Source organism: Phycodurus eques, chromosome 13, assembly GCF_024500275.1.
Source record: "Phycodurus eques isolate BA_2022a chromosome 13, UOR_Pequ_1.1, whole genome shotgun sequence".
Taxonomy (NCBI): Eukaryota; Metazoa; Chordata; class Actinopteri; order Syngnathiformes; family Syngnathidae; genus Phycodurus; species Phycodurus eques.
The window spans coordinates 10,080,406-10,201,674 of NC_084537.1; the positions used below are offsets into that span (position 1 = coordinate 10,080,406).

A 121,269-nucleotide genomic window follows, 5' to 3' on the forward strand; every position below is an offset into this window, starting at 1 on the left:
TGTCGTCGCTGCTCAGTGTACAATATGTGCTTGCTGGGATCATTCGCTGCTCGTCTGTATTTTAGAACCAAAGATGAAAAAACTTGATATATTAACTCGTCCATACGATGATTCAAGACAAAGGGGTTCTTTTCTCAGTCTTTGTAGCTGCACTAAAAAAGCTTGGAGCTCACCACAATTTTTAATTCACACTCACATTTACACCTCCAAGGCAAGTGCTCAATTAACCTAACATGCTGTAGATCTTTTTGGACTGTATGAGGGAAGAGCAATGAGAGCAGGGAGATGAGAACACTGTATAGATACTGTCAATACATCCATGACTCATCAGTGCAGTACCACTAGAAGAGTGCTCAGCAAATAGAACTAAATGCAATTGTTGTTGTTAGCGTGTTTCATTCTGACTGATCTTTATTTTTATATTTTGTTGTAATTTCCCAGGTGCTGTCAAAAAGCGAAAACCAATCGCTCCAAATTGATGCGAGTAGCTGTCCAGTGGAAATAACATTCGTGGAGGTCGATAACAATCTCAGCAGTCTCACCTCTGTATCTGATACTTTTTACTCAAGGTCTTGTTAGTGCTTTTCCTTGTCATATTTCAGTCTCATCCTAAACAAAGGTGTGATGGTTCTAGGGCTGTGGAAAAAAGAATCGGCTAAGTCGAAATTTCTGCCTCGCTCGAGGCAATAAAAAGTATTAATAAAAGCATATTTGCGCCGTCCGGAACCATTTGGCCACTGTCCATGTTTACCACATGGACATTCGTGGCGGATGGATGCACTGTTGGGCCAGTAGAAAAGCACTGCCAAAAACCACAGAGGAGCATCTGTAAGTGTTTTTTTTAAAGACTATTAATACACATATACCATGATGTATGAGTGACCTGAATGATAGTTAGTTTCTTTTCCCTTTAACTTAAAATGGTAAACTCTAGCGCGCTAATGCTAATTGCCAATGCTAACAGTTTAGCAAAGGCTGATTTTCCATCCATCCATCCATCCATTTTCTACCGCTTATCCAAGGTCGGGTCACGGGGGCAGTAGCTTTAGTAGGGACGCCCAGACTTCCCTCTCCCCAGCCACTTCATCCAGCTCTCCCGGGGGGATCCCGAGGTGTTCCCAGGCCAGCCGAGAGACGTAGTCTCTCCAGCGTGTCCTGGGTCGTCCCGGGGTCTCCTCCCGGTGGGACGTGCCCGGAACACCTCACCAGGGAGGCATCCGAATCAGATGCCCCAGCCACCTCGTCTGGCTCCTCTCGATGTGGAGGAGCAGCGGCTCTACTCTGAGATCCTCCTGGAGGACCGAGCTTCTCACCCTATCTCTAAGGGAGAGCCCGGGCACCCTGCGGAGGAAACTCATTTCCGCCGAAATACAAGGCTGATTTTGTTGTCTCAAATGCTGTTCAGAGTTTATACCATATACTCAGTACCAACAGATTGAGCAACCAATACACTCTCACTCGTAAATAAAACACCAAGATACTCTTCCACATGTCTGTGTGGAGTCCCCTAGGCAGGGGACTCCACACAGACATTGAACTTTAAACGACTGTTTGGCTCTATTCCCAGTAGCGCTGTTCCACCATTTCGTCCACTTCTTGCACATAAGTGCAGTGAGGAAGCATTCATGTGGACCTAGCCGGCTCACTGACAAAGCCGGAGAAGGGAGGTTGAGGCAGATTGTCTGAAATGATCACTTAATTGGTCTGAAAAATACAGTGTGGTTTACTTCCTGCAAATAATGATCCTTTGTTCATCTACAGTATATATGCCACCTACACAGTGACATGCAGAGCAACTAAATGCCCTTCCACTAGACGTCAGATGGTGCATTTAAGTTGTGTGTTCCATTTGTCATTTATAGAACAGAATAATACCTTTGTGTTCAACTTAAGAGGCCCAGATTTCGTACTGAGTAAATTGAAATGAGATAATGATTTCAGTACATACCGTATACTCCTGGAGACAGTTTTGTTTGGTAGTGTGTTGTGAGATTTTGCTAATGTAGAAAAATGTGCCTCTGCTCAAAACATCGTTGGGAAACACTCCACTAGCTAAGTAGGTTCATACTTCTACCCATCCATCTTCTTCTGCTTATCCATGTCACGGGGGGCAGCAGTCTCAGAAAGGATGCCCTGGTCTCGTCTACATTTTCTTCATTTCTTAGCTGAGTGCTACCCAGTGAAGTCTTACATGCAGGTGATATTTTCTCTTTTTTTAGAGTGTGCTCTGTAAACCCAAGAGAATGTTGGATCTGCATCTCGTCTGACACCGCCATTTGAATCAATCTTTAAAAAGCAGGTCCTCAAAAAGGCCGAAGCCATATTGAACTGTAAAGGGCATCCTATTCACCACTGGTAGGCTATTCTTCCATCAGGCTGGAGATTTAGAGTCCTCTCATTTTAGGACAAATAGGACCAGAGGAGACTGCTTTTTTCCGCAGAACAAACAAATTGCTAAAGTTGAACAATGCCACAAACAGCTAAACCATAATCAGTGCATTAGCCTGTTGTGCCTTTGTTTTCTATCTTTCACCTGTTTTTGTTTTGCCTGAAAGGTGTTGCTTTTCTTAAATTGTGCTGACTGTTTAACATTGCATTCACTGTTTCGTGTGTCTTAATGGTCTTTTTTACCCTGTCAGCAAGACAAGGTGGCGTTTAGGAGCCAAGTCAAGGAGCCACTGTATGATGATGTTCCTACATACATATTACATACAGTGCCCGGTGAGTATTCTGTATTTACTTTGCACCAATTTAATCAACTTTGCTTGCATATAACAAAACAGTGGCGAGGCCTTCCCTCCAGAGCTCACAAACAAGCCGGCGGTGGAAACAGTGGGTGAGCTGTCTTTCATTTTCATCCCTCTCTTATTTAATTTGCCTCCGTCCTGTTCGAACGTGTCTTTGCTCCGTCACAGCTGATGAGAAATAATTGTTTTATTTTTCTGCCTTCACTATTTCCTTTGCCACTCTTCCAGTGGGAGCCCAGTTGGCTGCATTATGCCAGTGAGGGACGTGAATAGACAAACCAAGGATTCTGCCAAAGCAAGTAATTGTTAAATTGCAGCAAATGTACCCCATGCGAGCCAAGCAAATAACACAGAGAAATCATCAAAGCCTGCCCAAAACATGTTTATCTAAATAAAACTTAGCTCATTGGAATATTGGAAGAACACTGAAAAACGCCACCTCAAATAGACCCGGCCCACTGGGGTCCATTTAATCAATGCTACAGACGAGTATTGAGAGGGAACAGCCTGCAAATGGAAGTGGAGTTCTGAGTCAGCCCACAGGAGATTAGAAGGAAAGAGAGGATGAATAATGGAGAAGGAAAATAGTGGGAAAATTTACAGAATGTGGTGAATCATCAATAACACCTCCAGTGAATAATTCTAAAGGAAACGCTGTCTGCGCCCACTATAATGAAATTGTTCTTAATTAGTTTTTGCCGTCTGTTGGCTCGCCTCGTGAATGAGCGCTCGTTATTTGACTATTCATTCGCTGCTTAATCTACATGCAACCTTCCATAGTAGGATATACATTTTCTGTTTCTGAAAAGGGGCACATCACACACATAGGAGGAAAAGTGGCGGGCCACGTGCCCCCAGTGCCCCTCTGGTTCGGCCGCCTCTGCACATATATACACGCCAATGTCAAAATTGACCAAGACCCAGAATATCATCATAATAATTGTCTATACAGTGGTGCCTTGAGATGCAAGTTTAATTCATTACGTGGCCACAAGTAATTTTAAACACACGTATCTCAATTCATCTTTCCCCATTTAAATAAATGGAAATGGCATTAATCCATTTGACCTCCCTAGAATTAAAAAAAAAAAAATGTTAGTTGTGTTTTTTTTTAAATATGAAAAATGGCACTCTATAATAGTGTACTTTATAAAAACATACAGTAATGACTTATTAGACTAGAATGTAAAACATTTGAACAGTTTGTACGATATTTTTGCTTCCATTCAAAAGATATTGTGCTGTTGCTTCTGGTGTATGCCTTGGCCACCTGGGGGCAGTAAAATACATACATACTGTAGACGGTCACAAGTTACTCCTCGATAAGCCGCAATAATATTAGTCATTCTTCGCAGAGGAAAAATAATATATGCCCGTGAGTATGTTTATAAAATCGGCTAAATGTGTTGCTCTACTGTCCGTGTTCAAATATCCGTTGCTTAAAGGGCAACATAAACTATTGCAACATCGGTACTAGTTTTGTTACCAGTACGGTACTCGTTTTGTTACCCCAACGATGACATTTTGAAATGTGTGTTAGCATTAAGATAGCAGACGAAGTAAATTACGTGGATTAGTTAAATACATGTAACTTTCTTTAATTTGTTTAAACATCAAGTGGGAATGGCCAAAACAGCTTGAACAGCGACAATGCGACTCAGCTGCTATTCGTTAGCCTGTCTATAACGTTCCCCATTATGTGTTTGCATTAAGATAGGACACTTCAACTGAGTGGAAATAAAATAGCTTGAAGTCTCTTTTTGAAAGAATTGTTCATGATCTGGCGGCACGGTGGGCGACTGGTTAGCACATCTGCCTCACAGTTCTGAGGACTGGGGTTCAAATCCCGGCCTCGCCTGTGTGTAGTTTGCATGTTCTCCCCATGCCCGCGTTGGTTTTCTCCAGGTACTCCGTTTTCCTCCCACATCCCGAAAACATGCCTGATCGGTTAATTGTACTCTAAATTGCCCGTAGGTGTGAATGTGAGTGTGAACGGTTGTTTGTTTCTATGTGCCCTACGATTGGCTGGCGACCAGTTCAGGATGTACCCCACGTCTCGCCCGAAGATAGCTGGGATAGGCTCCAGCACGCCCGCGACCCTAGTGAAGAGAGGCGGTACAGAAAATGGATGGCTGGATGTTCATGATCTGCCAAACTGCTGCTTGTTGTGAAGTGACTTGAATTGCGTTCACTGCCACCATACAGCATGCATGTAGGTCAATTGTTTGCACGCAAGTCAAAGAAAAAAAGCGGCCGAACGACAGGTCGTATCTGAAAAATTCTAAAAGATTCCCCCATGACCTTTAAAAGAGAAGCAGATGCATATTTGTGCGGAGACCTGTGCAAATATGGTGGTACCATAGACCAGTGATTTCCAAACTTTATGGAGCCAAGGCACATTTTACAATTGAAAACTCTTAGGTCAATCCAACAAACAAAAATGTCACAAAAAGGGGATACATTAATTACTGTATGTACTTACTGCCATCTAATAGAAGAGCATTTCTTTGTTCTGTCTCTCTCCATGCCTCGCTGGCATAAATAGATGAATAAGAATATTTTTTTTGGAGCAATTAAGTAAAGTTTTATAATTTCCCACGGCACACCCGAAGAGCGCTCACTGCACACTAATGTGCCCTAGCACACTGGTTGGGAATCACTGCCATAGACAGGTTCAAGCTCCCTCTTCAACTCAGTTACCACTGTCCCATAAAAATGATAAAAACATTTTTGAAATATAAAGTTTCGCATTTTCCAGATACGCACCATTACCACCATTTTCCTTGATTTAACACACACATTTCAATCTAAAAATCGATTTGAGTAGACATGGGTCAAATATGACCTACAGTAGGCTATATCTGATCTTTGTAGCACCTGTATAAAAAGCATTTTTACATTTTCATTTTTGTGTATTATGGGTCACTTTCAGAAAAATCATCTCATTTCAGGGTGAAAGATTGACATTTAGGATACTTATTATTGCTGTGAAATGTCAAAACCGATTGAATTTGACCCGATCACTATGTAAGGGTTACACAAGTGACAGTTTTGGCTGATTAAAACTGAAAGTTTGCAAGTCAGAGGAAGTGCAGCTGGTACTTCAGGGTGCTGCCAGTGGTACTCATAATAGCTTCATGACAAACAGTCATTTCCATGAGATAAACACATCCAAATCATACCCCATCACCGCGGCGTGCGCAGAGCAACACGCTGACAAGCCACTGTGAAGAGCCCAGCAGTGTCTGTGCCCTTTGGCACCTTTGAACAACCAACTCCCTGTCAGAGCATAATCACGAATCATTACTTTACCATCCTGCGACGCAAAACGCCACCCTCGCACTTTTTTCCACGTCTAGTTTAAGGAGGGTTTGTTTCAGCCTCGTTAACAAATGAACCCAGACACAGTGACATATATTAAAATTTATGCAGAGTGATGAGAAATCTTTCGGGCGGAATAGCTATTGGGGCTGGCAGTGGCTCAGTCTGCGAGGGACCAGAAGATGGTACTTCTGAATTTTCTCAGCTGCCTGGGGTTTGCTCTGCTTCTGTTTGCTAGACTTAAGTACTGCCAGTTGTTGGCAAACAAGGGCATTTTTTCTCATTTTCTGGTTTTATATATATATATATATATATATATATATATATATATATATATATATATATATGGCGGAATGGATATTCCGCCATTCCGTTTCAGCAAAGCCCCTGAAGCTCAAGTTTCAACGAGTCAGCGCGAGTGCACGGTTGCTTACTGACACCTCGTTGGTCACGCCTTCTGTCTCTGATTGGTTGTTCTTCTTCAGGCATGGTTGTTTCTTAAAAATCTCATTGGGGTACAAGATGGGGCCAGCGAGGGTTGATTGTTTTCATAGAACATTTCACTCATGTACTACTGTCAGTTCATGCTGACAGTTTTAACTGCAAAAAAGTGAGTTGAGTTTTTGTTTTTTTAGCTTCCCCCTTAAGAGAAATTGTTGATGTTGTCTGTGTTTGTGGCAAATGCGTTGTCATGTGACAGCCTGAAAACCACCAGCTTCAGGCATTTAAGAATTCTCTGTCTAAAATAAAAAATAATAACATACAGGTAAGGTGTAATTGTTCACTCGCTATCATTAGTTAATTGAACATTGTTTGTTAGCTATTTAGTTTTGATCATATAGGACATTTCGACGGCTGCCCACTAATTAGTTTTTCTTTTCAGTATGAGCACAATGCAAGTTAATAAAAGAGCTAAATAACATAAAACATTTTTTAATGCATTTTCTTCCTCCGCATTGTATCAAATTATAAAAACAGGCATTGACAGTTTTTGTTTGTTTGTTTTGTTTTACTTTTAGGCTGATGTAAAGGAGTTGAATCCTTACTTTTTCTTTACTTCTTAAGTAGGCCTACAGAGCGCGAGTACTTTTGCCACCACTGGAGATCCAATAAGAAGCAAAAGGCAAAACATCTGCTATGGACCAGAAATATGCAAATTGGGGCTGGTTGCTGAATACGCTGGAGTGCTGCTTACGAGGGGGTTCGCAGTCGAGGGAGATGTGTGTGTTTCAACACCCACACATCTCCCTCTAACAAAACTTGAAAAATTGAGCAAGTGTATGAATAATTTTGGGCTCAACTATATCTGCTTTATGTCTACTCGCAAAGAAAGGCCTGCACGATCTATCCATCCATCCATCCATTTTCTGAGCCGCTTCTCCTCACTAGGGTCACAGGCGTGCTGGAGCCTACCCCAGCTGTCATCGGACAGGAGGTGGGGTACACCCTGAGCTGGTTGCCAGCCAATCGCAGGGCACATAGGAACAAACAACCATTCTCACTCACAGTCATGCCTACGGGCAATTTAGAGTCTCCAATTATTGCATGTTTTTGGGATGTGGGAGGAAACCGGAGTGCCCGGAGAAAACCCACGCGGGCACGGGGAGAACATTCTAACTCCACACAGGCGGGGCCGGGGATTGAACCCAGGTCCTCAGAACTGTGAGGCTGACGCTCTAACCAGTCGGCCACCGTGCCGCCTGCACGATCTAATGAGATCCAAGTCATCCCTCGCGATTTCGCTGTTCTCTTTTCGTCGTCTCAAAGTACTGTACTGTAAATTGCATGTATCTAGTTTTCTAACACTGATTTTTCACTATATTGCGGGATTTTGCGATTAGCATATTTCCCAACGGATGAGTGTTACTGCAGACTCACGTAGCAATAAGCACAGGCCAGGGGAAAATAGTGCGTAAAGGTCAGAGAATGTCCAAAGTTTGGGATCATTTGGGATAGACACAGCTGCCCGTGCACTTTCAATCACTTTAATAAACAAACGGTTAACAAATAAACATGTAAAAGCACATTCATACACTAGCTGCAGGGCCACAATGAAGCCGAGTAACTCAACACGCAAATTGGCTAACGGCTTACCCAGTCAACAGGAGCGTTGTGGAACATAATCGAGGGACGACTGTAAAGGATCAAAATACTGAGTTCACTAACATTTTTAGAGCGGTATTAATAAACCTTCATTCATTCATTTTCCGAGCCGTTTATCGGATTTTTTTTAATAGTGATTGTAGATTGCAGCGATGTAGAACTATTCTAAATCACAATGATCATTTTCTTCTTTTTTAAACATTTGTCATCTGTAAAAATGTGACTTTTTGTCAATTTACAAGCTTTCTTTTTCACACTCATTGGCAAGATCAAACCCTCCTGTATCATCACTCTCTGCTCACCATGCATACCACTACCTGCACTCTCCGTTTTAGCAATTTTATTGACCTCTTTATTCCCACTCAACACTTCTTTTGGGCGATCTATCAATTTTCTGCCCCAAATGACTAGAATACTCTGCAACAAATAAGAAAACTCACTTCAGTCTTCCCAAAATCATCTTTTAAAAAGTAAGTGATTTTTTTTATTTGCTTTTATTTTTGCTTTGTTTTACTCTCCTGTCAGCATTGCAAATGCGAACCTGTTCTTAATTGCCTTACCAGGTGAAATAAAGGCTCAAATAGATAAATACATCCCATCAACAAATATGCCCAGTACTTTGGTTTTCCTCAGATTTCTTCACTAAAGATTTCTTCACTAATAAGGAATTTTACGAAATGTCTCAGTAAAGCAAAATCTCACATCACCACTGATTATGTGGCCAGCAGAAACACTCATTGTTATATATTTCATTTTTACACGCGTGGTTTGGAAACACATGGAACCCTCGTGTAAAACATGAGGAGGAACACTCATTTAAGATTAATGGCAGAATTGCAGCTGCACAAGCACAACATGCACGTCGGTGCTCGCGCGTTGTTTATCCTCCACATAGACTCAGTGTGGGTAGCCGGGCTGACTCCATAATTCACGAGTAGTTTACAGTTCGCGGCTTTTTGGAGATATTCAGTCAGCCCCTTCTTGTCGGATTAACACTAACGCCCCACAGAGCTACTTTTCATTTCCTCGGCCTCTATCCATGGCTTCTTGTCTTGCTCTTTTAAAATACGGGCTTTAAACCCCCTGAGAGCCAAGAACTGACTTGCCATCTGGAGCCAGATGGGATGAGTCTCCAGTTGCAGCAATTCCCTTTATTTTCCACATGTGTCAAAACGACAACTAAGGCACAAAACCTGCTCAAACTCACAGAATTGCAGTTCAGTCTACACCTTATTTATTTATTTATTTATTGGTACCTTTTGCTCTGGTTCTAAGAGTCAGAGATGACACCTAAAGACACAGTGTGGATGAACTTCTGTTAGAATCTTGCAGGTTTGATTGGTTTTGTTGTCCTGTATTTGTGTTTTTAACAACAAGCTTGGTTGGTGTGTTTATAGGTTGGTAGCATGGTATACTAGTGCAGTGATTCTGAAATATGAAGAATGAAAATATCCAATTTCACTCAATTGGTCCAGAAATTCTGTTTTATTTACTACAAAAATTGTATCTTTGTCGGTCTATGCCAGCAACGTACAATATAGTGTCAGGGAGAATAATTACATTATCTTCCATTAAATGGCAGAAGGTACAATTAACCTGTGTATCCACCTGTTGCAATTTATACAACGCAATTATAGCTTTTGTTATGTTCCTCCAGAAGAAATTGTCATACGAGGGCACTGGTTGGAAAACTAACAGCAAAAAAAAAAACAGTCACTAAAGCTTTGAACAAGTCCAAATAGTTTCTGAAAGGAAGTTGAGGGAATAAAAGTCAGTCTAACAACCCACTGACTATGAAAATGACAGACAAACAAAAGAATAATACCAATGTAAAACCATCCATCCATCCATCCATCCATTTTCTACCGCTTATCCGAGGTCGGGTCGCGGGGGCAGTAGCTTTAGCAGGGACGCCCGGACTTCCCTCTCCCCAGCCACTTCATCCAGCTCTTCCGGGGGGATCCCGAGGCGTTCCCAGGCCAGCCGAAGGACGTAGTCTCTCCAGTGCGTCCTGGGTCGTCCCCGGTGTCGACATGCCCGGAACACCTCACCGGGATGTCCGGGAGGCATCCGAATCAGATGCCCCAGCCACCTCATCTGGCTCCTCTCGATGTGAAGGAGCAGCGCCTCTACTCTGAGATCCTCCCGGATGACCGAGCTTCTCACCCTATCTCTAAGGGAGAGCCCGGACACCCTACGGAGGAAACTCATTTTGGCCGCTTGTATCCGGGATCTTGTTGTTTTGGTCATGACCCACAGCTCGTGACCATAGGTGAGGGTAGGAACGTAGATCGACCGGTAAATCGAGAGCTTCGCTTTTCGGCTTAGCGCCTTCTTTACCACAATGGACCGATACAAAGTCAGCATCACTGCAGACGCTGCACCGATCCATCCGCCTGTCGATCTCCCGTTCCATTCTTCTCTCACTCGTGAACAAGACCCCAAGATACCTGAACTCCTCCACTTGTGGCAGCATCTCATCCTTGACCTGGAGAGGGCACGCCACCCTTTTCTGACTGAGGACCATGGTAAAATCAGTCTTCCATAAAGTAACTCAAAGCGATGAAAGTGCCAGTATCTTAACAGAAAGTAACTTTGGAAAAAATGTAAAGTCACCTTGTAGAATATTACTTGAGTAAAAGTCGTAGCTGTCATTTGCTGCATTTAAGTACTGTATCAAAGGAAATTTTGTTTAATTAAATGTACTCAAGAATTAGAAGTGAAAGTATTTTTTAAAAAGCGAGTGGATACAATTTTATGTTTTCATTTATTTAGATTTTGCAGCACGGTGAACGACTGGTTAGAAGATCTGCCTCACATTTCTGAGGACCGGGGTTCAAATCCCAGCCCCGCCTGTGTGGAGTTTGCATGTTCTCCCCGTGCCTGCGTGGGTTTTCTCTGTTTCCTGCCACATTCCAAAAACATGCATGGTAGATTAATTGAAGACTCTAAATTGCCCGTAGGTGTGAATGTGAATGCGAATGGTTGTTTGTTTCTATGTGCCCTGCGATTGGCTGGCAACAAGTTCAGGGTGTACCCTGGCTCTTGCCCGAAGATAGCTGGGATAAGCTCCAGCGCGCCCGCGACCCTAGTGAGGAGAAGCAGTACAGAAAATGGATGGATGGATGGATGGATTTATTTCAATTTGATTCTCTTTTTATTTAGTTTATTTCAGTGGAGTAGTTAAAGCTTAGTGCTATTAAGCGAAGTTAGCTAGCGTGCGTTTGTGTGGTCATCACATTAACCGTGGGCTGTAGCAAGCTAGCAAACAAGATGGCGAAAAGTGCTACTTACTGCATGTCTAAATTAAACTCCTCAGCTCACTTAAACTACCTTTGCTCTGGTGCCACCAGAGCAATATTATTATTTCTCCTAAGCACAAAAACAGCAAATAGGAGTTTTGTCAGCGAACAACAGGATAGTTTAAAAAAACAAATATGTGACATTTTGGTCAGTGGCACCATGTGATTTTTCCATTGTAAAATACAGTTTGTGCCTTGGCTCAATAAAGGTTGGGAAACACTGGTTTTCATAACACGTTTTGCAACTGAAATGTACAATATAGAATGTTTTATTTGACATCTTAGCCATCTTAAATCTTTGTCAAATCTTCTGATCAGATTTGTCTCAATATCTAACATATAAGTTGAAAAAAGAGTATGTATATATATATATATTAAAAAAAAAAAAAAAAAAATATATATATATATATATATATATATATATACTTTTAGCCCATTAGCATGCCTCCCAATACGGTATATGTTAAAACATTGAGATTATTTAAGGACTCTGCCAGGGATTACTTCAAGCAAGTTTTGTAAATTTAGTCAGAAAAAAAAAGTTATTCTCACAGGACCCTCCAGGAAAACACATCAACAAACAGGCTGTGCCAAGAAAGCATATTTCTTGCATATACAAATCAGAGTAGTCGAGCCTCTGGTGTCTGTTTGTTCCCATGTCCTTATTTACCTGCTCTTAATGACTGACGGGGCAACTGTACGAGAAGGACAGTGTGTTCTTTTTCTCTGTTTGAGTGCGGCTGGCTAAAGGGAGCTGTCAATCATGTCCCCCAACAGTGTGGGCTGACCCAACCCTGCTGGGAACTGAACTGTAGTTAATTAGTGCACAAAGCTGGGGGGACAAAAGAGAGTTGGAGGGCGGAGGGGATCAGGGTGGTAGAATTGCTAAAGCCAAAAGGATGGGGGGGGGAGAGGGGGGGGGCGTGGGATAAAAGAAGCGGGAGAGGGGGATGACGATGTGGGGGATCTTAAATTTAGGATATTTTGTGTGAGTGCGTGTGTGTGTTTGTGTGTGGGTGGAGGTGGGTTCGGGAAGAGGGGAGGATTCTGGTGGGGAGGAATGGTGGGACTGAAAAAGCAGTGGGGAGTACAGATTGATGAATTGGTGGTTGTGAAGGGGAGCCTTGTGCTTCAGCTTTTAGAGCTACACCCTCTCACCCACATATCCACACACTGTACTGTACTGTATTATACTGTATACTATACTATACTATACTATACTATACTATTTGCGGCGGATAGGAGCCAAGCCCTGTCTTGAAAATAAAAAATCAACAAATTGACACGTGTAGATGTCAATAGATGCCACAAAATGTTGTTTCATCCAAATGAAGCTCCTCAACTCACTTCAACATAGTTAATTGGCATCATGATGCTGTATAATAGTGGTAAAGCACTACTTGGTCTAAATTAAGCTCCTCAACTAAATTCAACATACCGTAATTTCTCGTGTATAATGTGCAGCCATTTATAATACGCACCCCCAAAGTTGACCTCAAAATTCTGGAAAACCCTTCTCCCTATGTATAATGCATTTTTACAACGCATGATTTTGCTTCTGCCCATATGATCAAAACATGAAGTATTATCTGTATTTTGTTAGTTTTTTTCCCCCAAAGAATTATTCTGAAGTTAATCACTTGGTTTGAACACTTAATCCTTTTTTAAATTTACTTGCTCTTATTTTGAAATTCACAACCCTACTTTTATTTAGTAAATTAGAAAACACACAGTTGTGCTCATATGTTTGATTACCCAGGCAGAATTTGTAAGATGGGTACAATTCTTTAAAGAAAAGATGAAGGACCAGGCGAAACACATAAAATTTTATTTTAATGGGATTCAAATTAGACTGTCAAGCATTTCAGAAAAGCATTATCATTAAACAAAACATAACCAAAAAGAAATTAATGATGGTGGTTGTTCAGTCATCAGTCATATTTAAAAAAAAACAATACAGTGTTCCCTCGTTTTTCGCGGTTAATGGGGACCATAACCCCCTGCGAAAGGTGAAAAACCGCAAAGTAGGATTTTTTTTTTTAATGTGTATGTGGGTACCAGAATGTTTAAAATATGTAAACAGTATTTATACTTTACATATTTGAGACAAATATTACAACAGTACATGTATTGACTTAAATCTTTAATAATAAAACCTTATACAGTAATTAACATTCATCAACATTGCCTTCTGAGAGAGGCGAAGAGGCTTGCGTTGGTGGCGGAGGAGAGGGTCTCGCTTGACTCGTAGAGGCTTTAGGTTCACTCGGAGACTCTTCTGCCGGAGGCTCTGATGGTGTCGCTGGGGTTTTACCTTGGAGAAAAACATGGTGATGGGTAGTTGTTGTCTTTGTTTTTACTTTTGCTTCAAAATTCCCCCGTACAAGGACATAACCCCGTCTCTTATTACGCGGAGTTACCACACGTTTCGCTTCCTTATTGAAGCAGTTTTGCGGATGTTTGCTTCCTCTTTCTTGATGTACCGGGGGGGAGGAATGCGCATTATACACGAGAAATTACGGTAGTTCCTTGGCACCAAGGTGCCACAAGATGGCGGCAAAGCCCTACTGTGGTCTAAATGAAGCTCGTCAACTCACTTTAACATAGCGTCTTCACACCCAGATGCCACAGGATGGCGGCAAAGTGCTACTTTTGTCTAATATAAACTCCTTGACTGACTTCAACATAGTTTCTTGGCACCAAGATGCCATGAGATGGTGCCAAAGAACTATATGATCTCCTCACCTCAACATGGTTCCTTGACACTACAACGCCACAAAATGGCAGCAAAGCACTATTTTCATCTAAATCACGGGTGTCAAAATCAAGGCCTGGGGGCGTGATGTGGCCCACCATATCATTTTATGTGACCCGGGAAAGCAAATCATGTGCATCTTGTTCATGTTTCATGCTAAAAATCTGTTCCAAAATGAATAACGTTGAGATTGCAACCATTTTTTTGTGACGAAGCCACTCTTTAAAATAAAGGGAATAGTTGAACAAACTGATTTCCTTGACTTCATATTTCAAAAGTAGTTATCCATATTTTTGTGTATTTACTGCATGTAATAATGTGATTATACATTTATATGGTTTCACAGTCATGACGACCCTCTAAAGGAAACCATAACTACAGTGTGGCCTGTAGAAAAAAATGAATTTGACACCACTGATTTAAATGAAGCGCCTCAACTCATTTCAACATAGCTCCTTGGCGCCAAGATGCCACAAAATGGTGTCAAAGCACTACTTACAACAAAAAGAAGTTCTGCAACTCACGTCAACACAGTTCCTTGGGACCAGCATACCACAAGAAGGTGCCAAAACACTACATAAAGCTCCACACCTCACTTCATCTTAGTTCATTGGCACCAGCAGGCCAGAAGATGGCGACAAAGTGCTACTTTTGTTAAATGAAGCTCCTCAACTCACTTCAAAATTGTTCCTTGGCACCAAGATGCCACAAGATGCTGCCAAAGCATTACATGAATCTTCTCACATCACCTCAGTGTAGTTCCTTAGCACCAATATGCCACAAGATAGCGAGAAAGCACTAATTTGTCCAAATGAAGCACCTCAACGCACTTCAACATAGTTTCTCGGCACCAAAATGCCGCAAGATTGCGGTAAAGCACTACTTTCGTCTAAATGAAGTTCCTCGACTCACCTCAACATTGTTCCTTGGCACTAAGATGCCACCGGATGGCGCCAAAGTAATATTTTTGTTAATTTGGCCTGAGCACAAAACAGCCCCCTCTGACAGTGACAGACACTATAAAGGTCAGACATGATCTAATGGCGCTCTTGTAAGTAGGAGCCACTCTGCTTCAACTCTGTGGGGCTTCACTGTCTATTTCCTGGGCTTCATTTGGATACCTTTATTGTGATTAATTTACTGTAATTTGCATGTACACCCAAATGATGTGAGTGGAACCGCATGGGGTTTTTGTTGTGTGGTATCATCCTCAAAGGCCACTCAATAAGCTGCGGGAGGTGCTGTCTGTCCATTGTTATCCAGGCTTACATTGACACTCTCCCAGGTCCATGTAATCAAGCAATTGATTGACACCCTGCTGCCTGCTGTTCGGACGGACAAATGCTGCAAGGGATGCCGGCCGCCCTCGGACTGCAACAAAACCTGCTCAACCTCCTCCGCAGCACCCGCGGGCACCTCTGTCAAGACCCACGCACACTTCCAGGGGAACATATCCTCTTTGACTACAAAAGAAAAGAGCTGATGTAATAATGCGGCTAGGGGGAGTTACAGTGACAGCTCCGTGTTACCCTACGCAAACACACCATCAGATTTTGGGTGAGTGTGACGTCACTGCATGAGGTCATTTTCAGCTGCTCCTTGGGCGACTCCCATTTTTAATTACCCTCAGTCCTGGAAGAACGTTTCACAAGAAATTGCCCACAACTAATGGAACAAAGTAACTTTGTAATGGTGTAAATGCTGAACTCAGCAAGTGGTAATGTATGTAAAGAATAATAATAATAATAAAATACTACATGAAAGCTTATTCATATTCGACTCAGATAACTCTTTAACAACCAATACAAAAAGGTTTACATTTTATAATCCTTTGGTCAGTCAAATAAAGCAAAATATGAAGAGAGGAAGAAGATTTACCTTTTAAAAGAAATACACAGGTTTGGGGACACTGGATTTAATGTCGTTGCGTATTTTTTGCTCGTATTATTACGTTGCGTTTTTTTCCCAATACATGTACATATTCTAGAAATTACAACATACTACCTTAGTGACGATTTCTCTTTTCATCTCATCAGTGTAGGATGCAACAGCACACTTTTATTTGAGTTTTACAAAAAGGTGTTAACATTTTAAATCATCATTCATTTAAAAACTCAGTCGACTAAGCGGTTGAGCTGGCATTTATGGTAAAGGCATCTATGGTCCTTAATTCTGATTATTTGCTCTCCTAATGTCTTTTACTACTTTTTTTATTGAGAGGGTATTTCAAGAGTGAAAAGCCATTTATGAACGATCCGTGCCTATTTTGAAATATGGTCTGTTTTCCACAATACAATAAAAGTTGAAATCATGAAAAGAAAATCTAAGATACAGGAATTGCGTATATCTTTGCCTCAAGACATGCCATCTACATACAGATGACAGTAAGAACACTTACTTACTCTGGGGCAACAACAGTGTTTTGGAGATGGGTGGATGAAAGGATGGATACATTATTTTAATCATTCATTGTGTAACGTTTTTCTTGGCTGTACTGCTTCAAGTAAGTGTATGTGTGTGGATCTTAGACTTTGGTCCAATCAGATTTCAATGTTGCCATGTCAATCTAAGGTCCCCATGGCCTTCAGAATCACCAGTGCTGCCCCAAACTACATGATCAATATGGTTGTTTCTTTATGATGCTGTTTCTTCCCTCGATGACAGCAACATTTCCCCCCCATCCTCTGATTGGTTAGTCGGAGCAAAACTTGTTCCAGCCAACTTTGACTTTAGCAAAGCACGTGAACCTGTTTTCCAGCTACTGAATTTAAAACTGTAATTTGTTATGGGAACATGACGTTCTATTGTCATGAAACAAATCTCAATCATAGGTCATATCTTTGAATATAGTCACGCAAATGAACAAAATAAAATCAGTGCATGAAACTTTCGTTTTGCCTCACATTTTCTTACAGAAAGGATGAGCTGCAGTGACAGCATGGGCCACGGATTTGTTTAGGAAGCAACAAGTGGCTTTTGAATTCATTTTTATCTTTTAAACTGGATTTTCAATCAAAGTAAAACATGTAAAGGTGAATTATTACAGTATTTGAAACACTTTAAAGCCTTGCCAGCTATTTTTTTTGTTTGTGTTAATATATGTGTTAAATATTCCACAATATTTGTAGCATTTTTTTTAAATATTAGGTCCAATTAATATGTTTGCAAAGAAAATAGGGTGAATGGAACCAACTGACAAGAAGATCAAAATGATATATTTTCTTCTTTCTTCTTTCTTTTTACATTAGTTGCAGCTTGAGACTATTATTTTGAAAGAAGTCACCGGATCTTGCATGTTCACAAGCTTCTTTTGGAACCAGTGCGTCCCCTTCCCCTTCTCCCGAGCCCCCTCTGTCTGTCGGTCCCACTGTTGCCATTCCGACGCACAGCCCCCGACGGAGGCGCAACAGCTAAGCGCAGTTGCTCATGCCAAGTGGACTTCCACACAACCTCCGGTCCGGTCCGGAGGTCTTCGGATGCGGGTCTTTCCCCCCCTACCCCCCCCCCCCCCCAATTCTGTGCGCATGGGTTGGGACGACAGCAGCCACCCTCAAGAGAGAGAGAGAGAGAGAGAGAGAGAGAGAGAGAGAGAGAGAGAGAGAGAGAGAGAGAGAGACGCCCGTAGTCAGATGCTGAATTCAAATAACGGGAGTCATTGGAATAACGGGACATGACTGAGTAAGAGGGGGATTTAAAACACACACACACACACACACACAACAAAAGACACTTGGATGATGCCGGAATGGGGCGGCAGGAGCCCTTGGTGGTGTGAGCGAGGAACACAAAGCTCCGCAGCGGTGATCACTGTTTGATGCCACCGTCCGTCCATCCATCCATCCATCCATCCTGAGGGTCTCTATTCATGTTGCAAAAGCCTGGCTCCTGACAATGGATTACTTGCTTTGCGTGTGCAGCCTCCTCGTGCCAATGGTGCTGGCTGTTGAAGGTATGCTATATTTTTCCCCCCCACATTTGCCACTTTTTGTCTACCAAACGAGAACAATGGATATGTTGGCATTTGGTTCTATGGCAATCCCAAGAGACGAAAAGTAGATTTTTTATTCTTATTCTTTTTTTTTGGGGTATGTGGTTTCAGGGCAACCCACCAATGCATTCGCCTTTGGCTCATTTAAGGCTGGGGAAAAAAAGGAAAAGACTCAGTGCATGATTCTATTGCTGTGCGCTGATGCCCATGCATTGCGGCTCAAGGGCTGCCCTGTTGCTATTGTCCCTGTTGTAGTCACACCCACTGGCACAGCGGTTTGCAAACTGGGGTCCGAGGACCCCCGGGGGATGGTGAGCCGTAACTTGGGGAGCTACAAAATGATTTGCAATATATTATTGTGTCGTATCATTAAAAAAAAAAAAAAAAAAAAAAAAAAGTGCATACCTACGTTTGGGGACCCGCTTGCCAACAAAACAGACATATGAACCAATTACTTCTCGCTACCTTAGCTTTGAGCCAATTAAAAGCTCTGATAAGATTGTCACAAATCAACACATAAAGTAAATCTAAAATTGTTGAGTGAATAAAATCTTTTCACCCCCCCCCCGAATTAAAGGTGTATTACAACAGAATAGAGGTTGAACGACTTGAGATTTTTTAGTCAACTACAATGAGATGGAAGACGAGATGCCAAAAACCAAAGAGTTGAAAAGTTGACTCGTCGACGAGTCGACTAATTGTTTCAACACCTATAGTCTTATTTATTTTCAGGAACAAAGGTGTTTTTTTTCGAGAGAATATAGAATAAAAGGCGTAATATTACAAAGATAAAGTTGTATTTTTGTAATTCAGTTGTTAAAATATGCATTTCTTCCCTTTTTATACTTTGACCGTAATATTACAATATCATGACTTTATCTTGAAAAAAATACCGCTTTATTCTCGTGAGAGAATTATTATGATTATTTTTTTTTTATCCAGCCAAAATATGTCTTTGGACTTTATTTCTTAAAAAATACAACTTTGCTCTGATAACATTACTTTGAACTACTATTTTTTTTCTCTTGAAAATTTGCTCTTCAAAAGATTCCAACTTTTTAACGTTGCTTTAGGACTTTTTTCATCCTGCAAATGGGCAACTTTTACGCTTTTATTTTTGTCTTTGCTTTTTCTAAAGATTACGACTATTTTACCTTTTTTCGGTACAAAATTTGGTCTTCCAAAGATTTACTTTTTTTTCTTGACAAATACTAACATGTTAGTGTCACTTTATGCCCCCCCACCCTGAAAATAGGCAACTTTTTACATTTTTGTTCTTGTAAAGATTCCGTTTTTTTTGGTCTTAAATAAATACATTTCCCCCCCTAAAAAAAAAAATCTGAATTTATTCTTATAAAGATTTTTTTCTTGAAAAAATTCCTATATCCTATAAATTCCTTTTTAATTCCTATAGCAGTGAGGGGTACAAATTGTAATTCTTTTTAATTTGGCATTTGGATTATGAAGGGGTCCTTGGAAAAAAATATTTACAAAAACTGGTCTTAAAAAACACGGAAAGTAAGGAAATGAGGAATATATTATTTAATTTAAGCAAATCTATCTGCCGTAGAACAGAAAGATTTGACTTGGCAAGATTTTTTCAACAAGTAAACATAGCTAGCCTCAAAACTCCAGACTGATGTGTTAAGACTACTGCATTTATACTGCCTACACCTTTAGGATTATAGTATTCACCCTTTTGAGCTAAATGTACTCATAACCTGGACCCAAACAGTTTGAGAACCCTAGCACTAGGAGAACGTGAGGGTGCCCGATACCCCTCCACCGCACCCCCCAGAGTGTGAATTCACATGTCTGTAAAATAGAAGCGTGCTGCGGAGGTTTAAACCACAGACTAGAGTGGATCAATGGGAGTGCACCCCCCCACCTCACTGCTCACGCCTCAAAGCCAGCAGGACATACAGTACATGTGAAACATGATAGGTGACAATAGTGAATTAAAGGTCAGTGGTTTAACAAGTGTGCCGCAGTCGCTTGAGTTGTTTTCGCCACCCGGGTGGTGTTGCTGTGCTCCAGGGAAAACTCCACTCGCCTTCTCCGCCATACCCGCCCGAGCTCCTCCTCTTCTGAGCTATTCTGCTTCTGCTGGAGCGTGGCCAGCGTGATTCCTCATCAATTCTGGTGTCAGTAAGTAAATCAATGCAGCGGGCACACCGGCCCTCCTGAGTCCCAATGTGCTTTCCAACCAAAATGATCGGCCCATTTTCTCCCAAGCCGGCGGAAGATTTTTACTCAAGGCTTAGGGGTTAACTAGTGTTTGTCCTCTGAGGATAAACACGAAGGGCAGATCATCAGAGGGTGGTTTAAAAGCGAGAGTGGCCTTTTTTCAGCTATGTCATTATTTACTTGTACCTCAGTAGATTTCTACAAAGCCCCAGAGATGACATGGATGTTTTTTTTTCCATCCAAAACTGTGGTCACGAAATGCTAAGTCATGGCCAAGAAATAGGTATTACATAATTACAAAATACTCATTTGTGGCAACAGAGTACTTGTATTGTGCGCAAAAATACAAATTTGTGGCCACCTAATAGACATCATTTGCGCACAAAAAAATAATTTGTGGGCCCGAAGTTATGACCACAAAATACTAACTTGTGATTGTAAAAGGTACACAAAACCTCATTTGTGTCAACAAAGTAGGTATAACGTGAGGACGAAATACTAATTTACTGCTATGAAATAGGGTTAGCATGCAGACAAAATATAAAATACCAATTTGTGGTAATGAAATACTGAGTTGTGGGCTAAAAAATACTAATTTGTGGCCATAGTGTAGGTTTAATGTGCGCACGAATTGCTACTTTGTGGCCATGAAATACTAGGTTGTGGCAAAAAAATATTAATTTTTGGCCACAAAACCTTAATTTGTGACCGCCAATACTAAACTGTGGCCACAAAATAAGATTAACGCGTGCACAAAATACTTGTTGCCACAAAATATTAGCTTATGGCAACCAAATATTAATTTGTGGCCCCGAAATACGCATAACATGGGCACAAAATACCAATTTGTGGCCATAAAATACAAATGATGTAATGTGCAGACGAACTACAAAGTTGGGGTCACGAAGGAGGTGTGGCTCCGTCCTGGACAGATGGGTGAGCAAATCGAGCGGACTTTCTTTATTGGGCTAATGGCATTGCGCTCCCATTTGTTTCCTCAGATGTCCAAGTTCTTCATGGGAACGATTTTAAACTCACAAATTAGTATTTTGTTTGCACATTATACGTGTTTTATGGCCACAAATTAGCCTTTTATGTCGATGTTATGGCCATAATGTGGGCACAATTTTATTTGTTCTCTCCAGGTCATGTCTGGTGTTCCTTATATTTCAGCACTTTTTTATTTTCTTAGCTTGGCAACTGCTTTGCTTGGATGATGCTTGTGTAATCACATCTCTGCAGTTCACAGACTGCAATAAAACATAGCATTTCTATGTTGCATTACTCTCATTTTGCGCTAAGCATTTAATATATAGTTGTTTTTAAAAGCTCATAAAGTGGAGGGACAGCCGCTCCTGAGCGTTTCCATTAAATAATCATCACCCATTCATTTGGACGCAGGGTGATTTGCGGCGATATCCTTAATAATTTGCTGACCTGCAAATGAATGGACAATCAGCTGAGTAGCGAAATGAAATCAGGTCGACTTTAGTGGTGGCATACGATAGCTCCTCATCAAGTGTCAAAGTGTTCCCATCAGAGAGAATCTCAAGCAGAGATCAAGCGGAGCTCATACGTCAGATCCCGGCAGTAGACTGATTTTAAAAAATATATACAATATACCTTTTTAATGGCTCTTATCACCGATGCAAATATTTGCTGGTTAATATTTCATATGTTTGCTTGTTGGCAAGTGAGGCGGCGTTGTAAGACGAGGCCTCGCTTTCATGATGCTCTCGCTTCTTCTCAAAGTGAATAAAACATGTGTGAGCTCCCAAAGTGTGTTGCAACTCATGGGTGTGTGGCATTTTGGCTCTGGCGATCATAATAATAATAAAAAAAAAAAAAGAAAAAAAAAAGAAAACGAAGAAAGACAGTAAATGCCACTGGTGGTGACTCTCGCAAGTTCTAACTGCAGCATTGTTTTTTTTTTTTGTCTTTTTTTTTACCTGAGGGCAACTCCACTGCTGCTGCAGTTTTATGGGCTGTGACTTGTGTGGGGGAAGGGGAGAGTTTTGGGGTATGAGTAAGAGTGGCGGTTATCTCAAAGGTGTAGTAAATTTTAACAAGGGGTGTTGGAGGCTTTCTGGAACAAATGGGGTCTTTTACGATCTGAACCAGTTTCTGGAGCAAATGAAGGAAATCTGTTATGAGTGGATAGAGAAGTATGATATCACACTTTTTCTTTTCACCAAAATAAAGAGAAATTCATGCAAGGCTAGTGCTGGTGCAGTCATGTTTGTAACACTAGAGACTCTCTGCAGGGGCTCTTGAAGTTTTTAGGTCCAGGGTTTCCAAGAACCCCCTCATAATTGTAACTGCAATAAAACAACCACCAAGGGTACACCAAGATTTCCCATATTTTTGAGAAAAAAAGTTATAAAGTGATGATAACAAATTCCTATTTTTCATGGAAAAAAAGAATCTTCAGTAGATCAAATTCAGATTTTTTAAAATAAAATGGTAATGTTGAGAGAATAAAGTTGTATTTAAACAAAAAGTGGTACAATTTGAAAGAATAATGATGTAGAAAAAAACTGTAAAAAAAGTGCCTACTTTTGAGAAAAAAAAGTGTAGAGTGATGTGAACAAATTCAAGAAAACATTAGTTCAAGAAAAAATGTCAGCAAATGTTAAAGGAAAAAAGAAAAAAATGTCCAGATTTCTTTTTTTCGGGGGAAAAATAGTTACAAAATTATGAGAATAAAGTCATAGTTTTTCAAGGAAAAAATCTTTACACGAACAAATATTTTATTGTGATAAAAATAATCATTGTCTTAGTTTTCCAAGTTGCAGGTATTTAAGTCATAGTTTAATGAGGGAAGACATATAAGACAAAGGATATTAATTTCCAAAGTACAACTTTATTACTGCCTTTTATTCTACAAGAAATGCTTTTATTTATTCTCGAAACATAGACATTTTTTTTTCTTGAAAAAAATAAGCTTTGATTACCGTAATAATTAGCCTTTTGTTCTAACCAAACCCCTGACTCTATTCATGCATGGCTGTCATATTTATATGATAATATATGTAATATGGAGTCATTGGTTTCGTATGTTTGTATAAATACCCATACAGCAGCTGAAATAAATATTTAACACGTCACCATTGTTCTCACTAAATATATTTCCAAATGTGCGATTGACATAGAAATTTCACCAAATATTGGGAACAACCCAAGTAATCCATACATACAAAGAAAGTAGAATAAATAAGATCAGAAATTAATGTATGTGTAATAATGTGAAATGACACTGGGAAAAGGTATTGAACACGCCCACTGGTATTTATTTAATACTTTGTACAAAAGCCTTTGATTGCAATGACAGCTTCAAGTCGCCTCCTGTATGGCGAAGATTTTCTTTTGGATTCAAGTCAGGTGATTGGCTGGGCCATTCTAGCAAGTTTATTTTTTTCTTCTTTGAAACAAATGGAGTTTCCTTGGCAGCATGTTTTGAATCATTATCCTGCTGAAATGTCCACCCTCGTTTAATTTTCAGCATCCTCGTCGATGGCAGCAGATTTTCGATTTTCGTCATTTCCCATTCATCCTTCCTTCAATAATCTGAAGTTTACCAGTACCATTTGCTGAAAAGCAGCCCCACACCATCATTTTCCCACCTCCGTACTTCACTGTTGCTGTGGTGTTTTTAGGGTGATGTGTGGTCCCATTTCTCCTCCAAACGTGGTGTGCATTATGGCATCCAAACTGTTCAATTTTGCTCTCATCTGACCAGACTATATTCTCCCAGTATTGAACTGGCTTGTCCAAATGTTGTTCAGAAAACTTTAAAGGAGCTTTGACATGCTTTTTTTTTTTTTTTTTTCCAGCAATGGGGTCTTGTGTGGTGAGCATGCATATGAGCATATGAGCATGGCAATGAAAATACATTACTCACTGTTTTCCTTGTGACAACAGTACTTGCCAATTCCTGGTCTTTTTGGAGCTCTCCATAGGTGATCCTTGGCTCTTGGACAACTCCTCTGATTATTCTTTGCACTCCTCTGTCACACCTGATGGAAACAAATTTATGGTGGTATGATTGGTTTTCCACTTACGTATTATGGCCCCAACCGTGCTCACTGGAACGTTCAGAAGCTTAGATATGCGCTTGTAACCAATGCCACCATTATGTTTTGCAACAATAAGTTTGAGCTGGTCTTGAGACAGGTCTTTGCTCTTACCCATCATGAGATGTGTCTTGACTCACACATTGGCAATGAAACCTTTTTGTAGTCAATCAGTTAGGACTGAAGCAGCTGATATTCATTTGGACTGACAAGCGGCTGGATTGCTGTTTGATCATTGATAGATTTTAGGTGTCTTCTTGGCTTTCCATGCATTTTTGCACCTCTCTTTCTTCATGTGTTCAATACTTTTTCCCTGTGTAATTTTACATTTTTACACACAACTTAATTTCTGATCTTATTTGTTCTACTTTCTTTGTATGTATGGATTACTTGGGTTGTTCCCAACATCTGGTGAAAATGTCATGTCAATAGCACCTTTGCAAATATATTTAGTGAGAAAAATGGTGACGTGTTAAATACTTATTTCAATCGCTGGAAGTAGGTATACACATTTTAAAATGATACCACATAAAAATATATTGCAAATCATTTTGTGGACCCCCACCACCATGGCTTTGACCCCAGTTTGAGGACCTCTGCTCTTGTTGCCCCTGAGGACCAGAATCAGCAGAGGGTTCAAGCTGGATCGGACTCCCGAGGGGCCGAGTGTGATCCAAGGCTCAGCCAGCTGTGTGTACTGCCCAAGGCCCGAGAGTAGCCAAACAAACACAGCTGTGATTGGTTGCCCCTAAACCCACCCCCACACCCACCAATCCCCTCTCTCACGACTAATGATAAAAACAAAAGTGCTCATTCTTGTGTGTGTGTTTGGACTGAGGTCCCGTCGTTCACACACACACACACACACACACACACACGCAGCTACAGAAGAATTTACGTTCATTACGTTATGTGCTGCACAATGCCCATTGAACTGAAGCAAAAAGTGTAACTAAAAATTTTTAACTCTTTGCATTCTATTTAATTATGTCATTATTATTAGTTAGTAGTATTTTTTTCTAAATATATGTTTTATTAAAGAGTTATTTTTCTCATTTAAAAATACATTACAATTTTTGGGTGGGGGGGCTGAAACGGATAAATGGCATTTTCATTTCAATGGGGAAAGAAGTGTTTTGAGTTATCAGCATGGTCATGCAATGAACTAAACTCATATCTCAAGGCACAACTGTAGTAACTAAACCTATAGAATTTTGGTATTTCTTATTTTAAGCTTAACTTGCTTTTAACCAGTGATAATGTCTAAAAAAACAAAACAAGTTCTAGACCCTATTACGATTTTTAGGGGAAAAATGCTTGAAGCAAATGAAATGTCACACACACACAAAAAAACTGCCTGGCAAGAAGAAATATCTCTGAAACAAATAAGTATATTACTTATTTGTTTATAACAAATAAGTATATTACTTATTTGTTTCAAAGATATTTCTTCTTGCCCGGCAGTTTTTTTTTTCTTTAATTTGAGATATTTCGATTTTAGTTTTAGCAGTCTGTGATTGATATTTCATTTGAGGGAAACGTAAGCTCCACTCAAATCCCTTTTGTACTGTTTTTTATTTATTTATTTATTTTTAAACTTGACACACTCCTTTCGCCGTCTTCAACTTGATATTTAAATACATGATCTTTCCCGAATTCGTGTTGTGAACCATGAAAAAATAATCGCGTTTACGGAAAATAGTCCCTGCAACATAAATCATCTATTAAGGTTTGATAAAAAATGTATGTGCAAGGAAATCAAAGGGAATAGAGGCTTAGAGAAGAACATTTTTGATACGTTCCTGTGAAGATCCTCATAGAGACGTTCTCATGATATTTTCACAGAAACCTGTACAAAAGCGCAATGCACTACATCACCTCCAAAGTGTGCAATCATTATCGTTACAAACAATTTAAATTAAAAACAATTTTATCTTTATTTGCTGAAAAAAATTATTGGGTATTATATAAACCTATTTTCTTTGGTCACAAGTGAGTTGAGGAGCTTCATTTAGACAAAAATAGTCCTTTGCCACCATCTTGTGGCATCTTTTAGCAATTACAAGCCATTTGAGGGTTGGGTGGAGTCAATTACTTGCAGATTTTGGCTTTTCACGGCTTTCTTATAAACCAAACATTAATGTCGGTCGACATTCTTCACCTAACGTTGTCTCAAAACGTTTGCAAAAAACCAAACTTTTTTGTGAAAAGGCCAGTGACTATGACGCGAATATTTGTTTTGCTTTCGTGATGCCTCGAACTATATAACAACAAAAACATGACTGAGAAAGGTCTTTTAATGACAAAAATACAAATTTATTTACAGCAGTATAACTAACAAAAGTGCAGCGAGCGACGCTGTGTCACTGCATGGCTCGAGTTGAACGTCAGTGGCTTTCGACATAGCGTTCCTTATTCACTCCAATTTCTTAGGATCACATTACACACTTTCTACTATCTACCATGACACATACTCTGTTTACACCACACATATACATTTTCTGTTTGAATGTGAGGTGCCTAAACTTGTCCGACGTCCCATGTGTCGGCATTTCTCTCCCTCGCAATGGAAATAACTAGCGGAGATTCACTGCCTAATCTTTATCTTCCACTCAAAAGTTGTGCTGACCTCAAAACCAAAGGGGTGCAACGCCGCCATCTACTGGGTTCTGTGAGTTAGTCCAGTGGTTTCCAAAGCTCAATTTTACAGACAAGCTAGGCGAGACCCTTTTGAAAAACGCACATGATTTATGTCTACGTCGGAGGCAGTAAACGGTTGGCCACGGCTCGGAAAAAAATGTTGGGTCGAATTCTGAATGAAACGACAGTCCACTTTTTAGGTTTTGAGTGATCAGCAATACACCAATGCCTTATTACAGTGCACTACTAAAGAGAAAAGGACGCATAGAGCCTATAAATTAATCTGTTAGATCAAGATTGACTTTGGTCTTCCTGCATGACCCAGTGGTAATTGATTCAAACAGTGTTAAGGAAGAGCACCAAGATTTTGTGGCCGTTCCGCATTCATTCAAGTATTCATTTTTCATTCATTAATTCACTGCTTTAGTTTCTCCAGGTTTTTAGGTTTGTATCTGTGGAGATGGAACACCAGTTGTCAGATCCCATCTCCATATACACACACGAAAAAGAGAAGCTCATTTGCATTGCAACAAGAAGGTTTTACAGTGATTTTTTCCCCCTCATTTGCTCCCAGCATCCAAGTGTGGTAAAAGCTAAAGCGAGGAGACAAGCATGTTTTTTTTTTTTTCAAACACAGTTTTTGTTTAGCCGTGTCGGCGCAGCGAGGGCGTGCCCTTGGAGATGTAGTTGGCGGAGTGAGATTTTAGTGGCAGAAAGTCCGTCAAAACGTAGACGTAAGTAACCATGTGTAACTTGTCGAACGCAATTTTAGTGAGTTTGATTTCCTCGCAAGTGTGGTGGATGACAGACTCCTTTCAACCCTTTGAATCATTGTAGAAATCAACGAATAGAACGCGTTGTTATCATGATCATCATTATTACATATTTTAAATCATCCCACCTACTGTCTGGGACGTAGTCATGGGTGTTGGGGGGGTGGAAACGAACGACCGTTGGAGGGGATAGATACATGAGGTCAGGTCTGTTGACATATTTAAGTAGCCTGGGCGTTTCACCAGCTCATTTTGTATTTCATAAAGATACCCGCTAACGTTCAATGCTGCAGCCACACACGGATGGCTGAGTCCTCTTCTGTATATAGAGACGCCTCCATGAGACACTCTTGCGCCGCTTTGAAAGGGAATGAGAGGAGCCGTTTCTATTGGACAGGATTGAAGCCTCACTTTTAAATGCGCCGCTGTGTCGCGGTGAATTAAGTGATCGTTTTTAGGGGTTGTTACAGGAGGGTCACAGTGTCTGATGCTTTTTTTAGCCGTTTATTGACTGGCGGTAGAACAGTGAAATACATGAGCACAGTCACGTAGAAGCTGCTGTTGGCTCCAGCACTCACCCACACGCAGACTTGCTGATGTCGAACAACCCCACTAGGGTCCGCCTCTTAAAGGCACATACACTACAGTACGTTCAGTATTTTCTATACATTTTCCATCCATCCATTTTCTGTACCGCTTATCCTTACTCGGGTCGCGGGCTGCTGGAGCCTAGGATTTAGAGTCTTCAATCAACTTGATACATTTTATGTTGGCAATTTGTTATTTTGTGTGTGTTCAAATACATTTATTATTGCATACAAATAATACAAAGTTTTTTTCCCCTCAGATTTAGGTGTTTTGACAAATGTTTATATTGATGATATTGTGACACTTTTATCCACAACTGAGGTACTGTCATCTTCAGTGTCATATGTTGGAGCCGTGTCAGTATCATCTAGGTTGCCTGAAAGGAAAGAATTAAACTGGAATTAGAGAGGGGGAAAAAAAAGCGCAGTAGTCGTTTAAATCCGAACGTACGTCAAATCTATCAATATTTGATGAAAGCTGATAAATAACATGACATGACTGACAGAGAGATTGATGCACTGGCACACTACTTACTTTCTGATACTTCTATCAATCTCTGAATCTCACTTTCTGGGGTGTTGGCCCAGTGTTGCACTAATGAATCAGGAAAACCGCTGAGTGGAATAATGGGCTGTCCACTAAATGTCAAAATTGGAACTAAACCTGTATTCACCGGAATAGAAATGCCCTTTTCGCTCTTCATTTCTGCAGTTAACTTGAAAATGTCAAAAATGGAGAGAGCCCCTGTTAGTTTTCAGTCGCTAATATTGTCTCTCAATAGCTTTGATTTTCAACCGCGAACGTGCAGGGATTGCTGTCGTCCAAAGAAAAGAGAGGCCGTTGTGGGTTTGTTAATGAAAGCGCTGCCCAGACAGTAAAAAGTGCGCACTCTCTAACCCAGCAGCTACAGATGGACCAATGATGTCTTGGCAAGTCAGGGACGCACGCAGTATGCTTCCACTGCATTGCCTTGGTTCTTTGAAGCACAACATTGTGGAACCAGATCAGGAAGAGTGCGGCTTGTCTTCTTGTGCGCGTGTGTGTTTGCCCGCACTGTCTTACTCTCTCCTTGGGTAGCACTACCAACAACTTGTGTGCAAATGGTGCACAGCAGGCGCCGTGCCATTGAGTCTCTGGGAAGAAAGTGTAATTGTTTCAGTAATTATGCGCTAACAACAACATCACTTTGGGAGGCCTCTCGTCCATAGTGGGAATTTGGAGAGGTGTAACAAGCCCACTGGACCGGCGGGTGACTGATTGACATCCAGACAACAGTGCCTATTGATCTGTTGTTTATTCTGTTTTTCTACCGATCCCGCTCTCACCTCTATGCAAAATCGTAAACAATGCGGGGGGAGGATCTGCTGATAACTCAGTTTGACAAATATCACTTGAGAGGAGCCACGGGGCGTGCTGTTTGAGCCTTCGGGATTGGTGCTGCTGTATTTCCACGGAGGCCTTGTTCCTATGATGCAAAAAATTTTATCTAACCAAGATTAAATATCGCAAATCAAGGCAAAGCATGTTGCCTGGCAAGATATTTCTTCTAAACAGGTAGGTTTTGTGCAAGAGCATTTCACTTGCTTTAAGCATTTCTTTCTTGAAAAATCTTAATAATGAAAAAAAAAAAAAGAATACAAAAACACAAATATAAATAAATATATCTGTGACATCTTGGTTCCACTGAAGAATTTGTGATTTAATAGGGATGTATACAATACTTTTCAAAGCACCTTTCGATAATGTTATCAATGTTTGATTATCAACGACTTTTAAGGGAAGACTGCGGAGACTACACTCTAACTGCATAAACGGCAATGTAACCGAGACGAAGTAGAATAGTGCCTTGAGATACGAGTGAGCCGATTTATGAGTTTTCCAAGATGCGAGCTGTGGTTTGGCAGATTTTTTGCTTCGACTTGCGAGCAAAAATCTGAAACATTTGCAAACATTTTGAGAGATTTGTGCATCCCTAATAATAACAGAAAGATTGTGCGTGAAAATGATGGATTAGCACAAAATAGAATGCACTACTTGGCTGCGACCAGGAGAGGTGCTGTTGATTCAATCTCAACTAGTTTGTGATCAAAGAAGAAGAACATGACATCAGGGTCAGCTGTGGCAAACTGAGCAACTATGGAAATGTCTCCACAGAATTAATTGCTGCTTAATAAGACACTGGCATCGCCAGAGAAGTTCAGAACGTAGAAACGCTTCCATCCCATCAAATTGCGGTCTTCAACCTATTCGTTTATTTGACTTTTCAGCTTGGTACATTTCTTGGTACAGTTTGTAAACTGTGAATTAATTGACGTGCCGAATTTATTGACGAATGTGTCTTTCCTGATGTTACAGAAACCCTGATGGACAGTCGGTGGGCTACCACAGAGCTGGCCTGGACGACATTCCCAGAGAGTGGGGTGAGCATATGTTTGTCTGTGTTTTGTTGCCCCAGCCGCTCCGTTTGTTCCCCCCTTTAACAACATTGGTTCCATTTGCTCATTAATAGAGCCCCGAGTGTCTAGAGCAGCACGCCTCCTACTGTTTTATTTCTTTGTTTTTGCAGCGTGTGTTTGCTTTTCTGGGCTACTAAAAACGCAAATCAGAAACACGCTGTGTGACAATGTGGGGGAAGCAACTGCGGAGTTTCAGTATTAAAAAAAAAGAAAAAGCTAAAAGCTTGATGAGCCACACACAATCTGTGCATCGTGTTCTCTAAACAAACCAATGTGCAAACATGCAGATAAACCACAACAAATCCCCACACTGTGTAAGAACTGCTAGGATGAATTGGGCAGGGGGGAAATGTTTCTAAGGATCCCCTCATAATTCTAACATCAATTAAACATAACTACCATGTGTCCCCCTATAAGCAATAGGATTTAAAAAGTTTGGAACGTTACATCCATCCATCCATTTTCTGTACCGCTTTATCCTCACAAGGGTCGCGGGCGTGCAAGGAGCCCATCCCAGCTATCTTCGGGCGAGAGGCGGGGTACACCCTGAACTGGTCGCCAGTCAGTGGCAGGGCACATAGAAACAAACAACCATTCGCACTCACATTCACACCTACAGGCAATTTAGAGTCTTCAATGAACCTACCATGCATGTTTTTGGGATGTGGGAGGAAAGCACGGGGAGAACATGCAAACTCTACACAGGCGAGGCCGGATTTGAACCTGGGTCCTCATAACTGTGAGGCAGATGTGCTAACCAGTTGCTCACCGTGCCGCTGGGATGACAGTCATACTTTTAAAAGTGAACTTCAAAAATCTGACTTTATTCTCGTAATCACTCACCTATGTCAGGAAAACGAAAAAACGTAAACGAGCATTATAGTGTCATTAAGTAGTGTTTTCAGCATAGCTGTTCTCATTATTTTCAGATAAAGCTCTCTTTACCAGATGAGATCCTCATGACCACATTCTGCTAAACTTTTCTGCCCCAAATGACTGGAACACACTGCAACACATAATAAAAGTCAATGCATTCATTCCAATTTCATCCTTTAAAATGTTAGTAAGGGATACTGTACATGATTGCTGCACCTGCTTTTAGCATGTTTTGAACCTTATGTTCATCATGTGCTATCCTGTAATGTATTATGTAACTGCACTATATCATACTGTACAGTTTTTTGTTTATGTATTTGTATTTGCTTCTAGTTAGCTTTGTTTTACTCTTCTGTCAGGTCATCATTGCAAATGAGAAACTGTTCTCAGTTGCATTACCTGAATAAATAAAGTTTAAATCAATCAATGAATAAAAAAAACACAACCTTTTCTGACCTAGTTACATACTATGGTCTCTAAAAAAAAATATTCCTTTTGTTCTTGAAAGAACTTTATTCCTGACATAATATGCCGATGTCAGTTTTATGTGATGCCTCCCAACCATGTCAGAGCTTTTGATTGGCCCAAAGCTAAGGTAGGGCGGAGCCATCGTATCATGCTCTAAAGCTTCGGTAAACATTGATTTGTGCGCGTGAATAAATGTTGACAACGGCAAGCACGGGAGGTGAAGCGCCGGTCACAATACGAAATCCTATTGGTCAACGTTGAGGTGCGCTGTCGGAGAGTTGTCGCTGATATGTCACACTACATGGAAGATATTCCAAAAAAATCGAATTTGCTAGACTTTTCATTTTGGCGTCGTAGGGCTATCGTAGGGACAAAGCGTTGGTCGTAGATTATGTCACACCACAAGAATTTTCTGAGAAATCGGCTGCGATAGCTAATCGGGCCAATATCGGGGCTAAACTCGTGTAGTCTGATTTCGGCATTAGATGTGAATATGAGTCTGACCGGTTGTTTGTCTATATGTGCCCTGCGATCGGCTGGCGACCATTCCAGGGCGGATGTAACCCCATCAAGCTCCAGCTCCATCGTCGCCCTTATAAGGCTTGGCGGTGTGCACTTTAGAATAAATAATAATATTTTCATGATACGACTTTATACTTTATTTTGAATTATTTTGTGGTTCCCCAAGCTACAGTCAGGGACTCCAGTTTGAGAACCACTACTCTAAACAAACCAAGGTGCAAGCATGCAGATAAACCAAACCAAATACCCGCAGTTTTTAAGAACCGCTAGGAACTATGGAGTGCCTGATAATTGAAATCCGAGAGCGCATTAGAGTCCAAAATGAATGTGTTCTGTTGATATCCCCTGTATGAGTGCTGGGAAAATGAAGCAACATGAATTTGACCTGAGGGCTAACAGCCTGACAGACCTCCCCCCACTCCTGGCCAGTGTCATTTGTCTTCGCTACGTGAGCGCAAAGTCAGTCAATGGAAATGTTGGGTTACCATGGAAACGATCTCGGGCAGCACAGGATCCTTCCTTCATTTTTGCTAAAAAGGGCCGAGTCTGAGTGTCCCGGTATCCATGCAGTCGAATGTCACGAGCGGCGAGGCAGCCCCCCATCCGCTCGGCCGCCAAGCCCCTACGTTCAGGGACCTGCAATTATCATATTTGTCAACGTGCTCCTGGTGATTTATGACGCCTAATGCTGACTCCTGGTCTCACCGCGTGGGAATAAATTGCTCAGCAGCTCAAAGACGTGAGATGACTTATGCAGTATTTTCTTGCTGTGAAAATAATCAACTTCTTCAAACTCATTTGTTATGGAAACGAAGTGTTTGGTCCAACAGGGAGTTGGGGGGGAGCGGTAAAAAAAATTTTTTTTTTAAATAAAAGAATAGATTGACTGCCACGAGGTGGTTGCTTAATGGACTATACAGTTATTGACTAACTGGGCCATTAATCAGACTGTAATGTTAGCTACCAAACATTAATATGCAGAGCACCAACATATGTATGAAGCTATTTATCAACTTTAGATGATATTGACAGATCGAATCATAAAGTATTAAACACATAGGAATACTTTATCTTGTAACACAGCAATTCCTAAATAATAAGCAGATGATTGATGCGAATAGCTATAATATAAGCATTGGGCAGTAGAGAGAAAATATACTGTATTTTAGGTGAGGTCAGAGATCACAGGAGTGCTGCATTTAGGCATTCGCCATTGCATTTAAATAACTGTTTTAATAAATCATATATAGCTTATACAGTGGTGTCTTGAGATACGAGTGAGCCGATTGAAGTTTTTAGCGATATGAGCCGTTGTTTGGCTTATTTTTTTGCTGTGAATTGTAAGCAAAGATTTGAGATACGAGCGCCGTATGGTGGTGGGTGAACTCAACTCAGCTCACTTCACAAAAAGTGACAGTTTGGGAGATCGTGAACATTTCTTCATAAAAGAGGCATTAAGTTGTTTAATTCCACTTCCAGTTCCAGTTTAGGTTCACTGTCAAACTAAACATAAAACAAAGATAATTACATGTTGTGTATTTACAACAACCACATAGCTTTACCTCAGGAGTCCACTTAGCTTAACGCTAACAAACAATGCAAAACTCCATAGACGGGCGAATAATTAGCATTGGTGTCGCAGTGTTAAAACCCTTTAAGCAACATTTGAACACACACAGTGGAGCAACACATGTAGACAGACAATATAACAATTCACAGGCATTAATTCTTTGTCCACTGCAAAGAACAAATCATGTTATGGTAGCGTACTGAGGAGCTGTGACCATCATCTCCATGTCTGTCCATATTACACTTCCTCCAGGTGGTCAAGGCACACACAGCAGAAGGAGAACCACAATGTCCATTGAACTGAAGCAAAAACTCAACAACGGTTTAATTATTTGTTTTGTTTAATTAGGTCGTGACTGTTGTCTATTAAGTACTGCATTATAGAGTGCTAGCTTTCTTCTTAAAACACGTTACAAATGTTTCTTTTGTTTTCTTTTTTGGGAGGGAGGCTGGACCAGATTATAGTATTGGCATTTCCATTCATTTCAATGGCAAACGATGATTTGAGGTACGTGTTTTAAGTGTTACTAAGTATTTGAAGTTATGAGCGTGATCATGGAACGAATTAACCTGGTATCTCAAGGCAACACTACAGTTAAGGTACAGCCAAAGGTCAGGGACAGGTCAAATTGGACCCGTGTTTTGTGGGAATCTTAAAACGTGTATATTACACAACACAAAGGAGTTCATTTAAAATTGCACATGTATTTGAATATATACAGGGCGTTACACAATTTAACTCAATTATTACACAAGCAAATGAATAGAAAGAATATGAAAAAGAAAAAGAAGTTTCAAATTGTAAAGAGATTTTGTGGACACCCTGTACAATATGCAAATGTTGCTAAAAATGTAGACACCACGTTTGCGTTATAAATGCAAAACAAGCTTGTTTTTACAACTGATGATCAGTCCCAGACGTGTTTGTCAAATAGCCGCCGTCTGAGGAAATGTGTTTTAATGAGAAAATGTGTTTTGTATGAATGGTCATGCTTGTAATGAATAGAATTTGCAGATTGATTGTTGCAATTCCCATCTTTTTTTGCTGCAAATTATTCCTCACAGTCCGTACCCGACACAATGTGGGATACGCCTTTTTATATCAGATGTCATTTCTCACTTTCGAACGCGCTCGTGCTTCACTGCTTTGTATTAGGCAGCTCTATGCTTAATACAACTCCGTATTAATTAAAACATAACAGATAAGCGCCTATCTGCCGTGGCTCAGTTGTCGCCAAATGAGAAATAGACCCGTTGTCCAATTAAAAAAAACTCTACTAAACGTGCACCGTGTCATCCTCAAACGTCACCCTGCCTTCCTTTGTCACATTATGTGTGTTTTTTAATCCCACAGTGGGAGGAAGTGAGCGGCTATGATGACTCCATGAGCCCCATCAGAACCTACCAGGTGTGTAATGTCCGACAGCCCAACCAGAACAATTGGCTCAGGACGGACTATATCCCCCGCAGGGGTGTTCTTCGTGTCTATGTGGAGCTCAAGTTCTCCGTGCGCGACTGCGCCAGCATCCCCAACATCCCCGGCTCCTGTAAAGAGACTTTTAATCTCTTTTACTATGAATCTGACGGGGACACCGCCACAGACGCCAGCCCCCTGTGGAGGGAGAACCCTTACGTGAAAGTGGATACTATAGCCCCCGATGAGAGCTTCTCTCTACTGGAAGCTGGCAGGATCAACACCAAAGTGCGCAGCTTTGGTCCCCTGTCCAAGTCGGGCTTCTTCCTGGCCTTCCAGGACCTCGGAGCATGCATGTCTCTGATCTCGGTCCGGGTGTTCTTCAAAAAGTGCTCCACAACCATTGCTAATTTCGCAGTCTTCCCTGAGACCGCGACCGGCGCGGAAGCGACTTCCTTAGTCATCGCTCCGGGGGCTTGCGTGACAAATGCCATGGAGATGTCCGTCCCACTGAAGCTCTACTGCAATGGTGACGGAGAGTGGATGGTTCCAGTGGGTGCTTGTACGTGCGTCGCTGGTTATGAACCCTCCGCAGATCGCACCCAATGCCAAGGTATGTGGATTGAACCCTTATATAAGGTTTAGTGTTGTTTTTCTTAGTTTTACTCTTTTGGACAAAAATGCTCATTCGTTTTAGTCATTTCTATATTGATCGTTTTAGTCCAGTTTAGTTGAAGAAAACTCAAAAAGGTTTTAGTCTAGTTTTAGTACAAAAAAAAAAAAAAAGTATTCCTCTTTTAACAAATGGACATCATCATGTGTTTCAAGTTCAATACATAATTTTGACAAAATACTAACATGTTAAGAAAATAGAATGGCCTTAACTATCATTCAAGCAAAAAAAAAAAAAAAAAACCCACAAAAAAACCTCTTGATAGCTTATTAACCACGTGACTGACGCCCACCCTGTATGTACTGAAGCTTTCTGATCTTTCTTTTTGAACAATGGCCACATTTATAATGTATATGTACTGTTGGGTTTTTTTGTTTGTTTTTGGCCCCTCCAACTTTATTGTAGACTTGCTGCTAATGTTACAGAAGCCAAGCATGCTGTTCTTTTGGACACATGAGGAAGAGCAACAGGTTTCATACTACATTTCTCTTCACGTTTCAGACAGTCACTCAAACATATGGGGCAATATGACAACGCATTACACTTGCAGCCCGGCCAAAAATCTCTGCATGTTTTCCTTGTAACAGTAACACGCTTATAAATTGACCTTAGCACAACAAAGCTAACTTTCACCACAAACATCGGCATGGTGGGCATGCATTTTCAAAGTCTGACATACCCTCCACTAACAATTTCGTCCGGCCTCGTCTCATCGATGAAAACTCACACACGTCTTGTCATGTTTTAGTCATGAAAGAGCCATGTCTTGTTCCTCACCGTCACATTATCGTCTTGAACAAAAAGGAGCAAGGGGCGTTAACAAAATAATTTCATCATTATCATCGGTCACAAAAACAACACTGATATGGTTGACCCGTTTTGATATTTGACAGCAATAGAAATACAGTAAATCACATTCTTTCACCCTGAACTTTCACCCAAAATACAAAAAAATGAAAATGCAGTGGCGACCTGACTTAGGAGTTTTTCGAAATATGTACCGTGGTTGGGACAATTTGTTTGGTTTGCAAGTGTAAACTTGAGATACTAGCGCTGTATGGAACTCAATTCATTTCACTTCACAATAAGCTGCGCGTTGGTTGTTAGGCTTCAAGCTGTTTAATGCTATGTTAAAGTCTACTGTCAAAGTAAACATCAAACACAAGAGAATTACTACACGTTGTGTATTGAAAGCAATTAAACAACTTTGCCTTAGGAATGCCCCTGCTAGCTTAATGCTAACACATAATGGAACAATGAATAGCATCGATTGTTGTGGTTGTATCCCTTTAAGCAACTGATGTTTCAACACAGTGGCGCAACACATGTAGACAGACAATATCACAATACTCACAGGCATATCTTCACTTATATATCCACACATAGTCACTTCTCAAGTGCCCTGGGAAGATTAGAATGACATGGCAACACATAGAGGCTGCAATCTAATTGGATCCAGTTATATACACATACTGGAAGCAATGCAGCCAAGAGAAACACTACCAAATGAATGGATGAATAATGCCTCTATCTATCTATCTATCTATCTATCTATCTATCTATCTATCTATCTATCTATCTATCTATCTATCTATCTATCTATCTATCTATCTATCTATCTATCTGTCTATCTATCTATCTATCTATCTATCTATCTATCTATCTATCTATCTATCTATCTACCTATCTATCTATCTATCTATCTATCTATCTATCTATCTATCTATCTATCTAGCGAGGAGTTGGAGAGGAGTTGAGTCACAGCCGAGGTCTGTGTGGATGTAATTCTACTTCCCACCTACCTACCTTCATTCCTTCCTACCTTCCCATTGCCGATGTTACATTGTTCTTCTTTAGAAAACACACTATTCACAGCAGCAGGCAAGTAATGAATCTAGGCCTGTTTAGGGGAACAAAAAGCTTACTTTTTTGTAAGAATGGCAACACGCGGATACATAGGTTAATATTAACCTCTGCCATCTCGTGAAAGAGCATTTAATTGTTATGTCTGTCACTATACGTCACTGGCACAGACTCCTGTTCAGGGTCATGGGGCGCTGGAGCCTATCCCAGCTGACTTCGGGCGAAAGGCGGACTACACCCTGAACTGGTCGCCAGCCGGTTGCAGGGCACATATACACACGGGCAACCAGTCGCACTCACATTCACTGAATGGGAACTGAACCCACGCTGCCTGCACCAAAGTCAGACAAGTGTTCCACTACACCATCAGTGACCAATAAATGAATGGTAACTTTCAGACCAATTAAATTAAATTGGATCATTTCCACGTGTCATTGTTCTTCTTTAGACCGGCATTTTCCGACCTTTATTGAGCCTAGGCACATACAATACACCTCTGGAAAAAATTAAGACACCACTGCATTATTATCAGTTTCTATGATTTAGTTATTTAATGATTTATCCATCCATTTTCTGAGCCGTTTCTCCTCACTAGGGTCGCGGGCGTGCTGGAGCCTATCCCAGCTGTCATCGGGCAGGAGGCGGGGTACACCCTGAACTGGTTGCCAGCCAATCGCAGGGCACATACAAACAAACAACCATTCGCACTCACAGTCATGCCTACGGGCAATTTAGAGTCTCCAATTCATCCATGTTTTTGGGATGTGGGAGGAAACCGGAGTGCCCGGAGAAAACCCACGCAGGCACGGGGAGAACACGCAAACTCCACACAGTCGGGGCCGGGGCTTGAACCCGGGTCCTCAGAACTGCGAGGCTGACGCTCTAACCAGTCGGCCACCGTGCCGCCCTTAATGGTATATGTTTCGGTAAAAATGTGTAGGTAAAATGAACATTTTTCTTTCATTTTATGAAATACTGACACCATAAGACCCAATTTCCCAAAATAGTTTTTAAATAGGAAGCATTTATTTGCAGAAAATGAAAATGGTCAAAATATATCAAAAAATTTGAATATTTGTTTCGTGTTTTCCCCCCCAGAGCTGTATTTTACATTACAATCTCACCAAACAAGAATGTAAAAAAAAAAAAAAAAAAAAAAAAAAGTCCACAGGTTATTTATCTACCTTCTATCATCTAGTAGATTTACTTACTTTTGCCTGTCACTATACATTGCTAGCATAGCACATTTTCAGACCAATGTAGTGAAATTAGATAATTTCCCGCCATGGAACGGGATTTGGTAATTAGACTAAAGTAGTTGAGAGTGTAAGATGTGCACTCCATTTTGCCTCAATTGCTTCAAGTCGTGATTAACCAAAAATTAATTACCCCAAATCCAGTGAATCCTTAATGATCAACTAATCGATGATTACTGTGTGCTCCTTGCCAGTATCTAATGTGACACTTGAACCATTATTTAACCAAAGCTGCTTAATATTTTCCCCCTGCAAGTCACCCCAGTTTGTGCCCTGTCGGCATGTATTGTGTGGCTCCTGAATGGAGGTGAAGGAGGGTGGAGGAGAGGATGAATTAATGAGGTGTTGCCGGGAGGAGCGGCATACAAATACAGTAAGAGCAGGACAGGAGGGAGGGAAAAGAAAGATAGTGGCGCAGAATGGAGAGCCAGTAGAGGGGAAAAATGCAGATAACAGCAGAGAAAAGAAGTTTGAAGTCCACAGACGAACGGGAGAGATATTAACAGACGAGAGAACGTGTGAATTGCTGAAGATGGGACGGGAACAGCCGCCAAGAGCGAACAAATGAAAAAGGTGGTGGTGTGATGGGGGGTGCGGGGGGTGTAAATGCTCTGGGATGGACAAGCATTACCGTCTCTCTCACCTGGGCTGAGAAATGGTGTGGAACATGCGACGAAGATATTTGTCGTGGCCATTTGGCGGCTCAAGGTTAAAAGCTTGCCGCCGCCACGTGATAAAAAGCTCTCAGGGCCTCAGCCAGGGGTCGGGATGAGGAAGGGTCATATCCTCTGCGGCCTCCTGTTAGTTAATCTACAGGCGGCCGCACTCATTAACGCCATTCGGACCAACGTGAGCCAACATGACCGAGCTAACATTAATCACGCAGATGTTTTAGTTGTTGTCTCAGTGGAGCTGATGCTCTCAAGACAAACCCCCTACGATACAGGGGTTCTCAAACTTTTTGGGTCCAGGGAAACTTTTCCAAGCACCCCTTCATAATCTTGTCGCCAAATAAACATAACCATGTATGCGCTTTTTGTTTAGATTTTGGGGCATTCAGAGAGGGCAGGGACGCCACACCTCACATGCACAGAAATAGAAGTGCAAGAGTAAAAAAAATAAAAAAATAAAAATAAATTAAAAAATGCATGTTGTACATTTTTTCCCTGACCACACTCAAGTCATCTTTCCCCTTTGAAATGAATGAAAATGGTATTAATCTTTTCCTGCCTTCACCCAAAAACAACAAAAACATGTCTGTAATGTATTTTTCAATCAGGCAAATAACACGCTATAAAATTGTACCCGTATTAGAAGAAGAAGAAGAAGAAGAAGAAGAAGAAGTAGAAGAAGAAGAATCACCTTTTATTGTCATGAACATGCATGCATGTACACGAAATTTGTTCACTGAATTTAACCCAACACAGTGAACACGTACACATGTTAGTGGAACACACTGGAGCAGGGGGCAGCTGAAGCGCCCGGGGAGCGTTTCGGGGTATCGGTGTCTTGCTCAAGGACACCACAGCTGTGAGTCCGGGGGATGTTGCCGGATCAAACAAAGAAAACAAAGAAATGACATAGTTAAATAGAATGTAAAGAATGAAATTAAATCACTTAAATTCTTCTGGGTGTAACAGCAATATGTTCCAGTCATGCAGATAAGCACAGAAGAGTTTCACAACTACTGTAAGTGAATCAGTAATGTGCAGTAATATTAGTCGTTTGCGAGTATTGTTATATTTTCTGTCCATGTGCTGCGCCACTGTTTGTCTTCAAATATTCGTTATAACACTGCCACAGATTTTCTTTTTTTTTTTTTCTTGGAATAAAACCATACGTGAAAATGCATGAAAACATTTTAATAAAACATAAAAACATACTGACATATTTTGTCGATATAAAAATTCAACTTTTTACTTTTAAAATGAAACCCTTCATTGTAGAAAAGATGCCTTTATTCTAAAAAAAGGAGTATATTCTCAAAAGAATACACCTTTTGTTCTTGAAAAACAATATGGCTTCTGTAGCAACACTCCTCAGGGATGTTAGATTTATGTAGTGGTGCACCACAATCATAGAGCTTTTATCCATCAAACACTAAGGTAGGGAAGATTAATTAATATGACATAACATTATTTATTGATCCCCAGAGGGGAAATTCGGGTGTTACAGCAGTTTTAAAAAAGGTAATAATAATAATGATAGATAAAATAGTCTTTGTGATATGAAAATATACATAAAACATAAAATCATGGGTGACATTGAAATGTTCCTGCAGCGCCTCCGCTATGTCTTCACACCAAACTGTCACTGTCCTTATGTCGGCTGCCTGCTTTTCCACCAGCGGCCTGTAGATGCTCTCAAGGTGTATGAAGTTGCGGTCTGATTCGCCGGAGGAGGGAGAGAAGAAGAGTCGTATGATCGCTTAACATACGCCTACAGGAGTTCCTCATTTTTATTCCCGTTGCACAGTCCACATTTTACTTGTAGTTGTTAATAGATGAGAGCGTGAAACATGATTGAAGTCGCGGGTGAGAAGTACAAGGGCACCGGGAACTGCAATTGTAATCTTCAAATTTAATCTTGGTTGGAGTTGAGTTTTTGCAGTTTGCTCTGCAAGTCATGGGGAAGGCAACTAAGTGGAGAGAGGAACAATGGAGTCGAGGAAACAACATTAAAAAGTGGGGGTTAATGGATTGAAGCCAGACATTGGGGTGATTCAGCAGATTCTCATAAGAGGCCACGGAAAATGAAAAACAAATAACTGAGAAACATAAATCAGATCAGATAGTGTGGAACCTGAAGGCCTGTCGGGAGGCAGAAATTCTGCCCTGTCATCTTATTGACTTTAGTCTTCTTTTATTGCGCCATTTTCGAGCTACAATGAGTGGCTGTTAACTGCACGGATTGTTCTAAAAGAGCCATTGTTGAGCATTAGGCTAGAAGTTGAGTTCAGACTGAAAAAGCACTTAGGCCGACCAGTTAATCATTCATTCCCGCACAGGTTGGGTTTTATGAGGCCTCACGCTGACAGGACAGATGTTTGCCAGAGACCCCACTTTGACACCACCGCTTCGGAATGTGGCAAACGGGGGATCCCGAGGCTGATCCATCCACATATTTTACCACTAATCCCCTTTATTAGAATCCTTCTTTATTCTTGGTTTAAGGTGGTTTATCCTTCCCCTTCAATATTAGCTATCCTAGATTTAAGATCAAAGATGACCCTATGGACCTTTTCAGTTTTCCCCATGACATTACATACACTTCCGGATGGCAAAATGCTTTTTTCTGGTAGCACCAAACTCTCCATTGCCATTTGATCAATGCGGGGTGATTTAGAAAACAGAGTAAATGGCTTGAATGATGACTTTAGCCTTCTTCCCTACCGCCATGGTTTGAATGCAAATTGCAAACGGCCGCCGTAATTTACACTTCAACGGGTACGCTGATTTGAAAAATCATCGAGGGACTGACTTTTCTGTTACTCGGATTAATGGCACAGGTGTGTTCTTTTAATGGTGAAATTCATCGTGTGCAGTAGAGCTGATGTTAGCTAGCAGACTAGTCATTATGTTTTGCTGAATGCTGAAGTAAACATTTGATTCACTACATACCTGTGGGAAAATGCATTCCACAAACCCAGTGATGGTTTGGTTTCCAGTCTGTTCCTTCAGAAGTGGCTACTCCACCTCGAGGCAGTCTTGCGATCCTCTTGATACAATTATTCAAGACATCCATTCCATTTATCCTCCTCACCCACACCCTTTTTTAAAAAAAAAAAAAAATCTAAAAAACATTTTTGGGGTATATCTGACGGCACAGCCTCAAACCCAACAAGCTGTTGTCATTGTTTTCAGTTAAAGGGAAGTGTGCAGTTTTAAAACCGCGAGTACGATTTGAATGTAACCTCACTTCACATCTGCTAAGTTGATAGCATGACTTAATTCGTGACTGAGTCTTACTATAACACTAAATGTTATCAGTTCGTAGTATTATTTTTTTGGAATGTACAATCAATTAAAAATAAAAAAAGAGGGGATGAACTTATCTGTCAAGAAATAATGCAAATTCCACGTCGCTTCTGAGCCATCTCAGCTGCCTGTGGTCCTTCACCCTGCTCCTGTTTTCTAGTCTTATTCCCACTTGTTGACAAACAAGGGATGGGAATTGTGTATTTTCTGAAGGCGTCTATTCCACCATAGTTTCAGCAAAGCTCCTGAAGCTCAAGGAAACACCAGAACCGCCGGGGGGCACTATTATTATTAGCCTACAGGCAGTAGCTTTCATATTTTTGATAATCGTATACTGCGATTGGCTGGCGACCAGTTCAGGGTGTACCCCGCCTCTCGCCCGAAGATAGCTGGGATGGGCTCCAGCACGCCCGCGACCCTTGTGAGGATAAAGCGGTACAGAAAATGGATGGATGGATGTAACATTCAGAACCTTTTAAATCCTATTGCTTATAGGGGGACACATGGTAGTTATGTTTAATTGATGTTGGAATTATGAGGGGATCCTTAGAAACATTCCCCCCCCTGCCCAATTCTTCCTAGCACTTCTTACACAGTCCCCCCCCTCACACACACAGGGTGTCCTCATATATGCAACCTTCCACTCAGATTGAAATTTGTGAGTGAGGTCCTTTTCAAAAGCAAGCTTAATCACATGGACCTTGCGTCTGGGCAGCTACTGCGCCGATGCTCAGAGGAAAAAGAGCTTTCACACGTTGCCGTGGAAGCTCTTCAAGTGAAACTTTTTTTTTTTTTTTTTTTCCATTAAGGCCGTCAGGTTGCAAATTCAGTTCCCATCAAACAAAAAAAAATATCACAACATTGTTTCTTTATATTCTTAATGACTTAGTGATAAAGAATTCAGCATTAGTATTTCTTAACACAAACTAACAGCGACTATGATAAAATACAATTAAAAAAAATATATTTTAGAGATCTTTGTCTCAAGTGGGGGAGTAGAAGCATCTTGATGGCGAGCGCAGCCCACAATGGCGCGCCCATGGCGACGGGTGTGTCAGTCATGCCATTTGTCTCTGATTGGTTGTTTTTCCACCGGTGGTGTGATTACTCAAAGATCGACTTATAGGCACAAGATCGGGCCATTCGAAGGCTGATTTTTTTTCCCCACAGATTATTTTATTAATGTAATACTGTCTGGACATACCAACCGTTTCAAATATTAAAAACATTTTTTTTTTTTTTTTTTTTAATGCAAACTCACCATTTAAGGTCACTTGCTTTTCTACTCTTGTGCCTATTAACAAACATTTTGAAAATGTCTATTTGTTGTATAGTTTTCCTAGTAACTCTTCGCAGCTGATTTGCATCTTGTTGACATTCCTTCAATCCCACAACTGATTTATAGCCTAATTATGGGAGAGCGCTATGTGCATCTGGAGGCTTAACGGTATTCTGAGGGCTACGGGCTGATGGATAGGGTTTAGGTTGTATCCATCCCCTCAGAGGCGTTCTCCATCTCTGTTTGTCTGAAAACAGCAATCTGCTGTCAGCGGTCTATCGTCATCTTTATCCTTTGTTTCCTCCGCTTCGCCATTAAACTTCACTGTCATCCCAGCTTTGGGAGATTAATGTCACCTGGAAAAGAGGGAAGCAAGATGCAAATATAAAGATAACGTATTCTTAAATGTGCCCCATTTCTCACTCGTGTATGGACGTCTCCATTAATACCGAGCTTCATCAGTGCACTCTTTTGTTCTCCGACAGGTGTGACGGCTACTTGTCTTTTACCGTGAGACCGCTCCTTTTTCTTTCTTTTTGCCTTTTTTATTTCTTCTGGAGGTGGCAAAAGTACTTACACTTTGCTCTTAAAGGTCACCTTCCATCAAAATCCATTTTGTGCTACTGTTTTATGCATAACAGGTCAGAATGAGCCCGTGAGATGGTTTAAGTTTGACATCTATGCAGTTTGTCGATTGCATGCAAAAGTCAATAAATGTCATAAGGCTTGAAATTGCTGAAATTGTGACGTAGTTTTGCCAATTAATACTCAAGTACCTGCCCACTTTGTGATTGGTACCCACCCACTCGACTCAGCTGAACGGAAACACGGCATTTCCGGTTTTAAGTGAGCGAGTCTCAGTCGCTGCCAAGCCATAAAAATACAGTCTATAAAGTGTACACATGCTGTGGTTTACAACATTACTTAACAATATTCAGAATTTATGATGTAACAGTGGATAAAATAGTGAAGCTTGCATTAAGTTTTGCACAAGGAATGGGAGGGGATGAAGTGCCTAAACTCAAAATATCCCCCGCTCTTTGAATTTTCAACCATGAGGTCGTTCAGGGCACGGTGGCCGACTGGTTAGAGCGTCTGCCTCACAGTTCTGGGGACCGGGGTTTCCATATCAGAATCTGAATCAGAATCAGAATCATCTTTATTTGCCAAGTATGTCCAAAACACACAAGGAATTTGTCTCCGGTAGTTGGAGCCGCTCTAGTACAACAGACAGTCAATTTACAGAACACTTTGGAGACATTGCTAATAATGAAAAATATGATCGTCTCAAGTGCAAGGCAGAAAAGACCAAGTAGAATAGCTTCAAAAAGGAAATTTGGGGCATTTCCAATCAGAATGATCATGCGAACCCAATAAAAGGACATAAAAGGACCTTTAAGTTAAAGTACAGATACAAAAAAAGAAGTGTTAAAAAATACTGGTAAATGTCAAGGTACAAAGTAATTAAACTCCTGATACTCCAACAACAGATAATCATATGACTTTTTTTGTGGAGGTTAAAAAAAGTAGAAAGTAAAGATGCGTTTTGAAATGTAGGGATTCAAGCTAAAAGAGAAAAATACACAAGTGCAAACACCTGAAAAATCTACTAAGTGCAGTAATGTAGTACCAGTATTTGTACTTGGTTACTTCCCACCATTGATTTCTTCTCTCCTCTCATCCAGTTTGCATCCCTGGGACTTTCAAATCCAAATTTGGGGACGGATCCTGTGTCGCGTGCCCTGCTAACAGTCGCACCGGTGCCCGAGGAGCCAGTGTTTGTCCCTGCCAAAGTGGGTTCTACCGCGCTGATAGCGACCCACCTGACATTGCCTGCACTAGTAAGTCATCCCGTATTGCCAATGCTTAAAAAAACATTGCCTGGTCTTTTTGTCTTTTGACAAGAACAGAGAAATACTCGAGCGATGTGATTATCGACGAATCGAAGGTTGCCTTAGACCAGCGACCCCCAACTTTTATTGCACGAAGGTCTAGTTTCACATAGACATATGTCGACGGACCGTCATAGACATAAATCAAAACAAAAGATAAAATACAAAATACAACTCACCAGCACACTAAATGTAGTTGTTGTAATTTGCGGGTGCCCTGTGCAAGTTTTTCTTCAACTACCCGGCGGCTCTCATCTTCTGTTCCATAGCATTGCATGTTGTAAAACGGGACACCGTAGCCAGGCTCCCAAAAATTAATCTCATTATCTCCATCCATCCAGCCATCCATTTTCCATACCGCTTATCCTCACTAGGGTCACGGGCGTGCTGGAGCCTATCCCAGGGTACACCCTGAAATGGTGTACCCTGAAAATGGTCGCCAACCAATCACAGGGCACATATAAACAAACAACCATTCACACTCACATTCACACCTACGGGCAATTTAGAGCCGTCAATCAACCTCGGTCCTCAGAACTGTGAGGCAGATGTGCTAACCAGTCGTCCACCGTGCCGCCTCTCATTCTTGCTAAAATATTTCCACATGCCCAGAACATAGTAAGGCCATATGCTGTGCAACAAGTACCGTGACGTTGGTTTTTGCGTGTTGCTATGAATTAAAATTTTCTTTAACACACAGTCGTTTGCCCCTGCATTACTGTACATAACAGCTTGGCGACAAAGATGGAGCTTCACTTCACTCGGCTGGCCTCGTTCCTCGCTGCCGGTCCCGTGGTCCCGCTGGTATGAATATTTTAAGAGCAGCGGTGATCAGAATAGCCAAAGCTAGTGAGCCTAACCACTATTCTCAGCCACAAAAGGCTTATTTTCAAACTCTCAGACCCGCACAGATATATACGTAATACCGTGTCACCTTGTTGGCCAGACAACAAGGTGTTTTAGGGCGATTGCAAAGTCCTCTTTAAAGTGGCTGATTGGTAGATGAGATGCCAATTAGACAACTTCAAGTATTGAATGTCGATGCGGAGTAGTAAAGTCAATTCATAAACTCGGCTAATTGGTTCAACCACTAATATACACAAAACTGACCTCTAAGTACAGCATACAGTGACGGTTGGGTTTAATAGCCATCATTTGTGGTGTGCACTTGCAGGAGTTTTCTAAAATAACTCCTTGCAAACCTTTTTTTTTTTTTGCTCCTAAAAAAAAAAGGAAACGTAACATGCATTGGACAATATGGAAACAAATGTGTACTATGACAGTAGCAAATTGTAGGCATGCTGACACTAATGTGATCTGATACACTGTCCATATCAGTTGTGGATGGACAAAGCTCTTAGCCCAGCGATGGTGGTGATGGAGAGTGACGTGAGCTGCCTCGACTGTGTAAATCACCCCCGGGGAGCCTTTCCACACGTTAAATGACACACACGGCCCCGCAACTGTCCTCCCCAGATCCCTGTCGCAGGAACACTGTGCGCTCTGACACTGACCAGCACACACACACACACGCACACACACACACACACAGGCAGGAACTCGGGCAGCACCACCTCCAACTAAATATACAAACACACAGGCCTGACACTTCTGTCCCTGTGGCCTGGCAGAGCTTGTGTGCCAGGCAGCCTGTCCTTTGGGTGGTGTTGCACAAGCGAGGTTGAGCCAGTCGGCAGCTTGGGCTCAGCGTGTGTTTTAGTCGGGCGTCCAATTAGAAGACCCTCCACTCTGAACTGTCTGTTTCTAATTGAAAAGGACAGGCCGAGGGAAACGTGGCTTAGGGTTGAAGTTAGTGCCAATTTAGGGGAGGATTCTCTCCCTCCTTCGTTTCTTCTTTGGCTGTATAGTGAACCTATAGTGAAAGTGTTTACTGTTATTGCAAGCTACAGCGCAGTACTTCAGTGCATTTGGGTCTTGAAAATAAATCCTGCCTTAGGGCGTGCTATGAAGCCCCAGACGTTACATGAAAATTGTAGCCAGAATATTCAGTGGCTATAAAAAGTCTACACACCCCTTTTCAAATGCCAGGTTTTTGTGATATAAAAAAAATTTAACAATGGAAATTACTGAGCTATGTCAAGGTCTTGGTAATGTCACTGTTGTGCCATATTTCTTGTCCACTTAATGATGACTTTCTTCACTGTGTTCTCCATTCTATATTTAGTTCCTTGGAAATTATTTTTTTTACATTTTTCCTGAATGATACCTTTGAACAACAAGAGACCATTGATGTTGTGGAAAGTCTCTGGGGACCATGGCTTTTGCTGTAAAATGTGACAGGAAAAGCCGACTAGAACATCGGAAATTGATTTGTGGTTAATTAAAGACCCTTTAAATGGTGGCAGGTGTGCTGACTCCCATTTAACATGGGTCTGAATGGGATTGGTTTATTCTGAACACGACGACAACCGCAGTTCTAAGAGGGTGTGCACACTTGTACAACCACATTATCTCAGTCGTGTATTTTTACTTTCCTTCTTGAAAAGATAAAAGAAAGCGGTTTTGTTATTTTTTTTTCGATTTTCCATAGAAAATAGGCATTTGTACAGGGGTGTTTAGACTTCTTATAGCCACAGTAGTTATAACGTGCACACACAAAAAGTAACTTGTGGCTAATATGCGCACAAAATAGCAATTAATAACCTTAATATCATTCCTGGACAGTTTGATAAGGAAATGGAGTGCACCTTCTCTAGAAACAGTAAAAGGTAGAGGACATCGACCACTGCAATTTCTAGCGAACGTATGCTCCATTTATTACCCAGGTGTCCCAATTTGTTCACGGGAATGATAATAAACCCACACATTAGTATTCCGTAGCCACATGAACTGTACTCTGTCTTTTGCCATTTCATCATAAAGGAATGATTGACCTCATTCTTCAACACCTTGCAGCTATCCCCTCAGCCCCCCGCAACGTAATCTCCAGTGTGAATGAGACCTCGTTGTCCCTGGAATGGGAGGAACCCGAAGACACCGGTGGAAGGAGCGACTTAGTGTATAACGTGGTGTGTAAGAAATGCCTGCGAGACCGCAGCCCGTGCACCCGCTGCGACGACAATGTGGACATCTCCCCTCGGAGGCTGGGGCTGAGGCAGCGGAAGGTGGTGGTGAGGAATCTGCAGGCTCACACCCGCTACAGCTTCGAGGTGCAGGGGGTCAACGGCGTCTCGGGGAAGAACCCCGCCACGCCACGTTACTCGACGGTCAACATCACCACCAACCAGGCCGGTTAGTAGACTTGTCAATGACGCTGCACGTGTGTCCACAAACCAAGCTAATTCATAGGGCTTCCCCGATCAATATCACTTAAAAGCACAATGAAAGAGGCGGTTTATTGGATCCTACGCTCAGTCAATGTCAATGAGTGTTTTAATGATCTCTTAGCAGAGGTGAGGGGACATGTGTCAGGACTTGACTCGAGTCAGTTGGCAATTGTAGGACTTGAGACACGACTTGCTTGAATTTTGCAACAGGAGCTTGGGACTTAGTTAAGACTTGAGACTTACTTATGACTTGCTCTAACCCGTAGGTATCGTCGCTGTCTGTCGGAATCCTCGCATCTTCAAAATCACGACTATTCAGAAAAAAATGGAAAACAAATGCTTGAGTTATCTAACAGAGCATCATTCTAGTTGGTAATAGACCTTATATTGTTATCATATACCTTCACACACCAACATATACACAACACCACCCCCAAATCCTGTTTAATTGCTATTTTAATAGACTGAAGAGTTGCTAATGGATTAAAATGGTAGGACATGTCGCCAGCAGAGACAAGCCCTTAATACTGCACAAAAGCAAATGACTGCGTTTACATCATCTTCCCCAAACATTTTTTCAAAGGTCTTAGAGCCATGAGTGATGCAATAAATAAAACGATGAGCTGACTAAGCAGTTACGTAGACAGAAATAAATCTGCACGCACTTAACCTTCGGGGCTGACCAGTTCCTTCTGCACCAAAGTAACATAACAATCGATTTTTAGCAAAACAGGCTTATTAACCAAACTATTTTCATTTGTTATTGTCGAAAAAAAAAACATCCAGACTCAATCTTGAGGCGACATAATGCCGCACGGCTCGCGCAGTGTGATGGAAGAGGTGGAGTTTGACAAGACGTCTCAGACAGTTGAGTGTTCAAGAGACTTAAAAGATTTAAACACTTTACATTGGTTAATAATATGTGATAATAACAGAGGACGTGGAGACAGACCGCTAGTATCGACCACTAGTATTGTGAAAAATTGGACCTACGAGATTTGCGCCCGACAGTGACGATATGTGATTTACTCTCACCTCTTGGCACTCAGTATACACAGCAGCAAAAGTGAACACTGTAGACAACATTAAAAAAATAAAAAATACATCCAGTTACAGTACATGGATTAAATGTAAAGAAAACATGATACATTATATCTCTCCTTTAAGCCAATGTCACCTTCATACACCAAGCAAACTCTTCAGCACCTTTCACACACTGTAATCACTTAAATCAACCCACACTTAATCCACTTTACTGCGGTTAATGGAACGCAGACAATGGCTGTGAGATGAGTCACTTATAGGATTCACCAACCCATGAGGTGAAGGTGAAACATGCGCCATTTCTTCAACCATTATGGCTGCCCAGTTGAGCCTAGTAAATCTATACTTTGATTCAATTTGTGATATCTTACTGCAAAGTTTGGTTTGAAGACAGGTGAGCAACACATCAGAATTTTGTTCCTGACTGGCAGACACGTGAGGGTGGGCCAGGCATATTTACAGCCCAGGTGAGGCTGAACTACAACAAGAAACAAACAAGTGAAAACAAAACAAATATCACATAGACAACGGAGAGTTTTGTGCCATTCATCAAAATAATGAAGCTGATTTTTATATTGTTCCTAAAGCATGTATTTTTGCTGCATTCCCCTGCAGCACCTTCCGCAGTACCAACAGTCCATCTGATGCGCTCCACTGCAGACACCTTGAGTCTATCATGGCTGCCCCCGGAGAAACCTAATGGGGTCATTCTGGACTATGAGATTAAATACCACGAAAGGGTGAGTTGGACTTTTCATCTTTTCCTGATGCTGGGAAATACAATATTAAAGTGGTGCGTGTGAAGGGGTCATTTCTAATGATGGAGAGCCTCAGCAGCTCCTGCGATGTTGAATCATTGGTATTGATCAAATTCTCTGCATGGACCTCCACAGTCTAATGTGTTCCTTTTATGACCGCCAATGGTCAAACGACCTTCATATTGCAGAAAAATTCTCTGTCGGAGTGTATGCTTGGATCATGATGTCTGCTTAAAAAGATGAGACTTTTATTTTCATATTAGCAGTACTGTCAGTTGTCGCTGTAAATTTCAGGTACGCAACAATCATGTACCTTGCTTGCTATTTTCATAATCTTATGCTAATGTAATTTCAGTATTCCAGAATTCATAATGAAAATTGAAATAAAAAAGCTGGCCTCATTCCTTGCTTAGAAAATTATTATTAAATGTGTGGAGTGAAGCTTACTTTTCATTTGGATTACTTTTTATACAACGTATAAGTTCACAATGGTCGGTAACTCTGTTGATGGTGAGCTTTGAAAAGTGATTTGGAATCTTTGTGAATCTTTTCTTGCTTAATAAAGGGTAAATAAAATAAATATAGTGGAAACTCTAAGGTTGAAAAGAAACAATCAGTTTTCCCATAATTATTTTTAATTTTCACAATTCATCGTTCACCATTCACAAATTCACATATTCACATATTCCCATTTTTCATGTAGAACCTATCCGCAGCTATTCACAGAAAAACTAAACGCTGTTTTTGTGCTCTTTCTGAAACGCCACAAGATGCCACCCAAGCCATGTCTCAATGAGAATTGGTGTCAAGGAAGTATGTTGAAGTGATACATCTCGACTAAGTGACAAGCTTTGTTTGTTGTGGGGGGGGGGGGGGGGGGGGGGGGGGGGTTATGCCTTAGCCTGGATTGTTAGTATTGGTTGAACGACTTCAGATTTTCTGTCGTCGACGCTGAGGTGACGATAGTCGAGTCGACTAATGGGTGACGTTATTTATGTTTTTTGAAGTTGTTAATTCGCCGCAACTGTTTCCCTTCAGCCTTCAAGTACAAGCTCACTCCCTCAACAACAGACATACAGTACACTCGCTCACTTACTCATGCAATCACATTCAGACAGTCACTCATCCAATCACACTCAGACACTCGCTTGTCCAATCACATTCAGACACTTTTACTGCCTCACAGACAGTCAGAAATTGTACTTGCTACAGTAGTGTGATTGTAAAAAAAATACAGAATAATGTAGGCTATTGTAGAAACCCTGCTACGGACCATGCTACGAGGATTCTTGCTCGAGTTTAATAAACTCAGACAATCTGTGAGGCAGTGAAGGTGTGTGAGTGTGATTTGTCATTGGATGAGTGAATCTGAGTGTGGGGGTGAGTGAAAGTTAGGAAGAGAAGCTTGAAGGCTCAAGCGAAACACCAGCTGGATGTTTGTCATACCATATTTGAGGATAAGATTGCAAATTGTCCAAGTGACCTTGCTCATTTTTAGTAAAATATTTCCACACACTTGAGGCGTGGACCTACCTCCTGTTGCTTTAAGTGAGGCTTCTGTGTTTTTACTACCCAAACACGTGACTTACGATCAATCAAGCTCCAACTGTCATTGCAGAGTGGTAAAGTTCATTATTAACCATTCAGTCCGATATAGCCGATTGTCCATTACAATGAAGCACTTTTTTTTAGGCCATATGCACCCACATTATTGTACAGTACAAAATTATTGTGTTTTTTCGTGGACTAAAACACTACAGTACAGTACAAAGTCATTAAGTTATTGTAAATAAATATATATATAAAAAAGCTTGAAAATGTTTGAAGTGTCACATTTTATCCAAAATTACTACGCGGGTGTGCTTGGTCAATGTGACATTGTTGATACACAGTACGCAACATGTATGAGTTGCTTTCGTGAGCCGCGAGGAATTCGTGTGCTTCCTAGTTCCAAATCCGTTGCCAAAGATAAACGGCTTGATAAAAAAAAAAAAAAAAAAAAAAAAATGACTGTCCCAAAAATAGGATGTTCCAGACTCCAGAGACTTGTGTTTGTATTCCTCGGTTAACACTGTCGCCACGCCGTTCTCTCTCTGCGCTGTGAGTCGATGTACAATAGACAATCGATACATCCATCATGATATGGCCCCCACGTCAATACCCGACATACAACATGGACGCCACGTAGGCACGTCTTTTGGAACTGGATCTATTTTTCGGGATGTGCGACCCTTAAATACGTCAGTCCCATTCTCTGCCTGCCTTACGCCACAGCGCCAGTAAACAACAGCGGCCAATTCTGGAACTAACAGACTTTGTCAAGGGCAGTTTAAGTGACAAATGGAAACTATTTTTGGACACATTGTTCAGTCCCCACGGTCCGTTTTATCCGATATCGGATGTATCGGGGTCCGTTTTATCGAGGTTCCCATCTATATAAATTTTTAGAGGGGGGCTGTCAATTACTCTCTGATTTTTATTGCTTGCAGGAAGGCTTGGTCACTCTGCCCTGCGAATAGTCACTTAAAATACGACCTTTATCAATTCAGTTGCATAGTCCTGCTTGTACACCACACATCTAGCAGGAGGACAAATGTCATTATTTGTGAATGCAAAGTGATCTGTGAACATGAACCGTCATGTCCTCCAGGGCCAGGCTATGTCGCACACTGTAACATCCCAGCTCAGCTCAGCCAAGGTGGAGGGACTGAGGGCCGCTACACCCTACGTGGTGCAGGTCAGAGCTCGCACCGTCGCAGGGTACGGTCGCTACAGCAACCCCATGGACATCAGCACCAGCCTGCACAGTAAGACCTCTTGTGTTGATCTCTCTAGTGATCTGTTGCTATGGTTTACGGTTTTAGAGCTCCACAGTTTTAATGGCTTCTGCTATCCAGGTGGTGCAGAACACTGTCTAATCCCTACAGCCCCGCTTTGCCGGGTGCTCATTTGTGCATTTTGTGTGATTCGGTTCAGGTGATCCTCAGAAGTCTGTGCAAGACCAGCTGCCTCTAATCATAGGTTCCGCCTCTGCAGGCTTGGTGGTCATTGTTGCCTTGGTGGTAATTGCCGTTGTCTGCCTCAAGTAAGTGCACAACACTGACAACGTGAACTCCGTGTTTCATTTAGCTAATTAGAGTTGAACAAAGAGACTAATTAAATGTTTACATGGTATTCAGAGGTGGAAAAAGTACTCAGACTCTGTACTTTAGTAGAAGTACTGATACTAGTGTAAAAAGCCACTGGTAAAAGTAGAAGTACTGATACAACTCCTTTATTTAAGTAAAAATACAGACTCTGAAATGAACTTAAAATGGGAGTTTTGCAGCTTTGCAACCGCTAACAAGATTTTAATGTAGCCTCACTTCACTAATTCCTGTTTGCAAATGAGGGATGAGCATGTTTTTTCTCCAGAGGTGAATATTCCATCTAACAGGTCAGCGTGAGACAGCAGAGGTGTGTCCACGACTGCACAAGAATGACTGACACCTCGTCTGTCTTTGATTGCATGTTTTCATCGGGCGCGATGGTTTCTTAAAAATCCAATTAGAGGTACAAGATGGGTCCATAGAGAGCTTTACAGATCATTTTACTAATGCACCAGTATTACTGTAAGGTCATACTAACAGTTTTAAAAAAATTTGTTTTGTTTGTAAATTGCAAACTCGCACTTTAAGTGCAAAAGTAAAAATGAACATTTACTGTCACTTACATAATTTACTATCCCCGTTTTGACAACTTGGCTCAATGAAAAGGATTATCTGTACACACAAAAGAAATCCCTTTATTAACTTACATTAAAAAAAAAAAAAATACATATACAATACTTTACATGTTGCATGATGTTCTTTGAAACCAAGCGCTACCAAGCATTGGCTCACCTTTTATGTTAGCGAAACATAGCTCTGCTAACATTATAAACTGATTACCAAAAAAAAAAAAAAAGAAAAAATGCCACGTCGGCATTGTTAATGGCAAACTGTTGTCAATTGCCTTACCTGGTTAAAAAAAAAAAATTATTTTTGTATGCCAGAAGCATGTGGATTTTAGGTAAGAGAACAACATGGGACCACTCATTCGTCATGTCAATTTTGTAGCCGACAACATGAAACAAGTATATTAAATAAGGCCAAGGATCGGGAATGTCTCACTGTCCTCATTTTTTCCCGATCTATAAGACCCCAAGACCTCACTCAATCAAAATCTCAACTGCAGTTGAGTTTACCTCTTTCTATTGAGATCTTTTTTATGTCATGTTCGTCATCCGTGGTGGTTGAAAAAAAGCAACAAGCCTATATATTGACAAAGTAAGGAGAAGAAAGTACAGATAACTGTTATAAAATGTAGGGACTAAAAGTAAAAAGTGCAAAAATAAATCTTCAAGTAAAGTACAGGTACCTGAAAAATGTACTACTTCACTAACAAAGTAGTTATACTTGTTTACTTCCCACAAGTGCATGCCTTCATAGAGTGAGCGCACACTTAATCTTCTAAATGGAGGAGTTCTTGAAGAAAATAAACGTCGTTCAGTGGATTTATCTGATGGCGATAAAACGGATACCTGGAAAAAGTCAAGACTTATTATGTTAATGTAACTCTGTTTACAGGAAACAGCGCAGTGGCTCCGAGCTGGAGTACACAGAGAAACTGCAGCAATACAGTAAGTTTATGTGTTCTGCAGCTATGCTTTATTGGTCATGCATCCACTGTTAACCAACTGATTCAATAAAGTCACCTGACCCGGGCAGGAAACAAGTTTTGTGCTTGCGCAGTCCCCCCCATTCAATCTGGACAATGTCATGCTCTGTGTGTTTTTCTTTCTACGTTAACTAAGCTAAATATGCTGTTAAGGTGCCATTGAAAAATTCGCCCAGAGACAGCAAATTAATTTAGACTCTGGCACGACAACAGCTCAACTCTTTCTTTTTATCACCGACCCCGGGCTAATGTTTTTAGATTGTGATAGTCCTCTGTTCATCCGAGAGTTGGTTTGACCTCGAATCTGTTTGTTTGCCAGTGACCTGGACTACATCATGGTCATCTGTATAATAAATCACACAAATGTGAATTAAACTTTAAAACTAGATAATGCAATTTATGTAGAAATTGCGTGTGAATGCTGAAAACTCGATGTTGAATGAAATGAAATCAAATTCAAGGTCAATCTAGTGTAAAATGTCTGCATACGTTAGAAAATGTGGAATACCAAAAATTGTGGATGAAGAAAAATAGTTTCCAATATGTCCCAAATGAGCTGAACATTTTGAAGTTTGGTTTTCAACCATTGAATAATTAGATAAATGTGGAAGGATGAGTTAATTTGGAAAATTAATTTATGTCAATGTGATTTTTTTCCCCATGGGAAATGTGAAATTGATTTGAATCCGTTGAGAAATGTGGAAGGAGGAGGTCAATATGTAAATTGGCTGCATTGATTTGGGAATGTTGTCTTGGAAAATGTGGAACACCAAAAATCTAGGAATATTTGGAATGTGAAAACTAATTTCTATTATGTCACAAATGAACAAAAAATAGTTTAAGTCTTCATGGTTTGAATCCGTTAAATAATTAGCGCTAATGTGGAAGGATGGGTTCGATTTGGAAAATGTCTTTTTTCATTTCAATTTATTTTGAGGAATTGTAAAAGAACTATTGAAAGATGTCCTGTGTTGGAATGGTTTGAATTGGTTGAGAAATGTGGAGGTTTTGGTAGGACAAAAAGTGCAAAGCTTAATAATAGCAAATGATAATTATAGTTAAAGTAGAAACTGTTACCGTCAGAGGTCTAATCATTTGTATGATTATATATTCATTTGTTATGGTGACAAAGAAATGCACTGCAACATACATCATAAAGCATCTGCTGAAGCAAGATAAGATAAAGTATTGAAGAGAAACGAAAACTCAAACCGTGATAATGAACATATTGTTACATAAATACCTCACTGACAGCGTCACCCAAAACTGAGCACTATTATCTTTGAAAAGGCAAAATTTCTGGACAGCACGTAATTGGTATCGTGTGTTGTTTGTGTGCGTGTCAAATATGATGCTCATCGGGCCCTGCTTAGCATAGCAATTATGAGACATGTTTTTTTAGCCATAAAATGGAAAGACACTAACTATCAGAATAGAAAAAAACAAAACAACTTCCTCATTAGCAGTAGCGAAGTAATTCTCAAAAGACCCTGTAAAGTGAATTCAAAGATGTTTTGTCAAATAAATTACATATGAAGAATTGTCGAAAAGGTGCAAAGACTGATACCTATTTAGTACTCAGTTGTGGAGAAATTGCATGAAACTGTTTTTCCCCATTTCTGATTTTGGCTCAAACTGCACCCGAAGACATTAGTCGGCCCGCCCCCACTATGTAAGAACATGAGGGCCTTCGTTCCGCTACTGTGGCAGCTTTTGATTGCGTCGTTATCAGCCGTTGAGTGCGTGCACATCTGTCAGAGAAAGACGGAAGAGTGAGAAGGGGGGATTTATTTATTTTTTTAAGTCCAACTTGACAGCCAGCGTGTGGACAGGGGTTTCGTGCATACGTGGCCGCTTTAGAGCGCCTCACTGTTGTGCCCCACGACGACCCGGTGGGATATATTCCAGCCACCGGAAGCGTTAGGCGCATATGTTTTTTGCGGCTCCGCCATGTAGTTTTGTTTCGGCATAAGAAAGATGCTAGACGAAGTAGCATCCTCTTTTCCGGGTCAAAGTAATGGTGTCTGATTGACAGTTGACAGTTAAGCGGTTTTCAGCGGACATGCCCACGAGTCAACGGCATGATTTTTTTTACGTTTTTGACACCTCATTTTATTTGCTTCTCAGTCAAAATCTTAGGACATTTATTTTCATTTTACAGGGACTTGTAGTACATGTAGTACGCATGTAACATTTCCTCCACTTATTTCCCATTTGTTGTTTCTTTTTCTATATCTCAGTTTCTCCAGGTGTGAAAGTGTACATTGACCCTTTCACCTACGAGGACCCCAATGACGCAATCCACGAGTTCGCCAAGGAAATCGACATCTCCTGCATAAAGATCGAAGAAGTCATCGGTGCAGGTGAATAGCTCTGCAGCTTTTGTCCGAAAGGGATGGCCAAATGAGTCGTGTTCATTAATGATTTATCTGAACAGGAATGTGCCATCAAGCCAACAGGTTTGTTCTGTGTGATGGGCTTTAAGCCAGAAAAAGGACTTTAGAGTGTTGCACGCGTGAGATTCAGAGCGTGCATGTGTGAGATCTGGGGGGTGGGGCAGGGAGGGATTGAGGTGAAAATCTTTCCCTCCCTTCAATCTGTTTTTGTTTCTCTCCGGGAGAATGTTCTGTCCTGATTTCACCTCCGAATGAGTGTGATCGACTATTATCCCTTCCTATCCTTTACTTTTGTTCTCCTTCTCTCTCCTTTTTTTGTAAATGTTTGGATTCAGGCACCACATGCACAACACCCATGTTCCTCACCCGTCCACGTTGTCCCTACACTACTCCGAGACTGCACGCCCGATCACGACCGGTCACCCCTTCGCTCCCTGACATCTTTACCCTATGAGCGATCGCCTGCCGGAGTAGCCGCTCCTATTTTGCAGTGGCGGGCTGTGCGTTTGGTACCTGAGCCTTTAGTGGGGACTAAATCCATCTCTTAACACAACCATTATCATCTCTCGATTATAGAAACCATCAATATATCATACAAAAATGCAATACTATGCCCTATACATCATCTGGAGTAGTTCAGAAACAATATTTACCTCATAAAATAAAAATGGAAAAAATAAAACACATCATCTAATCAAAGATCCTTATTATTAAGTACTCATTTGTGTAGATCACTACAGAAGTGCTTTGCTAGTCGAAGTTGGTTGTAAAAGGTTTTGCTCTGATCAACCAATCAGAGGATGGAAAAATGCCGATGTCATTGAGGGCCAGTTTGCTGGCCTTACGAGAACCAATTTAAAATCTGATTGGTCAAGGAAACAACCTCATTGCTAATGTCGTTTAAGTCACATGGGCCAGCACTTATGATTTTGTGAAGGCCCTGGGCAAAAGCTTGGAGACGGTCAAGAAAATTCAGAGATTTGTTTCAAAAAATAATTCTCTATGTAGTACTGAATTGCATTTTACTGTTTTGCTTTAATTTTTTTTTCGAGAATTTTGGGTGGTGGGGGGGGGGCTAAAACAGCACCGCGTGACGCACTTTCGAGTCCGACATAAGTTGCCCGTCCCCCATTATACAAGAACTTGAGTGCCTTCGTTAGCATCAGCGCTTATCTGTGCAATTCCGGCGAGCAGTTAACTAGCCAGCAACGCCTACACCCTGAAAATGCATATTATCTGTGAGTGCCTTGTTGTTAGCCACGAGTGTGCAAGTCACCCAGAAAAAGGCGGAATAGCGTGGCAGGTGTAAGGTATAATTTTGAAAAGTCCAACTTGACAGACAGTGTGTGGACCGGGGGGCTTTGGGCAAGTGTGGCCACTTTTGAGCGCCTTGTTTTTGGCCGTGAGTGCACACGTCTCGGCGAGAAGGCAGAAGAGCGAGTTAAATCTAATTTAAAAAGTAAAACGTGACAACCAGCTTGTAGTTTTGTGTACGCATAAGAAGATGCTCGACGAAGTAGCATCCAATTTTTTCAGGTCATAGCAGTAGTATTTGTTTACATTTGAGAGTTGAACAGGACGAGGTTTCAGCTCATTCAGAAGACATGTCCACAACGGTTGAGAGCGGCTTTCATTTTGCATTATTCTGAAGCCTCAATTTACATACGTCTTTTTTTGTTTTGTTTTTTTTAATCATTCAAATTTGGCACGGTTGTTAACAACAGTCTTCTCTATGATGTGTCAAATTTACAAGACATACAGTGGGAGGAAAAAGTAAGTAAACACTTTGGAACTTGTTAAATTCCTGCATACATTAGTCATTAAATGTAGTCTGATCTTCATCTAAATCACAATAATAAACAAACAGAGTCTGCTTAAACTGTTTTCATATTTGTATTGAAAATAACATGAAAACATTTCCAAAAAAGGGAGGCAAAAGAAAGCAACAACCTCAACTAAACGTTTCTTGTGGTTGCAGATCAGACGTGCAAATGAACAGGATGAATTTTGGCCCAATCCTCTTTACAAAACTGTTGCAGTTCAGCAAGATTCCTGGGATGTCTGGTGTGAATAGCTCTCTTTAGCTTATGCCACAGCATCTCGATCAGGTTGCGGTCAGGACCTTATATATAAACTTGTTTAAAGCTGGGAAAACTTACTAAAGTATTCAGTCGTGATATCCATCAGTCCACGGTTAGACAAATTGTCTATAAATGAAGAAATTTCAGCGTTGTTAATTCTTGTCCAAGGAGTGGCTAGCCTATAAAGATGACTGCAAGAGCACAGCATAGAATGCTCGATGAAATAAAAAGAACCCTAGTATCAGCTGAAGACTGACAGAAACACTGGCACATGCCAACATCTCTGTTGACAAATCTACCATGTGTAAAACATTAAACAAGAATGGGGTTCATGGAACACCACGGAGGAAGCCGTTGCTGTCTAAAATGTTTGAAGTTTGCTAAAGAGCACTTGGATGATTCCCAGCACGACTGGCAAAATATTCTGTGGACAGATGAAACCAAAGCACACCAACATCAAAACCTTGCCCCAACTGTGAAGCATGGTGGAGGGACCATCATGGTATAGGCGTGCTTTGTTACCTCAGGGCTTGGACAACTAGCTATTATCAATGGAAAAATTAATTCACAAGTTTATCAAGATATTTTGCAGAAGAACCAAGAGGCCATCTGTCCAACAGTTGCAGCTCAAAAGAGGATGGGTGTTGCAACAGGACAATGTTCCAAAGCACAGAAGAAAATCAACAACAGAATGGCTTCAGAAGAAGAAAATACGCTGCGATGTCTGGTGTGAATAGAACTATTCACACCAGACATCCCAGGAATCTTATTGAACTGCAACAGTTTTGTAAAGAGGAAGGGTCCAAAATTCATCCTGATCGTTGTGCACTTCTGACTTTTCCTGCAGTTGCAGAGCCGTCCATCATGGCCCAGTATGATCTGCAACTACAGGAAATGTTTAGTTGAGGTTATTAAATTCAAGGGTTCACTTGCTTTTTCCTCCCTGTTCTCCAAATGTTTACATTATTTTCTATACAAATTTTTTTCTATACCATTCGCACTCACATTCACACCTACGGGCAATTTAGAGTCCTCAATTAACCTACCATGCATGTTTTTGGGATGTGGGAGGAAACCGGAGTGCCCAGAGAAAACCCACGCAGGCACAGGGAGAACATGCAAACTCCACACAGGCGGGGCCGGGATTTGAACCCCAGACCTCAGAACTCTGAGGCGGATGTGCTAACCAGTCGGTCACCCTGCCGCCGTAATTGTTTATGTGGTATTAATTTAAGCAGACTCTTTTTGTTTATTCTTGTGATGAAGATCAGACTCAATTTTATGACCAATTTATGCAGAAATTTAAGAAATTCCAAAGGGTTTCATACCTTTTCCTCCCACTGTATTTATTTGCGCTTGTGTTATAGTGAATTTTAGTTTGATTGTAAAATTTCACCTAGAAACCCAATATCCTTAACTTTTTCGGAGTAGTGTTTACATACATGTACTGGAAGCAATGAAGCCAAGACAAACGCTACGAAATGAAGAGAATAGACTGTTGGGTATAAATGAACAAAATTTCATGGAGCTCATATTAGAAGGTTGTAAATGTAGGTCATTGTTTCTGATAATGTTTTGGCCAGCATAGAAGACCTCACCGGCTCTGACTGTCCACCGCTGCTCTTTTGTAACACCCCACGGTTAGGCACTGACCACTCCAATCAGCCCAAAGTTCCCTCTCTCTCCCCTCACACTCTCCAGCTTCCCCTCCTTATCCTCCCTCAACTCACTGGACCCTTGTCCCTCATCACCCTCACCCCCTCCTTCCATGCCCACACCCCTTTTTGCCTGCACCCCTTGTATCGCCCCAGGTGAGTTCGGCGAGGTGTGTCGCGGGCGGCTCAAGCTGGCCGGCCGCAGGGAGATGGTGGTGGCCATCAAGACCCTGAAAGCAGGCTACACGGAACGCCAGAGGCGGGACTTCCTGGCCGAGGCGTCCATCATGGGCCAGTTCGACCATCCCAATGTCATCAGGCTGGAGGGTGTGCTGACACGCAGCTGTCCCGTCCTCATCATTGCAGAATTCATGGAGAATGGCGCGCTCGATTCCTTCCTGCGGGTAAGTCTGGCATAAAGTGCTCACCACGAACACCTCCGACGGAAAGATTATTTTCTGTGCGTATCAAAGCGGAGAGGAACTATGAGGTGCCCAAAAAGTGTAAGATAGTTTTTCTAGTGTTTGTGAGAGACTTTTTGGTGCAAGGGGGAGTTTTTTTGGGGTGAATTTGTTTTTTTTTGGTGGCAGTGGTTTTTATCGTGCGAGAATTTTCTTGTGTGTGGGTAACAGGTTATTTGGTGTGTGTGAGAGGTTTTTGATGGGACTGATTGGCTTTCTGGTGAGGGCTAGCGTTTTTTTTTTTGGTCTGTGTGTGTGAGTTTTTTAGGTCAGTGTAAGAGTTTTTTTTGGTGGGACTGAGAGGTTTTTTGTTGAGTATTAGAGATTTTATTGGTGCATTTGATTTTTTGGGCGAGTGAGAGGTGTTTTGATGGTGTGGAATTTTCAGGCGAGTGAGAGGTTATTGGTGCTAGGGAGAGGTGTTTTTCTGTGTGTGAGAGGTTTTCTTTTTTGAGCAGTTTATTTGATGTTTGTGTGAAAGGTTTTTTGGGTGACTGAGATTTTGTGTGTGTGTGTGTGTGAGTAAATTATTTTTTTCCCCTACATGAGTGAGAGGTTTTTGGTATGTGTTAGAGGTATTTTTGAAAGTTTAGGTTTGTGTACAGTAAGAGATTTATTGGAGGGTGTTAGTGTTTTTTTGTGTTTGAGAGGATTTTTGTTGACTGTGAGACTTTTTTGGAGTTGTGTGAGAGTTTTTCTGGTTTATGAGAGAGATAAATGTTTTTGGGGGACTTATACGGGATCAAACACACACACACAAAGGCATAGCCAAAATGTCCCATACACACTGGCAGACACTGACGACACCGGCGGGTTATCGGAATGTTTTCCGCTCCATAAAACACCCCGAGGCGTTCACTTGCTGACTGATGGAGATTAAATGTGCGATGTAACGTTTGTAGACAGGCACAGTGTCTCTGCTTGACTTTCCTAACTGATGCCGACACTCTTTTTCAACGCAGCGCAAACTCCAGGTGGAAAACTGTTGCGTTTGAATGCGCGCTTCAGTGTATTATTCCCTGAGTCTTTGTGCGACGACGGAATACATTAGTGATCAGAGTTTTTGGCTTCGCGCCGCCCTCGCCCACGCAAAGTGGTGAACAAAGACAGGATGAGAAAAGAGGTGTCGTACAGTACATTTACAACTGCGCGGCGCCTATTACGTGTCGTTTGCATCGAATCAAACGGGTTATTTCGCGTGGTTGAATTGAGAGAAGACTTATGCTGAATGGATTCTGTGATGTTTTAGGTGAATCATTACAGTGCCTCATACCTTCAATTACCATTTTTATGGTTACAGACATCCACTAAATTTGTGTTTTCTCCGATGAGAGAATTTTTGGTTGTGTAAGAGAGGTCTTTTGGTGAATATGAGAGGGGTTTTTTTGTAATGTGAGAGGTTATTTGTGTAGTTTAGTGTAAGATATTTAGGTGAGTGTGGGAATTTCTTTTAGGGTGAGACATTTTTTGGTTAAGTGAGAGGTTTTTTGGTGAGCGTGGGAGTTTTTGTCATGTAAGAGAGTTTTTTTTTTGGTGTGTAAAATTTTTTTGCTGAGTGTGAGGTTTTTTTCTGTTGTCTTTTTGTGTAGACTTTTTTTTCTTTCTTTTTTTTTATCAGAGTAAGACGTGTTTAAGTGAGTGGGAGTTTTTTTGTTGTGTGTGAGGTTTTTTTGGGTGAGTGTGACAGGAGTTTTTGTTTGTGTGTGAGAGGTTTTTGGGTCTAAGTGAGAGTTTTTTGTTGGGTGTGAGAGTTTTTTGTTGGGTGTGAGACTTTTTGGTCAGAGTAATAAGTGTTTAAGTGAGTGTGGGAGGTTTTTTGGTGTGTGTAAGAGTTTTTGTTGATGATATTTTTGTTGTTTTTGGTGTGTGTGTGTGTAAGTTCTTTTGGGCTTGTGAGAGGGTTTTGTTGTTGTGTGAGAGTTTTTGGGTGTAACTGACAGTTTATTTGGTGTTTATTCTCCACCCAAAAACTATTATTGTTCTGCCAACTTGTTGCTCTCATTCAGGACATCTTGGGATCTATTGCCATTCCCCAATTTCTTCCCAAATCAAATATTTTTCATATTTACGTCCTTCTTCCACATTTCTTGACTGATTAAAACCATTCCAACTTTGTCTTAATAATAATAATAATAATGAGTAATGAACACCCCGGCGTCATCCCTGTATCCCATGAAACTATGATTTATATATTTAGTTTTCATCCATCCATCCATCCATTTTCCGAGCCGCTTCTCCTCACAAGGGTCGCGGGCGTGCTGGAGCCTACCCCAGCTATCATCGGGCAGGAGGCGGGGTACACCCTGAACTGGTTGCCAGCCAATCGCAGGGCACATACAAACAAACAACCATTCACACTCACATTCACACCTACGGGCAATTTAGAGTCTCCAATTAATGCATGTTTTTGGGATGTGGGAGGAAACCGGAGTGCCCGGAGAAAACCCACGCAGGCACGGGGAGAACATGCAAACTCCACACAGGCGGGACCGGGGATTGAACCCGGGTCCTCAGAACTGTGAGGCTGACGCTCTAACCAGTCGGCCACCGTGCCGCCCATATTTAGTTTTAAATAATTATATTTTTGGATATTGTTTTAACCCTCACTTTATGTAAAAAATAAAAAGTATTGTCAAATTTGTATCTCCGATGCTTTTTGTATCTCCGATGCTTTCGCTTCATGTGTGCTTTCGCTTTATGTCAGCACCTCTGATCCATAACCTGTATTTCTAATATTGAATAAAAAATATTGTTCCATTTCTGCAGGAGGAGACTGTCAACATCATGACTTTATGAATTTTAAATTCCTGCTTTAGTCTTTCTGAACGAGCTACTTGACATTTATTGTAGCCACATGCACCTCCATCAAGTGGCAGCCTGTGTAATTAATCAGCCGCAGCACATTAAATGGCATGTAAACATACCGGCAAATGCGCTTTTAAATGGTGCTGTGGTCATTACTCGTTAAAATCACCGATAGAATGAGTCAAATTAATGTTTTTTGTTCACATCTGTACAAAATGGCGTTTTTCAGTGGTTGCTGTTTGAATTGCATCACTCTTGAGATATTGCTTCCGGAGAAGTCAACACAATTGTTAAAGCATCCCTTAATTTTACAGAAATTGAGCTGTTTATTGAGAAATGAATGTCGACTCAAAAGTCTGTTCCTCCCTGCGGCAATTGTTCCGAGTGAGTTGTCCTATCATGATAAAAAACATAAATAAAAAAAATAACAGCGTGTGTGTCCTCCCCCGGTCACACTGTCACACTAACAATGACTCAAAAGGACTCAGAGTTCTAGAGTTGCAAAAATGCAAAAAGTTGGCCTTAAAGAGGTACGGCTCAAAATAAAAGCAAAACTAATGTAGATGCTTTGTGATAAACATTCAAACCAGCAGTGTTGTGTTAGACTTGAGCTATGGAAATCTAAATTTGCTGTTTCAGCCTTGAAGAAATACAATTTTTCAACTTAATTGGGTATTGATGTTTTCTGTGATTAATTCCACTTCCATTTACAGATATCAAGGTCCAATGGAGTGCTGATCCATTACAATTTTGAGTCTATCCCCATTTGGTTTTAAAAAATATATAAGAATAATAAATGGAGGATTGTAAATAAAGTGTGTTTGTGTCAGGCGAATCCAATGGAAAGAGAAGAACATGCAAATTCTGTAGATTTTCCATTCTCTTTAAACAAATGTATTACGGAACAAGGAAGGTCGAACAGTCAGCGTCTTTTTATTGGATGCTGCCCGATGACATCGCTTTTAGGCGCTCTCTCGGAGAAGGAATTTGAATTAGAATTTCTTGGTTTTTTTTGTTTTTTACAGTAATGAACAGAGAGCTATTTAAGTTTAAAATATTTTAAAAAAAAATTTAAATGCCATATTGAGCATGTGCCTAATGAATGGTTTTACATACGTTGTGATGCATCAACTCTAACCTTATTACCAATATTACGCACTGCACTTATCGCACTTCAAATTTTGTAGAATGTTATACAGCACCTGGATTTGATTTGTGGATGTTTGTTTATTAGTTAATCGTTTTTAAAATGGTATGAGTTTTTTTTTTTTATATTTCACACTTAACAAACACCATGTATGAAAAACCTAAACTAAAACTAATACTGAAACTCATAAAAACTAAACTAAAACTAAGCATTTTTGAAAAACAAACTTGCTCTAAAAACCCTGCATGGCACTTCACTAAGGCGAGTCACTCTAAATTCGGACTTCCCTGAAAATGCCTAAAAATCTGCAATATTGCAGGATTCCAGTTTGCAATATTCAATTTTATTGGCTTTAGTATAACAGTACAGAGTCTAATTAGATATTGAATTGGACACATAAAAGGTCAGCTGTCAGGGACTGTCATAAGCATGATGACAGCTGTCACATTTATGTGGCCTCACTGACTGACTGGCCTTCTCTGATGTATTCCTCCTACTATATTCAGCTATTTTCCTTTCATTTCAACATACTCTCTTTTGTTCTTACCATTTTTTGCTTGGCTCTCCTCTAATCAAGCACCATCTTGTTTGCCCTCAGCTGAACGACGGCCGCTTCACGGTGACTCAGCTGGTGGGGATGCTGCGCGGCATCGCTGCAGGAATGAAGTACCTGTCGGACATGAATTACGTCCACAGGGACCTCGCTGCCCGCAATATCCTGGTCAACAGCAACCTGGTGTGCAAAGTCTCCGACTTTGGTCTGTCACGCTTTCTGGATGACACTTCAGCTGACCCCACTTATACTAGCTCACTGGTAAGTATTGTATTACTATTTGCTGAATTTTGTTTGGAAAAAATTGCCTGCCCGTTGAAATGAGGAATATATTGCTAGATAAGAAACAAAGGTCTCAAGGTTAATTAATATATTTTAAAAGCTCATTAAATCAAGGGTATTAAATAATGGTGAAATTGTTATTTAAAGGTCTCATATTTTGGCTCTCTAGACCTCCATAGAGTGACTCTCTAACATCGACTTAGTATCAAAGTGCCAATTTCATTTCCAAATACACCTTGGTTTTCTCATACGAGTGTCCAGAAAAGGCTCCTCTGACAGCTACTTCTGTTTGACCCAGTTTTGTAACCGCTTTGTCAATATTTGGTTAAGACCGCCCCCTTTCCTCTGATTGGTTGCCTCCGTGTAGAAGACCCACTAGTGGCAGCACGCTGGCTCGGGAGCGGAAAGGGAAGGCGGAGATCTTCGCTAGTGACATAGATAAGCTCGAGAAATTTGAATGACCCGATTTCAGGCCTCTCGGCAGAAAGACGTCTGGAACTCGACAATGCATGGAGGATTTTAATTCATATTTCACGTTTACTGAGGCACCATAGAGACAATATTACATCCCAAATACTAGAAAAAAGCTGCTTTGGCAAAATATGTCCCCTTTCAGATGGTGGTCTGCGACAAAGTTGAAATTAATTTAGTGAATTTGGCAAATGCGTTTTAATAGAGATGCTAAAAGGAAAATTTTAATGTGAAATGCAAATATTTATATAAATAAAAAGTATATATATATATATATATATATATATATATATATATATATATATATATAAAAGTGGCAGAAAAAATAAGATTTATTCTTCTCTCAGATCTTTTGTTTTCATGCAAACATCCATCTTATTTTTCTTTTTTGTAATGAAACAAATTCCCAAATAAAAACAAATAAAAAGCATCTGCCAATAAACAGGGAAATTTGTCTTGGTAAGATTTCTTAAAACAAGTAAACATAGCTAGCCTAAAAAAAACAGATGTTTTAGAACTAGTGTACGGTATTTTTTCGAACTACTAACTATTTGCTAAGGGTTTGCACAAAGAAAATTCCCCTGTACGTTTGTAAAATGAGGACTATATTACTTAATTTAAGCAAAATTAAGTCCCAATGGAACAGAAAAATTAGATATTTGCTAAAGTTTCGTCTGAGCAATATATTACTTCTTACTTTAAGTTAAATCAATTGCCAATATAACAGCAAAATTTGACTTTCTTCAAATAAGCATAGCAAGCCTAAAACAATTGATGTTTCAAAACTAATGTATCTTTATTTAGAAAAACACAAGCCAGAGTTCATCTTTAGATACTCAAAGAAGTGATTTTTTTTTTTATGACGTAGCCTGAGCTCTAACTTGATTCTGTGTCACACATGACAGCGGTCAATCTCTTTGAAGTAAATTTGTAGAAAAAGCTAAACACAAGGCCAGAGTGGAGTGAGCTGAGGTCTCACAGTATTTGTGAAGAAAATTCCTCTGTATGCTAATTTGATTCTCGTGTAACATGACCACGTTGAGTATTGTGGCTGCTCATATGTGCCTGTATTTGCATTTGTGTGCAAGAACTCCTGTGAAATTAACATTTGTTTCTGTATGTGTGCTGACTGCCTATTACATGACTTCAGTATTTCTCAGACTGTGGCCGTTCACCCTCTACGACGCGTGCGCGTGTGTGTGTGAGTGTGCGCGCGTGTGTGTGTGTGGGTGGGTGTGTGCGGCCGTGCGTGCGTGTGTTTGTGTGTGAGCAGGGAGGGAAAATTCCCATCCGGTGGACGGCACCAGAGGCCATCGCCTTCAGGAAGTTCACTTCTGCGAGTGACGTGTGGAGTTATGGCATTGTTATGTGGGAGGTGGTGTCGTATGGAGAAAGGCCATACTGGGACATGAGCAACCAGGACGTGAGTCAGAACAACAATAAACGTTGCAAACATATATTTGAAGCTTTACATTGATTTTGGCTCAGAGGTGGCAAAAGTACTCACACGCTGTGTTTAAGTAGAAGTAAAGATACAGTGGTAGCTTGACTTACGAATGATCTAATTTGAGATTTTCAAACTATTGAGCCGTCGCTCGGTCAATTTTTTCGTCTTAAATTACGGACAACAATTTGAGTTACATGGATGGCAGCGAACTTCTCAACAAACAGCTGATAGTAAACATTCTTGCAAAAAGATGCAAAGTGGTTTCTAGCTGTTTATCGCCACCCCTAGATGAACGTTTCTGTAAAACTATACATAAAACAATGAGAATTAGATTTTGTTTATTGAATCAATCCTTATGAAAGTCTGCTAGCTTAATGCTAACACATAATGGGAAACACCATAGACAGAGTAACCAAACTAGCATCGCAGGCATATACATATTCTTTATCCTCTGTGGAAAATGACTACTATTACTGCAGCTTAGTTTAGCTTAGCGATGGTGTTCTTTGTTTCATCATCCAATCATGTCCATATGTAGTTTATTGCCCCGTGGTGGTCGAGGCATGCACACCAGGACACAGGAGCAGCACAATGCCCGTTGAATTAAACAATGAAATCAGAAACATTCTATTTAATTATGTTATTACAGTGTTTGTATCATGTACAATATTGTAGAGTGTTATTTTTCTAATTAAAAAACGCGTTACACAAAATGTTGTTGGTGTTTTTCGCAGGGCAGGAATGGATTATTAAATTACATTACCATTCATTTCAGTGGAGAAAGATGATTTGGGATATGAGTGTTTTTAGCCTGGGCATGGAACAAATTCAACTTATAAAGGGCCCACTGTACTTAAGGACAAGTGCTAATTTAACTCCTTAAGAAAATGTAAAACAGTACAGACTGAAGTGCAATTAAGTAAAAAAAATCAAAAGGATTTTCGCCGGTCAATTTGAAGTAAATTACAGATACCTAAAAAATCTCTAAACATACAAATTTGGAGATCCAAGGCACGTGTCACTTTCCATTTCGAGCCGAGTCTAGTACCCGCTGTCTCACGAGGCTGCACTCTTTATCTCATCACTGCAGCAGTGTGTCTGTGTTCTGCTTTATTTCACCCTATTTGCAACTTTCGTCTGCTCACCCTCCAACCCTCCCAAATATGCAGACTCCAAAGCTCCCCCATGACACACACACACACACACACACTCAGACATCGGCTGTTGTTACCTCCAGGCTATCTGCAACACGCAGACGTCGCATCTCCAGCAGTAAGCTCACAGCAAAGGATGTCCCTCCATCACACTTACTGGAGCTCTACACCGATCCTCGATGGAATAGCTGCTCGGCAAGTCAGACTTGTAATGCCGATAAGAATGGAGCAAAAAAAGAGCCGCGATGAAAATTGCCCCCAACAAAAGCCGCGCGCGGTAATGAAAGTATCAAAATCGAGGGCCTCTATTGTTCCCACTCGCCTTTGTACCACAGTCTTAGCTCAATAAGCGACAGTCAACAAACAGGAGATGTAGAAAGAGGTGCTCGCCTGCTCCAAGCAGAATATAAAAATGAAAATTACGCAGAAGGAGAGGAGGAGGGCTGTGGAAAAAAAAAACCAATGTTTTTAGTCCCGAATGACAATTTTTTATTGTTTTGGAGTTTTTAAACCCTTATGGAGGAGAACATTTTGAACCTTGTGAAAATCCAGTGAGTGTACATTTTCAGCCTCCACTTATTGTCAGACCGATCCATGATTGGAGAATACTGTTCGTGTCATTTCAGAAAGATCCTGAAGCTGGCAATATGCGATATTGAGGTTTATTGTTGCACACAAAAATACACATCTGTAGACTATTTTGACACCACACTAACAAAGAATCAATCACCAAGGCTTAGTGTGTGAACATGTAGAATCCTAAAAGCTAGAAAGAAGTAAAGTTAACTCCAGATACTGAATTTCTTCTGGGTCAGAGGGAATAAAATGTAATAAGATCCCACAGCAAATTACAACCTTATCTGAAAAGATTTGATAGAATGTAACCCTCTGAACACGTTAAATTGGATTTCTCTGTTAAATTTAGCTCCCAAATGTAGGGAGGACACTTGGTTTGACATTGTGGCTTCTCACCTAGCCTATACGTGGAAAAAACAAAATATCCTTCAAATGAGGAAATATTAGACAGAGATCCCATATAATTGTTTATTTCATATTCATATCATCACAAACCATAATGTTGTATGTCAGGGGTGAGTTTGTTGAAAAAGAAACATTTGATGTGATTTTTTTTTTTTTCAATTCTGATTTGATTTTCAACAACTGTTATAAATCAGACAGACAACAAAAATCGTTCATTATTGAACTGAAATGAAATTCACAACTAAAATGAAATACAGTGGTGCCTTGAGGTATGTGTTTTGTTCATTCCATGATCACGCTCGGAATTTAAAATCTTCGTATCTCAAATCATCTTTCCCCATTGAAATGAATAGAAAAGCTAATAATCCGTTCCAGCCACCCCAAAAACAATAAACAATTTTGTAATCTGTTTTTTAATAAAGGAAATAGAACTATATATTATTGTACTTTGTAAAAATATATAGTAATAAAATAATTAAATAGAATATAAAGCGTTAAACTGTTTGTGCATCATGATTAATTAATTGCAGCACATTCTGATGTGTTCGACTTGGCCACTTGAGGCAGTATAATAAAGTCACACAGACACAAATGAATAAGAGTTTCACAACGCCTAAGTGCCTCAGGAAGCTGGAATAATATTAGCTCTGTTTTGCAGAATATATGCCTGTGAGTATTGTTATATACGTGTTGCCACTCCACTTGTGTTCAAATATCTGAAGGCGTATAACACCGCTACATAGATGATATTTGTTAGCTCATCTATGTTGTTTCTCATTAAAACATCAAAATCAGAAGACAAGAAGCTGCACACAAAGAACAAACAAAAATGGAATTCATATAGAAAATGCTGTTAATTCTGGAATGTATAGATTATTTCCAACGCACCCTTCGTACTTATTTACGCTCTTATGTTTTCTGAATCTGTCCTATCCTTCAGGTGATGACTGCAGTAGAGCAGGACTACAGGCTTCCCCCACCCATGGACTGTCCCATGGTGCTGCACCAGCTCATGTTGGAGTGTTGGATGAAGGAGCGCAACCTGCGGCCCAAGTTCTCACGTATCGTCAACACGCTGGACAAGCTGCTGCGCAACGCCGGCAGCCTCAAAGTTGTGACCAGCACGTACTCAGGGTGAGTGGACACGAGCTTTCGTCTTTAAATGTAACAATAAGCTTTTTGTTCTTAAGTAGAAAAATAAAACTTGATTCATTCAGGGATGACAGATTTACAGTATGTGATGATACGTCACAATCATAGCAGCATTTTTAATCGGCCCCAAGCTAAGATAGGGAAAAATAATTGGTTTAGTACGTTTGGCACTCATATGCAGGCATGCGCTCGTTTTTTTTTAATGATACAAAATAATAATTTATTGCAAATTATTTTGCTGACCCTCCAGGTATGGCTCGTTTACCCCCAGGATCCTCAGTTTGGCAGAAACTGGCTTGAACTGCTGGCTAATACAAATAGGAAACATGTTGCTAATAATATTATGAGACAACATTGCAATCTTTCACCAGCTGTGTTTTCGACTATATTACACTGAACTGTCTGTAAATGAACAAATCATTATCGTGCATGATTTGGTCTTCAACAACAGGCAGGCTTTGGACGCAAACATTATAGATGTTTTGATTCCCCCCCCCCATGTTTTGTAAGTTATTTTTAAATCAAGGCAAATAACACATAGAGGTCTGTTTGCTTGATACACCGTCTCAGTGTTTCCCAACCTTCATTGAGCTAAAACACATATTTGTCATTACACAAATCTCACAGCACACCACCAAACAAACATTTTGGAAAAAGTAGACAGTATATAATGAAATAATGTTGCTCTGGTCTTAATTTACTCACAAATGTATTTACAGTACTTATTGTGAAATCTGACAGAAAAATAGATATAGTTGCAGGAGTTGAACACGTGGTTTTTTTTTTGGGGGGGGGGGTTAAGTGAAATGGGAATTTGCCTTGAGAGATCATCAGGTGTGCCGTGCGAAATTATCCAATTTTACTTAACAGGTCAGAAAACCATTTAACCATGGAGCATTTCGGCGAGCACCGGTTACCGCGAAATGAAGTTTAAAGTGATGGAATTGGAAGTGTTAGGGGAAGAGGCAAACAAACATTATTGTGTTTGTTTGAGAATGTTTTTATTTCTTAAAAGTATTTTTTTTGTCAAAATGGCTGTCTATTAGCGGTAGAAAATGGATGGATGGCTGTCTATTGTTGTACTAGAGTGGCGCCAACTGAGACAAATTCCTTGTGTTTTTGACATACTTGGCAAATAAAGAGGACTCTAATTCTGATGTACACATTCTGCGTAAAATTTCATTTTAAACCTAATACAGCACACCCATAAAGTGATCTGAGAGAGGACAGCACCAATTGTCACAGTGCCCTGAATTGACATTGAAATGTCAAGTTGAAAGGAGTTTTATCTTAAGCGATATGGCATGACTCCTTCTTGCGACTGACTCTGAGTCAGCCCTTTGATCATCCATCCATATACGTCCTCTTATCCGAGGTGAGAGGTCACAGGGGTAGCAGCTTGAGCAGGGAAGCCCAGACTTCCCTCTGTCCAGCCACTTCGTCCAACTATTCTGGGGGAACCCCAGGTGTTTCCAGGCCAATCGGGCGACATAGTCTCTCGCTTCTCATGGGTCATCCCCGGGGCCTCCACCCAGTGGGGCCTACACAGAACACCTCACCTGGGAGGCGTCCAGGGGGCATCCTAACCAGATGCCTGAGCCACCTCATCTGGCTCCTCTCGATATGGAGGAGCAGTGGCTCGACTCTGACCCCTCCTGAATGACCGAACTTCTCATCCTATCGCTAACAGACAGCCCGGACACCCTTTGGAGAAAACTCATCTCAGCCACTTGTATTCGCAATCTCGTTCTTTCGGTCACTACCCACAACTCTATCCATAGGTGAGGGTAGGAACGTAGATCGACCAGTAAATTGAGCGCTTCGCCTTTCATCTCAGCTCCTCCTTCACCACGATAGACCGATACAAAGTCCGCATCACTACAGACGCTGCAATGATCCGCCTGTCGAGCTCCCGCTCCATTCTTTCCTCACTCGTGAACAAGACCCCAAAATACTTTAACTCCTCAACTTGGGATCTCATTCTCCACCGGGAGAGGGCAATCAGTACGTTGGTCTCAGATTTGGAGGTGTTGATTCTCATCATGTGACCGAAGGATAGCTGAATAGCTCTGACTGTCCGCATGTCGAAGTATCCTTGGGCAAGACACTGAACTCTAATTTGCTCCCAGTAGGCCTGCATTGCCTTGCATGGAGCAGTCGCCCATTAGTGTATGAATGTGTGTGTGAATGGGTGAATGTGAGGCTTTGTAAAGCGCTTTGGGCACTGTGATGGTGTAGATAAAACGCTATATAAGTGCAGTCCATTCACCATTTAACATCCTAACCATGTCATACTGGGCTGCGAACTGCTCCAATGAGAGTTGAAGAACACAACCTGATGAAGCCAAAAAAAAAAAAACACACCATCTACCTTGTCTAAAAAAAAAAGGCAGAGATGCATTGCCGAGGTCACCAAACCGGACCTCCTCAACACCTCGGCTGCACCTGGAAATTCTGTCCGTAAAGGTAATAAACAGAATCAGTGACAAATCAGTGTCCAACCCTCACTGGAAACAAATCTAACTTACTCCCAGCAGTGAAGCTCCAAAATTGTATTGCTCTCGAAATCATTTTTATTTCTGGCATTTCAAAAATGTTTACACAAGCAGAAATGTTCTCCCTGCCTCCTCTCATTTTGCCTGTTTGCGGCTGCCTTTCAGACAAAGGTCGTAAAATCAGCCATTGCAATTACTCTCAGGTTTTACATATCAGATTGCACTTGCTAAATTCATCTATTTGCTTATCCTCCTCCCAGAACGTGTAAAATGAACTGTGCAGGGAATTTGGCAGATGCAATTGGGTGTGCGCCGGTCATAGATCAGCTTCCTCATCTATTTGCATTAGCAAACAAGTGTACGGCCATTTTTGTCATGCAAACCTTTAGTAAACCTGGTCCCGAGTGAGTCAATTTATGAGTTAAATCGAGACAAGCTCATCATTATTTCAGTATATATATATAGGCTATATACTTTTTGTGATTTTTTTTTGTCTTTTTACAGTGTTGTAGTTGTATTAAAGTGAAAGGATTCTGTGAACACACAGCTTTGAGCCAGCTACCTGCTGTGCACCAACTCAGTGGGGGTGACTGTAGAGAGAAGGGAGCCTTTTTCGCTCTTAGATGGGTGTGAAATCCAACTGTGTGTTTTGGTCACGTGACTGCCCACCCAAGTCAAAGAATCGGGTTCGATGATTTGATAATGAGCACTTATCAGTCTAGATTGTAACAGCAGACTTTCTCGGCCAAGATTTGCAGTTGGTTCCCAAATCTTTTACATCATCGTTGGTTCACGTTGCGACTTATTAGTCCACAAGATTTCAATCAATCAAGAAAGCCTTCAACCCCGGTTGACTTTACCTTTCTGTATTTATGTCTTTTTTTGTCATGTCGTCATATGCAGAGGTTTAAAAAAAAAAAGTAACAAGCCTGTTTTGACAAAGTAAGGAGTAGAAAGTATAGTATCTCTTTTCAAATGTTAGGTGTAAAAATAAAACATTGTCAGAAAAATAAATACTCAAGTAAAGGACAGATACTTGAAAAATCTGCTTAAATAAAGTAACAAAAAGTATTGTTACTTCCCGCGACTGATAATGAGTGTGTAAAGCTCTCAGTTTTTCCACACCACAACAGAAGCAGAGCTCGGCAAAGAAAAACAAAAGGAAGATGCAGGATGTGGTCTTTCTCCCCGTGTGAAATTGTGCCCTCTATTGTATGCGACAGCTGTGAAGCGGAGGGTGAAGCCTCATTCTCGGAGAGAGATGACTCTGCCCCGGGGGTTGTTGGAATAAGATGTCTTGCTAAAGACAAATATGGCGGGTTTGCAAAGAGGCAAACAAGATTCCTTCTTGTAGGGTTTGTCCGCTTTCAGCTTTTTTTTGAGAGAAGCCCTCTTTCGCTCTCAGATCTGGAAGGCTTTTGTTGCCAGACAGACGTGTGCCTCTGCCGCGGATACTCCTCTGTGAAGTTAACTTATTCATAGGCGTTGGTGCGCGTGGTGATCATTTGTTCTTCCAACTTCGAGCGCATCGAATGCGACTGAGTCTGAGCTGTGTTTGTATAGAAATTGTTGGGCAGGCACCCGGTTGTCGGGATGCTGTCCGCTGGTGTAGATGCGGCATCCTTGCCTATCTAGTGATATAGAGTGTTCCCCTGCTATGCGGCGGTTCATTTTTCACACCTATGCTATTTCACAGATTTGATTGAGGAACATATCTTTCTGTCTGTCACAGGAATCCCTGCTATTGTTTTAGCCAAGCGGTGGCCATAGGGTTCGGGTGCATTGTGAGCTGGGCGGTGACCGAAGGCAGGGACCTTGCCGATCTGAACCACCGGCTCCAGAAGCTGGCTCTAGGGACGTGGAATGTCACCTCTCTGACAGGAAAGGAGCCCGAGCTGGTGTGTGTGGTCGAGAAGTTCCGACTAGATATAGTTGGGCTCGACTCCACACACGGCTTGGGCTCTGGTACCAGTCCTCTCGAGAGGGGTTGGACTCTCTTCCACTCTGAAGTTGCCCATGGTGAGAGGCGCCGAGCAGGTGTGGGTATACTTATACCCCGCCTTGCTCGGCCTCTGTACATTGGGGTTCACCCCGGTGAACAAGAGGGTAGCCTCCCTCCGCCTTCGGGTGGGGGGACGGATCCTGACTGTTGTTTGTGCCTATGCACCAATCTTAAGCGATATGGCATGACTCCTTCTGATCAAAGGGCTGACTCAGAGTCAGTCGGAGGAGTTGGGTGAGGCCATGGAGAAAGACTTGCTTGTGGGTCATGACCAAAAGAACAAGATCCCGGAGGCAAGGGGCTGAAACGAGTTTCCTCCCTAGGGTGTCCGGGCTCTCCCTTATAAATCGGCTCAGAGTAGAGCCGCTGGACCTCCGCATTGAGAGGAGCTAGATGAGGTGGCTATGGCATCTGATTAGGATGCCTCCCGGGCGCCTCCCTGGTGAGGTGTTCCGGGCATGTCCCACCGGGAGGAGACTCAGGGGACGACCCAGGACACGCTGGAGAGACTATGTCTCCTGGCTGGCCTGGGAACGCCTTGGGATCCCGCCGGAAGAGCTGGATGAAGTGGCTGGCTCGAGGGAAGTCTAAGCTTCCCTGCTAAAGCTACTGCCCCCGCAAACCGACCTCGGATAAGCGGAAGAAAATGGACGGATGAAAATAATGGGCTAACAGAACATACAATAATTGATACAGCAAACTGTTGGGTGTTAACACCCAAAAAAGGTAGAAAGTTGTTTTGTGTGTAGGTGAAGTTGCTGTCAGCCATATCTCACACCCAGACACCCATTTGCAAATTCTCTCATGGCGCCACCTCTAAAAGGCACATATCTAACAGACAGACACTACAATAAATGCTGTATTTTCTATTGATTGCATGCTTGACTTACAAGTTTAATTTGTCCCGTGACCAAAAAGAGAAATAGCACTGTATTTTATGAAAACATAATAAAAGAGAACAAAAGAGAATTTAAAGAAATAAACTCGTTTCATAAACTGTAATTACTGTACATACTTTAGTATTTGTAGTATTTGTGTGTTGGGTGTGGAACGTATCACTGTACAATGAATAAAAGACACATTCTCTGTCTCTGGGTTTGTAATGCTATCCCGCTTCCGACGGGCACAAAAGGTAAGAATCTCACATCCCGTATCCAGGTCGTGTGCCAGCTCCTCGGCTCACGGCTTCACTCGAGCACCGGAGCCCCCAAGGGCAAGCGATATGCCAGGATTTGGGCTCACTGGAGCTAATTGTGTGTGGAAATGTAGTCGCTGACCTCGGTTTAATTCCCCCAATACTTGGCGAGATGCTGGAATGTCGGCGATAGGACAGACAGCAGCCAGGGCCGCTGATGTGGAAAAGCAGGCGGTGATGAAGTGTGAGTAATAAGGGAGATTGAGGAGAAGCTAAAAGAGAGGAATGTGTTTAATTAGCTTGCTAATGAGCTTTTTAATGCATCAGGGAGCGTGCGCGCCCAGTGCCGTCTTAGGGCAACAGGAGAGAATTGTGTGTGAGACGAGCGTGTACGCATGTTATGCTACGTGTCACTGTGTGCTGATGACATCCCAATGATTAATTTATGGCCTCATCTGTATGCAACAGCAAGAGATAGTAGGAAGAAGAGGAGGAGGAGAACACGTTGTGTTGTCAGAGCGTGATTGTAACGATGGTCGGCTTGATAAACTCCCGAGAGAAAGGATATGGAAGGCAATGCAATCTGGAAGGCGTCTCGCCAAGTGGCTCTTAAACTGGGATCCCTAGTCCTAACTTGGAGGTCTGGAAAATGAAATTGCAATAAATTACCACTATTTTTTTTTTAAGTGCATACCTACATATCGTCGCTGTCGGGCGGAATCCTCGCATCTCCCAAATCCCTACTTTTCAGGAAATTCCCAAAATTTCCGTCTTGCTCGAGTTCTCAAACATAGCATCGTTAAAGTTGGTATTATATCTAATATTTGTATCATGTACCATTGCGCACCATAATCAACAACACCATCGCATTATCACGTTCAAGCGCTAATTCAATTTGCTAAAAAAAGAAAAAAATCGGCAAGTAAATTAAGCTGTCATTGATTAAAATAATGTAATATGAGTTTCTCTTTGTGAATTAAACTAACTAAATTAAGCTTTTGGCACTATTGTTATTTATTGTTTTATCGGGACAAACAGTCAAACCCACAAAATGAACACAATTACAAGCCTGCAAGGGACGCTAACACTGAACTAACTGCTGGGCAGCAGCTCCATAACACAGATGTGCAAAATGCTTTGATGGCTGATCTTCTTGAGATTTCACTGGATATGGTGATATGCCTTTTTTTTTGGCATTTTGTATTGGTTATGTTTGTTTGTGTGTTGTTTGTGTTCCACGACTACTTGTTCTGGACCAGGATACTTTTGTAAAGGAGATTTTTAATCTCAATGAGGCTTTCCTGGTTAAACAATTTCAAATGTTAAAATAAAATAACCACTTCTTCAGCCTATTAAAAAAAAAAAGTAACTTTTTTTTGTTAGTAGGGTGGTGAAATGGATTAATGGCATTTCATTTCAGTTGGGAGTCAAGGTGCCACTGTATTTATTTAGTAAAAATAATGAATCTTTGTTTATGCAATCGATGTATAGTGACAGGTAGACCAGTTAATTATTAAATCACTACCAACACATATCATCATTTTTTTCAATATATATACTTTTTGAGATACTTTTTGTAAGATTTTTCAAACATAAAACATATGCCTTCATTCAAAAAATGTTGGGAAACTAGCGAATTGTACCGCACTCCAATGAGCAGATGCTAAAAATTGGGATGGTATGGGTCAAATAATTTGGGACAGTGGAAACACTGGAAAAAAAGCGTACTGAACTGCACCGCTGGTTGTTATTGTGGCTATACCGCGATGTGTCGTTTGACCTGCTGCTGAATCAGTGTGACTTGTGCCGACAGGGACCTGCTGAGGCTCGGAGGAACGCTGCCGGGACACAACAGGAAAAGTCCGGACAGCAGCGAGGAAATCGTGCGGCAGCAAATGAGCCAAACTCTCCCCATCAGAGTGTGAGCTGCCGCAAAAGCAACCTAGAGGAGAAGGAAGGCCCTAAATAAACTACCTAGAAAACTCTGACGTAAAGAGCCCTATGTAAAATAAAGAAGAGAAAAAAAAGAGGGAAGCTCCCGCTGCACAGGAAGGACCACTCGGATTACTTTGTGCGAGCGCTCGGAGACTTTGTGTTAAAAGAGAACGTTCCGTTGCGGTCTGTGTGCGTGTGCGTGTTCTTCATATGTGGTTTTGTGACTGTTGACAGAAAGCCAAACATCTTATGGGCCCTCTCAGGTTGTGTTTGCATGTCTGCATGTGTTTTCTGCTGGTTGGGAGCCAGTTGGGCTTCTCCTCACACAAACTAGAATGAGGGTCTCGCGAAGGATCCGACAGTGCCAAGTTTTAAAGACAGCTGTTGTAGATGTCTTTTTTTTAAATCTGTGGATCATTCGTTTTTTCCATTTACAATTGGCCATCAAAGAACAAAACATGGAAAAGTGAGAAATTATTTTGTTACTTGTTTTCTTTTCTAACACACACAAAAAAAGAGAAACTTTACAGAATCTAACAAAATCAATTTTAGGATCCAATCAAAAACATTAAATTGGAAAACAGTCCACAAAACTGAATTAGATTTTAATATTTAAAGACCCTTCAAACGGAATGAAGAGATTTGTCTCTACATGTTTAAAGATAATTGCTGGAAACGTGTGCAAAGACTGACAACTATGTAGGACTGCATTGTGAAACTGTTCTTCACCATTCCAGTCTTCCTGATTTTGGGGGCGTGGCTCGAATGGTGCCCAGGTGCGCACATGACCTTTTAGCGTGTGTGCCCCCTCTCAACTATATAAAAACTTGATCACCTCCATTCGCATCAGTGGTTATCCGATGAAATTGCAACATGCAGTTACATCTTCAAAATACATCGTCCCTTCGGCAAGTCCACCGGCATGGCCGAAATAGAGCGTCTCGTTGTCGGCCGTGAGTACACGCCGCTCATGGAGAGAAGGCAAAAGAGTGAGAGGAAAAAATAGTTTGTGACAGCCAGCATGCGCACAGAGTGTTTGCGGTGCGGTGGCCGCTTTAGAACGCCTCGTTGTCGCGGCGTAAAAAGGTCGACAATGGCGAGTACGAACATCTCTACCACTGCAGCATGCAGTTAGTTAGCTATGCCTACGTCCCAAAAATGGATCTGGTAGGATGTGATGCTGCAGACAAGTCCGGCTCCCGTCCACCGGTCAAGGGAAGCCCCAGAAGTCTGTTAGCTCGCGAGCTAGCTGGTCCTGTCCTGCCACCACTCAACTCTTCTCGCACACTGACCGACGCAATTGCAGGATCTTTTTGTAAATGTGCTCCCTGATGGTTTGGCCCAAATAGAAGGGGAAAACTCGTAGTTTGGGTTTACAATATATCTTCGCAACACCAGTCCTGTAACCTTTCTGACATACACCTCGTATTGTAGCATGGACAATTTTTAATTGCTGAAAGAAACGTGGCGCGAATCACTTTTATATATTCATCTTCATTTCAATCATTGTGTGTCTAACAAGTTAACTTTTTACTAATGGTTATTACCAGAATTGCGGGTAATGTAAACAAGACCAATTAAATATTACCATCAAATTCTGTCCTACGGCACATTTTTCAATTTCGTATTTTGCATGTCTAAAATAGATTTTTTTTAAATCTGTAATTTTTCCATTCTTTGTGTTACATTAAAAAAAACAAATAATAAAATCATGAATCACTTTTTCATATCTTTTTTTATTCTTGACTGACAGCTGAAAATGGAAAAAAAAACGGATACACAGATTTGAAAAGATTTTTTGTATTTTTTTGTAACCAACTAAGTTCTCTCTCTTCCTTTACTTTTTTTGAGGGGAAAAACTTACAGGTAAATCCACTTCCTCCTGTATACTGTCTTCCACACATGTACTGGGAGAATTCCATGTTTTAACTGTGTACAAAGCATCCAAGTCTTCACGCGGTCTGTCCTCACAGAAGGAGGGTTGCAAATGACACTGTGCGGGACACGTCCGTCACGTGCATGCCAAAGTGGAACCTTCCACATTATATGTTGCTTTGGTGCCATTTGCTATGGACTTTAAGGTCCGTGTTTTTCTTATTCGAAACATATACGCATTGTTTTGAATGCTAATTTATGACTGATGACCTGTATTTGTGCTTTTTTTTTTTTTTTTTTTTTTACCTGGGGCTCAACGTTTTTATTACAATGCTTATGTGTGTGCGTGTGCGTGCGTGTGTGCGTTTGTGTGTGTGTGTGTGTGTGTGTGTGTGTATGTTTTTTTGCTTCCAGTGATCAGACCAGAATAAATGCAGACAAAACCATTGAAAGGACAACTTGGAGACATTTCTGCTATTCAACTTTTTTTTTTTTTTCTTTTTTTTTTGCATTGTAATGAACGACGCCTGTGAATTGTACATCTCACTTTGGCAAACGTGTCACAGGTTGAGTTAAAAAGATGAAAGCATTATGACCATAATATTGACCTGACCTACAAACGTGGATTGAAAACCGATTGCTTATTGGTCCATTTTTCCTGACCATCGTCCAGTGCAGTTTCTATTTAAATAAATGACTGCCTGTATATACGTACAGTTACTCTTTAGATCAATCACTATTTCAAGCTTTCTGACTTGACTTTGGCCTCTGTGTGACCTTTGTTTACATGCTTGTTTGTTTGTTGTTGAGGAGCAAACAATGGCAAACGTTAAAGTGTAACGGTCATTACATATCTGAAACTATATGTCACAATGAAAGAAGAAGAAAACATACGTCTGTCAGGGCAGACTTTTTTCTGTGCAATTCAAGGTGTGTTAGATATACAGCAGTACAAAAAAAAAATCCAGAAAACTAGAAGAAAAATACCCATTTCTCCTTCAATATTTTTACGATAATCATATGCAAATAAATTATTAAACAGATTTCTGGTATTCTCTTTGATTTTCCAGTATGTTCCGGGTCTCATCCGGCCGAGGGATGAAAAGAAGGAATAGCAAATATGTTTTACCTCCACAGTCGGAATATCACAGCAGTTTGGGATGGACTTGTGAGGTTTTTAAGATGAATTAAAATTAAAAGCGCCGAATAATGACATCACGTGACTGAATTGGGGGATGTATTACTGGAGAAGCTTCAAGGAGAAAAACATATTATGGCTGTCGGTGTTGTTCCGCTTTAATCCGTCAGCCAGGACTCAAAGCCCAGAGCAGGTGAGCCAAGCTGTCACCTCCAGTTTTTATCAACTGGGAAGAAGATCATCTGTCAGTTTGTGCGTGTGTATTGGGTGGGGGTGGTTGGGTGGGTCTTGCCTAATCATCTGGACTGGCTGCTCATACGACAGCCTCTTTACAAACAGCCTACAAATAGGGGACAGCTAGTATCGTGGTCTTCATATGTTGGCTAAATAGCTGCGCTGCCCTCGTGGGACGCATACACTGCCAAACAACATCATCAACACCGAGTCGTCAGATCTTGGGACTAAGTTCCAAGTTACTGTCGGAAAAATCAAGCAAGTTACATCATTACTTGGCTGAAGCAAGTCATAAATCAGGCAACACAATCTTGCTCAGTCGCAACTAAGGATGAGAATTGACAGGAATTTAGTGATTCCGATTCCATTGTCTATACTGCTTATCGAGCCGATTCCTTATCGATTCTCATTGGGTGAGGGAATTAATTATTACAAATGGGTTTGTTTGCTTTAACTCTTCAATATCTTTTGAAAGATACAGCTTATCCAGTACACATTCATAATCTGTAATGTATCCGATGGGGGGTGGGGGAGGGATTGAAAAGTAGGCGATTTAGGGTGCCATTTGACAATAACAAGACTATCTTCGTAAGTGGAAAGTAAACTTTTGAATTTTGTATTCTTTGTTGTCGCGGTTGTTGTTGTTGTTTTATTATTTTGTCCCTGTCGGGTTTGGTGTGGGGTATCCACCTCCCACGCTCAGGGGCGGGTAGCGGGTGCTGGCGTGGGGGTGTGTGGTGGGGGGGTGGGGTTGTTGCTGCGGGTCTGGGTGGGACGGCCCTCTTCATTGGTGGTTGCCCGACCTGCGGGAGCCATGCCTCTTAATCACTCACTGAGCACACACTCACACCACTCACTGTATATATTTTCTCACTAAACACACCTGGTCACATATACATATCAAAGGGTTCCTGGGGGCCTGGTATGGGGTCGGGAGGGTGTGGGTGTCGGACCGGGTTTCAGCACGTCTGTGCTGTTTCCCTGTCCCGTCTGTCCTGTCCTTCCCTCACAAGGTGTAGCACTACAGCCCCATGCAACACTCATATTTAATGTTTCATTGCTGTAGATGATGTAATGACTTACTTTTTTCATCCTGTTTACAATTAGTGCTTTGTCTTTTGTCTTCGTTTCTCTCTCCCCTCTACAAACTTTGTCCTGTTCGACTCTGATTCTCAATAAACTTCAATTATAATACTAAGAAACCACAGCTGAAGCTTAAAAATTCCACTCTGACACAATAAAACTGTTCCGGCATAAAAGGGATACAGACCTTCCATTCTGCTTGACCTAAGAGCCAAACAGGACAAAAAGAAAAAGAAAAGAAAAGTAGGCAACTTACTTATCAAATCATGTCAAGAGACCAAAAAGCTTAATGCTGTTTTTACCTTTGAAGATATCAGAGTGCCTTAAAAAAATCTCCAGTTCCACTCTTATTGGTCCATAGAAAATGAAATATATATATTTGCTCAGTATTTTCCATTGTGTCTGAGATCTGACACCACGATTAAACATTAAAATTGTGTGTCCTGTCTACCATTAAACATTTGAAGTGTCTGGCTCACTGCTCACCAGAGAAAACATTCCCTCCATCTCAGCAGAAATGGCTTTGTAATATTTCCCGCCGCCGCATCCGAGAGATGATGCAAAACGGCTGCAAAAAGGAATCGTCTCATTAAGGTAGTGCAGATCGCACAGATTTTAATGAGCACGCTGGGAGGACGGAAGGCTTGAGAGGATGACGGGATGGCGGCGTGACAGATTTTTTTTTTCAGTGACCTGCCAGTTTGTAGTTCATGCCCAAAAGCCTATGTCACCACCACTCAGACCCTGGAGATTAATGCTGGATTAACAGTAGCTCAGTTGCCTGCAAACCAAAGCCGAGACAAAATAGGAAGGCACACTGCAGAGGCGCTTCCAAATGCACACAATACACACGTTTGCGTAGCCCGCACTAACTCGCACAAATCTGCTGGTAGTAATTTGTCAGATTTAGTTTGAGCTACTTGTGTACTGGCTTGCTGAATGCACCAGTCAGTTCTCATCCGAGCTCAAAACATTCATTCGCTACCCTGTCCAAAACAAGTTTAATGCCTCCAATTACAAGGGGTCTGCAAGCAGGCAGATTTGGAGCGAGGCGGGGCTTGGCAGGAGCGTTTGCAACGCATCAGGGTCTTTTAACGGAGTAGTGATTTGCTGCTGCCTGCGCTAAAGCCGCCCGTGCCATCTCATCAATGGAAAACTACCCTCTTTAAGGATGAGGCGTGTGCAGCGCTAAGCCAAAAACTGTTGAGGAAAGACAAAAAATATCAGGCTTTGAACCATCCGGTACACTGGCTCTTTTGTGGAGGATTTTTTGCATCTCGACATTGCAAGAACAAACGGAAATCAAAGTCTTTTCAGCAACAATATATATGTAAAACTGATGGGAAGGTGGCAAATGTAGCAAATAGGGCATACAGAGAAAAAGCTACAGAATGATGAGACTGAACATGTGAGGATGATGAAAATCTATGAAAGACATTTTTTTAATCACAATCTTCCATGCTTTTACCTTCAATGCAATCCAATTTCCATTGGTTTCTTTTAAGCATTGACTATTCAGTCACCAACTGATTTTTTATTTTTTTAAATATATTTTTACAGGGCGGCACGGTGGCCGACTGGTTAGAGCGTCAGCCTCACAGTTCTGAGGACCCGGGTTCAATCCCCGGCCCCGCCTGTGTGGAGTTTGCGTGTTCTCCCCGTGCCTGCGTGGGTTTTCTCCGGGCACTCCGGTTTCTTCCCACATCCCAAAAACATGCATGAATCGGAGACTCTAAATTGCCCCTAGGCGTGACTGTGAGTGCGAATGGTTGTTTGTTCCTATGTGCCCTGCGATTGGCTGGCAACCAGTTCAGGGTGTACCCCGCCTCCTTCCCGATGACAGCTGGGATAGGCTCCAGCACGCCCGTGACCCTAGTGAGGAGAAGCGGCTCAGAAAATGGATGGATGGATGGATATCTTTACAGCATTAGATTACATGTACCACAACGAAAGAAAGTAGAGGGGGCTTCAATGTCCCACAAACGTAAACGTGGCATACAGTGAACTCTCAGTATTTGTGGGGGATAGGGACGGAGCCCAGCATAGACTTGCGAAAACGGACGACCCCAAAATGGTTTATACTGGATTGCAATTGCCTATGGATGACACAAATTGCCGACAAAGTACTACCTTTATCTAAATGAAGCTCTTCAACTGACTTCAACATAATTCCTGGGCGCCAAAATGCAACCAAGTCAAGTCATTTTTATTTATGTAGCTCCTATTCACAACAGAAGTTACCTCCAAGCACTTTACCCATTTAGCAGGTCAACAACCAAACTCCTCATACATTATATGAGAAAACCAGCTGAGCCCTACACGAGTCCTGTGATATTGCAAATTATCTGTTAAACTAATACAATTTGTATTATGCTTACTTTCAAATACCTTTACAATGTGTGTGTTAAATACATTTCAATGTGATTACAGCCTGTGGGAGGGGTATTTTAAGGCTTAAACTATATGTTTTTATCCCATTATTATTACATACATACAGTATGTTGTATACATTATATGGTTGCACATTTGGGGGAGAGGTATTTTAAGACTTAAACACACGCAAAAAAAGTTGTTGTTTTTTTAATTTATGGCCTCTCTATATTGTCGATTTTCACCTATCACGAGTAGGGCCAGAAAATAACTCACCCATAGAAAGCGGCATCTCATCTATACCGCTTACGTAATACAACAAAGTTTATGTGTAATTTTCCTTACTCTAATTATACACTTAGAAGACATACTGCAGGGGAAAATCTGTTAATTTCCTCCTAAAATCCAAATTTATGAATAATTTCCCCTTTTCACCCACATAAAAGGACTACACTTGCCATTTCTTGTAACCATTTCATGATAATCTTGTTAAAGATAATCCAGAACTATGCAGCTCCGGTCCTTTAAGTATTGAGATCTTTTTCCTCTCCTCACAGACTGCTTCCCTTTTAATTAAAATGTCTCAGAAAGGAAAACAGGCTCTTATACCTACGTGTCTCCCAATTTGTTTCCCTCACGAGAGCCTTTAGTGTCTCAGTGGCTGACGATTAGCATGACAGTGCGCTTTGTGCTCGCTAGCTTCCCAGTCTGCCATATGTATGCTGATGATGATGATGATGAGGAGGAGGAGGAGGAGGAGGAGGAGGATGAGGCTCCTGAGCTTTGATGAATTTTAAATGCGCCTGAGGCTGTGCTCATCGATTCAAGGGGGTCACTAGTCTGCTGGGTATGAAGGGCGCCGTGCGCCGAGACTAGCACACGAGACGCCACCCTCCCTCATTCTGCTGCTAGGGCCAAGGTTAAAGGTTAGAGAAGACTTGGGTCTTATGACTTGGACACTAACCTGGTTTACACGGGTCCATGTATTCCGACTTGAATTGGGTTAGAAGCCCAAACCGAATGAAAACGCTCCATGCAAATACCTCAATCAGTATCAGTGGGCCTGATCCAAATAGAATTTCATTCGCATTCACACAGGTGGAATATTTCCTTTTGCCAAACCAATCAGAAGTCCATTTTCATCAAGGAAACCGTGAATCAGAATGGTGTCGGGCTGCGCTCTGTCTGCACATGCTCTGTCTTGATGCAAAACGTTTTCCCGGATCGAAGGAGATTCGCTACAGAAGTCTCCGTTAGGCCCAAAGACTGAGTTGATTGGTTGGACAATGAGAGTTGAATGAAGTGCTCATGTCAACCTGTTTTTAGAAGATTTTGAACAGAACACAGATGTATTGGAATCTGTATCCAGTAGGTCAATTAGTCAACTTTTGTGAACCCAACATTATATTAACAAGTTGAGAGTAAAATCTAAACGTTAAAGATCAATAGAAAAAAAAAACAAGTAGGCCTTTTGGTTATGCTAAACAATGTCATCATAATTGACTAAATTCATATTACTAGTTCCTATGGAAAGAGTCACGCTTACAACACTATTGTGGGAAAGAAAGAAAAAACATATTGCACACTACAAGTCTAGGCTAGTCATATAATTTACATTTTATATATCATTTATTTATAATTTAGAAAGTCTCCATCTAGTGAATCTTTGCTAAACTAAATTAAACGAAACTAAAATCAGATAAAATAATCTAGGTAGGATTTAAAGATGTTTTCCTTCTCTCTACTCAACAGCGGTACATGGTTTTTCAGAATGCGATAAAATGTATAAATAAATGTCCACGCAATCACCCAATCAAATCAATCCACCCCTTGTTCATCAGGACAGGTAATAACTCTGCACCTCAAACCGTTAAACCTTTCCTTGCTCTAGTGCCGAAATCAAAAGCCACTGTGACATTCATAAATGAAAAAGAAATCAACTACAAAGCATCTGAAAGCGCACACGTGACAGGCTGAGTTTCAAAGGCGCAGCGCAATAGGTTCTGGGTGAAAAGACAGGCATCGTTTGCATGCATTTGAATAGCTTGGTTGAAAAAAGAAGGGGGGAAAAAGAACAAGAAAAAGGATTATGCATTAGTATGTTTGCTGCTGAGATTGAGGGGTTTAGACCCCCTTCATCCCAGTGTGAATCACAAATCCCTACTAGGGAGGGCCAAAGGATGTAGACAGGGAAGGGGGAGCAGGAAGAGAGAGTCTTGCCTAAGCTTTTCAGTCAACACGGTGGGTGCGGGAGTGTGATGCCACGGTTTTCGGAACAGATGTCCCAGATCAACAAAGAAAAGAAAAGAAAAGAAAAGCAAAGGGACTGGCGCATCCCATCTTAACTCCCGCCATTGCAAAATGTGCAAACTATCAGTGAGGGCCATTGAGGAAGATCTCGCTGCCCAGGCTGCCACTCAAACTTTTGAAGGGAGCCTCTTTTGTTGCGGCCCGTGGGGCGTGTTTACAACAAGGCCTTCTGGCTTTGGGGGACTCGTCTCGGCATGCGGAGCGCTTTTTACAGTCCGCTTGAAAATGATGAAGAGCGACAAGGAACAATAAGACTTTCTCGCCTCGACATCCAAGCGAGAAAGTCGTGTCTCGTGCCGGGATCGACAGAAACAACAGCAATCTGTGTCAGCGCCGGTTCATAATTAAATAGGAAGGCCAACTGTTTGACTGAGATGCCGCTTTTGTCTGCATCGTGAAAAAGAAAACAAACACACCCAAGCAGACAGATTGGTATCGCCTGAAAGTACCTGTGTATTGGAAATAAATGGCCTGCCAAGCGTTTGATGGCTTTCTAGAAATCCCGAATGCTTATAATGCCTCGGCTGCTTCCAAGTAATCATTCCCATGGTAACACCTGACACCGGCTATTCATCATGCAGGCCATATAAACTCCAGCATATTCGCAACAACAAGTCACATACTCAACCTTTAGGCCTGCCATTGACAAATACACGTCTGGGTGTGGCGATGCATCCGAAATCGCACAGTTCGTTGTTGTGCGCTGTGCTGTCACGACGGTCCTCTGCAATAATTGTCACTCATTATCGTTAATTACTCTGTGGAGAGCTGATGAGTGTATTTCATTCTTGTCAGTGGATAGAAGACACTGTACTTCAGGAGAAGTACAGATGTTTCAAAAGATCATTTTGTTAAAGTAGACGAACGGATTCAAATCCTTTACATGAGTAAAATTTAACATTTAAAAAACATACTATATCGTGGACCCGGCATTTTGCAAATTCATCTATTTGTGAATTTGCTTTAGAACTTATTTCCCTTTATTTCTGGAATTCCTCCCATGTTGATGTTTTATTTAACATATCCCACTTATTCGCTGAAACCCCTGCTTACTTGTAGTTTTTCTGGAACCTATCATCCATTATTCCTGCAAAACCCCACTTTTTTTTTTTTTTCAAAAATCTGGATGTCCGGAGAAAACCCCCCTTACTTGTGTGTCGGGTGTTCGCGCTATTCGCGGTACGGCTTGTCCCACTGTACAATACCTGTTTTGAATAATAATAATAATAATAATAATAATAATAATAATAATAATAATAAATCTCTGCACTGTTTGATGCAAGCTTAATTCTGACAGGATAATCCGAATTGAGGAAAACAAATCAACATGACCCGACTGGTTAGAGCGTCTGCCTCACAGTTCTGAGGATCCGGGTTCAATCCCCGGCCCCGCCTGTGTGGAGTTTTGCATGTTCTCCTCGTGCCTATGTGGGTTTTCTCGGGGCACTCTGGTTTCCTCCCACATCCCAAAAACATGCGTGGTAGGTTGATTGGAGACTCTAAATTGCCCCTAGGTGTGAATGTGAGTGCGAATGGTTGATTGGAGACTCTAAATTGCCCGTAGGTGTGAATGTGAGTGCGAATGGTTGTTTGTTTCTATGTGCCCCGCGATTGGCTGGCAACCGGTTCAGAGTGTACCCTGCCTCCTGCCCGATGGTAGCTGGGATAGGCTCCGGCACTCCCGCGACCCTTGTGAGGAGAAGCGGCTCAGAAAATGGATGGATGGATGGAAATCAACATGACAAAATATGCAATTGGAAAAATTATATTTTGCAATTGGAAAAATACACTGTATCCTTTTTTTTGTCAGATTGGACAGATAATCTTTTTTAATGAGCAATAGTTTCTCCAAATCTGTATCGAAATTATGAATTGTTGATTGATTGATTGACTGAATTAACCTATTATTGTCATTGTCGTTAATGTTCCCTATTTCACATTCCTCCATGTCACTGCTGTTTGTCTTTTTTTCTGCATTATAAGACCCCAAGATCTCAATCAATCAATCAATCAATCAATCAAGATCTCAACAGCGATTGACGTAATCTCTCTCTACTTTGTGTTTTTACATCATGTTGTCATCCACAGAGGTTGAAAAAAAATAACAATCCAATTTTGACAACAACACTAATGTGGCTTGAAATCATATGTGGATGCACACATTACGGTACAGAGCACAAGTGCACATTGTGCCGGTATTTGTTTGGGCTCGCTCAGTCTCAAACGTGTGTCAGTGATATTGATGCGTCTCATCGACGGCCACAGGGCTCGGGATGAAGGAATAGTGCGAGGAAATCGTCGGACAAATGGCTCATACTTCTCTAAGAGAGATGTTTATTTTCCAAACTTGCGATTGGATACATGACTGTTTAAGATGATGACTGTCAAGGCATTGGCAGAATGAAATTCATATGCAATTTTTCGCCACAAATGATTGACAATGAGACCTGAAGGAACACCTTTCTCTCAAAAGCAGCTCCTCCCAAACCCTGAACAGGATTAGCGGTACAGAAAATGGATGGATGGTATCCAAAATTATTTTTGAATTTTAAAATTTATTTGCTCACACTACCATCTAATGCATATCTGGACTGGATCTCACGGTAGAACATTTTAATTGACTCTTGAGAATAGAATAATAACCAGAGGTGTGGACTCGAGTCACATGACTTGGACTCACGTCAGACTCAAGTCATGAATTTTGACTCAACAATATGTTAAAGGAATTGCAACTCGACTTGGACTTGAACAGCAGTGACTCGTGACTTCGCTTGGACTTGAACCCATTGACTTGAAAAGACTTGCCACTTTGACAAAAGCAAAAAAACAAAAAACAATACTTCGTAGCTTTGTAGCTTTAATATTAAGTCGATGTATCCCACTCCATTACTGCTCGTAATTAATTCATTCACGTCCTGCTGGGCATGCTGCGGTAGCGGAATTGACCGAGAAAATAAATGTATACTTTCCAAGAACCACATACACAGAAATGACAATGACATTTAACGTAACAATAACGACATTAATTATTGCAAAAAGATGTTTAAAAATTAATCAAATCCACATTGCATTGTGGGAATAGTATTACCCTCAATTTGTTGTCTATGTAATAATATAAGGTGATTCAATATTTATATGATTTCAAAATCTTAACGGCCCTCTGAGAGAAACCATAACTACAATGTAGCACGGGACACAAATGAGTTTGCCACCCCTGCTATAGTTGGTAAAGGAATTATTACAAAAGTTATTAATAAATAATGATTTTTTTTTTATGTTTTATTCCATTGTGTTTTCTGGGGCTTTGTCCACACAAACAAAACCCTAAAAAACAAACAACAACAAAAACAGGATGAGGACATCTAACTAAATTTCAGGGCCTATAGGTAGGCACCAGTGTCATGCACCAGTTTCACGTAAAGTAATATTTTGACAGACTGGCGTAGAGATCAATAAATACATCTCACTATTATTCTGAATCTTGTTGTTGTAATTAGTGGGAGCCCTGTGCTTGTTTCCCTTCAAATAGGTGTTTCTATCTTGGGGGAAGGAGAGACAATGACGCCCGAAATGCGTTTTAGTACTTACTGTATGTCCAGTCTACTCTATAAATTTGTTTGGGTCTTTGTCATTGCTTCACAAACATACAGTAGGATGCTGGAAATTGAATTTTTCGACAGTTTTTGAAGGTCTTCCTTGCCTCATTTGTGAGCCTGTCGACACCTATTACCGAGCGGGCTTGGAACTTGACGATCACCTGTAGCAATAAACTAGTATTTTAAGTGTAGGACTGCTATTATTTCTTTAATGTCATCCATCCATCCATTTTCTGAGCCGCTTCTCCTATATAACATGCGTTTGAATGTGTGGGCGGCACGATGGCCGACTAGTTAGAGCGTCTACGTCACAGTTCTGAGGACCGGGATTCAATCCCCGGCCCCGCCTGTGTGGAGTTTGCATGTTCTCCCCGTGCCTGCGTGGGTTTTCTCCGGGCACTCCGGTTTCCTCCCACATCCCCAAAACATGCGTGGTAGGTTGATTGGAGACTCTAAATTGCCCGTAGGTGTGAATGTGAGTGCGAATGTTTGTTTCTATGTGCCCTGAGATTGGCTGGCGACCGGTTCAGGGTGTACCCTGCCTCCTGCCCGTAGATAGCTGAGATAGGCTCCAGCACGCCCGCGACCCTCGTGAGGATAAGCGGTAAAAGGAAATGGATGGATGGATGGATGGAAATACTTTTCAAAATATTGTATCAAGTGACCAGACAAGTGGTTTGACGTGTACAAAGACACAGGAATAAAAATAAAAATCAATGAAAATCTTGTCTTCTTTTCCTTTCAGTATTCAATGACCACATTCTATGGCAGTTTTTGGCTGATGTGATGAAAACACTTCTTGCTTCTCTAGTCTAAAATGTTTTTGGACATCTTGTCTTTTGCTTCCCTGTGTTTTTCTTGTTCTTGTGTCTTCCAGTCCAATTATAGAAACATCAGCAACACACCACTTGCGACGAATGCTGCAGCCAATGACCTAACACTGTTTACACTCCAGCTCAGCCACTCTTCAGTGCAGCTTTAAGTGGCTTTAACGTTCAGTCCGAGTGATTTGGACATTTGTACTCGCCTGTCCTGCTTTGGTGAGTTCTTGAGTTTGAAGGGGCTTATGTCACCGTCATCATTTTAGCACAACCGTCTAATATGTAGGCAACATTTTTAAGTAATCTAGCACAAAGAGCTGCTTCACCGCACTGGATTTTTTTTTTTACATTTTATTGTTTGGCTTGAAGCTTCAAAGAAAGCTGAGCTCCAGTGCGACGCGTTGTAGATAATGAGGCCGTATCTGGAGGACAGCAGCCCAGGCGGACCAGCTGGATGAGTCCGCCGGGGAGCGAGGACGGTCGAACGGCGCCATGAAGCTTTGTGAGGTTCCGTGTAAATTCATCCAGGTTGTCCCACGTCTGAAAGAAGATGAAAAGGGAGGGATTAGTGCAACACAACAGAGGTAAGAGTGTAGAGGAGTCTTCGCTAAACTCCAGAGTGCTTTTGATACCGCTCATCCCCTGCCTGCCAAACTGTCGCCATGGCAACAGTGGCGAGTGCAATGCGCAGTCGTGATAAGAGTGCGACAGGGGATGAAGGAGTTGACAGATCATTTTGGAGAAGGCTGACCCTTCTGCGGAAGGACCGTCGTAGTGTCTGGGAAATGAATGCCGTACACAGATGGTGCGTAGAGATTGACAGTGTCTGACCAAATTCTCTCTGTGGGAGCAATTTAACACATATCATACTACAAAGTGTTAACTTCAGACACTAGCTGAGAGTATTTTCACACTGTAAATGTCCGTGGCTGAAGCTCTCTTCTTCCTCAAGTCTTTAGGGGTTTATCAGCTGGGCCAAGCTTCACTTGCACAAAACTCCCGAGTTGAGCTTTATCACGGTTTACTTTCTTTGTTTGTCAGGCACAATGGACAGAAAACATTCAACTCAACAGACGAGATACTCTGTGCCAGATTCTATTTCAGAGCTAATTTCTATCTGAAGTCCCAGTGGCAGGAGAGAAAAGTTGGGAAAGTTTTCTTATAAGAGATTAGCCGCAGCAAAGCGCACACACAAATACACACGAAAATACTAATCACATATGGCACATTAGTCTTTATACTCACCCCTACACAGCCATGAAAAAGTATTTGACCCTTCTCAAGTTCTTGCTTTTTTTCCATAGGTTCCCCGCTTTAATTTTTTAGATTATCAAACATATGTAAATATCACACAAAGATAACCCAAGTCAACATAAAATGCAGTTTTGAAATGGTAACTTACTTTATTAAAGATAAAAACATTCATGGTTATTATTATCAATATTCCAGCCATCCATTTTCCGTTGCGCTTATCCGCACCTGGGTCGCGGGCGTGCTGGAACCTATCCCAGTTGACTCTGGGCGAGAGGCGGGGTACACCCTGAACCGGTCGCCAGCCAATCGCAGGACACATGTAAACAAACAACTATTTGCACCCACAGTCACACCTATGGGCAATTTAGAGTCTTCAGCTGACCTACCATGCATGTTTTTTTGGGGATGTGGGAGGAAACCGGAGTGCCCGGAGAAAACCCGCGCAGGCACGGGGAGAACATGCAAACTCCACACAGGTGTGGCCGGATTCGAACCCGGGTCCTCAGAACTGTGACGCAGATGTGCTAGCCAGTCGGTGTCCGTGCCGCCTATTATTAATATTCATTCATTCAAAATCAATATTAATAAAATTATTCAAAGCTACCTGACCCAGTGTGAAAAAGTAATTGCTCCCTAAACCTAATAACTGGTTGGGCCATCCTCAGCAGCAACAACTGCAATCAAGCGTTTTCTATAACTGGCAATGAGTCTTTCACATCCTGTGGAGATATTTTGTCCCACTCTTCCGTCCAGAATTGTTTGAATTCAGCAAAAACTGAGGGGTTTCAAGCATGAACGACCTTTTTAAAGGTCAGAGGACAAAGATGTTAAACATTTTCTTGATAACTCTAGAACCCCTTTACAAACCACATCTGCCATTTCAAAGTGATTATATAGCAGATATATAGCAGTTAAATCGAGAAATATGATTCAGAATGTGCATTCTGCTTTTTGCATCCTGCGCGTCGTCGTCACCGTCAGGTTCCGACCTCCTGATCGGCTCAAACATGTACGCTTTGACGATGCCAAGTTCAGTTGGGTGCTCCTGTATGTCGAAATCCTCCTGTACGTTGGTTGCCATTGCGTATCGAGTGTAGCGTGCTGTTTTTGTCAATTGCAACATCACTTCTGGTAGCCCTTGCATTTCAATTAGATTCATGTTTGGACTTTGACGAGGCCACTCCAAAAACTTCATTTCCCCCCACCCCCTTTTTTTTAAAAAAAAAACCATGCAAATATTATCTTGCTGGTTTGCTTTGGATCGTTGTCCTGCTGCAGAATCCAAGTGCCCTTCAGCTTGAGGTCACAAACTGATAGCCGAACATTCTCCTTCAGGCTTTTACGGTAAAGAGCAGAATTCATGGTTCCCAGCAAGGTCCTCTCAGTTGCAACATGCTGACGTCACTCTGCAACTTCCTGTTCGAAGCCTCATGCTGTTGATCAATTGTTAGGTGTCGTCTTGATCTGGTGATGTCAAAGAGTGAAAAGCAAGAAGAAGACATTTCTAGTTGAACCAGGAAATGTATTGGTCCATTTGTGGATCAAAAACGTAGAGATGTTTGAAGGACGGCTGATGGAAGTTTTTGCCCGTGGAAAAGAAAACATTAACAGGTGCCGAGGGGAACGAGGTGAAGCAAAATATGAAACCCTTCAAAGGTGAAAAACATAACTCTTGATTTGTCTGCATGTAAGAACAATTTTTTTTTGATATAACACTACTTTTAGCAAACGGCCGGATTGCCTAATTTCCCTTCTTTGCCTCTGAACTCCGCACAAAGGGAGAAAGAAGAAGAGCGATGTACAGAAGAAGGGCCTACAGTCTGCCTTGAAGGCAGCAAGCCGCAGAAAGCGTATGATTTGACAAACAGCATTCGTTTTTGCACCACTGATTCAGGCAGAATGTGTGCTTAATTAGTCAAAATGGACACTAATTGAGCCCCAGCTGTATGTTGGTGGGTAAAAAAGAAGAAAAGAGTCTCTGAGCAGACCAACCCAAGAGCACCAAGTCTCTCTGATCCTCGTCTCCTCCTCCCTGAGCTCCGTCTGCTCGCTCTGGAAGCGTCGTGGCTTGTTAGCACATGGGGAATTCTGTAAGGATAATGAAAAGTCAGGAGAGGATGTGAAGAAACCCAACCGCTGCAGGGCTCATTCTGGGCTGGACATGATAGGAAAAGTCTTGTGAATTTCCTCCCATTTCCATGCCAGGTAATACAGCATAATGTCTTTAAAGTCAATGAAAGTGTAGCGTAGCAGACAGAATTTCTTTTTTCTCCTTTTTTTCGAGCATAAACAGGATTGAGAGCCAGCCAGACTGAATCACTAGTTAAATGATGAAGATGCGAAAAGAGAAAAAAAATGCCATAGTGAGAGGGGTAAAAGAAAAAGGGCCCGGTTTAGTACGTTGTCTGTGCGTCCCGTTCTTTTTGCATATAATAACAAGAGCATCTCATCAATAGCCTTAATTGGATGATTGATGCTTTATGAGCTGGGTGCTTGGATCATTGCTATATATTGTCTATGTTGCCACCTGAGAACACCAGAGAGTCTTTTTTTCTACTAGTAAATTCAGTGGTTTTGACATTACTCTCCCTAATAGTCAACGTGACAAGCTGAGATTCACAGCCTAATATTTATCTTCAACTCAAAAGCTGTGCTGATCTCCAATCCAAAGCGATGCAAAACGGCCATAAACTGCCGTCTGTTCATTATTACAGTTTATGGGTTGACTTTCACAAAAATGCCGGGCGAGACCCTCTTGCAGGCCTACCCATTGACAAAAGTAGTTGAGGAATATATTCAGCGGTGGCAGTAATTGGTTGCATTCCAGTTGATGAATATTAAGGTCCACGGCAGTGGAATAGTTCATGTGTGCAGAATGCTACAGACGTGTTTTGCCAGTTGAAGTTGCTCCAAGTAACCAATCAGAGGACGGAAAAATGCTGACATCATCGAGGGCCAGCGCTCTGGCCATGTGAGGACAAATTTCCAACCTGGAAAAAAAGCAGTCCCATTGCTCATACATTGCACCCCCACTATTCGTGTAGGATGGAGACAGGGCCGGACCGAGAATTGCAAAAATCCATGTATCATTGACACACATTAGAATTGCATTGACATTTTTTTTTAATAACATTTTTTTTAATTATTATGTCCACTGTATAGTTTAGGCATTCCTGATTCTGTAGGCCTTGGGCACATCACATTGATATGGCAACACATAGAAGCAGTGGAGCCAAGAGAAACACTACGAAATGAAGAGAATAGACAATAGAATAAATGAATACAATTTCATGGAACAAATTTTAGAATTTAGGTTCTAAATGTAAGGTCAGTGCTTCTGGCCTTGGCCTTGCTGGACTGATCGCCCACTACTGATTATAATCCATGAGAAAGAAGAAGTGTCTTTGCCTTTGTGTGTAATGGCTAAGATGCTGTGTGGAAAAAGACTATTTCATGCTAAGACTAACTTAATTAAAAGCAAGCATTTAACATCTACACTTGAAAATGTGAGTGCACAAAGTTTGATCTTATTATTTTGCTTGTAAATGAATATGCAAAACAGCTCAAGGACAAGGGTCAACCCATTCATAAAATTCCCTTTGATAATATTTTCAACATGATGCATCACAAGCTCATATAATGAATGTACATGTTCCTGGTTTTTCTTAGTGGGTGGGAGTGAAAATACAATTAAAAAAGGGGGGAGGGTGGGTGGGGGGAGAAAGGTAGCCATTAACCTTTTTGAAACTGATTAAAAGAGAAGTAAAAAAATTGTTTTCTTTACTCCTGGGCTTCCTCAACAGTTGTTATCTATAATTTATCTTTTTAAAAAAAAGGATAAATGCAAATCAAGAGCATCAAAAATGCCTTTTATAATCAACAAAAACATGGCTAGAACACCAACAGAACATATTTTAAACGTCTTATAGTGAACAGGGGTTGCCATGGTAATGACAAAATCTCCCCTCTCCCTATCACAATCTATAGTCACCACAACACGATTTCCAGGCCATAAAGTTAATGAGCAAAGCAGTGTGATCTGTGTTGCATTACAATACTTATCCAGTGTCTTATCACCCGTAAGACATCTTCATACAAGCCATGTCATAGTTAGTAGTCCCAGCACTAGTCTGTCTATGGAAACTCATTAGTGAATAAACCCCATCACACACGTACGTTAGTCAACTGGTGTACGGAGTTGCCGTGCTGGCACGCTGAGGAAGGGCGGGCAGACCACAAGGGAGGCCGAGCCAACGTGCCCATCCCGGTGGGGGACGCGGTCGGGGGGACATCACCCACGCCTCAGGACCCGGGGGTCCCCCGGCACCACCGAAGTGTCCCGACCACCCCCCCCCCTTCCCTCTTTCCCCTTGTGTGTCCACATTTTTGTCACAAAGGGTGTCCAAAGTGTAATAAATGCATTTGAGGATGTCACAAGGGTTTAACCCCCCTATCCTGTCCTTCTCTGTCCTTTCCTGTCCTCTTTCATCCTGCCCTATTGGTTAGGTGTTGCATGTCCTGAAATAAAAAAAAATTAAAAACTCCCCTATTACATAGCAAAACTATTCCAACATAAAAAGCATACAAATCCACCATTCTACGCGACCAGGCAGCTGAACAAGAAAGGTAAACAAAAATATAAATAAATAAATAAATGAATAAATACATACATACATACATACATACAAATAAATATTAGAGTTTACATATATCAAAGATTAGCAACAAAATGTATTTGACGGCATAAATACTTATTTGTAGTTAGTTCCAAATACTCAGTCTGGATACTTTTGTGGCGCAAAATCATCTTTCTGCCATTGATGTATTTTTAAACAGTAGTGATATTTGACATTTTTAGTGTCCAGATTCAGCCACAGGCCCGTTGTGGGCCGACACCTGAAATTCTCCCAGTTAGATTATGGAGCTGTGTGTCGACCAAAGGGCCCAAGAGTGACTTGCTTTAGTGTGCGATGAGAGAAATCATTTATAAAACAACATCTGATTCATCAATGTCAACATTTTGTGCAAACCGCAACAACTTTGAAAACTTCAACTGTAAGCTTCGAAGAAAAATCCATCCATCCATCCATATTCTGAGCCGCTTCTCCTCACTAGGGTCGCGGGCGTGCTGGAGCATATTCCAGCTAACATCGGGCAGGAGGCGGGGTACACCCTGAACCGGTTGCCAGCCAATCGCAGGGCACATACAAACAAACAACATTCACACCTACGGGCAATTTAGAGTCGTCAATGAACCTACCATGCATGTTTTTGGGATGTGGGAGGAAACCGAAATGCCCGGAGAAAACCCACGCAGGCACGGGGAGAACATTCAAACTCCACACAGGCGGGCCCGGGCATTGAACCCCAGTCCTCAGAACTGTGAGGCAGACGATCTAACCAGTTGTTCACCGTGCCACCTCTAAGAAAAATGATGGCCAAAAAACAAACATGCAAAAAAAAGTTTTTTTTTAATTTAAAAAAAAAAAGAAAAAAATGTTATGTTTAAACCATCGTAGTTTTGTGACCCCCAAAACTACAGGTGTGGGGAGAGAGTTGAGGAGGCATTTTGGGGAAACCGAATTTTATTTTAGGGGGCAGAACATCTGTTTTGAGGGGCTAAGACAATACAACTTTGGCATAAACAGAGACTACCAAATAATTTTGGGGTAGAGGCTTGAGCAGTTTTTAGGGGGGGCTTCAGCTAAATGAGGCCTAGCGACAGCCCTGCATTATGGTTTGCCACCAAAAGATCAATGTGACAAGAGATAAACATTTCAGCTTAGAAGAAATTAAAAGTCAACGCACAATCAAGCAAAACACGGAGGTTTAGTTACGTGAAGGGCACATATGATTTAATGAACAATTACGCAGCTGATTTATAACCCCTTTGTTATTCTTCAGCTGTGCTTCGCCATCTTTTTCTAACATACAGTGTTAAAAGTCTGTTGATTGCAACCATAATGCCAAAGCCTGCTCATTTATACACATTAACATAGTGTGCAACAACCTAGATGAGCTCCTGATGAAAGTGACTTGAGTGGAAAATGGCGCATGCGTGTGAAATGTGGGTTAAAAAAGCTCTGATAATTAATTGGGAAAGCCTTCAGTCGTTAATTGCACAACTTTTTTAAAACACCTTTACAGCAATACGATTACTTAATTTGGTCTTTTATATTTCCAATTCGAAGGTTTCATCAGTTCTGTGTCGATATCAAGGTACACTATGAATCAAACCATAAGAGGAGGTCAATGATTAAAACATTAACTGGCAATATGAAATGAGCGTTCCTACAGAGAGTGGCCCTGGTTTTCTATTTTTATGCAGCACTCCTAAATGTTGCTGCAAGTGGCTGCTGGTATGTGCGTCCAAACGGGGGCTTTCGTCTAATTAACAAAACATTCGGTCAATCAGTTGGGCACTTTTCACTTGAGCAGATGTCATTTACCCAGGAGTAAATAACACATTTTGCTTTATCATTATTTTTCACCTGCCAATTTCAGACTGAACCAACCGTGCATTGAATTTGCATGGCTGGACCAACATAACATTTCATCAATGATTCCCTAACACCTGCAATGTGCCGACGAAGTTATCCAATTTCATTTCATTGGTCGGAAAATGATTTGCCAACGTAAAATGGAAGGAACAATTTGACCGACTTGTTGCCATTCATATCTGTACTGGCGGCTGTGAATCAGTAGGGAGAGCGTGTCGTCGTGTGACCAAAGGGTAACTGGTTCAAATCCCAGCTCCGACTGTCTGCATGTTGAAGTGCGCTTGGGCAAGACACTGAATCCTAATTTGTTACCAGTCGGCCTGGCAGTGCCTCGCTTGGCAGCAGTTGCCCACTGGTGAATGTGAGATATCATCATTTCATTTATTTATTTTCCTTTCATTTCAGGTATCATTCAGAGAGCCGTGAGACCATCAACATTTGACAGTTTAGGCTTAGCAGTTTTTGTAAGCATATGGGTCATTTTCATGTAATTTCATCAATAATGGTAAAGACATCCATGCATCCATTTTCTCACTAGGGTCGCGGGCGTGCTGGAGCCTATCCCAGCTATCATCGGGCAGGAGGCGGGGTACACCCTGAGCTGGTTGCCAGCCAATCGCAGGGCACATAGAAGCAAACAACCATTCGCACTCACAGTCATGCCTACGGGCAATTTAGAGTCTCCAATTCATGCATGTTTTTGGGATGTGGGAGGAAACCGGAGTGCCCGGAGAAAACCCACGCAGGCACGGGGAGAACACGGAAACTCCACACAGGCGGGGCCGGGGATTGAACCCCGGTCCTCCGAACTGTGAGGCAGACGCTCTCAACCAGTCGTCCACGGTGCCGCCTGGTAAAGACATGGCCCACTGAACTTCCTTTTCAAAATCAATTTTACTGATATAAGTATTTCAGTTGTGATCCATCAAAAGTTCAGAATTGTTTTTTCTAACTTTTAATGCCAAAATGTCTTTACCGTTTGATGTCCGAAATGACTTTTAATAATTTGCAACATGTTTTCTGAAGATGCGAATTACATTTTTGGATTTATAGGCTTTTTCTCCTATTCCTTTAATATGCATTTTCCCTGAACGCTAACACAAATACATCTTAGTGTCTTCAGAGTTCTTTTTTGTCACTCAAGCTGTCTTTACTGTTAATGCCACTCAAAAGACCCTCATTATGTTGTTGCAATACACCAGAGGGATCTGTGAGCTGAAGTGCCAGGATGAGGCAGCCATTTTGCATTCATGTCGGAATTACTATGGTGTTTACTGTTATTACGATTGTATAAAGACAAGAGTGTAATGGTTTTAACGAGTAGTTAGGATCATTTATGTGCTTGCACCCACAGAGTTTGAAGGGCAACACATGTTAATTGTGCAACTCGCACGATTTTTATTAAGCTTTTTATGTCTTTACCGTTGTAAAAAGAAAGATATTTCAATGAGCTACCACCATTTGCTCTGTCAATAAGAATTGCCTTTACTATGAATGCCTCAACTTTGAAATGCTTAAAAGCCCAAACTGTCAAATGCTAAAGGCCTCAGGTCTGTCAGAGTTTGGGAACACTGCGTATTAGCAAGGTTTACGCTGGCGTTGATTAAATCTCCTCTCAGCACAAGTTTCTCCACTTTTCCACCATCGACTCGCTGCTCTTCCTTAATGGCTTCCTCGGTTTCTGACACTCTTCATTTGACATAATGAGAGTTTTCAAGCTGTGGGGGGAAAAAAAGGTATGCACATGGCATGGTACAAGGGCTGAAAATGAGCTGCGCCTGCAGGCTCACTTCCGACAAGACAACATTTGCTGCTCAGGAAGCTATCCGTGGCTTGAAACCAGACATCTGTTTTTGGGTCCTCACTGGGCCGAAAAGGGAGCAGCCTGGGCTTCGGTGCCAGGCGAGCAGCCTCTTTCCAACTCTTTGCCAACTTATTTGTATCTGCGGATTCATTGGCCAGGGTAGCAGCCATCCACTCAGCCCGAATGGTATGAGCGACTTTCAGCTCATCTCACCATTGGCAGTCGAAGCTTCAGACAGTCGCGCAGGATGAGGAAAGAGAAACCAAAGCGCCCAGTGGACTCACTCCTCACTGTTAACACGGTCAATTCCCCACAGCTTAATCACCTGCACAGGCGGCAAAAGTACTCACACTCTGCACTTAAGTAGAAATACAAAGACTTATGTGAAAAGATGCTTGTAAAAGAAGTATACTAATTCATCTCTTTTCCTTAAATAGAAGTACAAAAGTAGAGACTAAATGTACAAGGGGGAAAGGTAAAAATGAAATTTACTGTCAGTTACAGTACCTGACAAAAGTAAGTACACCCCTCACATTTTTGTATACATTTTATTACTTCTTTTCATGGGACAACACTGAGGAAATGACACGTTGCTACAATGTGAAGTAGTCAGTGTTACAGCTTGTTTAACGTTGTAAATTTACTATCCCCTCAAAATAATGCAACACGCGGCTATTATTGCCTTAACCGCTGGCGACAAAAGTGAGTACACCTCCAAGTGAAAGTGTTGACTTGTATGCTATCGAAACAACATGTGCACATAGCTTTGCTAATGTGGTTAACTAAGTAACAAAAAAAGAAGAAAGAAAAAAATATATCCCATTTTTCATGTGTTTTTTTCAGATTGGATGGAGAATTTCTGAATGCCAGAAGCTGGTGGTTTTTAGGTTAACGTATTCGCCACAAAAAGCCGACAACATCAAACAATTCTCTTAAACAAGACCATGAATGGGGACTATCATGCGTCTCCAAATCTTTTGCCGTCATCGGTGATGCTTCCTGGTACTGGTACTGGTTCCGTGTCGCCGCTGTCCCTGTTTTTTTATCCGGCTTATAAGACCCCAAGATATCAATAAATGAATCAATATCTCAACTCCGCTTGCCTTGACCTCTCTCTATTTGTCTTTCGTATTTTATTCATTCTTTAATTTGCGCTGACATCCGCAGAGGTTGAAAAACGTAACAAGCCTATTTTGGCCAAGTAAAGAGTAGAAAGTACAGATATCTGTTTTCAAAAGAAGGGAGTTCAAATGGCAAATCGGCAGAAGAATATTCAAGTAAAGTACAGCTACAATACTTCAGAAATCTACTTAAGTACAGTCGCAAAGTATTTGTACTGAGTTACTTTCCACCACTGCCCCTCACTGTTAACACAGCCAAGTACCCACAGGTTTATTGCAAGCAATCCAAAGAGCGCCTTTACTCCCTGAAGAAGCTTCAGAAAGCCCTTAAGAGCCTGACCTTCCTGTGGTTTTTTTATGAGCAAGGGAGCAATTGGCCATGTTTTAGTTTCTCAGCTGCACGAGCAAAGATGCAAAGGGGTGATAGGAGGCTGGTAATCAGGATCAGCGACGCTCCGTCCACGTGTGCCGCGCGCGAGCTGTTATCTGCCCGAGCCATCTCGGCCACAGCGCTCAACCCTCTCAGGCTCAGAAGTCCGTCCAGCGTCGCTTTATCATCAGACTCGGCAATTAGGCCATTACCTTGAAATCTAAGGACCCTGTGACAGGGATATTAACAAAGTAGGCAATGACATCAGAGCGAGCATCAAGAATACAATCCCTGAAACCGGCATTGGAGAAATGAAAAGCTCTCATAGTTGCCTACAGCCTCTGTCGTAGAGCCCCAGTTTATCTTTTAATTAGCATCTCATGCACCAGAACAAACACACCATCAATAATGCAACAGTAGCATTCTACAATATTAATGGCAGATGAAATGCTGTAATTAGACAGGGAAACTATTTCAGGATCTCTGCAAGCATCTTGAAGAAAAATACATGATCAAGAAAGGGATGAGGCTGAATAGAAAAAAGAGCACTAAATTGTTCTGCCTGTCTCGCTCACATAGATACTGTCGATGAACAAAGATACATTATGTGCCTCACTTGCACATGTAGGGAAAACTCTACGGCGGCCTCTGTTAAGGAAGGAAACGTCTCCCCCCAAAAATTGGATAATTTCCTGCTGCACTACTGTTGATCTCTCACGGCACGCTGGTTGGGATTCCCTGAAATTGAGCCACAAGAGGAAGAGAGCAACTGATGCCATGACGTGCGGTTCTAGTTGACAGGAGGGGGGCCCCGGGGCCAACATTTTGTTTGTCACAAGGAACAAACGATGACAAACGATGGCAAATTGGACTGAAGGCCCCCCGGTGAGCTATGTTCTCCCCGTGGGGATTTCAGAAGAGCAAGAGGTGATGGATGCACATACCCAAGTAAGGAGGTATCCAAATGTAATCAAAGTCAATGAAAGAAACGCAACAATAAAAGAGCAGACAAAGAGACGAGACACAAAAGATTCCTCTCTATTTGATCCAATGTTTCACATGAACGAAGGGAGGACTAAAACAGCACTTGGCCTAATCCAATGAAAGTAAAAGGCCGAGACCGAATGGAAAGTAAGTTCTCTGGGTCGCTGGGAAAAAGTAGCTCTGGCTGCGCTGTGAAGTGTGGTAGGAGAAATAACCACAACACAGTCATAAATAGACTCTATGGTCCACCGCCATGTACAAAAAGTTTATTTCATTTAATTGGCTGGATCAGACAAAGATTTTTTAATTTCCCCCGAGAATTTGCACAGCAGAGAAAAGAGCTGCAGTGCCAGGAATGTACAATTTTCTCTATTCCACAGGCGAGGCTGCGCTTTTCCCCCTCACCCAACATCTCCCACTCCCGCTCTCTCTCTCTCTCTCTCTCTCTCTCTCTCTCTCTCTCTCCTCTCAGAGAGCTGCACAAATATTGGAATAATTATGCAAGTGTTTAAATATCAAAAACACTCAAATACTCTTGACAGACTGTGAGCCCACTTTGTCAGTACCATGTCTCCTAAGCCCCATCATGGGATGTTCCAGCCGAGGGGACGCCCCCCTCAACCCAACCCCCACCCCGCTCGCACACAGACGCTCCATTGTGTGCTGGCACAGATGAGATTTGCATGCATGTTAGACTGGATTACACATACAGGCTCTGGGAAGATGGACCCCTGCGGTGCGTCCCTTCAACCAAAATTATTGGCGTTCTTCTTTCTCACAACGACTTCAAACAAATCTCATAGCTTAATTGTCCGAAGAAGGTAGAATCAAAGGTCAGACATTGCAATTTTGGAGGAGAAATAGTTAGCAACAGCAGCTTTTGAGCTGCCTTCTGGTGTTTAAATCAATCGAGGCTGGGGGGGAAACTTTTTCCTCCAAGGGTGGCATACAGAAAAATGGAAGGATGCAAGTACCACTTTGAAATTGAAATTTGACTTAAATAAACTAAAACTTGTTTATATATTAGTTACTTTGAAAAACAAACTGCTTCATCAGAGCTTTCTGTTGAAGGCGATACTGAAGCAAATAGTTCAGAACTTTACCGTGGCCTGTGGCCCTGTTTCTGTAGTGTTTCGGCTTTTGTTAATTTGTTTTCTGAATGGTAAGTGTTTCACAATATGTCATATTGCTTTGCACTTCCAGGCCACCGTAGTTGAGCGACTGTGATGGCTGTAAAGTTTCTTAAACTGGCGCTGAACTGCAATCGGGGATCGAAACACTTCCTGCCAGGTGGCGATTTTACAACGTTGCTCTAATGTCACTGTCTAATGAGAAGCCATGGGTTAGGAAACGATATGCTCACAAAAACTGCAAAGCCTAAGCTGTCAAACGCTGGCGACCTCACGTCTGACTGAATGATACCTGAAATGAAATGAAAAAAAAGGAAGTGCATAGTGACTTTTGGGACACACTGTACTAACTGTAGTTTCTATGTGTCTTTGTATATCTAGAAAAGCGCTATAAACCCCCAATTTATTAGTACTAGTAGCAGTAGTTGTAATGGTAGTCATGGTGAATGTGGGTGTCACAAGCCACATCAACCACAACTCACCTCTTTTTTTTTTTAAATAGTGTTGTGGGCCATGTCAAATGTCACCCTCTGACTTTGGCAGGGAAACAGTCGTGCGATTCATAAGTTGCAGTGTCAGAAAGGGTTAACTGGACGTGTGTGACGAGATCTGGAGATGGTGTTTGTTAAGAGGATGAAAGATGCCAGCGTCCAAATCCTCTTAAAAATAGCAGACGCACAAATATTTATGGAGTCGATTTTAAATTCAGATCGCGGCTACGGCGTTCCTTGATCATATTTGTGTTCTTTGGCCAAGCTTTTCCATCGTTTATCAGGTGTATTTATAGTGCATTTGTTGCCTTCAGGCAGGCAACGAAAGCGCTATCTCAGAGCACGTGTTCCTTATTACGCTTATTCACATGAGCATTAAAGTAAATTGTTAAATGTTGCCATCTCTAAACAGCTAAGCCCCACCAAGCCTCTGTGCCCTGCAGGATTATGACTAAAACAGGATTTGATATTGATCCTCGGCTGCCCCCCAGGAACGTTCTCATCATTTGATATTATTCGTCACACGTCCTGTGTTAATGAGCTCGGCGGTGTGCCACTGGGCCCGATGAACCTCGACCTTAGTCAAGTAACAAGCGTGACCACGTGCTTCACATTGCTGTTGTTGTAACGTGACCATTCTTTTGTTTACTGCACACGTTCAAGTCACATTTTCATTTTAAAGCCATGAAAATGAAATTGAGCTCACTGGTGTTACTCCACCTTCTCAGGAGCCAGACCGTGAAAATTGTGGATAATTTTACTGCACACTGGAACTAAACTGACAGATTCACTGTCAGCTCAGAGACTCTTGGCTTCTCACTGAATTCCAGTGACCAAAAGCAATGCACAGTTCATACAAAAAAAAAAAAAAAAAAAAAAAAAAAAAAAACATGCAGTGGAATAACACTACACTGCAAAACATTAAATCTAATCAAGATTAAATATCTCAAAATATGCTTGTTGTTTCTTTGCCAATGTACAATATTTATTCTTAACAGTCAGCTTTTGTGTGAGAGCATTTCACTTGCTTCAAGCATTTTGAAAGTTTTAGCTGAAAATTAGAAATCCTTCTTTCTGTACTTGTAAGTACCGGTAGTACAAATGTGGTATATCTTGACAGAGTCATTTCAACCTAAAAAGATTGAAGTAAAATTGACTCATATAACAAATCGTTTTTTTGTTGTTGGTACTCTATTGCTACCCATTCTCAACACCGCTTATCCGGTTCAGGTTTGTAGGGTGATGGATCTTATCCCAGCTGACTCTGGGTGAAAGGCACCCTGAACTGGTCGCCAGTCAGTCACAGGGCACATATAGTGCACTCACATTCAAATGGTCACTGAGTGAGAACTGAACCTGTACTGCCCACACCAAAGTCAGGCAAGTTTCCACTACGCATACCATCAGTCAAAATTAGTCTGTGACCTGGTTTAAGTTTGACATCTATGAGTTTTGTCGATTGACTACAATTGCCTTTGAACACCCAAAACCGCTTGCAAACGAATCGATGACAGCGTGATGCCAATTAATATTCAAGTACCTGCCCAATTCACGGTTGGTACCCACCCACTCCACTCAGCTGAACAGCAATAAGGCATTTCCGGGTTTTAAGCGAGTGAGTCTCAGCCATACACACACAGTCTGTAGGTATACAGACTGTATGTACTCTTTTACGAGAATACTTAACTATATTTCCAATTTTTAATACAACTGTGGTGGATGAACTAGCGAAGCTTGCATTCATTGTCACCAGCGATGATCGTCGCAGCAGGTTCAATGCAAATGAATGGTAGCAGATGATGAAAATAACCTCAAAATACACCCCTCTCTTTTTATTGTCCCCTTTCAGATCACATTTCCTATTAGTGGGCCAACAATCCAGCGCTTGGTGAATTGGCGTTGATAATGAGAAATCTGTCCCTTTCAACTGCCAGGTGGAAAAGACAAACTACAATAACATGGAAAAGGAATTCTTAGAAAAGACTGGACCTCCGACCGGCTGCTTGTACCCGACTCGGCACGTTCTGACGTTCTTCAGTGACCCCACAATTCAAAACTATCCAATTCGGACAGCACTTCTGGTGGTCCAGCCTGGTGAAAGATACCCGGGTGTTCATCCAAGCCTGTTCCGTCTGTGCCCGACGGAAGACTTCACATCTGTCCCCACTGGTCTGCTGCGCCCCTTACCTATTCCTAGCCGCCCTTGGTCCCACGTCGCCTTGGACTTCATTACCAGCCTACCTACCTCTGAAGGTAACTCTATCATTCTTACTACTATTGATCGGTTCTCCAAATGTGTCCATTATATACCTCTCCCCAAGCTACCCTCTGCCTTTGAAACCGCTAACCCCTTTGTCAATCACGTCTTCAAACTCCACGGTATCCCCATTGACATCATCTCAGACCAAGGTCATCAGTTCTCCTCCCAGGTATGGAAGGAGTTCTGTAAAGCGGTGAGTGCAGCAGCCAGTCCGTCTTCCGGATACCATCAACAGTCCAACGGCCAGACGGAGCAGGCAAATCAAACTCTGGAATCGGCTCTTCGCTGCGTTGCCTCACGGAATCCCACCCCCTGCAGCGCATTCGTCCCATGGATTGAATATGCCCACAACCCCTTCACCAGCTCCGCCACTGGTATGTGTCCTTTCATGGTGTTAGATATATTGTAGAAGTTATCATTTATTTGCTTAGCTTGCATTAGTATGATGGACAATGTTTAGAAAGAAAGATGTCTCGCCTTCAAGAAGATGACTCAGCAGGAATCATCTGAGAGAAGGACGTGGCCGGGACGTGGCAGGTGCCATGTTTTCACCTTGAAACCGTACCCTTAGTGTGTTGTGTCTTGTAGCTTAGTACGTTATGTCTTGTAAACTTAGAAACCTCCCTATTTTCAAATAAATGCAGGAGCGACGGGAGAGATTGTTTAGAGCGTGTTGAGAGGCTGTAACCTGAACAATCTCCCATGCGCCCTCCTCATGAGTAAAATGACCAACGTCTTCATTCCTTTTGTGTTTATTCATTATAATGTTTGGTGAGATAAATCCAACACATGGCCTGTTACAGTTTTCAACCTCTTTTGTTTAGGGAACAGGAGCATACGGTGGCGGTTCCCGCGGTGAGGGATCACCTGCGAAGGGTCCAATTCTGTTCTTCCTCGTCATCAGTGCTCCTTCCGTGGCACCCCCCCCCCCCCCTCCCATTGATCTCTCCAACCACGCCGTCAAGCCCTTCCACCTGCTCACGCCACCACCAGCCGCACACTCCCTGTCTCGACGACCCGCCACTACACCTCAAGGATCCACCTCCAAATTTCTTGTCGATAAACCATTCTCCACAAACTTCTTCAACCTCTGCCTGCTTCTGGGTTCAGTCTGAACTGATACAATTGTATCGTGACACACTCCTGTTCCAAAGGGAGAAAAAAGGTCCAAAGGTACTTAAAGATCACAAAAATTCATTCAGACGTATCAATTTTATGATGCAGCAACCTTAATTAAAAAATATCGTTAACAATAACTGCGATACTTACCTAGTATCGGATCAATACCAAATCTCGTACTATCGCACACCACTACGGCCCATACCCTTTGTGCAGCATATTGTTTATACATTCTTTTAAACTGTTTTATGTTTGGACTTCAATTACTCACTCATCCTGTCCCATAGTTTCACTACTTTGCCATCATAATGAGCTGTAATTGGTAAGCAAGGGTGCCTTGCGATTTACACATGAGCCCACGAGGCATTAATCTCCTCAAACCTCCCTTATGAGAGTGCGGGTGGAAGCTTGGTGTGGGTGGAGGAAATTGATTCAATAAATGTGAGGCGATGCCAGTGTGCAGAATACAAACACACACAGATAAGAAGTGCAGAGGGAGGCTACCTGAGCGAGTGCAGATTCTACCTACCAACATGCACACTGCTGGGCGCTGGGCGGCCGTCACACGTGATAAATCAAATCACTTTGCCTTCGCTCTTGCTCATCTTGTTGTCGGATCCCGAGCTGAGGACATGAGGGAAAGAGATGATTTGTATTCATCAATATCGAACCATGAGCTGTCCCTTCTTCTGCCTTCTCTTTTTGTCAGCTCATTAGTAGCCCATCTACATTTGAGGCTCTAGATTGAAACTCTCTTCCAATTACACTTCCTCCAACATATAATACTGTCAATTAGAAGAAAAAAAGTGCTCATATAATTGGTTACAGAAAGCACACGCACACACACACACACACACAAACACACACATGTTGGACTGGAACAACACCGTGGTTCTTAAATCAGCAGCGAAGATGGCGACGCCGTAAATCTTTTGACTAAGCTGAGCGGTAAGCAGCCGCTGACATCTATTTAAAAACATTCCTAAAATAAATGGTCTCATCCACGGAAGCAACGTGACATCCTTGGATAAATATATTCCTGTAAGATTAAATCTTCCACTTAGATGATTTGTGGCCACGAGCCTGGATAGCAGCGGGAAATTATGGCTTGAATATGGTTGGCATGATTTCAAGTCCCTTTGTATTTTTTCAGCAGTGGAACTCATCTATCTTGTGGGAGCCATTAACAGCCATCCTCTGTCCAGCTAATAGCATGAGCGAGAGGAGATCCTGACGATGCTAAGCATAATGCTTAGACTTCAAAATGATGCTTCACACTTTCAAACACTTTCATATACAGTGAATCCCCGTTTATTGCGGGGGCTGCTTTCGAGACACTAACTTCAAATAGGTGAAAATCCGCCATATGAAGAGTTCATGGGGGATGTCATTTCCTTTACAGTTTTACCTCTATGACACGCTTTGAACACATTTACATGCATTCAACCACAGACCTGTTCAAACATGTCTTTTGAAAGTATTCCTTAGCACCTGTTGTCGCACCAGATTCTGGGACTTAAACAGGGACTTAAATAAATATCTTAAATACATATCTTATCTTACCTTATCTTATCTTATCTTATCAAACTGTTCCACCAAACCATACAATGTCATCTTACAAACATCTGCTAGCTTAATGCTATCATGTAATGTGAAATGCCATAAACTGGCTAATGGAAATTAGCACAGAACAACACACAGAGCAACAACACATACAAGCAGCACAATACTCACAGGCATATAATTCTCTGTGCTCTGTGAATGATGAATATTAACTGGCAAAATATGGTAAATTGTACTGAATGTAAAATCTGTGAGTAATTGAGGAAACCGGGTAAAAGGGTGTAATTGCCTATAAATCCACAAGATACCAGCAAAGAAACACTTTTTTCTCAATAAACTGTTACCTTGGCACTAAGCTGCCACTAGATGGCGGCTCAACAATACTGATATTGCAGTACTGTTACTGCTTTGGCCTGAGCGAATTGGTTCACCCAAACAAAGCTGCGATTACGCAAATTTGTGAATGCTAAACCCCTCACTGGGCTGTTTTACACTGAACGGCGTCCTCTACTTCTTGCTCTTTATTACGCTGCATCTCTTCCTCTTGACCTGAGTGCTTCCTGGGATGTTGCGGCACAACGTAGTACTACACTGAAGGCGTGCAACTTTAGATTGCTAAAAATCAGCGCTATAAGAGGGGCACGAACACAGTGTAACCTCACAGGTATTTGCTGACGCTAAGGACAGGGCCCTACCACCAATAATTAACGCCCACCCAGAAGGTTTGTAATTGCCCATAGATGCCACAAGATGGCCGTGAAGCACTTTTTTTCTATTAGACATGGCAATTGCCTAACAAAGGACTGGTAAAGACAATCGGGCTGTTTTCATCATGATTTTTCCCCTCTTACCCCGACCAAGGACGTCAAACGCCAGACTATCTTATATCTTAGAAGATTATCCTTAGGTCTGAGATATGTTAAGAGTGGATTTGTTCTGATAATGGGGTCCGAAACGGGTCAACCGACAATCTTAAATATTGAACATGTTCAATATTTACGACCAAAAATCTTTTTGTGTGGGGAAAGCTGACATCTCCCCCAGTCATGACGCCGTGAATTTTGATGTGAAACAGAATGTAGTCACTCAAGATGCGTCCTGTCTCCGGAGCGAGGAAATGACCGTAAACAAGCATTTCTTACCCATGTCGTTTTTTTTTTTCTGGGTAAAAATGTGGGTTCCCCAGATGGCAAGAAGTATTTTCCAAAGCAAGTCTTTTTTTTTTCTTGACATCGCCATTTTTCCAACATCATACTGTATGTGGAAGTGTCTGCTCGTCTTCGTTGTTGTGAGGTCATGTACGATAACACGAGATTTCTGCCTGGGAGGACTCGTTTCTAGACCAGGGGGGGAACAGAATATGTGTGTGGTGCTCTGGGCACACCATTATCAGGGCACACCACACACATGTACGTCCAAAAAAAATGTAAATGCCAGATTTTTTTCTCTTCGTGTGTGGGTTCTGTCACAGATCAAAAATCTTTTAAGATTGGAAAAATCCTTATGTGTGCAGCAGTTCTTAATGAAGGTCCTACCCTCACTTCAAGATAGATCCTTGGCCCCAACAGGACATGGATTGGGCCAGAGTGCAAGTAACAGAGGATAGATACACCCCCCTAAAACCCCCCACCCCACACACACAAAAACACAATTCACAATTAGCATTACGATTTGCAAATTCCGAACCATGAATATGTGGGTGCTCTCTTTACACTGAAGGTACATACTCTAAATAATGACTTGCTTGTATACCGGTACTGTAAAACCCATAAGGAAAACAATTACTAAAAAACATGCAACATAGCAGGTGGCAAACGATGAACTGCGATATAGCAGAGAAACAATGTGCCCCCACAGAAATTCAGTGCAAGTAAATGATAGCTATTTTTTCAGATGTCAAGAGGATATTTAGTAAAGATAAAGCACGAAGGTATGGAGTGAGGCAAACTCAGCGTGAAGAAAGCCTGAGAGGGGTAAATGTAATTACTGCACGGTTCAGTTCATTGTACAGCAACAGTGACCCCAAAAAACTACTTAACGCTGAATAATGGCTGAAGGTACTTCAAGACTAAAATAAACGTTTGCAGCCGACTTATTATTCTTAGCCACGGGCCACTTCATGCTGTGGAGCAGAGGGACAGAGCCATTTGGAGTCAGCCACGAGAACAACATGCAAATACTTCCACTACACTACTGAATTTGCCCCACAACCACCTCAGTTGCATAATCTCATTGGATCTTTCGCTCTTACTTATGACCTACAACACCCAATCTCCATGGCAACAAACATCTCACTCGTAGATGGAAGCATCAAATGGCTCTTCTGTCCACAGTATGTTTAAATTTTCATACAGTGTACCTGTGGGGCGTTTAACATAAAAGCCCCCCGGCCTCTGACTTGGGTGTGGGTTGTGGGGGGGTGTGGGGGAGGGGGTGTGGCGGGGGGTGTGGCCTGATGCAGCTACCCACAATATGTGGGACTATAATAGCGTATCAGCAGTGGTGGAAAGTAAAAATACTTTGTTACTGGTCTTCCGAAGATTTTTAAGTATCTGTCCTCGACTTGATTTTTTCTTTCTCTGCGCATGCACCAGTGTCTGCGTCATGGGGGGGCTACGCTCCCTCAAATGAGGCAGGCACCTGCTGTGTAGCTTTTTTGGGTCAATCTTTATATAAAAATTCATCACAGTTAAATTGATTTATTTCAACTACTAACTGTAAGATAAAGATAAAAGAGAATAAAAAATAAAAAACAACAACAATTATTTCAAATCAGAATTAAAGTAAGAAAAACAGTGTTGATCATTTGCATATAATCACATCACTTCCTGTCAAAGGACCGTATCATACGCCTGATCATCTGCTATCTGCTATCAATTTAACTTTAACTCACCCTCCACAGCAGTAGCCAGAGAAATATATTTTCAGACCAAAAGCGCACAATAGTCCATAAAGTAAAAGGCCACACCATGTTGGTACAGCTGGCGTTTGAGGGACGTGACGTGACCCAAGCAAGTGGAAGGACACATATCGAAAAAGGCTCAATATGCTAAGCTTAACTCTTAAAAAGCTATGTGTTTACCCAATACCCATAATTAAAGAAAATATGTGTTTTATAATGTTGCCTGTGTGTGTGTGTGTGTGTGTGTGTGTGTGTGTGTGTGTGTGTATGCGTGTGCCCACCCATCAGATGTGCTCTGGCACCGACACTGGCAGTGCACGTACATAAACAACTCCAGTCCTAAAACTGCACTCAGTCAAACAAATGTTTTCCTAGCAACGACCAGTTAGACTGAGTTTGTAACCCCGCTAACTAACTAAAGCTGGGTGCACACATACCGATAATCAGGGCGATTGTGAGCCCTATTCACCCCCTTCTGATCAAAGTGAACATAGGCCCAATGATTGGTTGTCTCTATAAGATTCTCCTGAGGGATTATCCTGTGGTGTGTTAAAAGTATTTTTTTCCACCTCAATCTGCTAGGATAACTATCGGGGCCAACAATCGGAAATGTAACATTTTTTCAATATTTACGATGGCAAATCTCGCGGGCTCATTGCTTATGATGTGAAACAGAACGATAGCCAATCAGGAAGCAACCTGAAGCTTGCATTGTTACCAGACACAAATAGGAGAAAAATGACAAAGAGAAGTTTTCCTACCTACCGGATAAACTGTTTGCTCTTTTTCTTCTGGTACTATACTTTCTTCCTTGTCTTTTGTCTGGATGCCCTGTGGCACAGTGCTGCCTCACACAGGTCAGTCTTGGTACTACGACGGACATCGTTATGCGTGCGATAGGCTATGTCATCTCGAGTACACCACACACTATCAGAGAAGTAAGAACACACGTGCCCATTTTTGCCTTGTCATGTGGGGGAGTCTCTCACATTTTAAATATTGGTTTTAAAAACCATCATGTGTGGACCAGGTTTTAGCCTCTGAGGGTTCAGAGTACAATCCTGTAGTGGCCTTCACACGCAACAAACAGGTGTGAAAACAATACATCTCGTCGTCACACTTTCACTCTTGCCAAAGCTAAAAGTGGACAGTCCTTCTGCAACTTACTCCATAAACATGGCAGGCTATAACTATAACTATATGAGGAAATCCGATATTTTTCCACAAAAAAAAACAACATTTATATTCTGCTGTAATTTTAAAGGCTCTATGGGGTTACGCAGTGGTGTACCATGAGGACCTTCAGAGCCTTCTCTGCTGGTCGAAACACTATCAAAAGTATTGACCAACAATTACAACTTAATTAAATTATGAGTTCATTTTGATTCATATTTATTACAACATAAAATAAAACATACACAACAGTCTTTTGCCTTAACTTCATAGCATGTCTTGGCTACCCAGCTTCCAATCGTGTACGGTATATGTAGATTTCTTTGTCCAATCAGATTTCAGCTTCATGTGTTGCCTGTAAATGTAATCTACCCACAAAGGCTCCGCGTCGACGACACGGCCGACGGGATTTGTCCGCCCTCTGATTGGTTCAGCAAAATAGTCTGTTTACCCCTCTGATTGGATGAGCTGATTATGCACATGAGATTGATTTACTGGGGAGGATGATGTCAGACACGATTAAGAATTATTTTTCCAGGCGCACTATTCATGAAAAATTTGTGAGGTTAGATCAACCAACATGGTTGCTTTCTGGCTTGTTTCAACTCAAAAAAGGAGTTTTGGATTTTCAGAGCAGAATGTATGAGCACGACATCTAGCTTACACAGACAGGTGAGTATGATGTATTTTATTGAAAGTTTGTATGTTTTTGTCATGTTATTCGATAAATATTGATCGTGCACTGATATATTGGGGCATATATGCACACTACAACCTGGTTTTGGAGTTGTTTGGAGGTGATGTATTAGAACTTGGAAGATGACGGTATCTGTATTTGTTGCTTTAGTAATAATGGCATTCATCCTCAAATATGTGATATGCCTCTTGTCTCTTCTTTAAGGCCACACATAGTCCTGTAGCGTTTTGTACATTATGGTTTTGTGACCTGATGGTGTTATGAAGAGGTGGATTAGGTCACTGAAGGCCCAGGTCCGAAACTCACCACCCGCCACTGGAGTTACTGGGTAGGGCATTTTCTTTTTTTTTTTTTTTTATAATTCACTGATATAAAGTGTTTCCAAGTGCACCTATTTTGACATGAAATAAATGTCTGCATATGCTTTGTCCCTGTTCAACCAGTTAAAGGTGACTCCACATACATTTGATTCCTCTCTCGTGTTTGCTAGTCAGCAAAGACAAATCATCCTGAAATATTATATATAATATTGTTCTACCATTAATAATTAGCTGGTATTTGATTATGATTGCTACTGAAAGTGCTTCAGGATGTTGAGGTGCTGTGTCCTAATTACAGCCATTAAGGTTCATTAATCAACTAACTTTGATTGTTTTTTTTGTTTTGTTTTTTTTTTACCATAAGGTTTGATATACATCCATCCATCCATCCATCCATTTTCTGAGCCGCTTCTCCTCACTTGGGTCGCGGGCGTGCTGGAGCCTATCCCAGCTATCATCGGGCAGGAGGCGGGGTACACCCTGAACTGCTTGCCAGCCAATCGCAGGATATACATACAGTACATATATAATATTTAACCACAGAACTCATATCAGTAGGCTACATTTGGTGGAAATAGATAGAATGGGAAAAAGCAAATGCTCATGGAGAAGGGGTTTTCCCATAACATAACCACACATTCAGATACAGTAAGTCAAATCCATCTGCGCTGTATTTACTGTTTCACACATACTGTATAGTACTGTGTGAATGTTTTGTAAATGTTCCAAATACATACTTCCAAACAAAGTATTCGGATTAATACACACGTGTTTAGCTATGAGTAATTAAAGCAACATTAGCTAGCAAACTTAACACTTAAGACACATTATCATTCAGAATTGTCTGCTCATACGTTGCTATACAGTAATCCCCCTCCATTGCTGGGATTACATTCCAGATCAAACCCGCAATAAGGGAAATCCGTAATATAGAAAACCCCTATAAATACACCCTAAGCATGTTTTACATCCATCCATCCATTTTCTGAGCCGCCTCTCCTCACTAGGGTCGCAGGCGTGCTGGAGCCAATCCCAGCTGTCATCGGGCAGGAGGCGGGGTACACCCTGAACTGGTTGCCAGCCAATCGCAGGGCACATACAAACAAACAACCATTCGCACTCACAGTCATGCCTACGGGCAATTTAGAGTCTCCAATTAATGCATGTTTTTGGGATGTGGGAGGAAACCGGAGTGCCCGGAGAAAACCCACGCAGGCGGGGCCGGGGATTGAACCCGGGTCCTCAGAACTGTGACGATGACGGTCTAACCAGTCGCCACCGTGCCGCCACATGTTTTACATTTACATTTTTTTTTTTAAGGGCTTGAAACACACTTTTAATAATGGTACAAACACATTTCAACACATACTGTATATTGAGAGAGCGCAAGTGCAATGGATAACACAAAAATGTTGTGCAAACAGTGTAAAAAAAAAAGAGTAACAACTGTAAAAACACACACAAAAGAATCCAGATTATAGCAGGATTGCGAAGCGTGAACTACTATTAGTATAGTATTACTACTACAAAACAATCAGCCAATGTTTACTTCAAATTAACATGCAAATTCTATCTTGAACTCTTCCTTATAGTTGCTTTCAAGTTGTGGGCAAACATGTCGTTGAGGAATTTTATTGGCTGAGGCAATTTACGTAGATTGCTGTTACAGTAAACAGCAGGAGTGATGCTGAAAAAGTGAGCTCATTCAAAGAGTGTCAAATCAGCTTTGACCTGATTCTATACACTTTCTTATCTCCCATAAATGTCAAGTAGCCCAATATGCTGATCATGGCATGAAGGTACTTATGAATACCACGTCCTTGAGCCCCACAGATTAGATTTTCCATTTCAGGTGAAAAAGGCTCCAGAAAGCCAAACAACTGACGCTGATTGTTGAAAAATGGAAAGGTTACTGGGCCTTATCTGTAAATTATGCACACACACACACACACACAAAAAAACAAAAAAAACAAAAACAAACACAGAGATTGTCCAAGCCCGTGATCAGCCCTACAAAACGAATCGACTACCTTCATGTTGCTTGCAGCCATCCTCAGTCTCACACACACACACACACACACACACACACACACACACACACACACACACACACACACACACACACACACACACACACACACACACACACACACACACACACACACACACACACACACACACACACACACACGTGATGCGTAGCATGCAGCTCATCTTGAGGGACAATAGCAACCTGCAAGTGGCTGACTGTGCACAGCTAACAACTTGACGCGTGCTGAATTACAAATAAGGAAAATGAAGTTTATCATTGTGAATGAATAAATATTGTCAACAGACAAGTATGATTTGGGCCATGCTGGTATATTTTCAGATATGCTCTTTGTGCTTTAGTCAAGGCTTTGTGTTTTGATTGAGCCATAAAAATTCATTTTTAAAAAAAATAAATATTAAGCATTCTGCAATCACTATTTTTGAACATGCGCTCCTGTCAGCTCACTGTCGTGAAGCTGATAAGACAGTTGACAGCTCCACTTTTACACTCAGCGTGTCAACCGTTTCAAGTCCCCCCCCCCCCCCCACCCCCTTTTTATCACAGAAAGAAAAAGACTGACGCCAAGGAATGAGAAGTTGGGTCACATGGAAAAACCTCTTCTCTTATCTTTCCATCAACACATAGGAGTATAAATAGTTTAGTTGGGAGAAGAATCACTTTCTTCCTCAATTACGCCCCTATGAATCTTCTCCATGAGAGCAACAGTGCCCCCTTGTGTACGATATCATCTTGTAGTCAGGAAGTGAAGCTTCAAAGACATGCGGAGCATTTCTGTCAACCTCAGGCCCGGGGGCCAGATTTGGCCCACGATGTAATTAGATTTGGCCCACAAGACCATATCAAATGTATATTACAGCTGGGCCGCCAGTATATAGCACATGCGCCACTAATATTACAAATCCCAGAATGATTTGCTAGTGTGTTGGCCCATCAGTCTTGACCGCTGAACACCCCTTCCCTTTCTGTTGCAGTCGTTAGCAACTCTGCTACTAGTCTCCTCGAGCAGATTTACACTTCCCCTTCCCAAAAATGGCCAAACGAAAGATGCAAAGCGGTTAACTTCCAAGACAGGTGGGAGGCAGATTATCTGTTCACTACAGTAAAAGACAGACCTGTTTGTCGTGTGCGGAGCAACGTGGCTGTAACGTAGACTATAACATAATTCAATTAATGTTGTTTTTTTTATGCCCTTTATCAACTCCTAGGCAGTTAATAGTTAATAGTTTGAGGTTTGGATTTTTATAGAAGGACATTCATATTTTTTGGGGTTGTTTTGTTGTTGGCCTTTGAAAAAAGATTTTCATAAAAAAGAAAGGTAGTTGGAGAAAGATAAATCGAAGATAGAGAGACAGAAGACTTTGTTATCTATTTAAATACAAAACAACAAACAAATACCACTAATGTCATTTATCGGAAATTTGATTTCTCGTGTTTATAATA

At 41.5% G+C, this 121,269-nt stretch overlaps 1 protein-coding gene across 1 annotated transcript; it reads left to right on the plus strand.

Annotated features, from left to right (window-relative positions):
- Positions 1-17,823: 17,823 nt before the first annotated feature.
- ephb3a (eph receptor B3a) lies at positions 17,824-82,812 on the plus strand. The gene is made up of 15 exons (XM_061693733.1): positions 17,824-18,177; positions 30,833-30,897; positions 35,723-36,395; positions 46,516-46,671; positions 49,639-49,974; positions 51,669-51,793; positions 54,462-54,618; positions 54,788-54,896; positions 56,419-56,471; positions 58,750-58,872; positions 62,798-63,045; positions 67,653-67,868; positions 69,634-69,783; positions 72,883-73,076; positions 80,540-82,812. The coding sequence occupies exons 1-15, from the start codon at positions 18,120-18,122 to the stop codon at positions 80,649-80,651; spliced, it is 2,775 nt and encodes a 924-aa protein (XP_061549717.1). The 5' UTR covers positions 17,824-18,119; the 3' UTR covers positions 80,652-82,812.
- The last annotated feature ends 38,457 nt before the right edge of the window (positions 82,813-121,269 follow it).

What these genes read in the sequence shown, in the direction of transcription:
- ephb3a (XM_061693733.1), top strand. Translation starts at nt 18,120, where the DNA reads ATGGATTACTTGCTTTGCGTGTGCAGCCTCCTCGTGCCAATGGTGCTG. An exon ending in AGATTAAATACCACGAAAGG is followed by an intron (nt 51,794 to 54,461) that starts GTGAGTTGGACT and finishes CATGTCCTCCAG; the next exon opens with GGCCAGGCTATGTCGCACAC. An exon ending in CATCAGCACCAGCCTGCACA is followed by an intron (nt 54,619 to 54,787) that starts GTAAGACCTCTT and finishes GATTCGGTTCAG; the next exon opens with GTGATCCTCAGAAGTCTGTG.